The 125,798-nt window shown below is 42.5% G+C and overlaps 5 protein-coding genes and 2 pseudogenes across 7 annotated transcripts; all 7 read right to left on the bottom strand.

Moving 5' to 3' along the window:
* Positions 1–205: 205 nt before the first annotated feature.
* Positions 206–30,257, bottom strand: LOC311497572 (myelin-associated glycoprotein-like). Its single transcript, XM_084557884.1, has 8 exons — positions 30,062–30,257; positions 29,505–29,870; positions 28,405–28,698; positions 23,433–23,693; positions 23,269–23,353; positions 22,880–22,978; positions 1,713–1,794; positions 206–896 (listed from the first exon to the last, which is right to left on the bottom strand). Exons 1-8 carry the CDS (start codon positions 30,108–30,110, stop codon positions 861–863), a joined length of 1,272 nt encoding a protein of 423 aa, XP_084414010.1. The 5' UTR covers positions 30,111–30,257; the 3' UTR covers positions 206–860.
* Positions 30,258–42,269: 12,012 nt separating this feature from the next.
* LOC311497688 (sialic acid-binding Ig-like lectin 14) lies at positions 42,270–43,715 on the bottom strand. The gene is made up of 3 exons (XM_084558037.1): positions 43,413–43,715; positions 42,856–43,221; positions 42,270–42,675 (listed from the first exon to the last, which is right to left on the bottom strand). Exons 1-3 carry the CDS (start codon positions 43,459–43,461, stop codon positions 42,368–42,370), a joined length of 723 nt encoding a protein of 240 aa, XP_084414163.1. The 5' UTR covers positions 43,462–43,715; the 3' UTR covers positions 42,270–42,367.
* A 4,978-nt stretch (positions 43,716–48,693) lies between these two features.
* On the bottom strand, positions 48,694–53,086 carry LOC311496970 (myelin-associated glycoprotein-like; the record flags this gene model as incomplete). Its single annotated transcript, XM_084557035.1, has 6 exons — positions 48,694–48,986; positions 49,066–49,326; positions 49,410–49,664; positions 51,365–51,658; positions 52,481–52,846; positions 53,038–53,086. The coding sequence occupies 6 exons, from the start codon at positions 53,084–53,086 to the stop codon at positions 48,898–48,900; spliced, it is 1,314 nt and encodes a 437-aa protein (XP_084413161.1). The 3' UTR covers positions 48,694–48,897.
* A 10,113-nt stretch (positions 53,087–63,199) lies between these two features.
* LOC311497573 (B-cell receptor CD22-like) lies at positions 63,200–71,510 on the bottom strand (the record flags this gene model as incomplete). Its single annotated transcript, XM_084557885.1, has 7 exons — positions 63,200–63,347; positions 65,075–65,159; positions 65,236–65,496; positions 65,584–65,838; positions 70,270–70,557; positions 70,905–71,270; positions 71,462–71,510. The coding sequence occupies 7 exons, from the start codon at positions 71,508–71,510 to the stop codon at positions 63,200–63,202; spliced, it is 1,452 nt and encodes a 483-aa protein (XP_084414011.1).
* Positions 71,511–73,428: 1,918 nt separating this feature from the next.
* LOC311497574 (sialic acid-binding Ig-like lectin 16) lies at positions 73,429–77,652 on the bottom strand (annotated as a pseudogene). The gene is made up of 7 exons: positions 77,019–77,652; positions 76,671–76,931; positions 76,507–76,591; positions 76,101–76,206; positions 74,680–74,972; positions 74,235–74,496; positions 73,429–73,464 (listed from the first exon to the last, which is right to left on the bottom strand). The product of its transcript is annotated as a sialic acid-binding Ig-like lectin 16 (transcript).
* A 6,923-nt stretch (positions 77,653–84,575) lies between these two features.
* LOC311497575 (sialic acid-binding Ig-like lectin 14) lies at positions 84,576–97,490 on the bottom strand (the record flags this gene model as incomplete). Its single annotated transcript, XM_084557886.1, has 8 exons — positions 97,407–97,490; positions 90,015–92,008; positions 89,462–89,827; positions 88,827–89,120; positions 86,375–86,629; positions 86,026–86,286; positions 85,862–85,946; positions 84,576–84,597 (listed from the first exon to the last, which is right to left on the bottom strand). The coding sequence occupies exons 2-8, from the start codon at positions 90,061–90,063 to the stop codon at positions 84,576–84,578; spliced, it is 1,332 nt and encodes a 443-aa protein (XP_084414012.1). The 5' UTR covers positions 90,064–92,008; positions 97,407–97,490.
* Positions 97,483–103,627, bottom strand: LOC311496365 (sialic acid-binding Ig-like lectin 14; annotated as a pseudogene). Its single transcript has 7 exons — positions 103,579–103,627; positions 103,038–103,392; positions 100,625–100,918; positions 98,475–98,729; positions 98,134–98,394; positions 97,970–98,054; positions 97,483–97,674 (listed from the first exon to the last, which is right to left on the bottom strand). The product of its transcript is annotated as a sialic acid-binding Ig-like lectin 14 (transcript).
* Between the last annotated feature and the right edge of the window lie 22,171 nt (positions 103,628–125,798).

Raw genomic sequence — 125,798 nt, forward strand, 5'->3', positions numbered from 1 at the left:
TCCAGTCGGCCCTACCCGCCTGGTAACCTGGTAGGTTAACTTGAACCTCACTCACTGGCTAATCAAACACCTGTCCATACAATTTACAACACAAGACTATGGTGCGTTCAGGAACCATGTTGAACTTAGGACATTCCATATACTTAATAAACCTTCCCAAATACTATGTAATGTGTAATGTGTAATGTATGTAGGCCAGACTAGATCCTGTGGAGAGCCGGTTGTACTGCCTGAAAAAATGAGAAACACAGATAAAACATTTTAGTTTGCACCTCTGTATGATTTTATTAACATGTTGTGGAAGTGACAATTCACAAAAACATTGTTTCTGATCAGTGACTGAGTACCTGATTAATACGGTCGATGAGGGTGCTTCCTTCAAATATTCATAAAAGCAGATACAGTGAACTCACAAGACCCTTAATATGACATTAATGTTCTCTCATACATTTATATGTTTAAACTATTTACTGTAATCTTTCACAGCTGTGCTACTATCTGCCATTCTGATGAAACAATCTTGAAGAGGAAAGAGGAAATTCAAAAGGCACACTTCAGTATAACTTGTGCGGTAGCTTTGTGTCGTTAAAGCGAAAACTGCGTAAAATTTAACTAAAGAATCATCACTTGCAAAGAAACTGCTGCAAGAGCTTAATACTGTTTAGTTGTAACACATTATTTGATCAGATATACAATGAACAACTGCAAGCACAAGTGCATTGATGGGCATGAAAAACTTTTGTCAACAATGTAAGTTTCAGGAGGAGAGAAAAAGGAATGTTTGTGATGTATACAGAAATATTTTACAACTTTCTTGATTGTCACTTCAACAGCACCGACATGGACAGCTCCTCTATGCGTTACATGTTGCCGTAGAGTGCATCATCTCCATCATTCTGCAAAGGAAACAACATTAACTCAACTTAGCTCAACTTTATTCATAGAGCACTTAAAAAAAAAAAAACCACACAGACGAAACAAAGCGCTGTACATAGGTAAGAATAAGCACATAAGACAAAAGATAAAAAAAAAACAAAAGCAATGAAAACAATTATAAAAAAAAAACAAGAAACACTAAAAGCACCGAACAAGAGCATGGACAGTGAGAGGGCTTGTCTGATGTGCAGTGGTAGATCGTTCCATAATTTGGGAGCAGCAACAGAAAAAGCACTTAGACCTCGGTGCCTCCAGGAGCAGCTGATCAGCTGACCTGAGACACCGAGCAGAAGTGTAAGGATGGAGAAGCTCAGTGAAGTGAGTTGGGGTGAGACCATTTAAAGATTTAAAGGCAAATAAAAGAATCTTAAAATGGACTCTAAAATGCACAGGCAGCCAGTAGAGGGAGGCCAGAATGGGAGTCATGTTCTCCCTCTTATGTGCTCCAGTTAAGAGACGAGCAGCCGCATTGTGAGCCAAATGGAGACGTGCGTGGGAGGACTGGCTGACCCCAAAATAAAGAGTGTTATAGTAATCCAGCAGAGATGTGATGAAGGCATGGATTACTGTCTCAAAGCGCTGATGTGTCAGAAAGGGTTTAACCTTCGCCAGCCTAAGGTGAAAAAAACTGGACTTAGCCACTACACCAATTAGCAGATCCAATTTAAAATCACTGTCCATCTTTAAACCCAAGTTTGGACTGCTGGCCAAGGGGCTCACTCTCTCTCCTCTTGCATGCACGTATGTCACAAATGAATGAAGAAAAGTTTACATACCTCCATGTTGCCATAAATATGATCATTGGAATAAATGCCTTGGCATCCCACGTCATCATACGTCTCTTTCCTCTTTTTCTGACTGGTGCAGAAAGCAAATGTGTACAGTTATTAAATGCACATATAAAGACACTGTGAGGTTTGTATTTGATGTGAATTAACATGAAACCTTTGTGTTGTGGCATACTTAGACGGTGAGAGCTCCACCTCTTTGTCTGCCTTTGTGGTGCTCATGTCAGGCTCTGGTGTGTCTCCAGATCTCCCCCTACTGGGAGAATATTGGTTTTTAATTGAAACACACTATGCAAACACTGAATCCTTGTAATGCAAACTACAAGACTAAACTGATTCTAATGACGTAGAATCATTTTCAAGATGACCTTCTGCCTCTGCCTGGTTTGACTATTATAAGCCATATTGTTGCATCGCATTAACAAATGCCTGATTTAAAAGTATATATTTATTGCTGGCCTTTTGTTTAGTGTTGTGCTTTTATATTAAACAAACTGGTTTGGTTGACTTACATTTGATCAAAATTCTAAATAAATCCATGTTTCTATAGCAACTTACCATTTTTTAACAACTATCACTGCTGCTACAAGGATCACCAAACCTCCTGCTGCTCCAGCAGCAATGTAAATATACAGCATGTTACCTGTCCAAACAGAAATCATACAGTGTGTCCAAACACAGTGGTGACAATCTACATATGCTGCATTCAAAGTATTTCTTACTTTTAACAGGCAGGGAGAGCATGACGTTGGCACTGCCCTGCGTGTTGTTTGCCAGACAGTGCACATACATGGAGGACCCGATGTTGACTTGAAGAATCCCAATAGCAAGAGAGCCATGCTGCTCTACTTTGGTGCTCAGGTGAACTTTGTTGGGAAGCACAAAATGGATCATACTGGGAGGATTGGACTCAGCCATGCACACACACTTTACCATGTCCCCCTCTGAGGAGCACAACGAGGCATTCTTAATCTCAGGGGCATCTGCAGGAGCAAGAAATGTACATTTATTATATGTGTTTAAATAAAAAAGTCTTCTTCATCACCACGGTTCTGTAGTTGTTTACTTAAGCAAACTAGCAGCTGTTCATTAAGTGTGTGGAAAAACTTCACTAAAGATGAAACCCATTCTACCGTGACGTGCAGAATATGTACGTCCTGAAATACAACAAAAGTACAACTGCTATGCATGCTCATCTCAAAAGGCATCCGCTAACAGACAAACCGTCCAAATCCTCTCAACAGTAGTCTATTAACAACTTCACTAAACATCCTGCAGTAACAGAGAGGAGGAGGCTGCACATCAACAATTAGCTGGTGACTTTCTTTGTCTAAAGTTATTAGACCTATTAGACCATCCTGCGAGACACACACCAATCAGACATAACATTATGACTGCCTGCTTAATATTGTGTAGGTCATAATGTTGTGGCTGATCGATGTATGACCAGAATGCTTAAAGATAAAAGTTCTATAGCCATTAAGAAGATTTTTAGGTATACACAGGAGATAAACACTTTTTACAAGCAGACAGTGCCACTGAGTTTTTTCCAGTGTAGATGTACACATGATGACTGTCAGTCTTGTGACAGTGACAGAACCTACACTCAAGATGTTGCTTTTATATATAGGTTTGTGTGTGTAACGTGTTACCTCTCTTTGGCCTTATTTTAATCTGCATTCTCTGTGTTTGTGCATCTTTGCTCTGATTAGTTCTAATTACTTTCAGAATATTTGACAATTTTCACTTGTCTTTGATTGTATTTATATTTCTTCATATGCTTTTTATTGTCTTTTTGAAGGTCAGTGTCAGAAGCATCTGTTTTCATCATCACTACTTACATTTTACTTGAAGGACCTTGGATTGTGTCTGCAGCAGCTTTCCATTGTGCATTTGAACGCTGCATCGTAAAAACTTGTTGTGGTCAGCACGGGTCGGGCGAAATGTCAGAGTAGACGTTGCTTCCCACTGGCTGTCACTGAGCTCTTGTGAGTGAAAACGCTGCTCTCCAGAGTGACTCCAGTTGAAAACAGGATAAGAGGTTGGGCAGGAGTAAAACACAGAGCAGGATGGAGACACACTCTGACCCTCACTTATCTCCTCAACCATAGACAAGTTGATGAGTTGTGATTCATCTGTGTTAACAAGAAAGATCACAATAGCCGTTGGCAAAGATATGATGTTGTATTGTAACTAATAGAGAACACTTGTCTACTGGATTTTTATTTTTATTTTTTTTGAAACTTTGAATTCTGGCATTGCTTGTTTTGATGCTAAACAGCTTTAGTCCACACATATGGACTACAAACACCCTTGCAATCAAACTTGTTTAAAGAAAGAGGATATCAATGCATTATTAATAGCACAAATGAGGAACTAGGTAATAGACTGAAATGAAAACAAACGAAACCTAAATTAGATGACCGCAAGCGATCATAAAGGGGTCCATGCTGTGGTGAAGTCGTCCCCGAGCGGGACGCAGCGGCATAAGTCACCAGTAGCGCCCCTTATAGACCATATTGCACATAACTTGGTGGGCTTGTAAGGAGTCATCCACAGATTAGTGTCGTCAAATTTCAAGCAGTTTACTGTGGTGGTTTGTGAGATATAAACATGTACTCGTTGTAGCGCCCCCTACAGCCCGAATTTCACGAATGATTGTACGCAAGCATACGATAATGACGGTCGCTAAGTTTCATAAGGATTGGGAGAATACTTCCAGAGTTATAGGCCTTAAAGTCTTATGAAATATTTGCGTGTCAACTGTAGTGCCCCCTGTTGATGTAATGTCACGCAACTTGATGGGAGTCTACACAATACGTTACAGATTGTGTATGCCAGATTTCATTAAGTTTTTGAGATATTGGAATGTTGCTTGTGTAGCGCCTAGAGACCAAGGGTCACAAAAGTTGGGGTGCTTGTACAGAATCATATTATTATCAATGATATGAAGTTTGATTAAGTTTGGGTATATACTTCACAAAATATTAGCTTTGGAGTTATACTGCGCCACGCTGTAAAAATTAATTAGCCATTAACTTTGTAATCAATAACCCTGTTAAAGTTATTTTGAGAACTTTACATTATCTTTGTCCATGAATGATACATACCAGGTTTGGTGAAAATTGGAAGAACGGGTTAGGAGGAGTTTATTTTGCTTACAGGTGCAATTTTTTCAAAATGGGAGAAAAAATGGCAGGTGTAAATGGGCGTGGCCTAGTCCATTAGAACCAGGGCTATATAAGGGAGAAAGAATTTTGTATCTAGGGCACGCGGTTCTCGAGCTATGAGGCAAAACGTAAATTGGCTTATTATTAGGGGTGTGCATCTCTCCAATATAAGATGATTCAATACGTATCTAGATACATGGGGTACGAAACGATTCAGGAAGGATACATTTTAAAAACAACCGATTCGATTCGATTCGGTAGGATTTGATCCGATCCGATTCGGTACGATTCGGTACGATTCAGTGCAATATGATGTAATCCGATGAGTCTGTGCAAATTCTCATTTGTCCAGGTCAAAGGCATCTCTAGGCAATTGAATCAGGTCAACTGGACTTGGTTTTTGTCTGTGAAGACGTTTCGCTCCTTATCCAAGTGGCTTCATCAGTTCGAGAGACTAGCAGACAAGTCTCACTAGCCCGCAGACACAGACAAAAACCAAGTCCAGCTGACCTGATTCAATTGCCTAGAGAGTAATCCGATATAGTTCCTTGTTTAAAGTAGACATTTTACATTATGAATGATCCTAAATCAATCCCAAAAATGTGATATTGTTTACCTTCATAGTGATAAGTTTAATAGAGTCTCGCGAGATTTTTGCGGGAAAGAGAGAGAGAGAAAGAGAATAAGCAAGCGGGGCTTCCAGCTGTATTGCTGATATACCGTAAATTCCAGACTATAAACCGCTACTTTTGTCACTTGCTTTGGACCCTGCGGTTTATACAACGAATTATGGATTTTTACAGTTAACGGTCACCAGGGGCGCACTATCATGGAAGCGCAGGAGCGAGACAGACAGCTCGCGCCAGGTAACGAGAGCAAAACAAACCAAGTGAGTCCAAATGCAGTACGAGAGCTGCTTTTAAGTTAAAGGCGATCGATCTGGCTGACTTTTCTGGTATAGTAGGCTGGTTATTTTGATACAGTAAACGGCCGTGTTACTGCACCTTTACTGCTGTGTTGGCTGTTTTCGAAAAAAAACAGTTTTCGATGCTGATTATTTAGTTGAGCAGCCGGGTTACTGCACTTTTGCTGCCATGTTACAGGCAAGCACTTTTAAAAACGAATTAAATTTAGCCATTTAACGTTATTGCCTCGTCAAGCGTTGTAAGCTTTGTTTTTTGTTATACGGCACTACTACGGTACTATGACTGCAGGAAGTGCGCTAGGAGCGCACCGTTGTATTATTTGTGCACTGCACGAATGCTGTTTGTAATGTCAAAGATGTGAAAGTTTGATCGATCGATTGATTGAAAGATTTATTGTGTTTCTCAAATGTAAATAAATGGGACGCTTTGCGTTTCCAAACAGTCATTTCTGTCCCGACAATCCCCTCCGTGGTAGAAGAAACGGTAATTAAACATTAAAACACCAGCGGCTTGGGTGCGGCTTATAGTCGGGTGCGGTTTATAGTCGGGTGCGGCTTATATGGAACAATCTGTAGTTTCCCCAAAATTTAGCTGGTGCGGCTTATATTCAGGTGCGCCTTATAGTCTGGAAATTACGGTAATAACCCGATTCATAACTTTGTAATCGGGCCATCGACCGGTTCGTGGTACATTTAGATCGGTCCAGGGGCTTGTGTATCGATGCACTCACATCTTTTAAATCAAAACCGATTTCCGATTCATATCGGTAATTTGTTACATCCCTACTTATTATAGTGCCACCTAGCTGTAGGTATGTGTATTGACACCTTGGCAAAGTCACATGTTAGGACTTCTACCAAGTTACCAGGTTTGATGTTTTTCGCCCTTGCAGTTTGTCCTGAGCAGATACTTTTAGCGACGCAGTAAAAGATAAATCATGATTATTATAATTATAATAAAAATCGCAACAAAGTCAATAGGGATCATGCAACTTTGTTTGCATGGACCCCTAATAACAATTGTTACCAGCACAGTTCGAAAACTTGTTGTTTTTGTTTTTTGGATTGTGCTGTTACAAAGTGAATTTGCCAAACAATGACATCTGAAATAATCCAGAGAATCAAACACTGTAGGATACCATGGATGAAAAGATGTGTCACAAGTGCCCATTAGTTCCTTTTTCTTAAGTAAGAAAGTCAGAAACGTAACTAGTGAGAGGAGTTCAGACTGATAAACTACAATTAAAAAAATAAATGTCATGATAACAATACTGGAATTCAAGCCAGAAATATAGGAATTACTGTCACTATATAGTTTTACTGGAGGCTGTTCATTTCACTTACCAATTATTGAGATGGAAACTTTGTTTTCTAGGTAGGAATATTTGTTGTAGTCTTTCAATTCAATTCTGAAATGAAAAGGCCCTTGGTCACTGGATCGAATGTCATCAATCTTCAGAGAACAGTTCTTGTGACTGACATCTCCCAGCAGCGTTGTCCGATTCTGATAATTCTCCAAGATATTTTTCTTGACTGGGTGATAGATAGAGCGATGTTCATCGTCGTTCCAAATCCCAGTGTAATTAGAGATTTGTGTATTTTCTGGCTGTGGGTAATCAAATGAGCAGGGGATGATCACACATGACCCAAGGAGACCTTTAACTGAGGACGGCACCTTAGCTGTCCAAGATGAGCCATCGGTTTGAATAACTGTAACACATTGAACAGTGAATTAGAATAAGCATGGAGTCAATGAATGAATGTAGTAAAGTACAAATTTACCTGAATATTAGATTATTTTGCAAACAAAAGAGATGCATGAAAAAGACAAATAACTGACTGTTTAATTCTACTGTTTGTTTGATTACAGCTGAATATTCACCATACAGGAGGTACCATACCTTGAATGCAAAGGCACACAGAAAACAGAGACCGTGTTAGAGCTTCCATCTCCACTCTCTTGTGTCAGTTTCAGATCTGAAAATAAAATGACAAATAGGCGTATGCTGCTGTCATTTCCCCCTGGTGAGAGAAGACTTGTTGAGTTTCCATTCCACTTTTAATCTAACCAGCGACCACTGTGATCACACAACATTAAACTTTTGACTCATCAACCCTGTAGTGGGGGAGGTGTACCCTATTAATAATCATTCATCAGAATGTATTTTGTTATTCTTTACCATGTCCAAAAGTTTTTTATTCACAGTGTGTGCTATACTCACTCTCCATTTTTTAGAAACACATGCAGGAATTTCATTCTTTTCCAGTAATTGTGACAGTAATTTTATTTTTGCATATTAACCACACGATAAACTCAAGGGTCATTGAGTATATCATCACCATCCCAGCAAACCTGATTATCCGGGTTTGACTTAAGTGTTTTATCAGTGTCTTTACAATCAGCAACAACATTTCCGTGAAATGCCATGATTATGTACTAGTTTACATATGAGTGAGGCAATTATCACTTTTTAAAGCTGTTGTTGTCATTTGTTGACTCCTTATCAGATGCACTTGTGACAATGTCAACTAACTGAAGAGAGACAGAAAAACTGAAACAGTAACACACAGTAGCACAGCAATCCATCTATTTGTCCAACAAGGTTGATTACACATTCGTAAAATGTATTTACATCTCAATGGGGTTTAAAACACCTTGACAACAATATGCTAAGATACAATACAGTGGAATATTTTTTTTAACAGCTGGAGCTCAATGAAAGCGGTAACACATCTGTGAAAGGTCACGCCTACAGTACACACTTGCAAAGTCTTTGTCAAAACAAACACAGAGAATACCAGTTAACAAGGAGCAAATGCACTTTTTCGACAGAAAAATAATATGTTCACTGTACCTTGCATTTCATGTATCACAGATGCAGTGCATTCAAGACAGGATTTCTTTTGCTCAGTTTGAAAGTCACATGGTCAGGGTTCTTGTATGGAGTCTGCTCATGCTCTTGATTTCTGATCATCTACATATCGTAACATCAAACTGAAATCTAACGTCTTGATTTCTGTTTGGCAGGATCATACTCAGCGCAACAAAAGAAACATTCTTTGTTTTGCATGCATTTCGCATAAAAGGGACCTGACATGTTTTTCATTTACACTGTAGTCTCATATCCTCCTCACAGTTTGACACACACAGTCTAACGGTGAGAGAGAAAGTTGTCTCAGCGGTTGCATTGCAGTTGCCCTTGCAGACATCGCAACTGAGGATGCTGACATGTTGTGTAGATTCAATTGTCCATGTAAATTCAATAAATTCATGGGCACTGGTTTGTCTGCTGAAGTCCCAGAGTTGAATGAGAGGTGATCAGGTCCCCTGGACTTTAAAGAGAGTCCTGGACAGCCCAGAGAAGTCCTGACCTTGTCTGTCATCAAAGGAACGATTAATCAAAGATCTCTGAGATCAGAGTCAGTCGTTGTTCTGAAGGTATTTGGAACGTTGATGAAAGTTACCAGGTTTACATCTCACAAGCTTTCAGTTAATGTATCTTCCTGAATGTGGTATTAGGTTCATCTAGATATGACTGATTAGCCTGTAGAGGTTATTAAGTTCCAATAATGATTCATCAATGCATATTTATGGGGCGGCTGTGGCTCAGTAGATTGAGCGGATTATCCATGAACCAGAGGGTTTGATCCCTGGAATGTGCATGGCACTGGTGTGTGAATGTGTGTGTGATTTAGTGTGGAAATGGCTAAATGCATCTGTGACTGTAAAGCGCTTTGAGTACCAATAGGTAGAAAAGCGCTATTTAAAAACAAGGCCATTTACCATTTACCATTCATTGATTTCCTAATGTTTTTCATACATTATATACACTATATACTATACTACTAAGCAACTAGGGGTTGTACCGGCTCGTCTAATAGTTGACTTTACTGCTGTACCATGTCGCATTAAGCAGTACATTATCCTCTCTTACAACATGCTGTGGGTTACTATTAAATGCTACTGACGATGCTGATTTACATTGGCTAAATATATCTGCATTGCACATTATTGATAAGCTTATGTGTTTTGTTGCTGTGGTTGTAGAGCATGTTATCAATAATTTCCTTGATCTTGAGGGAGCTCTTAGCTTGGTCAACTGCATTCCCAGCAGCCCACTTCCTCCCTGATCTCTCAGATCACCTGATCTTTGAACTGTTGCCACTGATCTATTGAGAAGTACCACAAAATGTATCTCCAACTTGGCCACTGGAAACAAGTTAGTTTCCAGTCACTGCTTCAGCCTTCAGTGACTTCATCAGCTGTTGATTAGTCTTAAAGGTCCACCATCTGGCCAACATAAATGTGTTGACTAAGTATTGAAGAAGGTCAGAGAGCAGTCATTGAGTGAGGGGGGTTTGTAGAGATTCCTCGTCAAAATGTAGTGTACGAACAGAAGGACTCACATCACTTATATATCAGTTCAGGCAACAGTTTCTTTCATAGTGTAGTGATGTTGTGGCTTTCACCTTGAGTTATTAAATTAGGGTATTTTTATGTTTTATGATGGAATTTCGTAGCTATTAATCCCTCCCGGAACTACGTAACAGATATGTAGTTCCGGTTCCGCTTTTGGTAGAGTTCTGATGTTTACAGCCTGTGTATGATCGCTCGCCGCTTTGGTGTGGACTTACGTCTGTCTGCGCTGGAGCTAGAGCGTTCGGCTGTTAATGTTACTCACCTGTGTTTGCTGCCAACTTCAAGTAAAGCGAGTAAATCGTGATATTCGTCTCAAGAGTGGTCCTTCCTCCCGCACGTAGACACCCGCATCTCCTGTTAGCCGGAGCTAACAACTGGTGTCAGAAGTGGGATCTCGAGCCGGCCGGACGGGAGTTAACGACCGGGAGAAGCGGACCTTCACGTCGGATGATCGCTCAAGCGCGACAAGGTAGAATTATCAAAGACAGAGGCAAAAAGAAAAAGAAAAAAAAATCAAAAAAAAATCAAAAAAAAAATCCGCTGTCCAGTGTGGCTAACAAGTAGGCTACTGTACGAATCACCGGGATCTGCGGAAGTACGTTACGGTGCGTCCAGAAGCTGGCAAGCGGCCAAGAAGTCTACACTGTAAAAAGTGGAAATGAAGACGTTATTAAAGACTTAAATCAAGTAAAGATTTCCACACTGCAACAAAAGTGAGGCGATTAGAGTACAGTAAACTAAAGAGTGAAAAACTTTTAGAAGAAAACTGAAAAGCCTAAAAAAACATTACACTGAAGAAAATTTATAAATCAAAAAGAAGAGAAGAGAAACCCACAGAGAGAAAATAATGGATGGAGGTGAGGAATCGCTTGGAGCTACAGCAGCGCCCCCAGATTCAGGGCCACCACCCTGGCTGAAAACGCTATTGGACCACCAGACTCAGCAACTTCAACAGCTTGTGACACCAATCCTACAGCATGTGACGGCAGAGCAAAAATCAACAACAAGAGCTATACCAAGCAACTTGGCCCAGCATACTGATGCAGTCCCCCCGCAGTCGTCATCTCAAGTGACCCAAGACCACCCCAGCACTCGAGCAGACACACCTTTTGCATCAGAGTTGGAGGTAATTCGGCAGAGGTCACGCAATCCAGGTCCCTTTAACATCCCCAGCCTGCACGACCCAGCAACGAGACGCAGAGAGGAGCGATTGCCTCAACGTCCTGCCCCAGCACACATGACTTCACATGACACATATGGCGCCACTGGCAACAGTGGAAATAGGCAGGACATGATGCGACAACGGCCCAATGAAGCTTGCAAGGTCAAACTAGCAACATATGATGGCAAAGAGGACTGGGACTCGTTTCTGTTGCCTTTTGAGCGCCAAGCACGCAAGTATGGATGGACTGGTGCAGAGCGAGTTGATAGACTTCATGAGTGCCTCCGTGGAGTTGCTATCCGCTATGTCTGCTCCCTGCCAGAACATATCCGCGAAGACTATACACTCCTCAAGGAGCAGCTCACACAACGGTTTGGAGTAAAAGATCCCCCTACAACTGTTCGCAGGAAGCTGGGAGAACTGCGTCAAGGAAAAGAATCTCCAGCAGAGTTCGCTGAGGAGGTGCGACGTCTGGTGAGTCTGGCTTATCCTGGAACAGACCTACTACTGCAGGATCAACTTGCTACTGATGCCTTTTTAAAAGGATTGAGGAACCAAAAAGTAGCTTATGAAGTAATGAACCGCGACCCACACTCACTGGCTGAGGCACAGAAGCAAGCTGAGGCCCACGAACATAATTTTAGAGCAACCTTGGGCCGTGAAACGGAGATGAGGACGGGGAGGGCCAGACGTATCTCCTGGGCAGATGGAGAAGATGCTGGCTCTGAGGAGCTCTTCCCTGTCTCCCGACGCCTGCAGAGCCCAAAGTATGTTACAGAGGAACAATTCAAAATGCTGATGGACAGGGTGGACCAGCTGCATCTAAAGTTGGAGCAACTGCAGCCTGTGGCTAAAGCCTGTGGGGGTGTAGGCTCCATGGAACGCTCTGTACCATATAGTGATAGAACATACGAAGACCGTGGAAGGAGGCCAGCACAGCAACTGCCTTCACAAAGTTTTAGGATGCGATCACCCAGCCCAAATCAAGCAAACAGAATCGCTTGTTTCCGCTGTGGGGAAGTGGGACACATTATGAGAGAATGTTCAAGGTCACCAAGTCCAACTCGCCCTAAGGACCTCAGCCTAAAAGGCAAGCCAGACACTGTCAAGGGACCTCTAACCACAGAGGATCAAGCTCTTCCCCCGCAACTAGGACGCACAACCAAAAGAGGCCCCAGTTTGCAGATTGAAGTGACAGTGAATGGCCAGCCCTTTAAAGCAGTTGTGGATACTGGCGCAGAAGCTACAGTGATATCTGAAGAAGTGTATAACATGCTCCAAATTGAGACACAGAAGCCTCTCAGTGAGACCTCCCTCCGAAATGCTGGAGTTGGAAGCAAAATGTCTGCCAGGGGTAAAGTGGAGGTGACCCTGGGAATTGGCAGCCGAAAATTCAACTGGGAAGTCTTTGTCAGCCGCATTCATGACTCTTTCCTCCTGGGCCTGGATGCTATGCAAGCTGCTGACATGACTGTCCTCGCTGGTCGCAAGGTGTTTGTTGGCAATGAGCCAGTGCCTTCCTGGGTCATTGAAGGAAATGGGGAAGACTACTCCGTGGCACGTGTGCTCCTGGAAGACAACGTCACCCTACCACCTGAAAGTGAGTGCCTGGTATGGGGCAAAGTTGAAAACCCGAAACCTGGTCTCCCAGCAGTTCTAGAGCCTCTCGACATAACTGAGACTGTCTCATCGGGAAGTGTTGCCATCTACATGAACCCCAGAGTTCCTGTCCGACTCTGTAATTTCTCAAATGCCAAAGCAGCTCTGCCCCGGGGTGTTTGTGTTGGCATCTTGGTTGAAACATTTCCTGATGACCCTCTTATCATGTGCAACTCAGAATGTGACCGGCTGGAGGACAAGTTGGAGGAAGAGAGCAGTGAAAACGCCAGGCCAATGGTTGGAAGAGTGACAGGAAATGCACTTGACCTACCGGAGCACCTGCGAGCCTTGTACCTGTCATCAAGTGAGGCTCTCAGTGCAGAACAGCAGGCGGCACTGATTGAGCTCCTCTTCAAGTACGAGACTCTTTTTGCAACCAGTGAAACAGATCTAGGCCATCTCTCTGCTGTTACCCATAAGATCGACACTGGGACTGTCAGACCAGTACGCCTACCAGTCCGCCGGACACCGTTGGGTTTCCAGGGTGAAGAGGAGCAGCACCTCAAAGAAATGCTGGAGGCAGGAGTAGTTGTACCATCTTCTTCTGAGTGGGCAGCCCCAATAGTCCTCGTAAGGAAGAAGGATGGTGGTGTCCGTTGGTGTGTCGACTATCGGCGTCTTAACAGCCTTACACTGAGAGATGCATACCCACTGCCTAAAATAGAGGAGTGTCTTGATGTTCTGGGGGGAGCCACCGTCTTCTCTACTCTGGATCTCCAATGTGGATACTGGCAGATTGCTGTAGATCCCAAAGACCGTGACAAAACAGCATTCATCACCCGCTATGGCCTCTATGAATACACCAGGATGCCATTTGGCCTCTGCAATGCACCTGGAACGTTTCAGAGAGCCATGGAACTGGTCCTCAGAGGATTTCAGTGGAAGACGCTTCTTGTTTACTTGGATGATATAATCATCCTTGGCAGAGGGGTTGAAGAGAACTTGCAGCACTTAGCCGACGTCTTTGACCGCCTCCATAGCTATGGCTTGAAGCTCAAACCAAAGAAGTGTCAGCTGTTGAGAGATGAGGTCCTTTTCCTGGGACACGTGGTCAGTGGAGACGGGATAAGCCCCAACCCAGCACTGGTCAAGGACGTGCAGGAGTGGCAACCTCCCAAGAACACTCAGCAACTGCAAGCTTTTTTAGGGCTCTGCAACTACTACCGCCGCTTTGTTCCTGCATTTGCTGAGCTGGCTAGCCCCCTGAACAATCTCCTTAAGAAGACAGCAGAGTTCCAGTGGGGTGAACCCCAGCAGAGTGCCTTTCTGCAGCTCAAAGAGAAACTAAGTACTGCTCCTGTTCTGGCTTATCCGACAACCACAGGCTGTTACATCCTCGACACCGATGCCTCTAACCACAGTATTGGCGCAGTGCTGTCGCAGTTTCAGTGGGGGGAGGAGAGAGTTATCTCCTATGCTAGCAGTCACCTCACCCCTGCACAGCAGAGATACTGTGTGACCAGACGGGAGCTGCTGGCCATTGTGAGATTCACAAGGCAGTTCCGCCACCTTCTCCTTGGCAGGAAGTTCCTCCTCCGAACAGATCACAGCAGTCTGACTTGGCTCTTTCGCTTTAAGCACCCGGAAGGCCAGTTAGCTCGCTGGCTCGAGGAGCTCAGCCAGTATGACTTCGATATCGAACATCGTGCCGGGCGGCAACATGCCAATGCAGATGCACTGTCTAGATGCAGTACAGAGGGTACAACAGACTGTGACTGCTATCAAGCAGGAAAGGAGGTGACAGAACTTCCCTGTCAAGGATGTTCCCACTGCCAAAGACTGCACAAACAGTGGGCGAGATTTGAAGAGGATGTGGATGATGTGGTGCCTCTGGTCATCAGGCAGATAACCATACAGGACTCCGGGAATGGCACAGAACTGCAGCAGCAAGACGACGCTGACCACCATACCTCCACAGTAAACTGGCTGCAACCTCTGACCTGCCAACAGTTGGCATCTGCACAAAAGGATGATCCAGTGCTTTCTATCCTACATGACTGGAAGGAATCTGGAGTTCTTCCAACCAGAGAGCAGGTAACAATGGAAAGCCCAGCAGTGAGAAAGTACTGGCTCTGTTGGCCTCAAATTGAACTTCACCAGGGAGTTTTACATTACCGCTGGGAGAATGCTGACAGAAGTAATCCATCCTTGCTGTTACTGGTCCCCACATCATTGCAAACTGAAGTTATGCAGGCTTGTCATAACCCTCCACAGTCTGGGCATCTAGGACAGGCAAAGACTCTGCAACGTGTCCGGCAAAGTTACCATTGGTATGGTGTGGGTGGTGATCTAAGCAAGTACATTCAAAAGTGCCCTCAGTGCAAAACTCAAAAATCAAGTAGTCCCACACGAAGAGCCAGGCTGCAGACCTACCAGGCCGGAGCACCTATGGACCGGTTGCATCTTGATGTATTGGGCCCATTTCCCATCTCGTCCTCTGGGAACAAGTACATCCTGGTCATTATGGATCAGTTTACTAGATGGGTGGAGGCATTCCCAATCCCAGATCAAGGAGCTGAAACAACAGCCAAGACTCTAGTCAACCACTTCATTACACGCTTTGGAGCCCCGTTAGAGTTACACACTGACCAGGGACGTAACTTTGAGAGTGAACTATTTAAGAACATCTGTCAGCTCTTCCAGATCTCTAAGACCAGGACCACACCATATCATCCCTCTTCAAATGGACAAGTGGAACGATTTAACCGCACGCTTCTCCAGATGATCCGTTGCTACGTGGATCAAAGCCAGAAAAACTGGGATGAACACTTACCCCTACTAACAGCAGCGTACCGCAGTGCACAGAATTCAAGTACTGGATTTACACCTAACATGCTAATGCTGGGAAGAGAAGTCCATCAGCCTCAGGACCTCTGGCTGGGAGTGGCAGAACTGAAGCAGGGTGGAAAGGAACCCCTCGATCATGTACAGGAACTGGAAAAGAGCCTTAACGAGGTCCACGAGATGGCTCGGCAGCACCTCAAAGCAGCTCAACAAAGGCAGAAGAGGTTGCATGACTTAAGAGCTCAGCAGCACAGCTACAATGTTGGGGACCTGGTCTGTGTAAGAGACAGCACAAAAAAGAAAGGTTTCAGCCCCAAGTTACAAGCCCCTTGGAAAGGCCCATATATAGTTACGGCCAGCTGCGGTCCAGTGCTATATGAGATTCTGACCCAGCGTGAAAGAAAAGTCATGCACCATGACCGGCTGAAGCTGTATGCAGGTGATGTGATTCCTGCATGGATCAGGCGACAGAGACACAAAGTTCTCCCTCAGTGCCAGAACCCAGTCGCACCCTCGGAGCAAGGCCCCGATGCACTACAGCCTCTGGGTACCGAGCACAGTAGCGACAATGAACTGAATGAAACTGGGCTTGATCCTCCTAAGCCACCCACCATGGGAGGCAAACGCCGGATTGCAGCACCCGGAGGAGATGCATACCTTGGGGTCAGAAGGGGTCAGCCAAGGACCTCCAGCAAGAAGAACGCAAAAGGGGCGAGTGATACACCCCCCAGCTCGTTATCAGGACACTTAGATAATGTGTTTTGGTCCAGTTTAGTAATGTTGGTTTTGGGTTAAATTGACTGTTTACGTTGACTGTTTACACCATTTAGCACCGAAGGGACTCGGTATGCTTAAAGGGGGGGTAGTGTAGTGATGTTGTGGCTTTCACCTTGAGTTATTAAATTAGGGTATTTTTATGTTTTATGATGGAATTTCGTAGCTATTAATCCCTCCCGGAACTACGTAACAGATATGTAGTTCCGGTTCCGCTTTTGGTAGAGTTCTGATGTTTACAGCCTGTGTATGATCGCTCGCCGCTTTGGTGTGGACTTACGTCTGTCTGCGCTGGAGCTAGAGCGTTCGGCTGTTAATGTTACTCACCTGTGTTTGCTGCCAACTTCAAGTAAAGCGAGTAAATCGTGATATTCGTCTCAAGAGTGGTCCTTCCTCCCGCACGTAGACACCCGCATCTCCTGTTAGCCGGAGCTAACAATAGTATAGGCGTAATAACACAGAAACGTTGTGGGCCGAGTTCACACATTCATGCAAGACAGCTCACGCTGCCATCACTGTCTATAATTATTAACAAAGCAAACAAAGCATGAAGAGTTTCTGGTAGCTACATGCTCATTAACTAAAATGCATTTTACTCGTGTGTTGAAACTTATTTTTAAGAATTTTTTCTTGCTGAAGCTGATAAGTGAATGTAAGCAAACTGATTTAAAAAGCAAGCTTGTCAAACAAAGTAAGTTAAAAGAATCCACCATCCTCCTCCATGTGGCCTTTTACATCCTTTAATTTTATTCCTACTTTAAAACACACATATAGGATTCAGACTTTTGTGACTTGGTACTCCTTCTTCTTGGTCGGGGGCTCAAACTCATTTTAGTTCAGGGGCCACATACAGCTCAATGTGATCTAAATGTCATGGTTCTGTTTCTGTGTTCACGTTTTGAGTTTCGTTCATGTTTCTTGTCTCCCTGTTTCCTGTATTATTTTGCTGAGTTTTTGACTTCCTGTTTTACTCCCTGTGTTTCTGTGATTGTGTATTGGTTTCACCCTGTGCCTCTTGATTTCTGTCACCTGTGTCTCGTCACCCCTTGGTTCCTTGTGTGTGCATATATAGCGCTGCCTTCCCCTTTGTTCCTGTCACGTCATTCCCAATGGTTTCTCACTGTGAGTCTCCCCTGTGTGTCCCAATGGTTTTTTTTACTCTGTGAGTCTCGTGTTTTTCCAGTGTTTCTAGTGTTTTTTGCTCTACTGTGTTTTTGCCGGTTCCCTCAGTGTTCCAAGTGTTTTTTCGCCTTTAGTTTCTTGTTTCCTTTTTTGTCTTTTTGAGAGTTTGGATTTTTTAGTTTACCTTTGGTATTCCTGCTCTTCCAGCAGCCCCTTTTGTTTCCTTTTGTTTTATTAAACACCTGTTTTGCCGACTCCAGCCTCCTCACTTTTTGTCCTGCGTTTGGGTCCTACCACTTCCCCGGACAAAACCGTAACACTAAAGTGGGCCGGACCAGCAATATTATAGTACAATAACCTATAAATAACTCCAAATGTTTCCCTTTGTTTTAGTTCAAAGAAGTTCATGTGCATCATCACTGAGCTATCCTTTTTCTGAACATTTATGAACAACCTGGAATTTCCTTTAAAAAAAATAAAAGTGTAAAAAAAGTGCAATTTTATTGCCATCAACTGTTTGGTTCTGGATGTTCTGCTCTGTCTGCTACTCTGACCAAAACCGTGGACAAATTAGGAATAGCAGTTACTTCTGTTGTCTGTTCTCTTATTTTACAGGAGGGTCAAAGCTATTCTGAGTAATCAGATAACTCTTTACATGGTAGGTGAGCACATGACAGGTCTACTAGAGTATTAAATTTAGGATGTGTGTATAGCAGCAGTTATAATGTATGACTCTTTCTAGGGTGCAGAGAGACCTGGTTAGCTTCATATATACATTATATCGCCACAAGTGTTCACTCACTCATCCAAATAACTGAATTCATGTGTTCTAATCATGTCCATGGCCACAGGTGTATAAAATCAAGCACCTACCCATGCAGACTGCTTCTACAAACATTTGTGAAAGAATGGGTGGCTCTCAGGAGCTCAGTGAATTCCAGCGTGGTACTGTGAAAGGATGCCACCTGTGCAACAAGTCCAGTAGTGAAATTTCCTCACTACTAAATATTCCACAGTCAACACTCAGCGGTATTACAACAAAGAGGAAGCGGTTGGGAACGACAGCAACTCAGTCACGAAGTGGCAGGCCATGTAAAATGAGAGAGCGGGGTCAGCGGATGCTGAGGCGCATAGTGCTCAGAGGTCTCCATCTGGCAATCTGATGGATGAATCTGGGCTTGGCAGTTGCCATGACAACGGTACTTGTCTGACTGCATTGTGCCAAGTGTGAAATTTGGTGGAGGGGTGATTATGGTGTGGGGTTGTTTTTCAGGAGATGGGCTAGGCCCCTTAGTTCCTGTGAAAGGAACTCTGAATGCTTCAGCATACCAAGAGATTTTGGACAATTCCATGCTCCCAACTTTGTGGGAACAGTTTGGGGATGGATTCTTCCTGTTCCAACATGACTGTGTACCAGTGCACAAAGCAGGGTCCATAAAGACATGGATGAGAGAGTTTGGTGCGGAAAAACTTAACTGGCCTGCACAGAATCCTGACCTCAACCTGATAGAACACCTTTGGGATGAATTAGAGCGAAGACTGCGAGCCAGGCCTTCTCGTCCAATATCAGTGTCAGACCTCACAAATGCGCTCCCATAAACACACTCCTAAACCTTGTGGAAAGTCTTCCCAGAAGAGTTGAAGCTGTTATAGCTGTAAAGGGTGGGCCGACGTCATATTAAACCCTATGGCTTAAGAATGGGATGTCACTTAAATTCATGTGCATGTAAAACCCATAAGAGCTCAGCATCCCATACATTAACAAAACCACTGTGGTCCCATAGTTCCCTACTCGTTAAAAGAAAATACATTATGACAAATCTACTTCGAAAAGCACCTATAACATTTATTTTTGACCAGGTGGTCCCCACCTTTGAATTTGATATCAATTAAGTCCATCAATTAAGTAAATTAGTCTATGGTATCAAACCGTTGGTGCACGCACTTGTTTGAGCTCATTTGAATCCAGTTTGTTCTGTCTTTCTCCTCTCGGTCCCACCCACTCCTCTTGGACAGATTGACACCTGTCCATACCATTTACCACACATGCACTATGGTGCGTTCAGGAACCATGTTGAACATAGGACATTTCATATACTTAATGAACCTTTCCGAAATACTAGTAGTCTTCTATGTAATTTCCGCATTTTGCTCTTTGCAAATTCATGCTGCGGAGCAGATTAGATCCTCTGGCGGGCCGGTTTTGGCCCATGGGCCGCATGTTTGACACCCCTGTTCTTGGTGTTGTTGGACTGGCTGAAAAATTGAGAAAACACAGATAAAACATTTTAATTCGCTCAATGATTTTATTGACATGTTGTGGAAGTGACAATTCACAAAAATATTGTTTTTGATCGGTGACTGAGTACCTGATTAATACGGTCGATGAGGGTGCTTCCTTCAAATATTCATAAATGCAGATACAGTGAACTCGTAAGACCCTTAATATGGCATTAATGTTCTCTCATACATTTTTATGTTTACACTATTTACTGTAATCTTTCACAGCTGTGCTCTTATCTGCCATTCAGATGAAACAATCTTGAAGAGGAAAGAGGAAATTCAAAAGGCACACTTCAATATAAATATACACTCACCGGCCACTTTATTAGGTACACCTTGCTAGTACCGGGTTGGACCCCCTTTTGCCTTCAGAACTGCTTTAATCCTTCGTGGCATAGATTCAACAAGGTACTGGAAACATTCCTCAGAGAGTTTGGTCCATATTGACATGATAGCATCACGCAGTTGCCGCAGATTTGTCGGCTGCACATCCATGATGCGAATCTCCCGTTCCACCACATCCCAAAGGTGCTCTATTGGATTGAGATCTGGTGACTGTGGAGGCCATTTGAGTACAGTGAACTCATTGTCATGTTCAAGAAACCAGTCTGAGATGATTCGCGCTTTATGACATGGCGCGTTATCCTGCTGGAAGTAGCCATCAGAAGATGGGTACACTGTGGTCATAAAGGGATGGACATGGTCAGCAACAATACTCAGGTAGGCTGTGGCGTTGACACGATGCTCAATTGGTACTAATGGGCCCAAAGTGTGCCAAGAAAATATCCCCCACACCATTACACCACCAGCCTGAACCGTTGATACAAGGCAGGATGGATCCATGCTTTCATGTTGTTGACGCCAAATTCTGACCCTACCATCCGAATGTCGCAGCAGAAATCGAGACTCATCAGACCAGGCATCGTTTTTCCAATCTTCTATTGTCCAATTTTGGTGAGCCTGTGCGAATTGTAGCCTCAGTTTCCTGTTCTTAGCTGACAGGAGTGGCACCCGGTGTGGTCTTCTGCTGCTGTAGCCCATCCGCCTCAAGGTTCGACGTGTTGTGCGTTCAGAGATGCTCTTCTGCATACCTCGGTTGTAACGAGTGGTTATTTGAGTTACTGTTGCCTTTCTATCAGCTCGAACCAGTCTGGCCATTCTCCTCTGACCTCTGGCATCAACAAGGAATTTGCGCCCACAGAACTGCCGCTCACTGGATATTTTCTCTTTTTCGGACCATTCTCTGTAAACCCTAGAGATGGTTGTGCGTGAAAATCCCAGTAGATCAGCAGTTTCTGAAAGACTCAGACCAGCCCATCTGGCACCAACAACCATGCCACGTTCAAAGTCACTTAAATCACCTTTCTTCCCCATTCTGATGCTCGGTTTGAACTGCAGCAGATCGTCTTGACCATGTCTACATGCCTAAATGCATTGAGTTGCTGCCATGTGATTGGCTAATTAGAAATTTAAGTTAACGAGCAGTTGGACAGGTGTACCTAATAAAGTGGCCGGTGAGTGTATATGTGCAGTAGCTTTGTGTCATTAAAGCGAAAACTGTGTAAAATTTAACTAAAGAATCATCATTTGCAAAGAAACTGCGACAAGAGCTTCATGCTGTTTAGGAACACATTATTTGATCAGATGCACAATGCACAACAATGAACAACTGCAAGAACATGTGCATTGATGGGCATGAAAACTTTGTCAACAATGTAAGTTTCAGGAGGAGAGAAAAAGAAATGTCTGTGATGTATACAGAAATATTTTACAACTTTTTTGATTCTCACTTCAACAGCACGGACATGGACAGCTCCTCTGTGTGTTACATGTTGGCGTAGAGTGCATCATCTCCATCATTCTGCAAAGGAAACAACATTATCTCAACTCAGCTCAGCTCAGATGAAACAAAGTGCTGTACATAGGTAAGAATATGAACATAGGACAAACAATTAAAAACAATAAAAGCAATAAAAACAATAAAAAAAAACACTAAAAGCACTAAACAAGAGCAGGGTCTCAAGTTTTAAAAATGGACAGTGAGAGGGGTTGTCTGATGTGCAGTGGTAGATCGTTCCATAATTTGGGAGCAGCAACAGAAAAAGCACTTTCCCCTCTGAGCTTCCACTTAGACCTTGGTGCCTCCAGGAGCAGCTGATCAGCTGACCTGAGACACTGAGCAGAAGTGTAAGGATGGAGAAGCTCAGAGAAGTGAGGTGGGGCGAGACCATTTAAAGATTTAAAGGCAAATAAAAGAATCTTAAAATGGACTCTAAAATGCACAGGCAGCCAGTAGAGGGAGGCCAGAATGGGAGTTATGTTCTCCCTCTTATGTGCTCCAGTTAAGAGACGAGCAGCCGCATTGTGAACCAGCTAGAGACATGCGAGGGAGGACTGGCTGACCCCAAAATAAAGAGCGTTACAGTAATCCAGCAGAGATGTAATGAAGGCATGGATTACTGTCTAAAAGTGCTGATGTGTAAGAAAGGGTTTCACCTTTGCCAGCAGCGTAAGGTGAAAAAAGCTGGTCTTAACCACTACACCATTTAGCAGATCCAATTGAAAATCACTGTCCATCTTTAAACCCAAGTTTGAGACTGCTGGCTTTATATAAAATGCCAAGGGGCCCACTCTCTCTCCTCTTGCATGCACGTGTGTCATGAACGCATGAAGAAAAGTTTACATACCTCCATGTTGCCATAAATATGATCATTGGAATAAATGCCTTGGCATCCCATGTCATCATAGTTCTCTTTTGTCTTTTCCTGACTGGTGCAGAAAGCAAACGTGTACAGTTATTAAATGTACATATAAAGACACTGTGAGGTTTGTATTTTATGTGAATTAAAGTAAAACCTTTGTGTCGTGGCATACTGAGACGCTGAGAGCTCCACCTCTTTGTCTGACTTTGTGGTGCTCATGTCAGGCTCTGGTGTGTCTCCAGATCTCCTCCTACTGGCAGAATATTGGTTATTAATTTAAGCACACTTTATACAAACACTGAATCCTTGTAATGCAAACTACAAGACTGAACTGATTCTAATGACGTAGAATCATTTTCAAGCTGACCTTCTGCCTCTGCCTGGTTTGACTATTATAAGCCATATTGTTGCATTGTATTAACAAATGCCTGATTTAAAAGTATATATTTATCACTGGTCTTTTGTTTAGTGTTGTGCTTTTATGTTAAACAAACTGTTGACTTACATTTAATCAAATGAATCCATGTTTCTATAGCAACTTACCATTTTTTAACAACTATCACTGCTGCTACAAGGATCACCAAACCTCCAGCTGCTCCAGCAGCAATGTAAATATACAGCATGTTACCTGTCCAAACAGAAATCATAGAGTGTGTCCAAACACAGTGGTGACAATCTACATATGCTGCATTCAAAGTATTTCTTACTTTTAACAGGCAGGGAGAGCATGACGTTGGCACTGCCCTGCGTGTTGTTTGCCAGACAGTGCACATACATGGGGGACCCGATGTTGACTTGAAGAGTCCCGATAGTGAGAGAGCCATGCTGCTCTACTTTGGTGCTCAGGTGAACTTTGTTGGGAATCACAAAATGGATCATACTGGGAGGACTGGACTCAGCCCTGCACACACACTTTACCATGTCCCCCTCTGAGGAGCACGATGAAGCATTCTTAATCTCAGGGGCATCTGCAGGAGCAAGAAATGTACATTTATTATATGTGTTTAAATAAAAAAGTCTTCTTTATCACCACGGTTCTGTAGTTGTTTCAAAGCAAACTAGCAGTGGCTCATCAAGTTGTCACGTCTTTTGTCATGTCTTGTCTTTCGTCATGTCTTAGTTTCTGTTATGTCCTCCGTTCCTGGTTTTTGTCATGTCCTCTGTTCTTGGTCTCTGTCATGTTCTATCATGTTTTCTGTTATGTCCTCCGTTCTTGGTTTTTTGTCATGTTTTCTGTCATGTCCTCTGTTCTTGGTCTTCCGTCATGGTTTAGTTTTTCGTCATGGTTTAGTTTCCTGTGTTTCTGTTTATTGTATTTTGTTAAGTTCTGGTTTTCCATGTTGTCCCATGTCATGTTGTCCCGTCATGGTTTAGTTTTCAGTCTTGTCTTTCCATCATGTCATTTCTCAGTCACGGGTTTAGTTTCTTGGATTTTCTGTTGTATTTTGTCAAGTCTTGGTTTTTCATAGTCATGGTTTAGTGTTTAGGTTTTCTGTTTCCTGTTTTATTTTGTTAAGTTCTGAATTTCCTGTTTTGTTACTCCATGTTTTCTTTTGATTAGATCATTGGTTTCACCTTGTGTTAATTCTTCATTTGCTTCACCTGTGTCTCGTCACCCCTGTTCCTCATGTGTGTATATATAGCCCTGCCTTCCCCTTTGTCTCTGTCGCGTCATACAGCTTGTTTCCATGTCATAGAGTTTCACGTTATCCATGTGTCTTGCCATTGTTTTTGTTCATGCCATAGATCCATGCCAAGTCATAGTTTTGTTAGTGTTTTTGAGTTGTGTTTTTTGGATTTCCTGCCCTGTCAGCAGCGTCTTTGGTTTTTGTAAGTTTTGTTTTTTATTAATTAAAACCCCTTTTTGCCTACTCCTGCCTCTTTGAGTCCTGCATTTGGGTCCGCACCCCAACCCCCGCCAACCCTTTTGTGACAGAATGACGCGACCACAAATGGACCCAGCAGACTTTGTTTCTTTAGATGAGGAGGAGAAAACAGAATTTATTTTTTGCAACTGGGAGCATATCCGGCACCACGGACTTTGGCTCAGGCCTGAGTTCCAGCCTCTTTTTGAGGGAACTCGCTTGGCCATGAGGGCCCCGACAGGCAGGATGGGTCCACGAGGACGCCATGGAGGGAGGTCTGCTGGCCGGCAGCCTCTGGAGTCCTGCACTGCCGGCCACGTGGTAGCGTCTCCCCGGCCTGCTGGCCACCGGCCAGCTAGCTTGCAGCGAGCCGCTCCTGCCTCCGTTCCTGCTCCAGCTCCCATATCGGCCTCGAGGGTTGGCCCATGCCCTGCTCCTGCACCTGTACCGGCCTCGAGGGTCGGCTCATGCCCTGTTCCTGCTCCTGTACCGGCCTCGAGGGTTGGCTCATGCCCCGCTCCTCTCCCGGCTCCGAGGGTCGCTTCGGCTACGGCTCCTCTCCCGGCTCCGAGGGTCGCTTCGGCTACGGCTCCTCTCCCGGCTCCGAGGGTCGCTTCGGCTACGGCTCCTCTCCCGGCTCCGAGGGTCGCTTCAGCTACGGCTCCTCTCCCGGCTCCGAGGGTCGCTTCAGCTACGGCTCCTCTACCGGCTCCGAGGACCCGCTCATGTCCTGCTCCAGCGCTGCTACCTGTCCCTGTACCGGCTCCGAGGATCCGCTCATGTCCTGCTCCAGTGCTGCTTCTTGTCCCTGTACCGGCTCCGAGGATCCGCTCATGTCCTGCTCCAGCGCTTCTTCCTGTCCCCGTCCCGGCTCCGAGGGTCGCCTCTTCCCTGGTTCCCGTCCCGGCTCCGAGGGTCGCCTCTTCCCTGGTTCCCGAGGTGGCTCGGACCCCGGCTTCTGCTTCTGCTCCCGTTCTCGAGGTGGTTCCTGAACCAGCTCCTGCTCCCGTTCTCGAGGTGGTTCCTGAACCAGCTCCTGCTCCCGTTCTCGAGGTGGTTCCTGAACCAGCTCCTGCTCCCGTTCTCGAGGTGGTTCCTGAACCAGCTCCTGCTCCCGTTCCTGTGCTGGATCCAGTTCCAGCTCCTGCTCCCGTTCCTGTGCTGGATCCAGTTCCAGTTCCAGCTCCTGCTCCCGTTCCTGTGCTGGATCCGGTCTCTGCCATGTCTGCCCGGCCTCCCGGTCGGCCCCCTGAACTGTCTGCCCGGCCTCCCGGTCGGCCCCCTGAACTGTCTGCCCGGCCTCCCGGCCGGCCCCCTGAACTGTCTGCCACGTCTGCCCGGCCTCCCGGCCGGCCCCCTGAACTCTCTGCCACGTCTGCCCGGCCTCCCGGCCGGCCCCCTGAACTCTCTGCCACGTCCGCTCGGCCTCCCGGCCGACCCCCAGAACTTTCGGTCCTGTCTGCTCAACCTCTCGGTTGCCCTGGATCCCTCCTGCCATGCCCCCTCCACCCACCCTGTCCAGTACTGACTTTTGTTTAAGTTTTTGTTTTGTTAGGGACGTCTGGGATCCGTCCCTTAAGGAGGGGGTTCTGTCACGTCTTTTGTCATGTCTTGTCTTTCGTCATGTCTTAGTTTCTGTTATGTCCTCCGTTCTTGGTCTCTGTCATGTTCTATCATGTTTTCTGTTATGTCCTCCGTTCTTGGTTTTTTGTCATGTTTTCTGTCATGTCCTCTGTTCTTGGTCTTCCGTCATGGTTTAGTTTTTCGTCATGGTTTAGTTTCCTGTGTTTCTGTTTATTGTATTTTGTTAAGTTCTGGTTTTCCATGTTGTCCCATGTCATGGTTTAGTTTTCAGTCTTGTCTTTCCATCATGTCATTTCTCAGTCACGGGTTTAGTTTCTTGGATTTTCTGTTGTATTTTGTCAAGTCTTGGTTTTTCATAGTCATGGTTTAGTGTTTAGGTTTTCTGTTTCCTGTTTTATTTTGTTAAGTTCTGAATTTCCTGTTTTGTTACTCCATGTTTTCTTTTGATTAGATCATTGGTTTCACCTTGTGTTAATTCTTCATTTGCTTCACCTGTGTCTCGTCACCCCTGTTCCTCATGTGTGTATATAGCCCTGCCTTCCCCTTTGTCTCTGTCGCGTCATACAGCTTGTTTCCATGTCATAGAGTTTCACGTTATCCATGTGTCTTGCCATTGTTTTTGTTCATGCCATAGATCCATGCCAAGTCATAGTTTTGTTAGTGTTTTTGAGTTGTGTTTTTTGGATTTCCTGCCCTGTCAGCAGCGTCTTTGGTTTTTGTAAGTTTTGTTTTTTATTAATTAAAACCCCTTTTTGCCTACTCCTGCCTCTTTGAGTCCTGCATTTGGGTCCGCACCCCAACCCCCGCCAACCCTTTTGTGACACAAGTGTGTGGAAATACTTCACTGACAATGAAGCCCATTCTACTGTGACATGTAAGTCATTTCTGAAATACAACAAAAATACAACAGCTATGCACACTCATCCTGAAAAAGAATCTGCTAACGCTAGCAGAGGAACGGTCCAAATCCTCTCAACAGTAGTCAATTAACAACTTCACCAAACGTCCCACGGTAACAGAGAGGAGGAGGCTGCACATCAACAACTAGCTGGTGACTTTCATTGTCTAAAGTTATTAGACCTTTAGCTGCTATACACGTAAAAGTGACGTCATCGACTAGTCGGCATCAACTCGACTTCAAATCTTGTTGTCGAGATTTCTCATCAAGGTGGTGGGGGTAGCAACCTCAGCAGGGAAGTCCAGAAAGCCCCCTCTCCTGTCACTTCTACCTGGAATCCCCAGGCGTTCCGAGGCCAGACAAAAGATATAATCCCTCTATTGTGTCCTGGTCGGCCCTGAGGTCTCCTTCAGGTGGAACATGCCCGAAACACCTCTCCCAGGAGGCATCCAGGAGGCATCCTTACCAGATGGCCAAGCCACCTCAACTGACTCCTCTCATCATGGTGGAGCAGCGGTTCTACTCTGAGCTCCTCCCGTATGGCTGAGGAAACTCATTTCGGCCGCTTGTATTCGCAATCTTGTTCTTTCGGTCATTACCCAAAGTTCATGACCATAGGTGAGGGTTGAAACCTAGATTGACCGGTAAATTGTGAGCTTCACATTTCGGCTTAGCTGTCTCTTTACCACGACAGACCGGTTAAGTGTCCGCATCACCATCACTGCATCACTCCGATCCGCCTGTTGATCTCCCGCTCCATCTTACCCTCACTCATAAACAAGATCCTGAGATACTTGAATTCCTCAACTTGAGGCACGACCTCCTCCCCAAACTGGACTGGGCAATCCACCTTTTCCCGACAGAGGGCCATAGCCTCAGACTTGGAGGTCCTGATTTTCATCCCAGCTGCTTCGCACTGACATACTGCTTGACTAACATTGCCATCCCTTGAGACACACACCGATCAGATCAGATCAGATTGTTAGGTATACACAGGAGATAAACACTTGTTACAAGCAATGGAGTTTTTTCCAGTGTAGATGTACACGTGATGACTGTCAGTCTTGTGACAGTGACAGAACCTACACTCAAGAGATGTTGCTTTTATATATAGGTTTGTGTGTTCAGTTAGTGGAACAGCTTCCACACTGGGGAAAACTAAATCATAACTATAAAGTGTTATCTCATCTGTGGTCTCATTAGTTCTGATTACTTTCAGAATATTTGACAATTTTCACTTGTCTTTGATTTTACTTATATTTCTTCATATGTCTGTTTGAAACCATGAAAGTCACAGTGTCAGAAGCATCTGTTTTCATCATCACTACTTACATTTTACTTGAAGGACCTTGGATTGTGTCTGCAGCGGCTTTCCATTGTGCATTTGAACGCTGCATTGTAAAGACTTGTTGTGGTCAGCACGGGTCGGGTGAAATGTCAGAGTAGACGTTGCTTCCCACCGGCCGTCACTGAGCTCTTGTGAGTGAAAACGCTGATCTCCAGAGTGACTCCAGTTGAAAACAGGAGGAGAGGTTGGGCAGGAGTAAAACACAGAGCAGGATGGAGACACACTCTGACCCTCACTTATCTCCTCAACCATAGACAAGTTGATGGATTGTGATTTATCTGTGTTAACAAGAAAGATCACAATAGCTGTTGGCAAAGATCTGAAGTTGTATTGTAACTAATGGAGAACACTTGTCTACTGGATTGTTTTTTATGAAACTTTGAGTTCTGGCATTGCTTGTTTTGATTTTAAACGGCTTTAGTCCACACATATGGACTACAAACACCCTTTCTAGTGGAAAGATATTTTCTTATATTATTTCCATCAAAACAAGGATTCTATTAAAAATATAAGACTGTTAGAACAGGAACTTGACCTTAAAACAACACTATTACTTGATATATGTTTCTACAAAGAGAATTTCCCCCCCGTATTCTCCCTCTATGCACATTAATTCAAAGGTTTTCCTCCCTGCTTTCAAGCACTAGGACAAATTGGAACCCTTATTTTTTTTAGTATTGAACATAAGGGAAAAAACTCTTTTGCAATCAAAGTTATTTAAAGAAAGAGGATATCAGTGTATTATAATAGCACATATGAGGAACTAGGTAACAGACTGAAATGAGAACAAACAAAACCTAAATAACAATTGTTACCAGCACAGTCTGAAAACTTGTCGTTTTTGTTTTTTAGGTTGTGCTGTTACAAATTTAATTTGCCAAACAATGACATGTGAAATAATCCAGAGAATCAAACACTATAGGATACCATGAATGGAAAGATGTGTTACTAGTGCCATTAGTTCCTTTTTCTTATGTATTAAAGTCAGAAATGTAACTAGTGAGAGGAGTCAAAACTGATAAACTACAATATAGGAATTACTGTCACTATATAGTTTTTACTGGATGCTGTTTATTTCACTTACCAATTATTGAGATGGAAACTTTGTTTTGTATGTAGGAAAATCCGTCATAGTCTTTCAATTCAATTCTGAAATGAAAAGGCCCTTGGTCACTGGACCGAATGTCATCAATCTTCACGGAACAGTTCTTGTGACTGACATCTCCCAGCAGCGTTGTCCGATCCCGATAATTCTCCAAGATATTTTCCTTGTCTGGGTGATAGATAGGACGGTTCTCGTTGTTGTACCAAATTACAGTGTAACCAGAGACTTGTTTATTTTCTGGCTGTGGGTAATCAAATGAGCAGGGGATGATCACACATGACCCAAGGAGACCTTCAACTGAGGACGGCACCTTAGCTGTCCAAGATGAGCCATCGGTTTGAGTAACTGTAACACATTGAACAGTGAATTAGAATAAGCATGGAGTCAATGAAAGAATGTAGTAAAGTACAAATTCACCTGAATATTAAATTATTTTGCAAACAAAAGAGACGCATGAAAAAGACAAAAAACTGACTGTTTAATTCTACTGTTTGTTTGATTACAGCTGAATATTCACCATACAGGAGGTACCATACCTTGAATCCAAAGGCACACAGAAAACAGAGACCGTGTTAGAGCTTCCATCTCCACTGTCTTGTGTCAGGGTCAGACCTGAAAATAAAATGACAAATAGGCACGTGCTGCTGTCATTTCCCTGTAGTGAGAGAAGACTTGTCTCTGTTCCACAAAGACTAGTTTCTGTTCCACTTTTTATGTAACCAGCGACCACTGTGATCACACAAAATGAAACTTTTGTCTCATCAACCCTGAATTGGGGGAGGCGTATCCTATTAATAATCATTTAACTGAACAACAGTAAAACCAAGGAGATGGTGGTGACCTTCTCCAAGAAGCAGAGGAACCTGGCTACAGCAGCCACTACCATCATCCATGGGAAGCCAGTTGAGCTGGTCGAGGAGTTAAGATATCTGGGCACCATCTTTGATAGCCTGCTGAAATTCTCCTCCAACATTGAAGAGACTCTTAGAAGGTGCCAGCAACGACTATACCTCCTGAGGAAACTCAGCTCCTCTCGCACACATTCACGACCAGCAGACACTCATCCTCGCTGAAAAAAATCACCAAAGACCCCTCACACATCCTCCACTCAGCAGTTCAGTGGCTCCCCTCTGGACGACGGCTCCGCTGCCCCGCCTGCAGAACTCAGAGGAGAAAGGCCACCTTCGTTCCCCAAAGCCATCCTTCTCCTTAACCCCTCTCCACACACACACTTACTCTCTCTCTCTGACTCTTCTCCAGCACACACACAACCATAGCACATTCACACACCCTTGCCCCCTATATTCACACACCAGAGACTCTTGGTTGTGCCCCGGAATATTCCTCCACTTTTTTTTTATTTATAACCTCTTCTACCTCGGCAATAACTTGTAAATATATAATCCCTGTATCTACTGTTTACTGTTTACATTTGCACTTTAGTCCTTTTACTCATACATCCTGTTTACATTCTCCATTGACATTTTGGATAGTTAAAACATTTATGGCATGGTAACTTGTATATATTTTGTTCTACTTTTGTTGTTTTTTGCTCCTTATAATGTCTGTACTTGCACGTTATGCTGCTCATTTGTGCCTTATATTGCCCCCCAGGGACAAATAAAGTATCCTGAATCTGAAACTGATTTAGCAGAATGTATTTTGTTATTCTTTATGTAACCCTGCTGAAGTCCCTACCCATTAGGGTAGGCCAACCGTCCCGTATTTAGAAACAAAAGTACGCGCCCCATATTTAGCTGAAACGGGATGCACTTTGTCTCGTATTACCGTGTAAAATGTCAATGGGATAAATGAATAACAGGGCACTTTCTATGAAAATTTACGGTACACTCATTGGTCGGGGTACTGTTGCTTGCGAAGAAGATACCGGAAGGGTTAGCCCTGTTTGAATTGTTTTAGAAAAATTCACCACACTGGGAAGGGTGAAGGCAATCGGGTCGGCCGGCCCTGCCAGTGAGGTGTCCCCTGAGGTGTATTTATTTTTCACGGAGTTGCCAACCCTACTACCCATAAAAACAATACTGAATAATAAATTAAAGGTGCAGTAGGCAAGTCTTATAAAACTAACTTTTGCTGAAACTGACCCTATGTTCAAGTGTAATTGCATGAAGCTCCTCTGGCCCCACCTAGAGCCTGTAGCGCGATTTGCAAGACATCCAACGCTCCACATTAAGATGCACCAATCAATTCCAGGGGTGTATCTAACAGAGTGTCAATCACTGCTCATGGACACGCATTTCATAGCGCCCTCCCCTCCCTCCACCACCCCGACCTCGACGGGTCTCACCACTTGTCCGTGGGCGTGTAGAAGGAGCCGGGATGTAATCCTCGTCTGAGGCCTCTGCCTCAGCTTCACTCTCAAACGTCTAACCACATCAACAGGTAGAACTGTGGAATAAAACGCCACAATGAATGCTTCTAACTGTTACTGACAGCAAACATCACCGATGTAGGCTACTTTCAGAAACATCCTAACCTTGGTTTTGTCCTAAAGTTGACTATTGCTAAATATTTTGACCTAAAGTATAACGACTGTATCATTGTACTTTAGGTCAAATTATTTAGCAATAACGAAGGGTATTATAAAAACTACGTCGGTGTGTTCCATGCTAGTTTGTTTACTCGCTCTCTCTCGGTTCTCTGCTCGTGCACAGTATTCCAGGGCCAATATGCACGCGCTCTATCGTGCACAGCTCTCCCTTGTGGGGGGAGGGGCTTGGGAGACCGTTTTGGGCTTTAGCGGAAAGTGGGGAGGGACTGAGAAGTTGTCGATGTTCAAATTTTTTGGCTAAGTCCTGGATCTTCGCAATCCTGCCTACTGCACCTTTAAGAGTGAAGAGTAGAGTAGTTTGATCAAAAGGTCAAAAGCATAATAAATAAGTTTCAAATGTTTTTAAAAGGATACAAAGGTGCATTATTAAATATTTCATTTTATTTTAAAAGAGCTCATTGAGAAAGAGGGTAATACTGGTCCTCCATTGGTCCAAGATGTATGATTTATGGGGTCAGACCGGAAGAGAGAGTAAGTGTGAATTAATTAAAGAATGAACTGGAATGAGAGATGACAAGTTACCTGCCAGTAGTGTGGAATTGTATGAGATAAAGTGGTCCTGAATAGGACCAATCCCCCCTCTTCTTGCAGATGGGTCCCTCCATATGAGCTGGGTTCTGCTCGAGGTTTCTTCCTGTTAAAAGGGAGTTTTTCCTTGCCACCGTTGCCTTCAGGCTTGCTCTGGGGGTTCCAGGCCGGGTTTTTGTAAAGCGTCTTGAGACGATTTGTATTGTTATTGACGCTATATAAATAAAATTGAATTGAATTGAATTGAATAGCTGAGCTACACCTGATTGTGAACAACTAGAGACATTTGTACTCAAAGTTTCTTTTGTAGTTGTGCACGTTTTGCTAGCTTCTGAGTGTCACTAGCATTCGACAGCAAAGTGAATGGACCATAGGAGCTGCGTAGCTAAACCATTGACTGTATATACCAGCTAACTCTGTCAGCTGAGCCACGCAGTTTCTACGCGGGACCGCGAGCATTCATCTGGAACACTCTGCCAAGTCATCGGTCAGACTCATCGTGGGCTGCGGAGACTCCATCTTTCTCCATCTTTCCATATTGGGCACTTACCTTCAGCCTCACCCTTTCATCAGGGACTCAGACTGGGTAAACTGTTGTTCAGTACTCGAGGTAACACTTTTCCTTTTACTGTTCTGCGGGTCATGTGGATTGAAAGCTGTGGATTTCCTCACACTCAAGTTTTGCCGACTGTTTGTGTGTGCTTGTGTTGTGTGATCCCACTGTGTTTAAGATATTTTTTTCATAAAAGTGTATTAGTTTCTGTTTGTTTATTTAGTTTTTTGTCATTAAAGTTTTTATTAATTTTACAATTTCACAAACACAAAATTCACAGGTATGTCATAAAACATCCCATACCTACACATACACATATAAAAAAAAAAAAAAAAAAAAAATTAAAGGCAGCTCACATGAACCCTCGCAGCACCCCTTTCCTCATTACACACACTGTTTGTTTATATTTAAGTTTAAGTAAATAATTGATTAATGATTTCTCAAACAGAGTCTGGTGTAATATTACTTATGCTTGTCACCCCTTCTTGAGTTAAAGGTGAGCACAGTGACCTTGTTAACTGTGGGTTTATCATTATTATTACTATTATTTAGGTTATTAAGAAAATATTAAAGCAACAACCAAAATTATTAGAAATCAGGATAGAGTCACATATTTTAAAGGGTTTATTGCCAGTTGCAATTAGTTTCTTTACAAACTCAGGGCCCTTTCTCTGACTTAATTGGGAGAAGTGGGCTGCATTTACCATGTCCAAAAGTTTTTTTTTTATTATTCACAGTGTGTGCTATACTCTCCATTCTTCAAAAACACATGCAGGAATGTATTTTTTTTTCCAGTAATTGTGACTTCTCCAATTTTATTTTTGCATATTAACCACATGATTAAGATTTTAAAAGAGAGTCCTGGATGGCATAAATGCATATTAATTGATTTCCTAATGTTTTTCATACATTATATACTATAGGCAATTTGGGGTTGTACCAACTAGTCAACTTTACTTCTATACTGTGTCGCTTTAGCTCTCCTGTTGTTTTCGGGTCAATTTGACCTGATTTCAAAATGTAAACTGTCATAACTTTGGTTTTCTTCCATATAATTGCCTGAAAATTACATGGATGGTCCCCTGCTATGCTCTTTACAGCTCATTAATTATGACTATATTTGTTAAATTATGTGTGTTTTATCAAAATTTATAACACCGGTTGTCTTCCCGGGTCAATTTGACCCGGTCATATTTAGTGGTGCAATGGGTCACACTGTTGTGTTTTTCAGCACAATTAACACACGCACAAACATATACAACCACCCACACACACACACCCATCCACACAGCCACCTCCATGCCCCCACACCCCCACCCCCGCACATACACACACAAACACACACACACACACACACACACACACACACTCAAACATGTATGTGTGTTTGTGAGTGACACAGATGATGGCCCATTTTAGCTGAAACCATGTGGCCCATTTTACCTCAGTGGGTTAAGGTAAATTGGGCCACCAAGAAAAACATCAATTTTTCTAAAAATATGTTTATATACCAAACTAACAGCATTATTTCTGATTTATGCCATCAAGACAGATATTATGCATAGTTTTTTATGTCCATGTTTTTTTTTTTTTTTATAGATTTATCATCCTTATAATAGTTTAGTTAGATTTGGTATGCCAGGCTACTTACCATGCAGCTTTCTGGTGCAGTCTTGATTTGAATTATTGCCCCGCCCACCATAGCAACCATAAACCAATCAAATCACCTGTTACTTGTCAAGCACAGTTATGACAACAGTTTGAAATGCTTTGCAGTCATTGGCTCTAAATTCCAGAGGGGCTGGGACCCCCAAACCTTAAATGGCCCATTTTACCTGATGGCCCATTTTACCTGATATCACTATATATAACGCTATTTAGAACTATCTATGTAACCATGTCTATCTATCAATCTAGTGTTGTCTAACTATGTAACTAATTTATCTATTTCTCTCTGAATCTTACGATCTATCTCCAAATACGCAACTACCTCCAACCAGAGCATCGAACCAACCTACTATGCAAAGAAACATTCAAATGAGCATCACTAAATGGGGATAGGATATCCGAGATATCCCTGAACACACTCGATCCCACCAGGTGATTCACATGACAAACCGAACCCCTCAGGTGATTCGTTTGCCGCTGAAGCATTCGAAGCACTTGAACTGCTTTGAACGTCACTCAAGTGCTTCAAACGTCACTAGTCACGTGACCGAACCACGCCTCGGCACAGTGGTTTGATACAATTGCTTCATGAGCTACGGCGCATGTGTCGGAGCCTCGGGTGTCAGAGGGCCATCACTAGTTGCAGGTCTCATCTCACTGGACGTATTCCATGTTTTGTTTGTTGCTGCTATGTTGAGTTTGGTGTTAAAATAAATGTAACGAAAACTGAGAAACCGGAGTCTGCTACTTTTCTCGGCATCATCCAGCCGCTCAAGGGTCATCCATTTCACAAGTGTTAAAGCTCCACCATCTGACCAACATAAATGTGTTGACTAAGTATTGAAGAAGATCAGAGAACAGTCATTGAGTGAGGGAGGTTTGTAGAGATTCCTCCCTGTGGAGAATGCAAGCATTACCAATAAAGTTGGGGAGTAACGGATTACATGTAACGGCGTTACGTATTTAAAATACAAAATAAGATCTGTATTCCGTTATAGTTACAGTTTAATTTGCTGTATTCTGAATACAGTTACTTTCTCAAAAAAATTGATTACTTAGGGATTACTTTACGACACTACACACAGGTTGCACTGTGCGGATGCAGGCGGCATTATGTGCGCAGTTACGCTGCAAGTCAATACGCGAGAGGACTTTGCACACACAACCGAATGACAATGGCACAGGATGAGAAAAACGACCCGGAGGAGGACAAAAGTGCATTTTTGGCATGGGAATTTAGAAAACATTTTACCTTTCAAACCTGGTCAAGAAGCTGCTTTCAGCATCGTCTAACTTAAAGAAGCGTCACGAGGTAAGTTGGCTAATTAAGTAAGTTGGTAACTATTAATCCAGCTACGCCGGCTGAGAGTGCTCACATGCGGGGAAAGAAAGGAGGGTTATTGTCCACCGGCTCGCATGTTGCTTGTCCTACACTCACAAACAAGGCCTTTTTTAAATTGTGTATTTTTACAAGGGTGTTCTGCAAAAATGTTAGCGGCTCAGAGGCTGTTTGGACATGGAGAGAGAAAGCTGCTCTGTTTAATATACTATAGTATATTAATACTATAGTAAATATAGTAAATATAATATAGTAAATATAATATAGTATATTTAAAAATAAAATAATCATTTAAATATTGCTGGGTATTTGCACATGCCAGCAGCCTACCATTTAGTCCAGGGATGGGCAACTGGCGGCCCGCGATCTCACTCGACGTGGCCCCTAGATTGATTTTTGAAAATTATAAATCTGTATCCTCTGCGGCACTGAATCAGTTTAATGACACAGTTGGCCACTAGATGGCGCCTCTAATGCAGACGCCGCCTCGCACACGCTTCCACCGGGTCTTCTCTACCAGTGAAGAAGAGACGTTGAGCCATGGCTAAGCGCGGAGGAGAGAGAAAACTTGATTGAGAAAATCGTGTCTTTAAGGTGAAAGGTTATCTGTTCACAGGATGTAAAGGCAAACGTATGTGCTTAGTCTGCTTAGAGATGTTATCTGCTGTGAAAGATTTCAGTTTAAGTTGTCGCTACACATTGCACAAAGCTAAATACGAGAAGTATACTGAAGCTGTAAGGGCTGCTATCGTAGCGGACCTTAAATCAAAAGTACGCAAACAAAGGCGGCTTTTTACCAGTGCCCACTGCTGATAGTGGTGAGGTAGAGTGGGTATACAGGGAAAATGTATAAAAAATTAAATTAATTTAAAAAATAAATAATAAAATCACAGTAAGTGGTTATTTGTTGTTGGCTTCAATAAACACACACACACACACACACACACATATATATATATAATTATAAATATATATATATATATAAATATATTCTAATTATACACACACAAGCATATTTAAAATGGCAGTTTTATCATATCTGGTTAGGTGTGCGGTCCTATGTGGCCCTCTGGTAGTGTCAATGAAAAATTGTGGCCCCCTCCATCATTTAGGTTGCCCATCCCTGATTTAGTCCATAAATGTATTGGCACCACTAGCTTGGTTCTTACCATAATATGGTATGGCTGATGAAGATATTATGTTCATCAGCTCTGGGCTAATTATGTCACATTATTGTATTTCTCAACCATTAAAATGTACCTAATCAACTGATTATGATTGTTTTGTTTTGTTTTTTCACTCTGCAGTTATTTATTAGGGGGTCCATGCAAACGAAGTTGCAGGATCCCTATTGATTTTGTTGCGTATTTTATTCTTCTTCTCCTTCTTCTTCTAATTATTATAATACTGATTTCACTTTTTCTGCGTAGCTAAAGTGTCTGCCCAGGACAAACTGCAAGGGTGAAAGGCATCAAACCTGGTAACTGGGTAGAAGTCCTAGCATGTCACTTTGCCGAGGTGTCAATACACATGCCTGCAGCTAGGTTTTTTGCCAATTTTTGAAAAAATTGCACCTCAAAGCAAAATCAACTCCTACTAGCCCGTTCATCCAATTCTTACTAAACTTGGCATGTAACATTTATGGACAAAGATAATGAAAAGTTCTCACAATAACTTTAGCAGGGTTATTGATTACAAAGTTAATGTCTAAAAATGTATCACTATAAGTGTTTCATATCAGTCGATATCGATAATTATTGATTCGTTTTGCATGATTGCACCCTGTATTAAAGCAGCCATGTTGCACATTAATTTCCCTCATTTCTGAGCTGTGGAAATCAATAAAGGTAAAGGAAGTTGAAGACTATTGACTCATGGATGCCATTTTTATTTAAATAGTATCAGTTGCAGGACAAAATTTGTGTTTTTTCCGTACTTGCATAACTTTTTCTCTGAAGACAGTTATTAGATCGTTCTCTAAAGCGTGCGTTCAGTGTCCCAGATAAACACGCAGAGCGAGACGATTTTGAAGTGAGCTAAAAACAATCCAAAACTTTTTAGAATACATTACTTGAGTAATCCAAGGGAATACATTACTGATTACATTTTAGGACATGTAATCAGTAATCTGTAGGGGAATACATTTTAAAAGTAACCCTCCCAACACTGCTTATATATCAGTTCAGGCAACAGGAAAAGATAAGAGTTAGTAAATGTAACTGAGTTTCTTTTGTAGTATAGGTGTATTAACACAGAAATGTTACGGGCAGAGATCACACATTCACGGACACAGACAAGACAGCCCACCCTGCCATCACTGTCTATAATTATCAACAAAGAAAAAAAAAAAAACATGAAGATTTTCTGGTAGCTACATCCTTATGAAAGGGGAACTACTGTGTACAGAGCCCGGATGATGTCTTCTGACCTTGAGGATGTCATCTCTGAGCGGTGCCCGCCCCTGTGACGGTCAGCTTGTTTACCTGTAATTTGCTACTTCTCCAGGTCAGAAGATATCATCCAGGGTCTATAGATTGACCTACAGACCCCAGATGATGACAACAGGTAACTCTTGATCTAATTATATCCCGACTGACTACAAATTACACAAAAGTTATATGGGTGCGTAAACGATCGTATTTTATGCCAGAAATAAGGTCCAGGTTGTAAAAAAACAGTAGTTCCACTTTAACTAAAATGCATTTTACTCGTGTATTGAAACTTATTTTTGGGAATTTTATCTTGTTTTGTTTTTTTCTTTTTGTAGTAGATAAGTGAATGTAAGCAAACTGATTTAAAAAGCAAGCGTATTGAACAAATTTCATGATCCTCCACCATGTGGCTTTTTACATCCTTTAATTTGATTAAAACACACGTATAGGATTCAGTCATTTGTGAATTCAAGCTCCTTCTTGGTGTTGTTGAAAAATGAGAAAATACAGAACATTTTAATTCACACCTCTGTATGATTTTATTAACATATTGTGGAACTGACACTTATAAAAAAATATTGTTTCTGATCAACGGCTGAGTAGCTGATTAATACGGTCGATGAGGGAGCTTCCTTCAAATATTCATAAATGCAGATACAGTGAACTCACAAGACCCTTAATATGACATTTATGTTCTCTCATACATTTTTATGTTTGAACTATTTACTATCATCTTTCACAGCTGTGCTCTCATCTGCCATTCTGATGAAACAATCTTGAAGAGGAAAGAGGACATTCAAAAGGCACACTTTAATATATAACTTGTGCAGTAGCTTTGTGTCATTAAAGCGAAAACTAAAATTTAACTAAAGAATCATTTGCAAAGGAACTGCTGCAAGAGCGTAATGCTGTTTAGTTGGAACACATTATTTGATCAGATGCACAATGCACAACAATGCAAGCACAAGCGCACTGATGGGCATGAAAAACTTTGTCAACAATGTAAGTTGCAGGAGGAGAGAAAAAGGAATGTTTTGAGATGTATACAGAAATATTTTACAACTTTTTTGATTCTCACTTCAACAGCACGCATTACACGTTGGCGTAGATTGTGTCATCTCCATCATACTGCATAGGAAACAACATTAACTCAACTCAGCTCTACTTTATTTATAGAGCACTTTAAAAACAACCACAGCTGAAACAAAGTGCTGTACATAGGTAAGAATAAGAACATAAGAGAAAAAAATTAAAACAATAAAAGCAATGAAAACAATTAAAACAATTAAAAAAACAAACAAACAAACAAAAAAAAAAAACGCTAAAAGCACTAAACCAGAGCAGGGTCTCATGCTGGGTTGAAAGCCAAGGAATAAAAATGGGTTTTAAGACAAGTTTTACAAATGGACAGTGAGAGGGGTTGTCTGATGTGCAGTGGTAGATCGTTCCATAATTTGGGAGCAGCAACAGAAAAAGCACTTTCCCCTCTGAGCTTCCGCTTAGACCTTGGTACCTCCAGGAGCAGCTGATCAGCTGACTCTAAAATGCACAGGCAGCCAGTAGAGGGAGGCCAGAATGGGAGTTATGTGCTTAGAGACGAGCAGCCGCATTCTGAACCAAATGGAGACGTGCGAGGGAGGACTGGCTGACCCCAAAATAAAGTGTGTTACAGTAATCCAGCAGAGATATGATGAAGGCATGGATTACTGTCTCAAAGTGCTGATGTGTAAGAAAGGGTTTAACCTTTGCCAGCTGCCTGAGGTGAAAAAAGCTGGACTTAGCCACTACACCATTTAGCAGATCCAATTTAAAATCACTGTCCATCTTTAAACCCAAGTTTGAGACTGCTTTACACAAAATGCCAAGGGGCTCACTCTCGCTCCTCTTGCATGCACGTATGTCATAAATGAATGAAGAAAAGTTTACATACCTCCATGTTGCCATAAATATGATCACTGGAATGAATGCCGTGGGGTCCCACAACATCATACGTCTCTTTCCTCTTTTCCTGACTGGTGCAGAAAGCAAATGTTTACCGTTATTAAATATACATATAAAGACACTGTGAGGTTTGTATTTGATGTGAATTAACATGAAACCTTTGTGTCGTGGCATACTGAGATGCTGAGAGCTCCAACTCCTTATCTGTCTTTGTGGTGCTCATGTCAGGCTCTGGTGTGTCTCTAGATCTCCTCCTAGTGGCAGAATATTGGTTGTTAATTTGAGCACACTTTATACAAACACTGAAGCCTTGTAATGCAGCCTATTATAAGCCATATTGTTGGACTGTATTAACAAATGCCTGATTTAAAAGTATATATTTATAGCTGGCCTTTTGTTTAGTGTTGTGCTTTTATATTAAACAAACTGGTTTGGTTGACTTACATTTGATCAAAATTCTTAATAAATTCATGTTTCTATAGCAACTTACCATTTCTTAACAACTATCACTGCTGCTACAAGGATCACCAAACCTCCAGCTGCTCCAGCAGCAATGTAAATATACAGCATGTTACCTGTCCAAACAGAAATCATACAGTGTGTCCAAACACAGTGGTGACAATCTGCATATGCTGCATTCAAAGTATTTCTTACTTTTAACAGGCAGGGAGAGCGTGACGTTGGCACTGCCCTGCGTGTTGTTTGCCAGACAGTGCACATACATGGAGGACCCCATGTTGACTTGTAGAGTCCCGATAGTAAGAGAGCCATGCTGCTCTACTTTGGTGCTCAAGTGAACTTTGTTGGGAAGCACAAAATGGATCATACTGGGAGGATTGGACTCAGCCATGCACACACACTTTACCATGTCCCACTTTGAGGAGCATGACGAGGCATTCTTAATCTCAGGGGCATCTGCAGGAGCAAGAAATGTACATTTATTATATGTGTTTAAATAAAAAAGTCTTCTTCATCACCACGGTTCTGCAAACTAGCAGCTGTTCATCAAGTGTGTGGAAACACTTCACTAAAGATGAAACCCATTCTACCGTGACATGCAGAATATGTACGTCAGTCAAAAAGTACAAAAAGTACAACTGCTATGCACACTCATCTCAAAAGGCATCCGCTAACAGACAAACCGTCCAAATCCTCTCAACAGTAGTCAATTAACAACTTCACTAAACATCCTGCAGTAACACAGAGGAGGAGGCTGCACATCAACAATTAGCTGGTGACTTTCATTGTCCAAAGTTATTAGACCTATTAGACCATCCCACGAGACACACACCAATCAGACATAACATTATGGCTGCCTGCTTAATATTGTGTAGGTCATATTGTTGTGGCTGATCGATGTATGACTAGCATGCTTAAAGATAAAAGTTCTATAGCCATTAAGAAGATTTTAGGTATACACAGGAGATAAACACTTTTTACAAGCATACAGCGCAACTGAGTTTTTTCCAGTGTAGATGTACACGTGATGACTGTCAGTCTTGTGACAGTGACAGAACCTACACTCAAGAGATGTTGCTTTTATATATAGGTCTGTGTGTTCAGTTAGTGGAACAGCTTCCACACTGGGGAAAACTAAGTCATAACTATAAAGTGTTACCTCTCTTTGGCCTCATTTTAATCTGCATTCTCTTTGTTTGTGCATCTTTGCTCTGATTTGTTCCAATTACTTTCAGAATATTTGACAATTTTCACTTGTCTTTGATTATATTTATATTTCTTCATATGCTTTTTACCGTCTTTTTGAAACCATGAAGGTCACAGTGTCTAAAGCATCTGTTTTCATCATCACTACTTACATTTTACTTGAAGGACCTTGGATTGTGTCTGCAGCGGCTTTCCATTGTGCATTTGAACGCTGCATCGTAAAGACTTGTTGTGGTCAGCACGGGTCGGGCGAAATGTCAGAGTAGACGTTGCTTTCCACTGGCCGTCACTGAGCTCTTGTGAGTGAAAACGCTGCTCTCCAGAGTGACTCCAGTTGAAAACAGGAGGAGAGGTTGGGCAGGAGTAAAACACAGAGCAGGATGGAGACACACTCTGACCCTTACTTATCTCCTCATCCGTTGACAAGGTGATGAGTTGTTGTTGTGATTCATCTGTGTTAAGAAAGATCACAATAGGTGTTGGCAAAGATCTGAAGTAAACTAGTGAGAGGATTTAAGACTGATATACCACAATTAAACAAAAAAATGTCATGATAACAATACTGGAATTCAGAACGAATATAGGAAGTACTGTCACTATAGTTTTTACTGGAGGCTGTTCATTTCACTTACCAATTATTGAGAAGGAAACTCTGTTTTGTAGGTAGGAAAATTTGTCGTAGTTTTTCATTTCAATTCTGAAATAAAAACGCCCTTGGTCACTGGACCGAATGTCATCAATCTTCAGAGAACAGTTCTTGTGTCTGACATCTCCCAGCAGCGTTGTCCGATCACGATAATTCTCCAAGATATTTTCCTTGTCTGGGTGATAGATAGGACGGTTCTCGTTGTTGTACCAAATCCCGGTGTAACCAGTGACTTGTTTATTTTCTGGCTGTGGGTAATCAAATGAGCAGGGGATGATCACACATGACCCAAGGAGACCTTTAACTGAGGACAGCACCTTAGCTGTCCAAGATGAGCCATCGGTTTGAATAACTGTAACACATTGAACAGTGAATTAGAATAAGCATAGAGTCAATGAAAGAATGTAGTAAAGTACAAATTAACCTGAATATTAAATAATTTTGCAAACAAAAGAGACGCATGAAAAAGACAAATAACTGACTGTTTAATTCTACTGTTTGTTTGATTACAGCTGAATATTCACCATACAGGAGGTACCATACCTTGAATGCAAAGGCACACAGAAAACAGAGACCGTGTTAGAGCTTCCATCTCCACTGTGTCAGGGTCAGACCTGAAAATAAAATGACAACTAGGCGCCTGCTGTTATTTCCCTGTGGTGAGCGGTGGCTTGGTGAGTTTCCATTCCACTTTTAATCTAACCAGCGACCACTGTGACCTTCCAAAATGAAACTTTTGACTCATCAACTCTGTAGTGGGCGAGGTGTATCCTATTAATAATCATTTATCAGAATGTATTTTGTTATTCTTTACCATGTCCAAAAGTTTTTTATTCACAGTGTGTGCTATACTCATTCTCCATTCTTTAGAAACACATGCAGGAATTTAATTTTTTTCCAGTAATTGTGACTTCTCCAATTTTATTTTTGCATATTAAGCACATGATAAACAGAAGGGTCATTGAGTATATCATCACTATCCCATCAAATCAGTTTAAAATGCCTCATAATTTTAATGGGCCATTTAGATCATCTTGACTTAAGTGTTTCATCAGTGTATTTCAATCAGCAATGAAATTCCCGTGAAATGCCATGATTATGTACTAGTTTACATATGTGTGAGGCAATTATCACTTTTTAAAGCTGTTGTTGTCATTTGTTGACTCCTTATCAGATGCACTTGTGACAATGTCAGCTAACTGAAGAGAGACAGAAAAACTGAAACAGTAACACACAGTAGCACTGCAATCCATCTATTTGTCCAACAAGGTTGATTACACATTCGTAAAATGTATTTACATCTCAATGGGGTTTAAAACACCTTGACAACAATATGCTAAGATACAATACAGTGACCACATATGGATGGAATATTTTTTTTAGAGAAAGCAGTACACGTTTGCAAAGTCATTGGCAAAAGAAAGACTGAGAAGACCAGTTAACAAGGAGCAAATACACTTTTTCGAAGGAAAATCAAATGTTTACTGTACCTTGCATTGCATCACAGATGCATCACAGATGCAGTGCATTCAAGACAGGATTTCCATTGCTCAGTTTAAAAGTCACATGATCAGGGGTCTTGTATGAAGTCTGCTCATGCTCTTGATTTCTGAGCGTCTGCATACTGTAACATCAAATTGAAATCTAATGTACTGATTTCTGTTTGACGGCAACAAAAGAAACATTCTTAGTCTTGCATGCATTTTGCATTAAAGGGTCCTGACATATTTTTCATTTACACTGTGGTCTCATATCCTGCTCACAGTTTCACACCCACAGTCTAACGGTGAGAAAAAAAGTTGTGTCAGCGGTTTTCCTTCATGTGAGACCTCCAGTGTTGCAGTAGCATTGCAGTTGCCCTGCAGACATCGCAACTGAGGATTCTGACATGTTGTGTGGATTCAATTGTCCATGTGAATTCGGTAAATTCACGGGCACAGTTCTCCAACAAAGGCTGGGTTCAGCATTTCACCTGTTTGGATAAATATTGACACTCTTCTGGACAGCTAAGTAGACAAAATTTGCCTTCGTTTGACGCCCCAGAAATCCTCCTCACGTTGCATCAAATGGTCCTCCAGTTTGACCGTGTCCTCCTTCTGCTGCCCCCAGGACAGTTTCTTGGGAGTAGTAGTGAAGCCAGTGGACACTGAGTTACCTATGGCAGGATGTGTGAATGAGGAACAAGGAGCAAATCTGTAAATTAAAGAAACAGAAAGCTTATCAAACAAACAAACAAACAAACAAAAACAACAAACTAGATGATTGCAAGCGATCATAAAGGGGTCCATGCCGTGGCGAAGTCGTACCCGAGCGGGACACAGAGGCATACGCGGGTCGAACGCGGCCTGAAGGGACGCAAAGTGTCTGAGGAGGAATCCTTTGGCTGATAATGTGGTGGGCTTGTATGCAGTCTTCCACTGGTGCCATTGCCTCAGTCTGCCACTAGAGGGGGTCATAAGCTAAAGCAGGTGGGAAAAGACCTGAAAATAAAATAGTTGACTGTCCATGTCGCTTTAAGCAGGAAGTCGACTAGTCACTGATCACCTGACAATAATGACACGGATGCCTCCGAGAAGACAGGTGAAGAGCCCAGTCAGTCATTGCAGAAAACTCGCAGCGGTCACCTGTGGTAACATAGAGGAGGAGGCTGCAAATCAACAATTTGATGGTTCATTTCATTGTCTAAAGTTATCAGACCTTTAGCTGCTACACACAGAAAAGGTTTCAGAGATATACCACTTTTAATTCTGTGTGGCGTGTCTGCATCTCGACAAAAATGAACATAAAACCAAACCCTAATTTTGTTTGTTGGACTTCTGTCTACTTTAGACATAATGTCCCATTGTACTTGAAACAAAGATACATCATGGAACTGATACTACTTCCTATTCACTGTTGAAATTTGCTTCATTATAACCAAGCTGCTGTTTCATCTCACTATAATTCTTGATTGTGTTTATTTTCTCTAGATGTATTCAGTAAATACAAACAAAAGTCACTTCTTTTGTACGTTTCAGTTTGAGCTCCTGTCACTGATCTGTTGGGAAGTACCACAGAATGTATCTCCAACTTGGCCACTATAAACAAGTTAGTTTCCAGTCTGACCTGCTCACCAGCAGCACGGTGCCCCCCAGGGGACTGTCCTGGCCCCCTTTCTTTTCACCCTCTACACAGCAGACTTCAGACACAACACCGACAGCGCAGAGTACAGAGGACTGACGGGGAACTTTGTGGACTGGTGTCAGCAAAACCACCTTCTTATCAACGCGGTGAAAACCAAAGATGGTGGTGGATTTTTGTAGACGCCGTTCTGTCCTCCCCTCACCAGTGAACATCCAGGCAATGGACATTAAGCAAGTGGACTCTGATAAGTACCTGGGTGTTCACCTTAACACCAAACTGGACTGGACTCACCACACGGATGCACTCTACAGGAAGGGACAGAGGAGGCTCTACCTTGTGAGGAGACTGAGGTCTTTTGGAGTGAAAGGGACACTCCTGAAGACCTTCTATGACTCTGTAGTGGCATCAGCCATCCTGTACGGAGTGGTCTGCTGGAACAGTGGCATCACAGAGAGGGAGAGGAAGAAGCTGGATAAGATCATCAGGAAGTCCAGCTCTGTCCTGGGCTGCCCCTTGGACTCAGTGAGGGAGGTGGGTGACAGGAGAGTTCTGGCTAAACTGTCCTCCATGCTGGACAATGAGTCCCACCCCCTGCATGGTGACCTGACAGGACTGAGGAGCAGCTTCAGTGACAGACTGCAGAAGTGACAGAAGGAAAGACACAGAAGATCTTTCCTTCCTGCTGTTGTTAGGCTCCACAACGAGCACTCCTAATATGTGCAATATTATTTCACCTTATGGTGTAATAACACCAGTCTGTGCAATATATCTGTTATCAATTATATCTCTGCCATTTCTGCATGCTGTTGCAAACTGCATGAATGGGGAAACAAATTTCCCCATTGTGGGAAAAATAAAGATTTTTTTATTATTATTATTATTATTATTCATCAGCTGTTGATCAGTGTTAAAGCTCCACCATCTGGCCAACATAAATGTGTTGACCAAGTATTGAAGAAGGTCAGAGAGCAGTCATTGAGTGAGGGATGTTTGTAGAAACTCCCTCCTGTGGAGACTGCAAGCATTACCAATAAAGCAATGAAGAAGAAATCACCACAGTCTGAGCACAAGTCAAAATGTAATGTACGAAGAGAAGAACTCACATTACTTATATATCAGTTCAGGCAACAGGTAAAGATAAGAGTTAGTAAATGTAAATTAGTTTCTTTTGTAGTATAGGCGCATTAACACAGAAACGTTATGGGCAGAGATCACACATTAACAGAAGACAGCTCACCCTGCCATCACTGTCTATGATTAACAAAGAAAAAAAAAGCATGGAGACTTTTCTATATATATATATATATATATATATATATATATACATATATATATATAAAAGAAAGGAAACAAGGAAAAACTTAACAAAATAAAACAGGAAACTCAAAACATGAACACAGGAAATCATAACAGAAACATGACACATCCTTTAATTTGAATCCTACTTTAAAACACATATAGGATTCAGACATTTGTGACTTCGAGCTCCTTCTTCTTGGTGCCTGAAAAAATTAGAAAACACAGATAAAACTGTTTAATTCACACGTCTGTATGATTTTATTTACATATTATGGAACTGACAATTGAGCACACAGAAATATTTTACAACTTCCTTGATTCTCACTTCAACAGCGCGCACATGGACAGCTCCTCTGTGTGTTACATGTTGCCGTAGATTGCGTCATCTCCATTTTCTGCACAGGAAACAACATGAAGTCAGCTCAGCTCAACTTTATTTATAGAGCACTTTAAAAACACCCACAGACGAAACAAGGTGCTGTACGTAGGCAAGAATAGGAACATAGGACAAACAATGAAAAACACTAAAAGCACGAAACAAGAGCAGGGTCTCATGGTGGATTGAAAGCCACGGAATAAAAATGGGTTTTAGGACAATATTTAAAAATGGACAGTGAGCGGGCTTGTCTGATGCGCAGTGGTAGATCGTTTCATAATTTGGGAGCAACAACAGAACAAGCACTTTCCCCTCTGAGCTTCCTTTTGACCTCGGTACCTCCAGGAGCAGCTGATCAGCTGACCTGAGACACCGAGCAGAAATGTAAGGATGGAGAAGCTCAGAGAGGTAAGGAATGAGATCATTTAAATATTTAAAGGCAAATACAAGAATCTTAAAATGGACTCTAAAATGCACAGGCAGCCAGTAGAGGGAGCCCAGAATGGGAGTTATGTTCTCCCTCTTATGTGCTCCAGTTAAGAGACGAGCAGCCGAATTCTGAACCAACTGGAGACGTGCGAGGGAGGACTGGCTGACCCCAAAATAAAGTGTGTTACAGTAATCCAGCAGAGATGTGATGAAGGCATGGATTACTGTCTCAAAGTGCTGAGGTGTAAGAAAGGGTTTTATCTTTGCCAGCAGCCTTAGGTGAAAAAGCTGGACTTAGCCACTACACCAATTTGCAGATCCAATTTAAAATCACTGTCCATCATTAAATCCAAGTTTAAGACTGCTGGTTTTACATAAAATGCCAAGAGGCCCACTCTCTCTCCTCTTGCATGCACATGTGTCATGAACGAAGGAAGAAAAGTTTACATACCCCAATGTTGTCATAAATATGATCATTGGAATAAATGATGTGGCGTCTCCTCCTGCTGGCAGAATATTGGTTTGGAATTTGAGCACACTTCATACAAACACTGAATCCATGTAATGCAAACCACAAGACTGAACTGATTGTAATTACGTAGAATCATATTTAAGCTGACCTTCTGCCTCTGCCTGGTTTAACTATTATAAGCCATATTGTTGCATCGTATTAACAAATGCCTGATTTAAAAGTATATATTTATTGATGGTCTTTTATTTAGTGTTGTGCTTTTATATTAAACAAACTGGTTGACTTACATTTGATCAACATTCGAAATAAATCCATATTTCTATAGAAACTTACCACTTTTTATCAGCTATCACTGCTGCTACAAGGATCACCAAACCTCCAGCTGCTCCAGCAGCAATGTAAATATACAGCATGTTACCTGTCCAAACAGAAATGATAGAGTGTGTCCAAACACAGTGGTGACAATCTACATATGCTGCATTCAAAGTATTTCTTACTTTTAACAGGCAGGGAGAGCGTGACGTTGGCACTGCCCTGCGTGTTGTTTGCCAGACAGTGCACATACATGGAGGACCTGATGTTGACTTGAAGAGTCCCAGTAGTGAGAGAGCCATGCTGCTCTACTTTGGTGCTCAAGTGAACTTTGTTGGGAAGCACAAAATGGATCATACTGGGAGGATTGGACTCAGCCCTGCACACACACTTTACCATGTCCCCCTCTGAGGAGCACGACGAAGCATTCTTAATCTCAGGGGCATCTGCAGGAGCAAGAAATGTACATTTATTATGGTTAAATAAAAAATTCTTCTTCATCACCACGGTTCTGTAGTTGTTTACTTACATAGCACATTGAGCTGCACAGAGCTTGAATTGACTCGTCCTACTTCATTAACTGCAGTGCAGTACAGCGGCCCTTTCCTGTGTCTAGAGACATTTGGAAGGATGTAGATCGATCCCTTGTGCACTTGAGCACCGGTTTCATTGTGCCACTCGTAGCTTCTGACAGGAGGGTTAGCATCACTGGAGCATTTCAGGTGGACAGTTTGTCCCTCCTCCACATCTGATTTGTACTCAACCTTCACATTCACTGGGGCATCTGCATAGAAACATGTAGATGTATATACTACTGTGGTGCTCTTCACAGATACAGTGTTTCGCATAGTTAAGTTTAAACTAATGGTTGTACCGACAAGTCGACTTTACTGCTGTGCCATGATGTTTTAAGCAGGAAGTCAACTAGTCACCAATCACGTGATAATCACAACAGGGACGCCTCAGAGAAGGCCGAGGAGCCCAGTGGGTCATTGAGGCAAACTAGCATTGGTTCATCAAGTGTGTGGAAATACTTCACTAAAGATGAAACCTATTCTACCGTGACGTGCAGAATATGGAAGTCAGTCCTGAAATACAACAAAAGTACAACTGCTACGCAAGCTCATCTGAAAAGGCATCTGGTAATGCTCGCAGAGGAACGATCCAAATCCTCTCAACAGTAGTCAATTAACAACTTCACCTCGTCCTGCAGTAACAGAGAGGAGGAGGCTGCACATCAACAATTAGCCGGTGACTTTCATTGTCTTATGTTATTAGACCATCCCTCGAGACACACACCAATCAGACATAACATACTGACTGACTGCTTAATATTGTGCAGGTCATAATGTTGTGGCTGATCGATGTATGACGAGCATGCTTAAAGATAAAATTTCTATAGCCATTAAGAAGATTTTTAGGTATACACAGGAGATAAACACTTTTCACAAGAAGACAGTGCAATTTTGTTTTTTCCAGTGTAGATGTACACGCGATGACTGTCAGTCTTGTGACAGTGACAGAACCTACACTCGAGAGATGTTGCTTTTATATTTAGGTTTGTGTGTTCAGTTAGTGTAGAGATGGGCAACTGGTGGCCTGGGGGCCGCACACGTCCCGCGACCTCACTCTAAGTGGCCCTTAGATTCATTTTTGATCATTATAAAAATGTATCCTCTGCGTCACTGAATCACTTGTAATGACAAAGTTGGCCACTAGATGGCGCATCCAATGCAGACGCCGCCTCGCACACGCTTCCACCGGGTAGCTCTTCTCCACCAGTGAAGAAGAGACGTTGAGCCGTGGCAAAGAGCGGATGAGAGAGAAAACTATACCGAGAAAATCGTGTGTGTGTGTTTCAGGTGAAATGGGAAAAGGATTATCTGTTCACAGAATTTAAAAGCAAACCTATGTGCTTAGAGACGTTATCTGCCTTGAAAGATTTCATTTAAGTTGCCGCTACAACACGTTGCACAAGTTGCTGTTTGCTGTTCTGCAGCTTTCTGCCCTCCTTGAAGAGGATGGTATGTTTTATTTTCATGAGCCCTTTGCACTGCAAAAAAAAAAATAACTAAGTGGTTATTTTTTGTTTGCTTCAATAAACATACACAAACATATTTAAAATGGCAGTTTTATCATATCTGGTTAAGTGTGCGGTCCTGTGTGGCCCTCAGGTAGTGTCGATGAAAAGTTGTGGCCCCCTCCATCATTTCAGTTGCCCATCCCTGAGTTAGTGGAACAGCTTCCACACTGGAGAAAACTATATCATAACTATAAAGTGTTACCTCTCTTTGGCCTCATTTTAATCTCCATTCTCTTTGTTTGCTCGTCCTTGCTCTTATTTGTTCTAATTACTTTCAGAATATTTGACAATTTTCACTTGTCTTTTATTTTATTTATATTTCTTCATATACATTTTATTGTCTGTTTGAAACCATGTAGGTCACAGTGTCTGAAGCATCTGTTTTCATCATCACTACTTACATTTTACTTGAAGGACCTTGGGTTCTGTCTTCAGCGGCGTTCCATTGTGCATTTGAACGCTGCATCGTAAAGACTTGTTGTGGTCAGCACGGGTCGGGCGAAATGTCAGAGTAGACGTTGCTTTCCACTGTCCGTCACTGAACACTTGTGAGTGAAAACGCTGCTCTCCAGAGTGACTCCAGTTGAAAACAGGAGGAGAGGTTGGGCAGGAGTAAAACACAGAGCAGGATGGAGACACACTCTGATCCTCCCTTATCTCCTCAACCATAGACAAGTTGATGGATTGTGATTTATCTGTGTTAACAAGAAAGATCACAATAGCTGTTGGCAAAGGAACTGAAGCTGTATCATAACTAATAGAGAACACTTGTCTACTGGATTGTTTTTTATGAAACTTTGAATTCTGACATTGCTTGTTTTGATATTAAACAGCTTTAGTCCACACATATGGACTACAAACACCCTTTATAGTGGAAAGATATTTCCTGTTTTTTTCGCTCAAAATAAAGATTGTGTTAAAAATAAGAGTCTTAGAACAGGAACTTGACCTTAGAACAACACTGTAACTTGATAAATGTTTCTACAAAGAAAATTTCACCCCATGTGCACATTATGTCAAAGATTGTCATGCCTAGGACAAATAGGACAAATAGGAACCCTGACTTTGTTCAGTACTGAACATCTGTGTAAGGCAAAAACAATTCCTAACTTGTTTAAAGAAAGAGGATATTAATGCATTATAACAGCACAAATGATGAACTAGATAATAAATTGTCATGAGAAAAAAAAAAACTAAATAACAATTGTTACCAGCACAGTTTGAAAACCTGTTGTTTTTGTTTTTTAGGTTGTGCTGTTACCAATTGAATTTGCCAAACAATGACATCTGAAATAATCCAGAGAATCAAACACTGTAGGATACCATGGATGAAAAGATGTGTTACTAGTGCCCATTAGTTCCTTTTTCCTAAGTAAGAAAGTCAAAAACGTAACTAGTGAGAGGATTTAAGACTGATAAACTACAATTAAACAAATAAATGTCATGATAACAATAATGGAATTCAAGACAGAAATATAGGAATTACTGTCACTATATAGGCTGTTTATTTCACTTACCAATTATTGAGATGGAAACTTGGTTTTGTTGGTACGAAAATCCGTCGTAGTCTTTCATTTCAATTCTGAAATGAAAAGGCCCTTGGTCACTGGACCGAATGTCATCAATCTTCAGAGAACAGTTCTTGTGACTGACATCTCCCAGCAGCGTTGTCCGATTCCGATAATTCTCCAAGATATTTTCCTTGTCTGGGTGATAGATAGGATGATTCTCGTTGTTGAACCAAATCCCAGTGTAACCAGAGATTTGTTTATTTTCTGGCTGTGGGTAATCAAATGAGCAGGGGATGATCACACATGACCCAAGGAGACCTTTAACTGAGGACGGCACCTCAGCCGTCCAAGATGAGCCATCGGTTTGAGTAACTGTAACACATTGAACAGTGAATTAGAATAAGCATGGAGTCAATGAATGAATGTAGTAAAGTACAAATTCACCTGAATATTAAATTATTTTGCAAACAAAAGAGATGCATGAAAAAGACAAATAACTGACTGTTTAATTCTACTGTTCGTTTGATTACAGCTGAATATTCACCATACAGGAGGTACCATACCTTGAATCCAAAGGCACACAGAAAACAGAGACCGTGTTAGAGCTTCCATCTCCACTCTCTCGTGTCAGGGTCAGACCTGAAAATAAAATGAAAAATAGGTGTATGCTGCTGTCATTTCCCCCTGGTGAGAGAAGACTTGTTGAGTTTCCATTCCACTTTTAATCTAACCAGCGACCACTGTGATCACAATATTAAACCTTTGACTCATCAACCCTGTAGTGGGGGAGGTGTATCCTATTAATAATCATTCATCAGAATGTATTTTGTTATTCTTTACCATGTCCAAAAGTGTTTTATTCACAGTGTGTCCTATACTCATTCTTCATTCTTTAGAAAAAGAAAAAAATAGTTTTAGGATGTAGGGAGCTGTGGAGAGTTCGGTCAGGACTCTAGTGGGTCTCAAATAACAAGGCCGTGGGGTGCAGAGATGGTTCTTTATTTCCAATAAAGGTGTTGATTCTTACAGGGACTTGGCAGTATGCATATGGTTTCTAGGATATACAGAACAAATCAAGTAAACAAATAAACAACTAGTAAAGGATCACACCCTGGTAAACATCATAACAAATAGTAACTTAAAGTTTACCACCTCAATACACTGCGGTGTGGCGTAGCGCAAGATGCCATCGACATTCACTCGGATGGTCTGCTCCTGAAGGAGGTGAACGGCTTCCTGGTCCTGGTGGGATCTTGTGGCCAGCTTGTCACTGCGATAAGGAAGAACATCCATTTGCCACAGTTTCTCCAGATGAGAGAAGAGGTCAAGTGGGGATGATGAGGAGGTGAAAAGACATTGTGGTGCATCAAGGCTGAGCTTGATAAGGACTCAACTCCTTAAACTTCTTTTTCCGTGACGGCCAAACACATTATAGTCCAATGCCAGCTCGTTTGACAGAATGTATTTCATCATTCGCCTCGTTGCATCATCTACACTTGTGTCCCCTGTATCTGCCACCAAAACCTAGGGATGAGAGCCAAAAGGAGAAAAAAAGGCTAACATTAATTGCTAAGACAATAAGCTTCAAAGATTTAAAAAATTCAGCCGGAAAGTCAGCTAAACATTTGAAGTTGTAGCCTTTATGTAATTTACTGTAATGTAACACATATCATATTATTATTATATTCCAAAATGGCATTATTTTTTAAAGGGGTGCACAAGGGTTAATATTTTTTCAGAAGTAAGCTTAAACAAACACAACTATTCTATCTAATTAAATCCAATTTTGTGTCCATCAGTCAAAACACTAGCACTGGAAGGTCTGCTGACCCTGTTCTTTCCTTCCTCATCTTACACACACATGCTTACAGAATGACTGAAACTAAGCAGAGGGAGGCAGCGACTGTCCACACGTCATGCACTTCATGTGGCCTACTACAATTTTTGAGCTTGCAAGTGCAATAATATCGGAACTGAGAATGACAAATGAGCATGAACTGACAACAGATACGTTTAAAATAACTTTTATTTAAAAACAGACTTTATTAATATTATTTTATGGCATGTTCTGTACCCGTGTTGCCCCTTTGTAACCCATATGGGGCCCACATGTACATGTTGGCTGGGTGGCTGTACTGATCTGAAAGGGCATGTGGTGTCGCTGGCCTGGGTGTGTTCCTGATCTCACTCACCAAATCATCCACCTGTTGGCAGAGGTTGGTATTGGCTTGCTTGATCTCCTTTAAAGTTTCAATGAGCACAGGTAAGTGGCTTGCCTGGTGTCTCAGAGCTGCATTCTCTTGGCTGATCTGTTGCCACCTGGTGAGCTGATCTGGGGCTTGGTTGGGTGGGTCATGCTGATTCTCTTGTGTCTCCTTCAACATCTGTTCCCACTCCTCCTCCACCACTTTCTGGTACAGGGCTTTGGCTAATAGGAGTTGTGGCACCAGAGCTGGCCTCTGCGCCCGATTGCTCACATTCCCTTGTGTCTCAGGGAACTTGGCTCTGGACCCACTTCTGGGATCCTGGTCTAGTTATGTCATAATTCAACAGGTAGGAGGGAACTGATCTCTCTGGGTTAGGGATCTTTCCTCAGTAATCCATCTATCTATCTGGCTCGAAGGACGAATGAAAAATAGTTTTAGGACGTAGGGTGGATGGAGAGTTTGGATAGCTGTGGAGAGTCCAGTCAGGACTCTGGTGGGTCTCAAATAACCAGGCCGTGGGTTGAGGAGATGGTTCTTTATTTCCAATAAAGTTGTTGATTCTTACAGGGACTTGGCAGTATGTGTCAAGTAAATAAATAAACACACCCTAGTAAACATCATAACAAATAGTAACAATGTTTACCACCTCAATATACTGTTACTGTAGTCAAACAAATTACACCTCACCACCTCACAAGATAATAATTATTAATATCAAACTGAAGTGTACTTACTGTACAGATGGATGCATATATCCCTCTCAGACTGAAAACTAGACCTGGAACACCAAAAAACTGACTGAAAACTTCCAGAAAAACATCTTTAGTCCTCTCCCCTTTTCTGCAACTGGTCCAGACTGGTTCTCCTTGACTGGCAGAACAGCGCCTATGCGCCCTCTAATGGTCGGTGTTGAGTCACTCTCTTCTCCAGGTGACAAACAGTCTTTTGAACAGATGCACATCACATGCAGGAATTTCATTATTATTATAATTTTTTTTTTTTTTCAGTAATTGTGAATTCTTCAATTTTGTTTTTGCATATTAACCACACGATAAACACAAGGGTCACTGAGTATATCATCACCATCCAAGCAAATGCGATTATCCAGTTTAACTTAACTTTAACTTATGAATAGGAGAAAGCTGGGTCTGCCAAATAAAAGGACTCAAATATTTACATGTCACCAGTAGCGCCCCCTATAGACCGCATTGCACGAAACTTGGGGGGCTTGTAAGGAGTCATCCACAGATTGTTATTGTCAAATTTCAAGCAGTTTACTGTGGTGTTTTGTGAGATATAAACATGTAATCGTTGTAGCGCCCCCTTACAGACCAAATTTTGGCATGATTGTACACAGGCATATTATAATGACGGCTGCAAAGTTTCATAAGGATTAGGTGAATACTTCAAAAGGTATAGGCCTTAAAGTTGTCACAAAGGGGGGTAGCGGGGGTTGGGAGTTTGGACCCAGATGCAGGACTTGAGAGGCAGGAGTAGGCAAAAAAAGGTTTTTAATTAACAAAGAACAAAACCAAAGGCGCTGCCGAGGATGCAGGAATTCCAAGAGCAAAACTCAAAAAAACATGAACAAAAGTAAGACGTAGCATGAAACTATGGCATGGAACAAGAACACTGACGTGGAACGTGGAACATGGTTAACAAGCAGAAACAAGCAGTATGACGCGACAGAGACAAAGGGGAAGGCAGGGCTATATATAGACATGAGGAACAGGGGTGACGAGACACAGGCGAAGAAAATCAAGAATCAACACAAGGTGAAATCAATGATCCAATCAAGGGAACAAAAAGGCATGAAAACAGGAAATCGAGAACTCAGCAAAATAAAACAGGAAACAGAACAGAAACAACTAAACACTAACCATGACTATGAAAACCGAGAACTTAATACAATAAACAAACACAGGAAACTAAACCATGACGGACTAAGACATGACAGAACCAAGAACGGAGGACATTACAAAACATGACAGAAACTAAGACATGACAAAAGACGTGACAGAACCCCCTCCTTAAGGGACGGATCCCAGACGTCCCTAACAAAACAAAAACTTAAACTTAAACAAAAGTCAGTACTGGACAGGGTGGGTGGAGGGGGCATGGCAGGAGGGATCCAGGGCAACCGAGAGGTTGAGCAGACAGGACCGAAAGTTCTGGGGGTCGGCCGGGAGGCCGAGCGGACGTGGCAGAGAGTTCTGGGGGCCGACCGGGAGGCCGAGCGGACGTGGCCGAGAGTTCTGGGGGCCGACCGGGAGGCCGGGCAGACGTGGCCGAGAGTTCAGGGGGCCGACCGGGAGGCCGGGCAGACGTGGCAGAGAGTTCAGGGGGCTGACCGGGTGGCCGGGCAGACGTGGCAGAGAGTTCAGGTGGGCAGCCGGGTGGCCGGTCAGACTGGACAAACCACTCAGGAGCAGAAGCGGGGACAGGAGCAGAGGCCAGACCCACCTCGAGGACAGGGGCAGAAGCAGGAGCCACCTCAGGAACAGGGGCAGGAGCAGAAGCTGGGGTCTGAGCCGCTGCGGGAACAGGGGCAGAAGCCGGGGTCCGAGCCACCTCGGGAACAGGGGCAGAAGCAGAAGCCGGGGTCCGAACCACCTCAGGAACAGGAGCGGGAGCCGGGGTCCGAGCCACCTCGAGAACAGGAGCGGGAGCCGGGGTCCGAGCCACCTCGAGAACCAGAGAAGAGGCGACCCTCGGAGCTGGAGCGGGAACCAGGGAAGAGGCGACCCTCGGAGCCGGAGTGGGAACAAGGGAAGAGGCGACCCTCGGAGCCGGAGCGGGAACCAGGGAAGAGGCGACCCTCGGAGCCGGAGCGGGAGCGGTAACCAGAGCAGAGGCGACCCTCGGAGCCGGAACAGGAGCCAGAAGCGAGTGGATCCTCGGAGCCGGAACAGGGACAGGTAGCAGCGCTGGAGCAGGACATGAGCGGGTCCTCGGAGCCGGTACAGGGACAGGAAGCAGCGCTGGAGCAGGACATGAGCCGACCCTCGGAGCCGGTACAGGGACAGGAAGCAGCGCTGGAGCAGGACATGAGCCGACCCTCGGGGCCGGTACAGGGACAGGAAGCAGCGCTGGAGCAGGACATGAGCGGATCCTCGGAGCCGGTACAGGGACAGGAAGCAGCGCTGGAGCAGGACATGAGCGGATCCTCGGAGCCGGTACAGGGACAGGAAGCAGCGCTGGAGCAGGACATGAAGCGACCCTCGGAGCCGGGAGAGGAGCCGGAGCTGAAGCGACCCTCGGAGCCGGGAGAGGAGCCGGAGCTGATGCGACCCTCGGAGCCGGGAGAGGAGCCGGAGCTGAACCGACCCTCGGAGCCGGGAGAGGAGCCGGAGCTGAACCGACCCTCGGAGCCGGGAGAGGAGCCGGAGCTGAACCGACCCTCGAGGCCGGTACAGGAGCAGGAGCGGGGCATGGGCCGACCCTCGAGGCCGGTACAGGAGCAGGAGCGGGGCATGGGCCGACCCTCGAGGCCGGTACAGGAGCAGGAGCGGGGCATGGGCCGACCCTCGAGGCCGGTACAGGAGCAGGAGCGGGGCATGGGCCGACCCTCGGGGCCGGTACAGGAGCAGGAGCGGGGCATGGGCCGACCCTCGAGGCCGGTACAGGTGCAGGACCAGGGCATGGGCCAACCCTCAAGGCCGGTATGGGAGCTGGAGCAGGAACGGAGGCAGGAGCGGCTCGCTGGGACCTAGCTGGCCGATGGCCAGCAGGCTGGGGAGCAACCACCATGTGGCCGACAGGACGGGATTCCAGAGGCTGCCGGCCAGCAGACCTCCCTCCATGGCGTCCACGCGGACCATGTTTCCTTTTCGGAGCCCCCATGGCCAAATGAGTGTCCACAAACGGAAACAAAAACTCTGGCATGAGCCATGGCTTACATTCCAGCATTTGGTCTTGATAATAGGATATAACTCGCCTTTTGTCCTCCTCCTCATCAAAAATAAAGTCTGCTGGGTCCTTCTTTGGTCGCGTCATTCTGTCACAGAGGGGGGTAGCGGGGGTTGGGAGTTTGGACCCAGATGCAGGACTTGAGAGGCAGGAGTAGGCAAAAAAAGGTTTTTAATTAACAAAGAACAAAACCAAAGGCGCTGCCGAGGATGCAGGAATTCCAAGAGCAAAACTCAAAAAAACATGAACAAAAGTAAGACGTAGCATGAAACTATGGCATGGAACAAGAACACTGACGTGGAACGTGGAACATGGTTAACAAGCAGAAACAAGCAGTATGACGCGACAGAGACAAAGGGGAAGGCAGGGCTATATATAGACATGAGGAACAGGGGTGACGAGACACAGGCGAAGAAAATCAAGAATCAACACAAGGTGAAATCAATGATCCAATCAAGGGAACAAAAAGGCATGAAAACAGGAAATCGAGAACTCAGCAAAATAAAACAGGAAACAGAACAGAAACAACTAAACACTAACCATGACTATGAAAACCGAGAACTTAATACAATAAACAGAAACACAGGAAACTAAACCATGACGGACTAAGACATGACAGAACCAAGAACGGAGGACATTACAAAACATGACAGAAACTAAGACATGACAAAAGACATGACGAAGGACAAGACATGACAAAAGACGTGACAAAAGTCATATGAAATGTTTTATAGATTCTGGATGCCAAATTTCATGAAGTACGCAATTGCAGTTTTGAAGATATTGAAATGTGTTTTTTATAGCGCCCCCCTAGAGACCAAGAGTCACAAAAGTTGAGGCATCATATTCACAGTATCATATTATTATCAGTAATATGAAGTTTGATTAAGTTTGGTTATATACTCCACAAAATATTAGCTCTGGAGTTATACTGTGCCAAAGCGTAAAAGCCATTAACTGTGTAATCAATAACCCTGCTAAAGTTCTTTTGATAAATTTTCATGACACTTTTAGTTAAACAGAATAATAATAATAAAAAAAATCACAATTAAATTAATAGGGATCCTGCAATGTCGTTGCATGGACCCCTTAATTACAGGACATATAAAATGAATAAACATGTATACCTCAACACAACACATCTAGTGTTTTACCTGCTCACTAAAACAGTTGACAGTCATGACTCTTCTTGCTTCTGGTTTGTCTGCTGAAGTCCCAGAGTTGAATGAGAGGTGATCATGCCCCCTGATTTTAAGAAGACAGCACAGAGAAGGCCTGACCTTGTCTGTCATCAAAGGATCGATTAATCAGAGATCTCTGAGATCACAGTCTGTCGTTGCTCTGAAGGTATTTGGAACGTTGATGAAAGTTACCAGTTTTACATCTCACAAATTTTGAGTTAATGTACCTTCCTCAGTGTGGTATTACGTTCATCTGATTAGCACGACTGATTAGCCTGTAGAGCAGGGCTGTTCAATTAACTGGGAACTGGGGCCAGCTCAAACTGAGGAAAACTAGGGGGCCAGAGAATGAAAGTAACAAATAAAGAAATTACAATAACATACTGCAGGAGTCACCACATATGCACAAGGGTTGCAAACTCCCTGAAAAATAAAGGGACACCTCATTGGCAAGGCTGGCTGACCCGATTGCCCTCACCCTTCCCAGCGTGGTGAATTATTTTTTTAGCCTTTTTTTTTTTTTTTATGTGTGAAACGATTTTTTAACTATTTGACTCGAATCTGAATTGTATTAGATGCATATTTTTGAGTGATATGAACACGTGCAAAACAAATTATAATTCAACAATTTATTTTTAATACAAAATAACAAAACAGAATAAAATAAATATCTTTCTTAAACAGAAACCTGTCCTGCTTAACTTAAAACTGTATAAATGATTATAAAATAATAGAAAGCAGAACATTCCTCTTGTAATAAGTGCAACAAGAAAACTGCAAACAGAAAATGTGAGGAAAAGTGGTTGCTTTGTTGTCTTATCTTCTTCACAACGAGAGCGCAAACGGCGAATGACGACTTTGATTGGTCATATGGTCCGACTTAAACGTGTCCATACCACCTCCTACTGCACGAGAAAATGTACAATTAACCATTGTCATGTGCTGTACTAGATTATCCATATGTGTTATGTGCAAGACAGGGGAGGCGCATCGTGTATGTGATAACTACACGACACTGTAAGGGCCGGTACAAAGTCCCTCAGGGGCCAGACCCGGCCCGGGGGGCCGCTAATTAAATAGCCGCGCTGTAGATGTTATCAAGTTCCAAAAATGATTCATAAATGCATATTCATTGATTTCCTAATGTTTTTCATACATTATATACTATAGGCAATTAGGGGTTGTACTGGCTCGTTGAATAGTTGACTTTCCTGCTGTACCATGTCGCTCCAAGCAGGAAGTCGACTAATCACTGGTCACCTGACAATAACAACACGGATGCCTTCGAGAAGACAGGTGAAGAGCCCAGTCAGTCATTGCAGAAAACTCACAGCGGTCACCTGTGGTTCTCCATAGAGAAGGAGGCTGCAAATCAACGATTTCATGGTGAATTTCATTGTCTAAAGTTATCAGATCTTTAGCTGCTACACACGGAAAAGTATTCAGAGATATCCCACTTTTTATTATGTGTGGCATGTCTGCATCTAGACAAAAATTAACATAAAACCAAACCTTAATTTTGTTTCTTGGTCTTCTATCTGCTTTAGAAATAATGTCCCGTTGTAGTTGAAACAAAGATACATCATGGAACTGATACTACTACCTATTCATTTTTTGAAATTTGCTTCATTATAACCAAGCTGCTGTTTCAGCTCACTATAATTCTTGATTGTGTTTTTTTCTCTAAATGTATTCAGTAAATGTACAACACACAGACAAACAAAAGTCACTTAATTTGTACGTTTCAGTTTGAGCTCCTGTCACTGGTCTGTTGAGAATTACCACAGAATGTATCTCCAACGTGGCCACTGGAAACAAGTTAGTGAGTTAGTTTCCAGTCACTGCTTCAGCCTTCAGTGACTTCATCAGCTGTTGATCAGTCTTAAAGGTCCACCATCTGGCCAACATAAATGTGTTGACCAAGTATTGAAGAAGTTCAGAGAGCAGTCAGTGCTGAGGGGGGTTTGTAGACATGGTTCGAATTACGGGGGGTATTGGGGGGGTCTGACTCCCCTAGATGAGACTTAGAACCCCCCCCCCCCCCCCCAAAGTAGATGAAAATAATAGTTTGGGGGGTACTGAAAATTTTTTAATAAAATATAATGTTAGCCTTTCCAAAATTGTATGTATTTAAATGCAGTATTACCATCACATCAATTCCGGAAATAATCTAATGAAATACGATTTTCAAACCCTCACCCCCATTGGGATGTACCATTTCTCAGTACGTTCAGTTGTTTGCTATGGTTCTTCACTAGCTGTCAAACATACGTAGCCTACTGGGTGCGGGTGCAGGCGCTGGTGTGTGCGAAATTAAGAGTAAGTGGCTGAATCAACTTTAAACTCTGCCTATGGTTTTGACTACCATGTATATCATCATGCGTTGTATTTTGTGGTAAATGTTATGAGCAGCTCGTCAGACCTAAACAGGTTTTCAGAACTGTCTTAATTTGGTTTTTCAGTATTTGTCTCATCCATAATGTAGTCATAGTCTCTAGCTAGATAAATAGCTAAAAGTTCACGCAGCTCCTGAAGCTCACCGTGAAACAGTGTTTATCTGTGCCCGAATTCAACCCTTCCTATAACGTGTAGGGTGCATTGTGCTTGCTAGTATGATTAGTTTTTTTTACCTTGTCGGCCAGTCAGCCACGGTCATATGACCTATATTTCGAAGGAAAATTGACTGTGAACCACAAGTGTGAAATCGTGCGTGTAAGCCTATATAAAATGGAGAGTGACGTCACCAGTCAAAATAGCGGTACCCCCCGAAGCTCATGGTATAATTCGAACACTGTTTGTAGAGATTCCTCCCTGTGCAGACTGCAGGCATTACCAATAAAGCAATGAAGAAGAAATCACCACAGCACGTAGCAAGTCTGAGCACAAGTCAAAATGTAATGTACAAAGAGAAGAACTCACATTACTTGTATATCAGTTCAGGCAACAAGAAAAAATAAGAGTTAGTCAATGTAAATGAGTTTCTTTTAATATGCCTGTACTATAGTATAGACGTATTTTTACATCAGATGGTAGTGGGTGATGGAGGTTGGACCCAAATGCAGGACAAAGCAGCGGTGAGGCAGGAGTGGGTAAAAATGAATTTAATCAAACAAAAGGAAACACAAAGCACTGCCAAACGGCAGGATAATCCAAAAACGAAAATCAAAACAAGAACACCTGAAGATGACAAGACCAAAACGTCCAGGGCGACCGGGAGGCCGGGCAGACAGGAGAGTTCTGGGTGGCGGCCAGGAGTCAGAGTCTGAGCCACCTTGCATTTTAGTTAATCTGCTCCTGTCCCTAAAATGAGCTGACCCTCTGGACCGGAATGGGAGCAGAAAATGAGCCGACCCTTGGGGCAGGAACGGGAGCAGGGAAATGAGCCGACCCTTGGGTAGGGTACTGGTGTAGGGGCAGGACATAGGCCCCTACACCAGTACCCGGGCATGTACAGGGGTAGGGGGGGAGGACATGAGCCGACCCTGGGGGCTGGTAAAGGAGCTGGAGCAGGGATGGAGGCCCACCTGGAAGCTGGGACAGGAGCGCAAGGAGCAGAAGTGGAGGTCTTTAAGGGAGCTGGGATAGGAGCACAAGGAACAGGTCGCTGGAGGTTGGCTGGCCGGTGGCCAGCAGGCCAGGGAACCATCACCGTGTGGCTAGCAGACTGGGGCGTCAGAGGCTGCTGGCCTGCAGGCCTGCCTCCATGCTGTCCACGAGGACCTATCCTCCCTGTCGGGCCCCCGTGGCCAAGAGTGTGCCCGAAAAAAGAAGCCGAAACCCGGGCCTAAGCCACAATCTACAGTCCATGATTTGCTCCCAAAAAGAAATTACTGGCCTCTTTTCTTCTGCCTCATCAAACAAAGTATTGTCCACTGAAACATGACACGTCCTTTAATTTGAATCCTACTTTAAAACACATATAGGATTCAGACATTTGTGACTTCAAGCTCCTTCTTCTTGGTGCCTGAAAAAATGAGAAAACACGGACAAAACAGTTTAATTCACACGTCTGTATGATTTTATTAACATATTGTGGAACTGACAATTGAGCATACAGAAATATTTTACAACTTCCTTGATTCTCACTTCAACAGCGCGCACATGGACAGCTCCTCTGTGTTTTACATGTTGCTGTAGATTGTGTCATCTCCATTTTCTGCACAAGAAATAACATGAAGTCACCTCGACTAAACTTTATTGATAGAGCACTTTAAAAACACCCACAGTGGAAACAAAGTGCTGTACAAAGGTAAGAATAAGACAAGAACAAGACAAACAATTAAAAACACTAAAAGCACTAAACAAGAGCAGGGTCTCATGGTGGATTTAAAGCCAAGGAATAAAAATGGGTTTTAAGATAAGTTTTAAAAATGGACAGTTAGAGGGCTTGTCTGATGTGCAGTGGTAGATCGTTCCATAATTAGGGAGCAGCAACAGAAAAAGCACTTTCCCCTCTGAGCTTCCACTTAGACCTCGGTACCTCCAGGAGCAGCTGATCAGCTGACCTGAGACACTGAGCAGAAGTGTAAGGATGGAGAAGCTCAGAGAAGTGAGGTGGGGCGAGACCATTTAAAGATTTAAAAGCAAATGAAAGAATCTTAAAATGGACTCTAAAATGCACAGGCAGCCAGTGGAGGGAGGCCAGAATGGGAGTTATGTTCTCCCTCTTATGTGCTCCAGTTAAGAGACAAGCAGCCGAATTCTGAACCAAATGGAGACGTGCGAGGGAGGACTGGCTGACCCCAAAATAAAGAGTGTTACAGTAATCCAGCAGAGATGTGATGAGGGCATGGATTACTGTCTCAAAGTGCTGATGTGTAAGAAAGGCTTTCACCTTTGCCAGCCGCCTAAGGTGAAAAAAGCTGGACTTAACCACTACACCAATTTGCAGATCCAATTTAAAATCACTGTCCATCTTTAAACCCAAGTTTGAGACTGCTTTACATTAAATGCCAAGAGGCCCACTCTCTCCTCTTGCATGCACATGTGTCATGAACGAACAAAGAAAAGTTTACATACCCCAATGTTGTCATAAATATGATCACTGGAATAAATTATGTGGCGTCTCCTCCTACTGGCAGAATATTGTTTTTTAATTTAAGCACACTTTATACAAACACTGAAGCCTGACTTAACTATTATAAGCCATATTGTTGCATTGTATTAACAAATGCCTGATTTAAAAGTATACATTTATTACTGGTCTTTTATTTAGTGTTGTGCTTTTATATTAAACAAACTGGTTTGGTCGACTTACATTTGATCAAAATTCTAAATAAATCCATTTTTCTATAGCAATTTACCACTTTTTATCTGCTATCACTGCTGCTACAAGGATCACCAAACCTCCGGCTGCTCCAGCAGCAATGTAAATATACAGCATGTTACCTGTCCGAACAGAAATCATAGAGTGTGTCCAAACACAGTGGTGACAATCTACATATGCTGCATTCAATGTTCTTACTTTTAACAGGCAGGGAGAGCGTGACGTTGGCACTGCCCTGCGTGTTGTTTGCCAGACAGTGCACATACATGGAGGACCCCATGTTGACTTGTAGAGTCCCGATAGTAAGAGAGCCATGCTGCTCTACTTTGGTGCTCAGGTTAACTTTGTTGGGAAGCACAAAATGGATCATACTGGGAGGATTAGACTCAGCCCTGCACACACACTTTACCATGTCCCCCTCTGAGGAGCACGACGAAGCATTCTTAATCTCAGGGGCATCTGCAGGAGCAAGAAATGTACATTTATTATACGTGTTTAAATAAAAAAGTCTTCTTCATCACCACGGTTCTGTAGTTGTTTACTTACATAGCACATTGAGCTGCACAGAGCTTGAATTGACTCGTCCTACTTCATTAACTGCAGTGCAGTACAGCGGCCCTTTTCTGTGTCTAGAGACGTTTGGAAGGATGTAGATCGATCCCTTGTGCACTTGAGCACAGGTTTCATTGTGCCACTCGTAGCTTCTGACAGGAGGGTTAGCATCACTGGAGCATTTCAGGTGGACAGTTTGTCCCTCCTTCACATCTGATTTGTACTCAACCTTCACATTCGCTGGGGCATCTGCATAGAAACATATAGATGTATGTACTACTCGATTAATGAATGCCATTAGCTGCAAGTCATCTTATTTCTTTATTTATTACAACAGAAATACTCTTTTGGTTAAATACACTGTGGATGTTTGTTATGTTGCACTGACATACCGCTTGACTGGCCATCCCTCTAGACACACGATCAGACATAACATTAGGACCGCCTTCTTAATACTGTGTAGGTCATAATGTTGTGGCTGATCGCTGTATGACTACCATGCTTAAAGATAAAATTATTATTGCCATTAAGAAGACTTTTAGAGCTTCTGGGTAGAGATGCTCTATGCCCACCCAATTGCGTGGGTCCTCTGGGAGATCTCCTTCTTTTAGGCGGCATCGTGGTTGATGGCAGGGGTGTCCCCTGAGCGCCCTGCTGTTTGTCGCATGCATTGAACCGCTGGCTATTAACATCAGAAACAACTGGAAAATAACCCCTATACATCTTGGTAAAATGGATCATCACATAGCTCCGTACACTGACGACATTATTTCGTTCCTCTTGCAGTCTGAAAAATCTGTCCCACCACTACTGGACCTCATTAAAAAGTTTGGAAAGTTATCAGGGTATACCATAAACTGGTAGAAATGTTAACTTATGTGTTTAAGTAATGATCTCGACCACGTGTTTCTCAGCAATCTTCCAGTTACTGATTGCATAAAGTACCTGGGAACCACTGTTTCCAAACAAACAGACCCAAAGAGTCAGGAGTGTTTCAACACTAGCCCTTGTTTACTGGAAGGAAAGATACAACCCCACCGTGGGGGGCAGGACATTTGTGGCACCTCCCATTTAAAGAGATTGGCCTTATAGTCAAGAACTCATTAGAGGTATGGTATCAAATGAAAGAAAACATGGCTTCTCTCCTAATCCAGAAACAACCATTATAGGCTGGTCACAACATCTAGAAACTCTAAGTTGTTGGAAAACTATGTCGATCCAGAATGTAATGGTCATTGCAAAGAAAACTATTCTTAAGGTTTGGAATAAAGAAAGCCCCCCCCCCCCACCGCTTTGAATCTTGGCTCACAGAGTTCTTGAGCACTTTATATATGGAGAAAATACAATTTGAAATGACAGGGAAAGCAAACCGGTTTAAGCAGATCTGGCAACCCTTCCTTGATTGGACTTGGCTGTGTCCGACCACTACTGTGTGTTTTTTAACATCACCAGCTTTAACCAGCAGGAGGCCCCGGTGAGAACGGTGAGGAAACGCTACCTTACTTCTGAAGTGGCTGCAAATTTTATAGAGATTTTACAGAGCACTCCTGCAGAGATTTTACCAGCATCCTGTGATTTTATCGTGAATAGTTTTAACAAAAATCTGAAATCAGCGCTGGACTCAGTGGCTCCTCTTTTAACAAAAACAGTTAAGACAAAACCTACACCCCCGTGGAGAACTGAGGAGATAAAGAAACTAAAAAGAGACTGCAGGAGTGCTGAAAGGAGATGGAGAAAATCTAAACTAACGGTTCACTACGAAATCTTACACCAACAACTCAAAATCTATAATAACACAATCAAGCAGGCAAGAATTTCTCATTTCAAAAAACTCATCTCCGACCATAAAAATAACCCTAAATTCCTTTTCTCCACCATAGACTTTTTAACAAACAGTAATTTTAACAAGTCCCACAAACCAACATCAGATACCCTCTGTGAGGACTTTGCAGACCACTTCAGAGGTAAAATTGATGATATCAGATCCAGGCTTTTACCTCAACAGATTTTAACTGTCGCCACACCTGGATCTTTAATTTTACCTGAGGAAACACTGGAGAGTTTTGCCCTGGTTGATGCAAGGACACTTGGTCGAGTTTTCTCCCAGGTAAACCCCACAACCTGCCTTTTAGATCCAATTCCCACACCGTTTTTTAAAACATTTTATGGGCTCCTTGAGGAACAGCTTTTAAACATTGTGAATTGCTCTCTTCAGACGGGTGTCTTCCCCACCTCCTTCAAAACGGCGGAGGTGAAGCCCCTTCTGAAGAAGAGCAATCTAGACCATAACATTCTTAATAATTACCGGCCTGTATCCAACTTACCATTTTTAAGTAAAATTTTAGAAAAACTGGTTTTTAACCAATTAAATTATTTTTTAAAGACAAACAATATTCTAGAGAGGCATCAGTCTGGTTTTAGGACGAACCACAGTACAGAGACAGCCCTTTTAAAGATTTTAAATGATATCAGGTTCAACTTGGATAATCATAAACTTACAGTCTTGGTACTACTGGATCTAACCGCCGCCTTTGATACAGTAGACCATCACATTTTATTAAACAGATTGAAGAACCTGGTCGGCCTCTCTGGTACTGTTTTCAACTGGTTCGTCTCTTACCTCACAGATCGCCACTTTTTTGTGAGTATGGATACATGTTCCTCAGGAACCCATGAGATCAAGTGTGGGGTTCCCCAGGGGTCAATTTTAGGTCCAGTTCTTTTTAATCTATACATGATTCCCCTTGGGGATGTCATCAGGAGGCACGGCATCAGCTTCCATAGTTATGCTGACGATACACAACTGTACATGGCCGTGTCTCCTGATGACACAGGGCCTATTGATGCCCTTTTTAATTGCATTTTAGATATGAAGTCATGGATGGCAGCGAATTTCCTGCAGCTCAACCAGGACAAAACAGAGGTTTTAGTCATTGGTCCTGAAGGCCAGAGAGAGAAACTTTTAACAAAATTACAAGATTTTAAACCATCGCAAATTGTAAAAAACCTGGGCGTGATTTTTGACTCTGAGCTTAGTTTTATTCCACATATCAAAAACATAACAAAGATTGGTTTTTACCATCTTAAGAATATAGCCAGAGTCCGCCCATTTCTCTCTCAGGCCAGCACGGAGGTACTGATGCATGCTTTTATCTCTTGTCGTTTAGATTATTGTAATGCCCTGCTCTCTGGTCTTCCCAAAAAAAGTATCTCTAATCTTCAGCTACTTCAGAATTCAGCCGCACGAGTGCTGACGAGGACCAGAGGGCGGGAGCACATTACACCGGTTTTAAAATCGCTGCATTGGCTTCCCGTGCGCGAACCGATTTCAAGGTTCTTTTACTTTTTTTTAAGTGTCTTAACAGTCTTGGGCCTTCTTATTTATCTGACTTACTTTTACCATATCAACCCTCGCGGACCCTGAGGTCTTCCGGCACTGGCCTTTTAATCATACCTAAAGTTAAATCAAAAACACACGGGGAGGCGGCTTTTAGTTATTATGGTCCCCGATTATGGAACAGCCTGCCGGAGAACCTCAGGGCCGCAGAGACTGTTGATGTTTTTAAAAAGAGGCTCAAGACCCACCTTTTCAACCAAGCTTTTAATTGATTCTCTTAATATGTTTTTATGGTACGTTAGAAAGCATTTTATCTATATTGTTCCTTTCTTTCCCATTTTACAGTTTTAGTCCCTCAGTTTTTAGCAATTTTTAGTTTTTAGTAGTTTTTATCAGACTTTTTATTATTTCCTTTTCTATTTTTATTTTAATTATACGTTATAACGACATGTTTTAATTTTATGAGCTGAAAAGCATTTTATCCATATTGGTCGTTTTAGTCCTCGGTTTTTAGCCCCAGTGTTTCCTCATGGGGGCCGACCACACTGGGAGTTGCGGCTGGTCTACTGACGGGGGTGCTGTCCTGTGGGCGGCTCTGGCCCTGGTGGCTGGAGGGCTCTGCACCTTGGTGTGGGGCCTCCTGTCTGCCCGGGTCGGGGCTGTCTCTATGGCGGTGCTCCCTACAGTCGTGGGCTGGAGGCCCTCTCGGTGTGGTCGGCTCCCAAAGGTGGCTTTCTCCTTGCGCCAGGTCTTGGTGCCCGGCCATGTCTCTTGTGGGTGTGTGGGTGGGGTGTGTGGGACATGTCTGTGTGTGTGTGTGTGTGTGTGCGTGTGTGTTGGGGGGGGGGGGGGTGTTTGTGTCTCGTGTCTCTGTGTTTTTATGGGGGTGGGAGGGTTCGATTTTTTGTTCTGTTTTTGCTGTTTTTAGCCTCTGTGAGGCACTTTGTATTGCTTTTAAAAGGCATGAAAAGTGCAATATAAATAAATTTTGATTTGATGATTTGATTTGATTACATCACAGCACAGAGAGGATCCTCATGACATCTCTGTGACTAATTTTTAGTTAAATGTTTGTTGTTATATCATTTTTAAAATACAAAATGAGTATAAGCAGATGACCAAAGAAACCTGCTAAAAAGAGTTCACCATGGTTCTGTTTTGGTTTTGTTTTTTCCTTTCCTTTTTTCTGGTCATTCTTTATCCCCCCACCCCCACCCCCCCCCCATCTGTAAAGGGAGGGGTGGGAAGAGGCAGGCGATGTTCATGTTTGTCATCCTCTTTACTGTTATGTTTTGTCTGTTTTTCTCTAAAAAAGTTTATCTGTTTTCATCATCACTACTTACATTTTACTTGAAGGACCTTGGATTGTGTCTGCAGAGGCTTTCCATTTTGCATTTGAACGCTGCATCCTAAAGACTTGTTGTGGTCAGCACGGGTCGGGCGAAATGTCAGTGTAGACGTTGCTTTCCGCTGGCCATCACTGAGCACTTGTGAGAGAAAACGCTGATCTCCAGAGTGACTCCAAGTGAAAACAGGAGGAGAGGTTGGGCAGGAGTAAAACACAGAGCAGGATGGAGACACACTCTGACCCTCCCTTATCTCCTCAACCATAGAGAAGTTCATGGATTCATCTGTGTGAACAAAAAAGATCACAATAGTAATGCAATAGTTACTTTCCCTGCTAACTAGTTACTTTTAGAGTGGAGTAATTCAGTTACTAACTCAGTTACTTTTTGGGAGAAGTAACTAGTAACTAATTACTTCTTAAAAGTAACGTGCCCAACACTGGTTACTAGTGCCCATTAGTTCCTTTTTCTTTATTATGAAAGTAAGAAACGTAACTAGTTAGAGGAGTTCAGACTGATAAACTACAATTAAAAAAAATAAATGTCATGATAACAATACTGGAATTCAAGACAGAAATATAGGAATTACTGTCACTATATAGTTTTTATTGGAGGCTGTTCATTTCACTTACCAATTATTGAGATGGAAACTTTCTTTTGTGTGTAGGAAAATCCGTCGTAGTCTTTCATTTCAATTCTGAAATGAAAAGGCCCTTGGTCACTGGACTGAATGTCATCAATCTTCAGAGAACAGTTCTTGTGACTGACATCTCCCAGCAGCGTTGTCCGATCCCGATAATTCTCCAAGATATTTTCCTTGAGTGGGTGATAGATAGAGCGATCTGCGTCGTCGTTCCAAATCCCAGTGTAACCAGAGACTTGTTTATTTTCTGGCTGTGGGTAATCAAATGAGCAGGGGATGATCACACATGACCCAAGGAGACCTTTAACTGAGGACGGCACCTTAGCTGTCCAAGATGAGCCATCGGTTTGAATAACTGTAACACATTGAACAGTGAATTAGAATAAGCATGGAGTCAATGAATGAATGTAGTAAAGTACAAATTCACCTGAATATTAAATTATTTTGCAAACAAAAGAGATGCATGAACAAGACAAATATCTGACTGTTTAATTCTACTGTTCGTTTGATTACAGCTGAATATTCACCATACAGGAGGTACCATACCTTGAATGCAAAGGCACACAGAAAACAGAGACCGTGTTAGAGCTTCCATCTCCACTCTCTCGTGTCACGGTCAGACCTGAAAATAAAAGGAAAAATAGGTGTATGCTGCTGTCATTTCCCTGTGGTGAGAGATGACTTGTTGAGTTTCCATTCCACTTTTAATCTAACCAGCGACCACTGTGATCACACAACATTAAACCTTTGACTCATCCACCCTGTAGTGGGGGAGGTGTATCCTATTAATAATCATTCATCAGAATGTATTGTGTTATTCTTTACCATGTCTGAAAGTTTCTAATTCACAGTGTGTGCTATACTCACTCTCCATTCTTTAGAAACACATGCAGGCATTTCATATTTTCCAGTAATTATGACTTCTCCAATTTTATTTTTGCATAACAACACGATAAACGCAAGGGTCATTAACCATCCCAGCAAATCAGTTTAAAATGCCTCATGCCCCATTGAGTTTAATTCTAATGGGCCATTAAGTCTGTCAATCACCAACAACATTCCTGTGAAATGCCATAATTATGTATTAGTTTACATATGAGTGAGGCAGTTATCACTTTTTAAAGCTGTTGTTGTCATTTGCTAACTCACTATGAGATGTCCAAAAAAGGTTCAAAAAAGGCAACTGGACTGGTAGATTTCTTTTTTTTTTTTTTTTTTGACAATGTGACTGACTAACTGAAGAGAGACAAAAAATAAATAAAATGAAACAGTAACACATAGTAGCACTGGAATCGATCTATTTGTCCAGCAAGGTTGATTACACATTCATAAAATGTATGTATCTGAATGGGGATTAAAACACCTTGATAACAATGTGCTAAGATATAGTAAACTACACATGCACTGTATATATGTATATGTTCACTGTATATACATTATTTTTTAACAGCTACTACTCACTGAAAGCAATAACATGTCATTAAAAGGTCACGCCTACAGTACACGCTTGCTAAATAATGTCTTTAGCAAAACAAACACAGAGAATACCAGTTAACAAGGAACAAATACACTTTTTCAAAGGAAAATGATATGTTCACTGTACCTTGCATTGCATGCATCACAGATGCAGTGCATTCAAGACAGGATTTCCTTTGCTCAGTTAAGAAGTCACGTGGTCAGGGGTCTTTTATGGTGCCAGCTCACGCTCTTGATTTCTGAGCGTCTACATACTGTAACATCAAACTGAAATCTAATGTCTAGATTTCTGTTTGGTGGAATCATACCCAGCACAACTAAAGAAACATTCTTAGTTTTGCATGCATTTCACATAAAAGGGTCCTTTTTTTACACATTTTTAATTTACACTGTGGTCTCATGTCCTGATCACAGTTTCACACCCACAGTCTAACGGTGAGAGAGAAAGTTGGCGGTGGCCCTCCATGTGAGACCTCCCGTGCTGCAGATAAAATTTGATCTGTTGAGAAGAACCACAGAATGTATCTTCAACTTGGCCACTGGAAACAAGTTTCCAGTCACTGCTTCAGCCTTCAGTGACTTCATCAGCTGTTGATCAGTGTTAAAGCTCTACCATCTGGCCAACATGAAAGTGTTGACTAGATATTGAGGGAGGTCAGAGAGCAGTTATTGAGTGAGGGAGGTTATAGAGATTCCTCCCGGTGAAGGATGCAAGCATTAACAATAAAGCAATGAAGAAGAAATCACCACAGTCTGAGCATAAGTCAAAATTTAATGTACAAAAGAAGGACTCACATCACTTATATATCAGTTCAGGCAAGAGTTTCTTTTGTAGTATAGTCATATTAACACAGAAACATTGTGGGCAGAGTTCACACATTCATGCAAGACAGCTCACCCTGCCATCACTGTCTATAATTATCAACAAAAAAAACAAAGCATGACGATTTTCCGGTAGCTATTAACTAAAATGCATTTTACTTGTGTATTGAAACTTATTTTTAAGAATTTTATCTTGTTGACAGCTCCTCTGCGTGTTACATGTTGCCGTAGACTGCGTCATCTCCATCATTCTGCAAAGGAAACAACATGAACTCAACTCAGCTTAACTTTATAGACGTAAGACATGTTTATTGATCCCATGTATGGGAAATTTTCTTGTCACAGTAGCATGGAATTTGGCAAAACAAATTCGACAGGAACATTTCAAAATACAATAACAAATTTGAAAAATATATACAAAAAAATAGCAACACTGCAAAATATACACAGAAATATAAATATAAAGACATTCTGTATGTACACTGTTGTGGATTGAAAACTTTACAAATAAATAATTGCTAAAACTATAAAAACTATGAGACGGTGAAGTAGTGATTTGTGCACCGCAAAAAAAAGGAGATTTAGTTTGTGCAAGAACAATGACTGTAAGAAAAAAACAAAACAAAAAACGTGTGCCTTATTGTTGACTCAGGCTGGTGTTGTACAGCCTGATGGCAGTTGGGATGAAGGACCTGCGGTAGCGTTCCTTCTTGCAGCATAGATGCAACAGTCTGCTGCTGAAGGAGCTGCTTAGGTCTCCTACAGTGTGATGCAGTGGGTGAGAGAGGTTGTCCGTGATTGATGTCAGCTTGGCCAACATCCTCGTCTCACCCACCTCCTCGATGGAGTCCAGAGAGCAATCCAGGACAGAGCCGGCCCGTCTGACCAGCTTGTTCAGTCTCTTTTTGTTCCTCTCTGAGCTTCCACTGCTCCAGCAGACCACTGCATACAGGATGGTAGAAGCCACCACAGAGTCATAGAAGGTCCTGAGCAGTGACCTGCACACCCCAAAGGACCTCACTTGTCTCAGTGAGTTAAGGCGACTTTGGCCCTTCTTGTACAGGGCGTTTGTGTTGTGTGCCCAGTCCAGTTTATTACCCAGGTATTTGTATTCCTCCACAAGCTCAATGTCCAAGCCCTGGACATTTACCGATGCAGTGCAAAGTGGTTTCCTACTGAAGTCGATCACCACCTCCTTCGTCTTGCTGGCGTTGATGTGCAGGTGGTTCATTGCACAGCAGTCCACAAAGTTGGTGATGACCTCCATGTACTCCAAATCATTTCTTTGGGATACACGCCTGACAATGGCTGTATCATCAGAAAACTTCTGGAGGTGGCAGCTGTCAGTGTTGTGTTTAAAGTCCGATGTGTATAGGGTGAAGAGGAAGGGAGAGAGTACAGTACCCTGCGGCCCCCCTGTGCTGCAGACTACCACATCAGACACACAGTTGTGAAGCCTCACATACTGCGGCCTGTTGGAGAGGTAGTCTGTGGTCCATGCAGCCAGCCTACTGTGAACTCCAGCTCCTTCCAGCTTCCCCTTGAGCAGTGACGGTTGGATGGTGTGGAACGCACTGGAGAAGTTGAAGAACATGACCCTCACAGTGCTACCGGTGTCCTCTAGGTGAGAATGACATCTGTGCAGCAGGTAGGTGACAGCATCTTCCACACCTATGCTTGGTCGATAGGCAAACTGCAGCGGGTCCATGTTGTTGTGCACCAGATGACGGCAGTGGCCCAGGATGATCCTCTCCATGGTCTTCATCAGGTGAGAGGTTAAGACTACTGAAGTGATTCAGCTCAGTGGGATGCGCAGTCTTGGGAACCAGAACCACACAAGATGTTTTCTACAGGAGCAGAACATTCTCCAGACTGATGCTCAAGATGTGCAGAAAAATGTGCAGAATTGATCTGCAAAGTCCTCGAGAAGTCTGGAGCTGATGCCATCAGGGCCAATAGCCTTCCTTGTTTTAATCCTCCTTAGCTCCCTCCTCACCTGGTCTGTGGTTATGGAGAAGTTGGAGGGGTGGTGTGAAGAGATCCCGGTAGGGGTGGGTGGGGGCTGGGGTGAATTAATCACTCCAGCAGAGAGTAGTGGGGGGAGGGAGTGGTGTGTTGTTGGTGACAGAGATGTTCTGGGGGGTGGTTTATGGGTGCCGTTTGGTCTGGGCTGTGGTGGGTGAGGGAGGGGGCATTAAGTAAGCTTCCGGCACCAGTTCATCTGCTTTAAGGACTGCAGCTTTAACTTTGCTATAACTAGCACTATCGGCAGAACTGAGGGCAGAGAACGCTCTCTGAAAATACACTGCAGCATTAAAGTCTGGTGGGCATCTGACCAGCCCCTAATTCCTGCCACTTGTTAAAACAATACAAAAAATGCGTCTGGGTCTTTTTCATCGAATTTTGGCAACAAACGCAACCCTTCGGCAACATTGAAGCCATGATACAGCCCTATAGTCCCACTCCTACCATCATTCATTAGCTTCAACCTCAGCCGTTCCAGTTTAACCCTTTCCTTCTCTACCGCAGCAGCAGCTGCAGCAGCAGCTCTCTCTCTCTAGCTTTGCCTTTTCCCGTTCCAACTGCAGGCACTGCTCAAAAGACCAAGTCCCATCCCCAACAGCTGGGCCAACAAAAGCTACTGGATCCTGTGCCACCTCCAAATGATTGGCAGACACAGCCAGCCTCTCTACAATGTGCTGTAGCTAAGCCTTTTTTGGCACCTCCTTGGCCTTAGACCAACCCAAATGTACTGCCAAGTCCACCAGGTCTGATTTGGCAAACTGAGCTAAAGTGCTACGAGATGGTCGCTGAAGGAACTCAGAAACCAGTGGTTTTAGGCTGCTACTCAGCAGTTTTGTAGGGTTTGTATTTGATGTGAATTAACGTAAAACCTTAGTGTCGTGGCATACTGAGACGCTGAGAGCTCCACCTCCTTGTCTGCCTTTATGGTGCTCATGTCAGGCTCTGGTGTGTCTCCAGATCTCCTCCTACTGGCAGAATATTGTTTTTTAATTTAAGCACACTTTATACAAACACTGAATCCATGTAATGCAAACCACAAGACTGAACTGATTGTAATTACGTAGAATCATTTTTAAGCTGACCTTCTGCCTCTGCCTGGTTTGACGATTATAAGCCATATTGTTGCATCGTATTAACAAATGCCTGATTTAAAAGTATATATTTATTGCTGGCCTTTTGTTTAGTGTTTTGCTTTTATATTAAACAAAATGGTTTGGTTGACTTACATTTGATCAAATGAATCCATTTTTTTTCTATAGCAACATTACCATTTTTTAACAGCTATCACTGCTGCTACAAGGATCACCAAACCTCCTGCTGCTCCAGCAGCAATGTAAATATACAGCATGTTACCTGTCCAAACAGAAATCACAGAGTGTGTCCAAACACAGTGGTGACAATCTACAAATGCTGCATTCAAAGTATTTCTTACTTTTAACAGGCAGGGAGAGCATGACGTTGGCACTGCCCTGCGTGTTGTTTGCCAGACAGTGCACATACATGGAGGACCCGATGTTGACTTGAAGAGTCCCGATAGTAAGAGAGCCATGCTGCTCTACTTTGGTGCTCAGGTTAACTTTGTTGGGAAGCACAAAATGGATCATGCTGGGAGGATTGGACTCAGCCCTGCACACACACTTTACCATGTCCCCCTCTGAGGAGCACAACGAAGCATTCTTAATCTCAGGGGCATCTGCAGGAGCAAGAAATGTACATTTATTATATGTGTTTAAATAAAAAATTCTTCTTCATCACCACGGTTCTGTAGTTGTTTACTTACATAGCACATTGAGCTGCACAGAGCTTGAATTGACTCGTCCTACTTCATTAACCGCAGTGCAGTACAGCGGCCCTTTTCTGTGTCTAGAGACATTTGGAAGGATGTAGATCGATCCCTTGTGCACTTGAGCACCGGTTTCATTGTGCCACTCGTAGCTTCTGACAGGAGGGTTAGCATCACTGGAGCAATTCAGTTGGACAGTTTGTCACAGTTTCAGAAGCATCTGTTTTCATCATCACTACTTACATTTTACTTGAAGGACCTTGGACTGTGTCTGCAGTGGCTTTCCATTGTGCATTTGAATGCTGCATCGTAAAGACTTGTTGTGGTCAGCACGGGTCGGGCGAAATGTCAGAGTAGATGTTGCTTTCCGCTGGCCATCACTGAGCTCTTGTGAGAGAAAATGCTCTTCTCCAGAGTGACTCCAGTTGAAAACAGGAGGAGAGGTTGGGCAGGAGTAAAACACAGAGCAGGATGGAGACACACTCTGACCCTCCCTTATCTCCTCATCCATAGATAAGGTGATGGGTTGTGATTCATCTGTGTTAACAAGAAAGATCACAATAGCTGTTGGCAAAGATCTGGCAGTGCCAATGTAGTCCAAGAGCTGACTCCTGAACATCTGGCCGACCATAGCTGAGCCACAGTTTGCAGGTGTCTGACCTGGCTACAGAAGGAAGATGGGTGATGATGGATGGGTCGTTGCTGGCCCACTGTCTCAGCTCAAATCCTCCTTCGGCCAGAAGATGGCGCAATTTGTCCACCAGAGCTCTAGCAGCTTCTCTTAATGTTAAGCTGAGTAGACAGTTGTCTACATAGAACAACTTCTCTGTGATGACACGCACGTCCTCCCCTGGCTGGCTGTGGTCTAGCACATGCTTCTGCAATGCGAATGTTGCACAGCAGGGACTGCAGGTGGTTCCCGAAGGGAAGGACTTTGCCACTGGTACACACTTGGTGGGCTTTCAGGCCTCAGGTCTCTCCACAGGAACCGCAGACGTGATCTGTCTTTCTGGAGCAGCTGCACTTGGTGGAACATCCCTCGGATGTGACTGCTAAAGGCAAGGGAATGCTCTCGGAAGCGGAGAAGCACAGCAAGCAATGAGGGACTTAAGGGAGGGCCTGGCAGAAGGAGCTCATTAAGATTGTGGCCACGAAACTGGAAGGAGCAGTTATATACCACCCGGTTCTTTCCATTGTGTTGGACTATATGGTGTGGTATATACCAGGACTCCTCTGTGGTTTCCACTTGATCTGACTCCACCTTCTCAACATAGCCTGCCTCTATCAGTTTATGGATCACTGCTTGCTAGGCAGTGGGTTGCTCTGAGTCTTTCAGTAACCTCCTCTCGATGCCCCGGTCAACGTACAGAACTCTGCTGGCGGTGTTCACAAGACAATTATCAACTGTGGCTGTCTCTGGTGCTTCAGTCTCTGCTCTCTCATTCACATCGTGTAGTAAAAGCAGGTGTTTCCTATTGCATGTCCTGCAGGGGGCTTTCAGGGTTCACTTAGCTGCCTGGTGACCACGACCACAACACCAGCACTTGTTGTTGCTTCTAATCCACACCTCCCTCTGCCCTCTGTTCAGCTGCTTGAAGTTGGTGCAGTTGTTCAGGAAGTGGTTGCTGTTATCACAATACGGACAGTAAGCTGTCCCCTTCTCCTTCTTGCTGAGGCTGTGAACTGAAGGGGCTGGTGCTGATGAAGGTGTGGGAGTGTTTGTTTCTGCTGCCTTACCTTTATTTTTGGATATTAACCACACGATAAACACAAGGGTCATTGAGTGTATCATCACCATCCCAGCAAATCTGATTATCCGGGTTTGACTTAAGTGTTTCATCAGTCTCTTTACAATTAGCAACGAAATTCCTGTGAAATGCCATAATTATGTTGTAGTTTACATATGAGTGAGGCAATTATCACTTTTTAAAGTTGTGGTTGTCATTTCTTGACTTATTATCAGATGCACTTACTGAAGCTGCTAACTGAAGAGAGACAGAAAAACTGAAACAGTAACACACAGTAGCACTGCAATCCATCTATCTGTCCAACCAGGTTGATTACGCATTTGTACAATGTATTTACATCTCAATGGGGTTTAAAACATCTTGACAACAATGTGCTAAGATACAATACAGTGACCACATATAGATGGAATATTTTTTTAGAGAAAGCAGTACACGCTTGCAAAGTCTTTGGCAAAAGAAAGACTGAGAAGACCGGTTAACAAGGAGCAAATACACTTTTTCAAAGGAAAATCAAATGTTTACTGTACCTTGCATTGCATCACAGATGTATCACAGATACAGTGCATTCAAGACAGGATTTCCATTGCTCAGTTTAAAAGTCACATGGTCAGAGGTCTTGTATGAAGTCTGCTAATGCTCTTGATTTCTGAGCGTCTACATACCGGAACATCAAACTGAAATCTAATGTACTGATTTCTGTTTGACAGCAACAAAAGAAACATTCTTAGTTTTGCATGCATTTTGCATTAAAGGGTCCTGACATATTTTTCATTTACACTGTGGTCTCATACCCTGCTCACAGTTTCACACCCACAGTCTAACGGTGAGAGAAAAAGTTGTGTCAGCGGTTTCCCTTCATGTGAGACTTCCAGTGTTGCAGTAGCATTGCAGTTGCCCTGCAGACATTGCAACTGAGGATTCTGACATGTTGTGTGGATTCAGCTGTTCATGTGAATTCGGTAAATTCACGGGCACTGGTCTCCCACAAAGGCTGGGTTCAGCATTTCACCTGTTTGGATAAAAACTGACACTCTCCTGGACAGCTAAGTAGACACAGCGGATGCTGCAACAAAATTTGCCTTTGTTTGACGCCCCAGAAATCCTCCTCACGTTGCATTAAATGGTCCTCCAGTTTGACTGTGTCCTCCTTCTGCTGCCCCCAGGACAGTTTCTTGGGAGTAGTAGTGAAGTCAGTGGACACTGAGTTACCTATGGCAGGATGTGTGAATAAGGAACAAGGAGCAAATCTGTAAATCAAAGAAACAGAAAGCTTATCAAACAAACAAACAAACAAACAACAACTAACTAGATGATCGCAAGTGATCATAAAGGGGTCCATGCCGTGGCGAAGTCGTCCCCGAGCGGGACACAGAGGCATACGCGGGTCGGACACGGCCTGAAAGGAGGCAAAGTATCTCTGGAGGAATCTTTTGGCTGACAAGTGAATGAGAGTCAGGCGGTTTGGAAGCAACGGAATTTGGTGGGCTTGTATGCAGTCTTCCACAGATGCCATTGCCTCAGTCTGCCACTAGAGGGAGTCATAAGCTAAAGTAGATTGGAAAAGACCTGACAGGAGGTGAAGTGTGAATAGGGGAAAGCTGGGTCTGCCAACTGAGTAGGAGATAGGACTCAAATATTTACACGTCACCAGTAGTGCCCCCTATAGGCCGCATTGCACGAAACCTAGTGGGCTTGTAAGGAGTAGATTGTACACAGGCATATAACAATGACGGTTGCTAAGTTTCGTAAGGAATGAGTGAATACTTAAAAAGTTATAGACCTTAAAGTCATGTCAATTGTTTGCGAGTCATCTGTAGTGGCCCCTGTAGGCTTAATGTCATGCAACTTGATGGGTGTCTACACAATATTTTACAGATTGTGTATGCCAAATTTCAAGAAGTTCGCAATTGCAGTTTTGAAGATATTGAAATGTGTTTTTTGTAGCAATTTTTGTAACTATTTGACTCGAACCTGAATTGAATTAGATGCATATTTTTGAGTGATATGAACACGTGCAAAACAAATTATAATTCAGCAATTTATTGTCAATACAAAATAACAAAATGAACAGAATAAAATAAATATCTTAAACAGAAACCTGTCCTGCTTAACTTAAAACTGTATAAATTAATATAAAACAATAGAAAGCAGAACATTCCTTTTGTAATAAGTGCAACAAGAAAAGTGCAGAAAGTGTGAGGAAAAGTTGCTGCTTTGTTGCCTTCCGGTATCTTCTTCACAACGAGAGCGCAAACGGCGAATGACAACTTTGATTGGTCATATGGTCCGACTTAAACGTGTGCATACCACCTCCTACTGCACGAGAGAATTTACAATTAACTATTGTCATGCGCTGTATTAGATGTTACGTGTAAGACAGGCGCGTCATGTAATAACTACACAACACTAAGGGCCGGTACAAAATTTCTCAGGGGCTGCCAATTGAATAGCTGCGCTGTATGTTATCAACAGTGGTAGACAGTAACGAAGTAAATTTACTTGAGTACTGTACTTAAGTACAGTTTTTGAGTATCTGTACTTTACTTGAGTATTATTTTTGGGGGATACTTTTACTTTCACTCCAATACATTTGAAGGACAAATATTGTACTTTTTACTCCACTACATTTCTGCTGATGCTCTCGTTACTCGCTACTTTTGAGTTTACGTCAGCTGATTATTTTTTTATTTTTATTTTTTTTTCAAAATTCTGATTAAATAAACTGTTTCTGCTGATTCGCTACGTCATGCCATACAATCCATACAATGCAGGAAGAAAGAAACACCTGGAGAAACTCCCACCGAGCACCCGTGGCCTTATCTCAAACCCATGTTTGAGTTTTTTGCCACAAAAAGTGATTCGTTTCAGCTTAAATGTTTGTTGTGCTGACCGCGAACAAATTATATCACGGCCTACAAGAACTCCAACCTGAAAAAGCACGTCGCGGTATGTAAAGTAGCTACTGACGTTAGCTAGCTTAATGTTTGTTAAATTGCTGATGAACATTTTAAACATAATTGTATGAGCTTGTAGTGTGTGTGTGTGTGTGAGAGAGAGAGAAGCTGTCTGCAAGAGAAAGAGTGAGGCTGTGGATTGTAGAGTGGATTTTATAATGACAATAAAGCTACTTTCCTTTCCTGTATTTCCTGAGATACTTTTTAAATACTTTTACTTAAGTATTTTTTTAAGCAAATACTTTAGTACTTTACTTAAGTAATATTTTGACTAAGTTACTTTTACTTGTATTGGAGTAATATTTGACAAGGAGTGTCTGTACTTTTACTCAAGTAGTGAAAGTGTGTACTCTGTCCACCTCTGGTTATCAAGTTCCAAAAATTATTCATAAATGCATATTCATTGGTTTCCTAATGTTTTTCATACATTATATACTATATGCAATTAGGGATTGTACCGGCTAGTTGACTAGTCGACTAGTCACTGATCATACATATTGTCAATGTGTTGACAATAACAACACAGATGCCTCCACGAAGACAGGTGAAGAGCCCAGTCAGTCATTGCAGCAAACTCACAGCGGTCACTTGTGGTAACATAGAAAAGGAGGCTGCAAATCAACAATTCGATGGTGAATTTCATTGTCTGAAGTTATCAGACCTTTAGCTGCTACACACAGAAAAGGATTCAGAGATATCCCACTTTTTATTCCGTGTGGCGTGTCTGCATCTCGACAAAAATGAACATAAAACTCAACCCTAATTTTGTTTGTTGGACTTCTATCTACTTTAGACATAATGTCCCGTTGTACTTGAAACAAAGATACACCATGGAACTGATACTACTCCCTATTCATTGTTGAAATTTGCTTCATTTTAACCAAGCTGCTGTTTCAGCTCACTATAATTGTTGATTGAGTTTTTTTCTCTAAATGTATTCAGTAAATGTACAATACAGACAAACAAAAGTCACTTCTATTGTGCGTTTCAGTTTAAGCTCCTGTCACTGATCTGTTAAGAAGTACCACAAAATGTATCTCAAACAAGGCAAAATGTAATGTACGAAGAGAAGAACTCACATTACTTATACATCAGTTCAGGCAACAGGAAAAGATAAGAGTTAGTAAATGTAAATGAGTTTCTTATTGGTGTATTAACACAGAAACGTTATGGGCAGAGATCACACATTCACGGAAGACAACTCACCCTGCCATCACTGTCTATAATTAACAAAGAAAAAAAAGCATGAAGATTTTCCGGTAGCTAGATGCTTATTAACTAAAATGCATTTTACTCGTGTGTTGAAACTTATTTTTTAAGAATTTTATCTTGTTTTTTTTTTTTTTCTTTCTGAAGCTGATAAGTGAATGTAAGCAAAGTGATTTAAAAAGCAAGCTTGTCAAACAAATTTGTTAAAAGAATCCACCATGTGGCTTAATGGAGGTTGGACCCAAATGCAGGACAATGCAAAGGTGAGACAGGAGTTGGTAAAAAATTAATTTAATCAAACAAAAGAAAACAAGCGCTGCCAAATGGCAGGATAGTCCAAAAACGAAAATCAAAACAAGAAGAACACCTGAACATGACAAGACCTTCCAGAACTTCCAGGGCGACTGGGAGGCCGGGCAGACAGGGCCGAGAGTTCTGGGGGGCGGTCAGGAGGCTGGGAGGCCGGGCAGACAGGGCCGAGAGTTCTGGGGGGCGGCCGAGAGGCCGGGGAGACAGGACAGGCCACTAAGGAGCTGGAGCGGGGACAGGAAGGGCACAGGAACAGGAGCAGAAGCCGGACCCACCTCGGGAGCAGGAGCTGGAATGGGAACAGGAGCAGGAACCGGGACAGGAACATGAGCATGAGTCCGTGCCACCTTGGGGACAGGAGCCGGAGTCCGAGCCACCTCGCATTTTAGTTAATCTGCTCCTGTTCCTAAAATGAACCGACCCTTGGGGCCGGAACGGGAGCAGGAAAATGAGCCGACCCTCGCATAGGGTACTGGTGTAGGGGCAGGACATGAACCGACCCTCGGGGCATGTACAAGGGTAGGGGGAAGACATGAGCCGACCCTAGGGGCCGGTACAGGAGCACGAGGAGCAGAAGCGGAGGAGGCCTTCCTGGGAGCTGGGATAGGAGCACATGGAGCAGGTCGCTGGATGTTGGCTGGCCGTGTGGCCGGCAGACTGGGGCACCAGAGGCTGCTGGCCTGCCTCCATGCCGTCCACGAGGGCCCATCCTCCCTGTCGGGGCCCTCATGGCCAAGAGTGTGCCTGAAAAAAGAGGCCGAAACTTGGGCCTAAGTCACAGTCTACAGTCCATGATTTGCTCCCGATAATAAGAAATTACTTGCCTCTTTTCTTCTGCCTCATCAAAGTAGTGTCTGCTGGGCCCAAGCATGGTCACGTCATTCTGTCAAGAAGGGTAGTGGGCAATGGAGGTTGGACCCAAATGCAGGACAATGTGGCAGTGAGGCAGGAGTTGGTAAAAATGAATTTAATCAAACAAAGTTAAACACAAAACGCTGCTAAACGGCAGGATAATCAAAAAAAAAATCAAAACAAGAAGAACACCTGAACATGACAAGACCAAAACTTGACATGACTTGGCGTGGAAACAATAACTCTTGACTAAGACCTGGCAAGACATGGAGAGAAAAATAACAGTATGACGTGACAGAGGACAAAGGGAAAAGCAGGACTATATATACACACACAAGGGCAGAGGAGACACAGGTGAAAACAATCATGAAACATGAACGAAACTCAAACATGAACACAGGAAATCATAACACAGAAACATGACACATCCTTTAATTTGAATCCTACTTTAAAACACATATAGGATTCAGACATTTGTGACTTCAAGCTCCTTCTTCTTGGTGCCTGAAAAAATGAGAAAACACAGATAAAACAGTTTAATTCACACGTCTGTATGATTTTATTAACATATTGTGGAACTGACAATTGAGCATACAGAAATGTTTTACAACTTCCTTGATTCTCACTTCAACAGCGCGCACATGGACAGCTCCTCTGTGTTTTACATGTTGCTGTAGGTTGCGTCATCTCCTTTTTTCTGCACAGGAAACAACATGAAGTCAACTCAGCTCAACTTTATTTATAGAGCACTTTAAAAACACCCACAGTGGAAACAAAGTGCTGTACATACTGTAGGTAAGAATAAGAACAAGAACAAGACAAACAATTAAAAACACTAAAAGCACTAAACAAGAGCAGGGTCTCATGCTGGATTTAAAGCCAAGGAATAAAAATGGGTTTTAATATAAGTTTTAAAAATGGACAGTGAGAGGGCTTGTTTGATGTGCAGTGGTAGATCGTTTCATAATTTGGGAGCAGCAACAGAAAAAGCACTTTCCCCTCTGAGCTTCCGCTTAGACCTCGGTACCTCCGGGAGCAGCTGATCAGCTGACCTGAGACACCGAGCAGAAGTGTAAGGATGGAGAAGCTCAGAGAAGTGAGGAGAGGCGAGACCACTTAAAGATTTGAAAGGCAAATAAAAGAATCTTAAAATGGACTCTAAAATGCACAGGCAGCCAGTGGAGGGAGGCCAGAATGGGAGTTATGTGCTCCCTCTTATGTGCTCCAGTTAAGAGACAAGCAGCCGCATTGTGAACCAAATGGAGACGTGCAAGGGAGGACTGGCTGACCCCAAAATAAAGTGAGTTACAGTAATCCAGCAGAGATGTGATGAAGGCATGGATTACTGCAGCAATTTGCAGATCCAATTTAAAATCACTGTCCATCTTTAAACCCAACTTTGAAACTGCTTTACATTAAATGCCAAGAGGCCCACTCTCTCCTCTTGCATGCACATGTGTCATGAACGAATGAAGAAAAGTTTACATACCCGAATGTTGTCATAAATATGATCACTGGAATAAAACACCTGGCGTCTCCTCCTACTGGCAGAATATTGTTTTTTAATTTAAGCACACTTTATACAAACACTGAAACCTGGTTTGACTATTATAAGCCATATTGTTGGACTGTATTAACAAATGCCTGATTTGAAAGTATATATTTATTGCTGGTCTTTTGTTTAGTGTTGTGCTTTTATATTAAACAAACTGGTTGACTTACATTTGATCAAAATTTGAAATAAATCCATATTTGTACAGCAACTCACCATTTCTTAACAACTATCACTGCTGCTACAAGGATCACCAAACCTCCAGCTGCTCCAGCAGCAATGTAAATATACAGCATGTTACCTGTCCGAACAGAAATCATAGAGTGTGTCCAAACACAGTGGTGACAATCTACATATGCTGCATTCAAAGTATTTCTTACTTTTAACAGGCAGGGAGAGCGTGACGTTGGCACTGCCCTGCGTGTTGTTTGCCAGACAGTGCACATACATGGAGGACCCGATGTTGACTTGTAGAGTCCCGATAGTAAGAGAGCCATGCTTCTCTACTTTGGTGCTCAGGTGAACTTTGTTGGGAAGCACAAAATGGATCATACTGGGAGGATTGGACTCAGCCCTGCACACACACTTGACCATGTCCCACTCTGAGGAGCACGATGAAGCATTCTTAATCTCAGGGGCATCTGCAGGAGCAAGAAATGTACATTTATTATACGTGTTTAAATAAAAAAAGTCTTCTTCATCACCACGGTTCTGTAGTTGTTTACTTACATAGCACATTGAGCTGCACAGAGCTTGAATTGACCCGTCCTACTTCATTAACTGCAGTGCAGTACAGCGGGCCTTTTCTGTGTCGAGAGACATTTAGAAGGATGTAGATCGATCCCTTGTGCACTTGAGCACCAGTTTCATTGTGCCACTCGTAGCTTCTGACAGGAGGGTTAGCATCACTGGAGCATTTCAGGTGGACAGTTTGTCCCTCCTCCACATCTGATTTGTACTCAACCTTCACATTTGCTGGGGCATCTGCATAGAAACATATAGATGTATATATTACTGTGGTGCTCTTCACAGACACAGTGTTTCGCATAGTAAAGTTTAAACTAGGAGTTGTACCAACTAGTCCATAATGAAGGATTAATGAGGGACATTAGCTGCAAGTCCCCCTATTTCTTTATTTATTAGAACTGAAATACTCTTTTGATTAAATACACTGCAGATCTAAGAAGCATCACATTCATGTCTTATTTACGGTATGAACAAAACTGCATTAGCTGTCTGCAGTTTGTATTAAAGCCTGCATAGTCAAGTCTGTGCTGGGGGTTGTACTGACTAGGCGACTTTACTGCTGTGCCATGACGCTCTCTCCAGATTTTTAAATTTAAAATTTTTTAAACCAAATCTTATCTTTTTGTCGTATCTTTTAGTGTCTTATAGTTTGTTAAATGCTTTTGATGTCTGTTATGTATTTTAAACCCTGTTTTACCTGTACGGTGACCTTGGGTGTTTTGAAAGGCGCCTATAAATAAAATGTATTATTATTATTATTATTATTATTATTATTTTAAACAGGAAGTCACATGACAATAACAACAGGTACGCCTCAGAGAAGGCCGAGGAGCCCAGTGGGTCACTGAAGCAAACTAGCATTGGTTCATCAAGAATGTGGAAATACTTCACTAAAGATGAAACCCATTGTACAGTGACGTGCAGAATATGTACGTCAGTACTGAAATACAACAAAAGTACAACTGCTATGCAGGCTCATCTGAAAAAGAATCCGGTAACGCCAGCAGAGGAATGGTCCAAATCCTCTCAACAGTAGTCAATTCAAGGTCCCGTAGGCAAAAAAATTTGAACATCGACAACTTCTCAGTCCCTCCCCCCTTTCCGCTAAAGCCCAAAACGGTCTCCCAAGCCCCTCCCCCCACAAGGGAGAGCTGTGCACGACAGAGCGCGTGCATTCATTGTGGCGTTTTATTCCACAGTTTAGATTTATCAATTTGCTATGTGGTAGATATATGACCGCTACCTGTTGATGTGGTTATGAAATGTGTGTCCATGAGCAGTGATTGACACTCTGTTAGATACACCCCTGGGCTTGATTGGTGCATCTGAATATGGAGCGTTGGATGTCTTGCAAATCGCGCTACAGGCTCTAGGTGGGGCCAGAGGAGCCGATTTTTTTTTTTTTAAATGACCTGCTTCATGCAATTATACTTGAACATAGGGTCAGTTTCAGCAAATATGACAGAAAGTTAGTTTTATAAGGTTATCCTACTGCACCTTTAACAACTTCACCAAACATCCTGCAGTAACAGAGAGGAGGAGGCTGCACATCAACAATTAGCTGGTGACGTTCATTGTCTAAAGTTATTAGACCTATCAGACCATCCCACGAGACACACACCAATCAGACGTAACATTATGACTGCCTGCTTAATATTGTGTAGGTCATAATGTTGTGGCTGATCGATGTATGATGAGCATGCTTAAAGATAAAATTACTATAGCCATTAAGAAGATTTTTAGAGCTCGTGGGTAGAGATGCTCCGTGCCCATTCAACGTGGGTCCTCTGGGAGATCTCCTTCTTTTAGGCTGCATCGTGGTTGTTGGCAGGGGTGTCCCCTGAGCCCCCTGCTGTTTGCCATATGCATTGAACCGCTGGCTATTAACATCAGAAACAACTGGAAAATAACCCCTATACATCTTGGTAAAACGGATGTTTGTTGTCATATAATCTTTAAAATATAAAATGAGTATAAGCGGATGACCAAAGAAACCTGTGAAATAGAGTTCACCATGGTTCTGTTTTGGTTTTGTTTTTTTGCTTCCTTTTTTTCTGGTCCCTCTTTATTTACTTCTTTACCCCATGTGTAAAGGGTGTGTTGGGGAGAGGCAGACGATGTTCATGTTTGTCATCCTCTTTACTGTTATGTTTTGTCTGTCTTTCTCCAAAAAAGTGATAAATAAAATATTTATAATTTTTTTTAAAGGATTTTTAGGTAAAATAAATCATAACTATAAAGTGTTATCTCTCTTTGGTCTCATTTTAATCTCTGTTCTCTTTGTTTGCTCGTCCTTGCTCTGATTTGTTCTAATTACTTTCAGAATATTTGACAATTTCCACTTTCTTCTGCTTTCTTCATATGCTTTTTATTGTCTGTTTGAAACCATGAAGGTCACAGTGTCAGAAGCATTTGTTTCATCATCACTACTTACATTTTACTTGAAGGACCTTGGACTGTGTCTGCAGCGGCTTTCCACTGTGCATTTGAACGCTGCATCGTAAAGACTTGTTGTGGTCAGCACGGGTCGGGCGAAATGTCAGAGTAGATGTTGCTTTCCACTGGCCGTCACTGAGCTCTTGTGAGTGAAAATGCTGCTCTCCAGAGTGACTCCAGTTGAAAACAGGAGGAGAGGTTGGGCAGGAGTAAAACACAGAGCAGGACGGAGACACACTCTGACCCTCACTTATTTCCTCAACCATAGACAAGGTGATGGGTTGTGAGTCATCTGTGTTAACAAGAAAGATCACAATAGTACCGCAGTAGTTACTTTCCCTGGTAACTAGTTACTTTTATAGTAGAGTAATTCAGTTACTAACTTTTTGGGAGAAGTAACTCTAACTAATTACTTTTTAAAAGTAACGTGCTCAACACTGGTTACTAGTGCCCATTAATTCCTTTTTCTTAATTATGAAAGTAAGAAGCATAACTAGTTAGAGGAGTTAAGACTGATAAACTATACAATTTAAAAAAAATAAATGTCATGGTAACAATACTGGAATTCAAGACAGAAATATAGGAATTACTGTTGCTGTGTAGTTTTTACTGGAGGCTGTTCATTTCACTTACCAATTACTGAGATGGAAACTTTGTTTTGTTGGTACGAAAATTCGTTGTAGTCTTTCATTTCAATTCTGAAATGAAAAGGCCCTTGGTCACTGGACCGAATGTCATCAATCTTCAGAGAACAGTTCTTGTGACTGACATCTCCCAGCAGCGTTGTCCGATCCCGATAATTCTCCAAGATATCTTTCTCGACTGGGTGATAGATAGGACGGTTCTCGTTGTTGAACCAAATCCCAGTGTAACCAGAGACTTGTTTATTTTCTGGCTGTGGGTAATCAAATGAGCAGGGGATGATCACACATGACCCAAGGAGACCTTTAACTGAGGACGGCACCTTAGCTGTCCAAGATGAGCCATCGGTTTGAGTAACTGTAACGCATTGAACAGTGAAATAGAAAAAGCATGGAGTCAATGAATGAATGTAGTAAAGTACAAATTCACCTGAACATTAAATAAAAAAACAAAAGAGACGCATGAAAAAGACAACTAACTGACTGTTTAATTCTACTGTTCATTTGATTACAGCTGAATATTCACCATACAGGAGGTACCATACCTTGAATGCATAGGCACACAGAAAACAGAGACCGTGTTAGAGCTTCCATCTCCACTGTCTTGTGTCAGGGTCAGACCTGAAAATAAAATGACAAATAGGCGTATGTTGCTGTCATTTCACTGTGGTGAGAGATGACTTATTGAGTTTCTATTCCACTTTTAATCTAACCAGCGACCCCTGTGATTACACAACATTAAACTTTTATCTCTTCAACCCTGTAGTGGGGGAGGTGTATCCTATTAATAATCATTCATCAGAATATATTTTGTTATTCTTTACCATGTCTGAAAGTTTTTTATTCACAGTGTGTGCTATACTCACTATCCATTCCTTAGAAACACATGCAGGAATTTCATTTTTTCCAGTAATTGTGACTTCTCCAATTTTATTTTTGCATAACAACACGATAAACAGAAGGGTCATTAACCATCCCAGCAAATCAGTTTAAAATGCCTCATACCCCATTGAGTTTAATTGTAATGGGCCATAAGTGTTTCAATCAGCAACGAAATTCCTGTGAAATGCCATAATTATGTACTCGTTTACACATGAGTGAGGCAATTATTATCACTTTTTAAAGCTGTTGTTATAATTTTCTAACTCACTATCAGATGTCCAAAAACGGCTCAGAAAAGGCAGCTGGACTTGTAGTGTTTTTTTTTCTTGACAATGCGACTAACTAACTAACTGAAGAGAGACAGAAAAACTGAAACAGTAACACACAGTTGCACTGCAATCCATCTATTTGTCCAGCAAGGTTAATTAGACATTTGTATAATGTATTTTCATCTGAATGGGGATTAAAACACCTTGAAAACAATGTACTAAGATACAATAAACCACACATGCATTGTATATACAGTGAGCATATACAGTATATGTTCACTGTATATACATTATTTTTTAACAGCTACTACTCACTGAAAGCAATAACATGTCATTAAAAGATCACACCTACAGTACACGCTTGCTAAATAATGTCTTTATCTAAACAAACACTGAGAATACCAGTTAAAAAGGAGCAAATACACTTTTTCAAAGGAAAATAATATGTTCACTGTACCTTGCATTGCATGTATCACGGATGCAGTGCATTCAAGACAGGATTTCCTTTTCCTCAGTTAAGAAGTCACATGGTCAGGGGTCTTTTATGGTGTCAACTCATGCTCTTGATTTCTGAGCGTCTACATACTGTAACATCAAACTGAAATCTAACGTCTTGATTTCTGTTTGGCAGGATCACACCCAGCGCAACTAAAAAAACATTCTTAGTTTTGCATGCATTTCACATCAAAGGGTCCTTTTTTTACACATTTTTAATTTAAACTGTGATCTCATGTCCTGATCACAGTTTCACATCCACAGTCTAATGGTGAGAGCCTCCCGTGCTGCAGACAAAATTTGATCTATTGATAAGAACCACAGAATGTATCTCCAGCTTGGCCACTGGAAACAAGTTGAGTTAGTTTCCAGTCACTGCTTCACTGACTTCAGTGACTTTTTCAGCTGTTGATCAGTCTTAAAGCTCTACCATCTGGCCAACATAAATGTGTTGACTAGATATAGATAAAGGTCAGAGAGCAGTCATTGAGTGAGGGATGTTATAGAGATTCCTCCCTGTGAAGAATGCAAGCATTAACAATAAAGCAATGAAGAAGAAATCACCACAGTCTGAGAATAAGTCAAAATTTAATGTACAAAGAGAAGAACTCACATCACTTATACATCAGTTCAGGCAAGAGTTTCTTTTGTAGTATAGGCGCATTAACACAGAAACATTGGGGGCTGAGTTCACACATCACACATCTCACCCTGACATCACTGTCTATAATTATCAACAAAGAAAACAAAGCATGACGATTTTCTGGTAGCTACATGCTTATTAACTAAAATGCATTTTACTCATGTATTGAAACTTATTTTGAAGAATTTTATCTTGCTGACAGCTCCTCTGTGTGTTACATGTTGCCGTAGATTGCGTCATCTCCATCATTCTGCAAAGGAAACAACATGAACTCAACTCAGTTTAACTTTAATTATAGACATAAGACAAAAACAATAACGAATTCGACAGGAACATTTCAAAATACAATAACAAATTTGAAAAATACATACAAAAAATAGCAACACTGCAAAATATATACAGAAATAGAAATATAAAGACATTCTGTATGTACACTGTTGTGGATTGAAAACTTTACAAATAAATAATTGCTAAAACTAAAAACTATGAGACGGTAAGGTAGTGATTTGTGATTTGTGCAGCGCAAAAAAAGGAGATTTAGTTTGTGCAAGAACAATGACTGTAAGGAAAAAACAAAACAAAAAAACGTGTGGGTTATTGTTGACTCAGGCTGGTGTTGTACAGCCTGATGGCAGTTGGGATGAAGGACCTGCGGTAGCGTTCCTTCTTTTTGTTCCTCTCTGAGCTTCCACTGCTCCAGCAGACCACTGCATACAGGATGGCAGAAGCCACCACAGAGTCATAGAAGGTCCTGAGCAGTGACCTGCACACCCCAAAGGACCTCACTCGTCTCAGCGGGTGAAGGCGACTTTGGCCCTTCTTGTACAGGGCGTTTGTGTTGTGTGCCCAGGTATTTGTATTTCTCCACAACCTCATTGTCCAAGCCCTGGACATTAACCGATGCAGTGCAAAGTGGTTTCCTACTGAAGTCGGTCACCACCTCCTTCGTCTTGCTGGCGTTGATGTGCAGGTGGTTCAGTGCACACCAGTCCACAAAGTTGGTGATGACCTCCATGTACTCCAAATCATTTCTTTGGGATACACGCCTGACAATGGCTGTATCATCAGAAAACTTCTGGAGGTGGCAGCTGTCAGTGTTGTGTTTAAAGTCCGATGTGTATAGGGTGAAGAGGAAGGGAGAGAGTACAGTACCCTGCGGCCCCCCTGTGCTGCAGACTACCACATCAGACACACAGTTGTGAAGCCTCACATACTGCGGCCTGTTGGAGAGGTAGTCTGTGGTCCATGCAGCCAGGCTACTGTGAACTCCAGCTCCTTCCAGCTTCCCCTTGAGCAGTGACGGTTGGATGGTGTGGAACGCACTGGAGAAGTTGAAGAACATGACCCTCACAGTGCTACCGGTGTCCTCTAGGTGAGAATGACATCTGTGCAGCAGGTAGGTGACAGCATCTTCCACACCTATGCTTGGTCGATAGGCAAACTGCAGCGGGTCCATGTTGTTGTGCACCAGATGACGGCAGTGGCCCAGGATGATCCTCTCCATGGTCTTCATCAGGTGAGAGGTTAAGACTACTGAAGTGATTCAGCTCAGTGGGATGCGCAGTCTTGGGAACCAGAACCACACAAGATGTTTTCTACAGGAGCGGAACTTTCTCCAGACTGATGCTCAAGATGTGCAGAAAAATGTGCAGAATTGATCTGCAAAGTCCTCGAGAAGTCTGGAGCTGATGCCATCAGGGCCAATAGCCTTCCTTGTTTTAATCCTCCTTGGCTCCCTCCCCACCTGGTCTGTGGTTATGGAGAAGCTGGAGGGGTGGTGTGAAGAGATCCCGGTTGGGTTAGGTGGGGGCTGGGGTGAATGGATCACTCCAGCAGAGAGTAGTGGGGGGAGGGAGTGGTGTGTTGTTGGTGACAGAGATGTTCTGGGGGGCGGTTTATGGGTGCCGGCAGAGAAAGCTCTCTGAGCCTTACCTGTGAAAATACACTGCAGAATTAAAGTCTGGTGGGCATCTGACCAGCCCCTAATTCCTGCCACTCGTTGGAACAATACAAAAAATGTGTCTGGGTCTTTTTCATCGAATTTTGGCAACAAACGTAACCCTTCAGCAACATCGAAGCCATGATGCAGCCCTGTAGTCCCACTCCTACCCTTTCCTTCTCTACCTCAGCAGCAGCTCTCAGCTTCTCCTGCTCTAACTCAAACTGAAATCTCTCTCTCAAGCTTTGCCTTTTCCCTTTCCAACTGCAGGCACTGCTCAAATGACCAAGTCCCATCCCCAACAACTGGGCCAACAAGAGCTACTGGATCCTGTGCCACCTCCAAAAGATCGGCAGACACAGACAGCCTCTCTACAATGTGCCGTAGCTCAGCCTTTTTTGGCACCTCTTTCAACACGGTCGTTCCATCTCTACTACAGGACAAACTCTCTCAGCTGACCGTGCCTGACTCCATCTGCAGGTGGATCACAGACTTCCTGTCTGACAGGAGGCAGCATGTGAGGCTGGGAAAACACATCTCAGACTCCCGTACCATCAGCACAGGTTCCCCTCAAGGCTGTGTCCTTTCTCCTCTGCTCTTCTCCCTGTACACAAACAGCTGCACCTCCAGTCACGAGTCTGTCAAGCTCCTGAAGTTTGCGGATGACACCACCCTCATCGGGCTCATCTCAGGTGGAGATGAGAGTGCTTACAGATTGGAGATTGACCGCTTGGTGACTTGGTGCAGCCGCCACAACTTGGAGCTAAACGCCTCCAAGACAGTGGAGATGATTGTGGACTACAGGAAGAACACAGCCCCACTCCTCCCCATCATCCTGTCTGACTCTACAGTCAACACTGTGGAGTCCCTCCGTTTCCTGGGCACCATAATCTCCCAGGACCTCAAATGGGAGCTGAACATCAGCGCCCTAATTAAAAAAGCACAGCAGAGGATGTACTTCCTGCGGCAGCTGAAGAAATTCAACCTGCCAAAGACAATGATGGTTCACTTCTACACTGCCATCATTGAGTCCATCCTCACCAACTCCATCACTGCTGCAGCCTCTGCTAAGGACAAGAGCAGACTGCAGCGTGTCATTCGCTCTGCAGAGAAGGTGACTGGCTGCAGTCTGAAGTCTCTCGACGAGCTGTACGCTTCCAGGACTCTGAAGCGTGCAGCTAAGATTGTGGCTGATCCCTCTCACCCTGGACACGGACTATTCAACAGACTCCCCTCTGGCAGACGGCTGCGATCCATCGAGTGTAGGACCACTCGCATGGCGAACAGTTTTTTCCCATCCGCAGTGCGTCTGCTGAACAATGCCAAGCCCCCACCATGAACACATCAAACCCACTACCATCCCACAATAAATGTTCTGGTGGAATATACATATATATACTGTGTATATATTTTTGTATTTTGTTGTATTTTTATATTTTATATATCTGAGAGCAAGTCTCTATATTTATTCTATAATATAGTTTCTATATTTTATTTTATTTTAGGCATAACACCAAAGCAAATTCCTTGTATGTACGATCATGCTTGGCAATAAAGTACTTTCTGATTCTGATTCTGATTAAACCCATCTGTATTGGGGAAGACAACTTGTCCCAGCCAATACTCCAGGGTGCTCCCGAGACAACTGCTGCTAACCACACGGACAACACGCAAAAACAACAAACAGCCCTGCAAAAAAAAAACAAAAAAAAAAACAGAGCAACCCCTCCTTATGAGAGAACTGCCACTACAACCTACATGAGGGACACAACTGCTCCAGCTACAGCCTCCCCACAGCTACACACAGCGCAACTTAAAGCAACCACTCTTCTGAACGCAGGTCAACAACATAGAGAGCACCACACCATTTACCCCCCTACTTAACACTACACTCAAAACCAGGCCAATGTGAGCCTTCCAATTTCACAGCCACGCAAGTGCCAAACATTGACACTCCCAAGTTGAAAATCGGACAAGACCCCACTTGTTATGCCCAACTCGTTACAACAAAATAGGGAAAGCCACACAGCGACCACTTAAATTAACCATAAGTTTATTTAAACACAACCAAACCAAACAAAACTACGCTGGTGTGCCTGAAGGCACCAGCCATCCTGGAAGGAGAGACACCATCTTAGAAGGGCCATGCCTTTATAGATGGCCACAGGTGGGGTGGGTCTCCTTAACAAGGTGGGAGGAAGCAGACACAGGGAACCTGGGAAGGGAGGAGCACAGAGAAACCAGCAAAACACAAAATGGCCGAGGGCCATCACAACAGTCAAACCTATTGAAGAACAGGTTCAGTTCATTGGCCCATTCACGGTCTCCTGCTTCTGGGCCCCTTCCACTGTCCTTGCTGTGTCCGGAAATGATTTTTAGGCCTTTCCAGACCTCTCTGGTGTTGTTTCCCTGGAGGCGTTCCGCCATCTTATTTCTGTAGCTCTTCTTGCCCCTCCTTATCTCTCTCTCCAGTTCCTTCTGCACCCTCTTCAGTTCCTCTTTGTTCCCAGTTTTAAAAACCCTCTTCTTTCCTTCAGCAGGGTTTTTGATTCTGGGGTCACCCAGGGTTTGTTGTTGGAGAAGCACTGTACCTTCATCATAGGAACAGTGTTCTCCACACAGAAATTAATGTTGTCTGTGATGCAAGTTGTCAGACTGTTGATGTCCTCCCCATGTGGCCTGCAGACCACATCCCAGTCCATGGTGTCAACAGTCCCTCAGTGCCATGCTGACCTCCTCAGTCCATCTCCTTTACCATAGGCAGGGTGCAGATGAACCAGGCTGTGGTCAGAATGGGCCAGTGGGGGGAGGGGGAGGAGCTGTATGCATCCCTGATGTTCGCATACAGCAAGTCCAGTGTCCTATGTCCTCAATGTCAATGCTACAGAGCTGCTCCTTTACCGTGAAGTTGCAGACGAAAAGGACTCGACACACCACAAAAACACACAAAAACACGGAAAACCTCTCAAAGCTACTGAAATTTGCTGCCGGCATGTCTGGCGCCGTCTTGAAGAGCACTTTAAAAACAACCACATCCGAAACAAAGTGCTGTACATAGGTAAGAATAAGAACGTAAGAAATAAGACAAACAATTAAAAACAATAAAAAACACTAAAAACACCAACGGCACTAAACAAGAGTAGGGTCTCATGGCACCTCGGTACCTCCAGGAGCAGCTGATGAGCTGACCTGAGACACCAAGCAGAAGTGTAAGGATGGAGAAGCTCAGTGAGGTAAGGCGGGACGAGACATTATAAAGATTTGAAAGGCAAATGAAAGAATCTTAAAATGGACTCTAAAATGCACAGGCAGCCAGTAGAGGGAGGCCAGAATGGGAGTTATGTGCTCCCTCTTATGTGCTTCAGTTAAGAGACGAGCAGCCGCATTGTGAACCAACTGGAGACGTGCGAGGGAGGACTGGCTGACCCCAAAATAAAGAGTGTTACAGTAATCCAGCAGAGATGTAATGGAGACATGGATTACTGTCTCAAGTGCTGATGTGTAAGAAAGGCTTTCACCTTTGCCAGCAGCCTTAGGTGAAAAAAGCTGGACTTAACCACTACACCAATTTGCAGATCCAATTTAAAATCACTGTCCATCTTTAAACCCAAGTTTGAGGCTGCTGGTTTTACATAAAATGCCAAGGGGCCCACTCTCTCTCCTCTTGCATGCACATGTGTCATGAACGAATGGAGAAAAGTTTACATACCTCCATGTTGCCATAAATATGATCATTGGAATCAATGCTTTGGCATCCCATGTGATCATAGTTCTCTTTCCTCTTATCCTGACTGGTGCAGAAAGAAAATGTATACAGTGATTAAATGTACATATAAAAACACTGTGAGGTTTGTGTTTTATGTGAATTAACGTAAAACCTTTGTGTCGCAGCATACTGAGACGCTGAGAGCTCCAACTCCTTATCTGCCTTTGTGGTGCTCATGTCAGGCTCTGGTGTGTCTCCAGATCTCCTCCTACTGACAGAATATTTGTTTTTAATTTAAGCACACTTTATACAAACACTGAATCCTTGTAATGCAAACTACAAGACTGAACTGATGCAGAATCATTTTCAAGCTGACCTTCTGCCTCTGCTTGGTTTGACTGTTATAAGCCATATTATTGCATCGTATTAACAAATGCCTGATTTAAAAGTATATATTTATTGCTGGCCTTTTGTTTAGTGTTGTGCTTTTATATTAAACAAACTGATTTGGTCGACATACATTTGAACAAAATTCTGAATGAATCCATATTTCTATAACAACTTACCATTTTTTAACAACTATCACTGCTGCTACAAGGATCACCAAACCCCCGGCTGCTCCAGCAGCAATGTAAATATACAGCATGTTACCTGTCCGAACAGAAATCATACAGTGTGTCCAAACACAGTGGTGACAATCTACATATGCTGCATTCAAAGTATTTCTTACTTTTAACAGGCAGGGAGAGCGTGATGTTGGCACTGCCCTGTGTGTTGTTTGCCAGACAGTGCACATACATGGAGGACCCGATGTTGACTTGTAGAGTCCCGATAGTAAGAGAGCCATGCTTCTCTACTTTGGTGCTCAGGTGAACTTTGTTGAGAAGCACAAAATGGATCATACTGGGAGGATTAGACTCAGCCCTGCACACACACTTGACCATGTCCCACTCTGAGGAGCATGACGAAGCATTCTTAATCTCAGGGGCATCTGCAGGAGCAAGAAATGTACATATGTGTTTAAATAAAAAAGTCTTCTTCATCACCACCGTTCTGTAGTTGTTTACTTACATAGCACATTGAGCTGCACAGAGCTTGAATTGACTCGTCCTACTTCATTAACTGCAGTGCAGTACAGCGGCCCTTTTCTGTGTCTAGAGACACTTGGAAGGATGTAGATCGATCCCTTGTGCACTTGAGCACCAGTTTCATTGTGCCACTCGTAGCTTCTGACAGGAGGGTTAGCATCACTGGAGCATTTCAGGTTGACAGTTTGTCCCTCCTCCACATCTGATTTGTACTCAACCTTCACATTTGCTGGGGCATCTGCATAGAAACATATAGATGTATATATTACTGTGGTGCTCTTCACAGACACGGTGTTTCACATAGTAAAGTTTAAACTAGGGGTTGTACCAACTAGTCGACTTTACTGCTGTGCCATAACATTTTTAGCAGGAAGTCAACTAGTCACCAATCACGTGATAATCACAACAGGGACACCTCAGAGAAGACAGAGGAGCCCAGTGGTTCACTGAAGCTAGTAGCAGTTAATCAAGTGTGTGGAAATGCTTCACTAAAGATGAAACCCAGTCTACCGTGATGTGCAGAATATAAGTCAGTCCTGAAATACAACAGAAGTACAACTGCTATATAATGCTAGCAAAGGAACGATCCAAATCCTCTCAACAGTAGTCAATTAACAACTTCACCAAACATCATGCGGTAACAGAGAGGAGGAGGCTGCACATCAACAGTTAACTGGTAACTTTTATTGTCTAAAGTTATTAGATCTATTAGACCATCCCTCGAGACACACACCGATCACACATGTAGGTCATAATGTTGTGGCTGATCGATGTATGACTAGCATGCATAAAGACAAAATTTCTATTGCCATTAAGATTTTTAGGTATACACAGGAGATAAACACAAGAAGACAGCGCAACTGAGTTTTTTCCAGTGTAGATGTACACGTGATGACTGTCAGTCGTGTGACAGTGACAGAACCTACACTCAAGAGATGTTGCTTTTGTATATAGGTTTGTGTGTTCATATGTCTGTGAAGGTTCTCAGTCACCCAGGTCATGGTATATCCAAAACGGGTTAAAAAAAAAAAAAAAGGAAACTGGACTTGTAGAGTTTTTTGACTGGTGGGAAGTTTGAGGTTTAAATAGGACTCTTACTGAAACTTGCTTGCTGTGTAAACAACCAGAAACCGGTGCAGCTAATTTCCATTAATGGTTTGGTACTTACCTGTCGTTGAGCGGGGGACTGTTGTCCTCTTTCCCTATGAATGCTGATCTAAAGACCGTCCAAGGCTCCAGTGTCAAGGTGTGAATGAGGTTGAAACTTATTGGGGACACAAGTTAAAACTGTATTGTAAATAGATGGCAGATTAAATCTCAGTCCACCTCCTCTGTTCAGAGAAGGCTTTTCCAGTCTGACATAGATGGCTTCCTTTACTCCTCTTTCAAACCATTGGTCTTCTCTGGCTAAGATTTGGATGTTGTTATCTTCAAAGTGTCCTTTGTCCCTCAGGTGTAGGTGGACCGTTGAATCATTTCCTGATGAGCTGGCTCTCCTCTGCTGGTACATGCGTTTCTGGATGGGTTGTTTGGTTTCCCCAATGTATAAGACTGTACATTCCTCAATGCACTGAACAACGTACACTACATTTCTCTGTTTCTGCCTGGGTGTTTTGTCTTTAGGGTGGACCAGTCTTTGCCTAAGTGTATTCCCTGGTTTGAAATAAACTGGAATCCGGTGATTTCTGAAAATTCTCCTGAGTTTTTCGGATACTCCAGCCACGTAGGGGATAACGATGTTTTTCCTTTTGTTACTCTCCTCCTCTCTGTCCTTTTTGGGATATCTTTTTAAGCCTTTGACAAAGGCCCAGTTGGGATATCCACATGTGGGTACAGTCTGTGCTCTGTGCTGAAGAGTTCTGATGACACCTAGTTTGTGTTCCAGGGGGTGGTGGGAATCAAATAATAAGTGCTGATCAGTGTGAGTGGGTTTTCTATACACTTCAGTGTTGAGGCTTCAGTCTTCTTCCACATGCACCAGACAGTCCACTGAAGAAGTTACTCGGATGAGTGGTGAAACGTCTACTCAAAAAACTCTACAGTTGCCTTTTTTTAACCTTTTTTGGATGTACCACGACCTGGATGACTGAGAACCTCCACAGATAAGCATCTATTTTCATCATCATTACTTACAGTTTACTTGAAGGACCTTGGATTGTGTCTTCAGTGGCTTTCCATTGTGCATTTGAACGCTGCATCGTAAATACTTGTTGTGGTCAGCACGGGTCGGGCGAAATGTCAGAGTCGACGTTGCTTCCCACTGGCCGTCACTGAGCTCTTGTGAGTGAAAACGCTGCTCTCCAGAGTGACTCCAGGTGAAAGCAGGAGGAGATGTTGGGCAGGAGTAAAACACAGAGCAGGATGGAGACACACTCTGACCCTCACTTATCTCCTCAACCATAGAAAAGTTGATGGGTTTTGATTCACCTGTGTTAACAAGAAAGATCACAATAGCTGTTGGCAAAGATCTGAAGTTGTATCTTAACTAATAGAGAACACTTGTCTACTGGATTGTTTTTTATGAAACTTTGAATTCCAGCATTGCTTGTTTTGATTTTAAACAGCTAGTCCACACATATGGACTACAAACACCCTTTATAGTGGAAAGATATTTCCTATATTATTTCCCTCAAAATAAAAAATAAAAAACTAAGAACAGGAACTTGACCTTAAAACAACACTGTAACTTGCTATATGTTTCTACAAAGAGAATCTCTTCCCCTATGCACATTAAGTCAAAGATTTTCATGCCTAGGACAAATAGAAACCCTTACTTTTTTCAGTACTGGACACCTGTGTAAGGGGAAAAAACTCTTTTCCTAACTTGTTTAAAGAAAGAGGATATCAATGCATTATAACAGCACAAATGAGGAACTAGGTAATAGATTGTCATGAAACAAACAAAAAAATAACATTGTTACCAGCGCAGTTCGAAAACTTGTTGTTTTTGTTTTTTAGGTTGTGCTGTTACAAATTGAATTTGCCAAACAATGACATGTGAAATAATCCAGAGAATCACACACTGTAGGATACCATGGATGAAAAGATGTGTTACTAGTGCCCATTAGTTCCCTTTTCTTAAGTAAGAAAGTAAGGGCGTATTCACACCAGGAAGGTCCGTTAATTCACTTGCTTTGGTCCGGACCAATTTTTTTTTTTTTTTTTTTTTTAGTGCGCTTTCACACTGTGATTAATTGCAACCGGACCAGAATTTATAAACAAAAACACATGTGCTAAGGTCGTTCAGCCATTGGCTGGTAAACGTATAGGCGGGGTAAAGAAGGAAGCCAAATGTCCCACGTAAATAGGCTACAATGGAGACTTTGCGTACTGTAGGTCTACTTGTTATTATGCTAGCAATATGGTTTATAAACTGAGCGCTGGAATCCCCTCTCTCTCATTTGTTTACTAAAAATCTTATATACTTCTGCATTTTTATGTGTTTTCTCCAGCATTTGAGATATCTGGACATCTGCCCAGATATCTAGGAGGCAGCGTGTCTCCTCAGAGCTCGGTTAAGCCACGGCTCATCTCTACCTAACCTACCTGCGTTTGTTTGCTTCACGTGTCTCTCTCTGTTGTGTGTGTCACTGGGCTATCCTACATTTCCCATAACTAGTGCAGTGCCCGTCGGAAGTATGTATTCCTATAGTGGGAGCTGAAGAAGATTTTTCAGTTGTGACCATTGTCGTGACCCATGTCTCCTCCCCACAAAGACACCTGCCCAGTTTCAAATCAGCGTGCCACAGACAGACAGACAGACACAAACTCACCAAATAAGTTAAAAGAAATTCTTGATTTATAGATAGATGATCAAATCACTCATTTTTTGTCTGTAAACTGTAAAATAACGTTGAGTCTCCGTTGCCATGGTTACCATCTAGCGTTTGAGCCAGCGCAATAATTTAGAACTGTCATCAGGCAACTGGAAATATTAGAGCGGAGAAAATCTATTTTACCGATATATTTTACATTTCTTATCCAAACAACGTCAAACTTAGCAGTGCACATCTTCGTGCCCGTAGCGAGACACCTGCCCAGTTTCAAATCAATCGGGCCAACGGTTCGCGACATATGCGTGCCACAGACAGACAGACACACAGACGCTTCTTGATAGATGCGCGAAAACTACGGGAGCTCGTCAAATCCAAAAAGGTAGATTTTTGCAACTTGGGTCGGATCGAGGTCGGGCTGCTTTCACACCATAAAGGAACCGCGCCAGGGTTCGGTAGGAACCGCTCCGAGACCACCTCCTCAGCTGGGTCTCGGTCCGCTTGTTTGGTCCGCACCAGAGTTCGAGTGATTGTATTCACACCAGTCAAAAAGGTCCGAACCAAGCAAGGAAACGAACTTGAGTTCGTTTTAATCGAACTAAACAAGGCAGGTGTGAATACACCCTAAGAAACGTAACTAGTGAGAGGAGTTAAGACTGATAAACTACAATTAAACAAATAAATGTCATGATAACAATACTGGAATTCAAGACAGAAATATAGGAATTACTGTTGCTGTGTAGTTTTTACTGGAGGCTGTTCATTTCACTTACCAATTACTGAGATGGAAACTTTGTTTTGTTGGTACGAAAATTCGTTGTAGTCTTTCATTTCAATTCTGAAATGAAAAGGCCCTTGGTCACTGGACCGAATGTCATCAATCTTCAGAGAACAGTTCTTGTGACTGACATCTCCCAGCAGCGTTGTCCGATCCCGATAATTCTCCAAGATATCTTTCTCGACTGGGTGATAGATAGGACGGTTCTCGTTGTTGAACCAAATCCCAGTGTAACCAGAGATTTGTTTATTTTCTGGCTGTGGGTAATCAAATGAGCAGGGGATGATCACACATGACCCAAGGAGACCTTTAACTGAGGACGGTCCAAGATGAGCCATCGGTTTGAATAACTGTAACACATTGAACAGTGAAATAGAATAAGCATGGAGTCAATGAATGAATGTAGTAAAGTACAAATTCACCTGAATATAAAATTGTAAACAAAGGAGACGCATGAAAAAGACAAATAACTGTCTGTTTAATTCTACTCTTTGTTTGATTACAGCTGAATATTCACCATACAGGAGGTACCATACCTTGAATGCAAAGGCACACAGAAAACAGAGACCATGTTAGAGCTTCCATCTCCACTGTCAGGTTCAGATCTGAGGTTCAGATCAGGTTCAGATCTGAAAATAAAATGACAAATAGGCGTATGTTGCTGCCATTTCGCTGGGTTGAGAGAAGACTTGTGAAGTTTCCGTTCCACTTTTAATCTAACTCACTGCACAAAACTTTCATCTCATCAACCCTGTATGGGGGGACGTGTATCCTATGAATCATTACTCATTTATCAGAATGTATTTTGTTATTCTTTACCATGTCCAACATTTTTGTATTCACAGTGTGTGCTATACTCACTCTCCATTCTTTAGAAACACATGCAGGAATTTAAGTTTTTCCAGTAATTGTGACTTCTCCAATTTTATTTTTGCATATTAAGCACATGATAAACACAAGGGTCATTGAGCATATCATCACCATCCCAGCAAATCAGTTTAAAATGCCTCATGCTCCACTGAGTTTAATTTTAATGGGCCATTAAGTTCTTCTTGACTTAAGTGTTTAATCAGTGTGAGGCAATTATCACTTTTTAAAGCTGTTGTTGTCATTTGTTGACTCCTTATCAGATGCACTTGTGACAATGTCAGTTAACTGAAGAGAGACAGAAAAACTGAAACAGTAACACACAGTAGCACTACAATCCATCTGTTTGTCCAACAAGGTTGATTACACATTCGTAAAATGTATTTACATCTCAATGGGGTTTAAAACACATTGACAACAATGTGCTAAGATACAATACAGTGAACATATATTCCTTTGCTCATTTAAAAAGGTCACATGGTCAGGGTTCTTGTATAGTGTCTGCTTATGCTCTTGAGTTCTGAGTGTCTACATACCATGACATCAAACTGAAATCTAATGTCTTGATCTCTGTTTAACAGGATCATACCTTTGTCCAACAAGGTTGATTACACATTCGTAAAATGTATTTACATCTCAATGGGGTTTAAAACAACAATATGCTAAGATACAATACAGTCACCACATATGGATGGGATATTTTTTTTCACAGCTAGAGCTCAATAAAAGCACCAACACGTCTGTGAAAGGTCACACCTACAGTACACGCTTGCAAAGTCTTTTTTAAAACAAACACTGAGAACACCAGTTAACAAGGAGTTAATACACTTTTTCGACAGAAAATAATATGTTCACTGTACATGGCATTTCATGTATCACAGATGCAGTGCATTCAAGATAGGATTTCCTTTGCTCAGTTTGAAAGTCACAAGCTCAGGGTTCTTGTATGGTGTCTGCTCATGCTCTTGATTTCTGAGCATCTACATATCGTAACAGCAAACTGAAATCTAACGTCTTGATTTTTGTTTGACAGCAAGAAAAGAAACATTCTTAGTTTTGAATGCATTTCACATAAAAGGGACCTGACACTTTTATTTACACTGTGGTTGAGACATCTCGTCATTCCTTTCAAGGTCACGTTTCGCTGTTTTTCTTTCATGTGCCATGTTTCCTGTTTTATCGTGAAAACTTACCTCGCCTCTCGTTTCAGACCGCTTCACTCGTTATCAGTTCACCTCTCTTGTGTATTTAGTGTGTGTTACTCCTTTTCTTGGTGCCAGCAGCAGGGACGGTTTTTGCTATGGGCAATGTGGGCGACCGCCCAGGGCGCAATCTATACGCACGAAAAGAAAAACTCGCCAGTTTTCTAGACTACCACCAGTAGCGGTTTTAGGCACGGGCGAACATAATCATTTGTGTCATTTGTGTCATTTTTTCATGACACAAAGGGGGCGGCACGAGCACTTGGAAAATAAATAAATAAATCTGCACCGCTACATGGTTTTCTATCATCTGTCATATCTGTGTGGGGAACTGGTAAATTGGCGCCCCCTGCAGCTGCAGGCGCCCTTGCTTGCTGAGAAGGTGCCGTTCACAGAAGCTGTGTGTGAGAAAGGGGGGGCAGTTCACCTCTGGGGTCTCTCCCACATTGAACGGATGGGGGGGGTCCACTGTATAAAGGGCTAAAGTCAGTCACACCTTGACTTTCTTCCATATAACGCACATTTCATTCATAGTATTATAAATACAGGCCTATAATTCCTGCATGTTTTTGTTTTTATGAATTGTGTGAAATGGCCAAATAAAAAATAAAAATAGGTAATACAAAACGATTATGTGGTCACCAAGGTGAACTGGTTTAGTCTTGACTTCTGGTCGTGAGTGACAGCGTTGGAGGATGGAAATCTGTTGATTGTCGAGTGTCAAATAAACGCAGAGATGGACAGAAAAAGAAAAGATAAAGGTATGCTATGGTCTCTCTGTATGATTACCGTATCATGCCATGAATCAAGGGCTAATGTTAACTGGTGGTATACGTTTGTTAGACTTTTTGCTACGATGCTTGTAATGCTTATAACAGTAATTTGTCTTAACAAACACCAGATTTAATTTCACATTAAGATTGTGCTAAAACCTGTTGAAAGAGTGCCCGCCCGTATGCGACGCTCTTTGAAAAACAGCCAACGCACCGTATACAAACAGGGATCATCTGATTGGTCACTACCAGCCGGCCTTCTATTGGTTGACAGCGTTGATACACCAAAGATCCGCGAGCAGAGCAGAGTTTCGTGAGCGCACATGTTCCGTGAGAGCAAGAGAGAGAGCTGGAGAGTGAGCGCAGGAAATCTGCGCGAGCAGCATCGTAACCGAGTGTGTGGACACAGTTTGAGCACGCGCAGAGCAAATTTGAGAGCGCAGAGCAAATTTGAGAGCGAGAGCAGAGTTTTGAGAGATAATATCACAAAATCTGAGAATGAAATCGATAAATCCTGCCCTCGAATCAATTTAAAATGCTCTTGCATTATGATAGTAAATTCATTCCATATTAAGTCCCATTGTAACGAACAGTTCAGAAGCCGGAAGTTCACTGAGAGTGGAACTTCTCCCCTTATTAGACATTCTCTGGCAGAGCCATGCAAGCCGTGTGGGATGGACTTATCTGCATGTCAGCCAGGTATATCAAATTCCCATACAATGCATCTGAACAGGTCAACATTAAAGCGCAATTTGCAGCGAGAGCCGGTTTTCTGAATGCAATCGGAGCTATTGACTGCACACACATTGATATAAAAGTGCTATCACATGATGTTTGTATATGTCAACAGGAAACATTTTCATTCGATCAATGTACATGTAACCCAGTGAATAAAAAACAGGTAAAAAGTAATATGTCAATCTAGATGCACTATTTCTATGCTAAGAGAGCGAGAGATGACAGGCCAGTCAAAATGCAGAGTTGGTCAAGCCCCTCCTCCGGCTGAGTGTGATTGACAGATCACGACGTACCTGTATGATTAGAAAGGAGACGAACTCATAGCGAACTTAGCATAAGAAAAAAAGGAAAGAGAATTATCAAGTTAAGGTTATAGTTGCTAAAACGCATAGTTTATGCACGCCAGTGAATCAATATAAAACACCGGTGAATTCCCTGGAGACGGTCCGGAGTGGGAAAGTCCTGGGTATTTTCCTCGGTTGATCTCGGTAAGATAGCAGTGTTATGCTAACGTTGCTAACCGTGTATGCTGTGTCAATCAGCCTGCCTGCTATTGAGTCGGTCGATGCTAGCGGCTTCGCTGCTAATGTCAAGCAAAATGGTAATGTTAATGCTGCTAATTAGTCAATTTAACAGTATTATATGAGAAGAAGGTATTGAAATACCGTAACATGTTCATTTTATTCTGTTATTCTTTTGAAGATGTGAATGTTTAAACAGTTTACTGTGAGAGATGTGAGTTATTTAAATGTATTTGTATATTCACTTGAGAGTGGGCATTGCAAATGTCAGCAGAGCCACATATATAGTAGGTTTACAGCTTATAACCTGTACGGTAAAATACAGTAAGGTATGCTGACTGTATAATACTACTGAAATGATTGAGAAATTGATTGAGATTTAAAGTTATTGAACTGAAGTGTAATGAAAGGCCTTAATATGTAATCATTAAGTATTATACTATCTGTTATGCTTAATGTTACATTATTGTTATGCTTTGGAGTGATAGTTGTACAACAAACAGATAAGATATTAAATTCCTAACTGAATCATTCTACACGGTGCCTGGATTAAAGCGCTGATCATCACTCAGAGCTTCTACCACAGTATGGTTTGTTAATCAGAGTGTGCGACAGGTTTTTCCTTTTTCCTTTCTTGTTATTATCAGCGAGATATGACATCTCTAGCCTACCTTGCATCAGCAGTTAATTTATAATCATTTTGGTCCGTAATTATTTTTTATTTATTTATTTTTTTTTTTTTATATATTCTGATGCTTAAGCTATAGGCTCTTGTTTTCATTCTCTAAGAACAGTACTGAGCACACCGCCACTTTATTTTTGTGTTTTGTTTTGGACATAGTTTGCTGCTTGGTTAGTCATGGTCACTGCCAGCAGGAATGATGAGGACAAGCTAAGGCTAACCCTTGCACTTGGTCATCTCTAAGTTATGTTTACTATGGACTCAGTTCATCTTATTGCTCAAGTGTCGCTGCTCCTCCTTTTTTTTTTTTTTTTTTTTTTTTCTTTAATTCTAAACTTTCCGGCCTTTGTTATTTGCTCACCAATTTAAGCTGCGTGTATGAGTGCCGGGCATGGAAGTAACGCTAACACAAGACACTCCTAGAATCTTGTTGTTGTTGTTTTCCTTTTTTTTTTTTTTTTTTTTTTCAGTATTAAGTAAGGAAAGTAAGTTAGTTATCTCTGCTGGTAGCAGCTCATCCTGTCCTGATATCAACGGTTTTGTTTATTATTTGCTGGGTTTGAGGTTGAAGGTTGAACCTTTGCGGCCCCATATCCATACTAGATCACGGATCAACATATGAGGGTTTTATTATTATTTTTTGGCTTAGTTATTTTGAGCCTTAATGTTCATGGGGTTTTACATGTTATGTTGTTTTTCGGGCACCATCAAGGGGTAATGGGGGGTAAGGCACACACATTTTGTACGCCTATCTGTCAGTATGGGTCAGTTTACCACAACTGCTGGCTCTATATTTTATCTTTGGGTACATGGTCGTTAACTTTGAGTTCAGCATGCAGTAATGGGTGATTTATCCGTTTTGGTTTGGAACTGTGATGGGTTAAATACACCACACAAGAGGACCAGCGTCCTTACTCTTTTGCGCCGGCGGAAAATTGACCTGGCTCTCCTACAGGAGACGCACTTGTTAAGCAGAGACTCTGGTCGGATGGCCAACAGATTTTACCACACAATTGCTTCCTCTTCAGCTGAAGCGAAAAGTAAAGGAGTAGCTATTGTTTGTAAACGTAATCTAAATATTAAGGTGTTGGACGTATGGGCGGACACCGCAGGAAGGATAGCAGTAGCCAAGGTGGAATTGTATGGGAGGAAGGTAGCTGTTATTTCTGCTTACGCTCCAAACAAATTTGACAAGACTTTCTATGACATGCTTACACAGAAGTTGTTAGAACTATCTGAATATTCTCTCATTGTGGGGGCAGATATGAATGCGGTGTGGCATACAGATGATCGATCTAGCTTGAGCGCCTCCAAAGATCAACAGCTAGCAACTGCAGCTTTACAGTCATGGGCCAAGACCCTTGGCCTGACAGATGTATGGCGTTCCTTCAATCCAACCATGAAAGATTACTCCTTTTTTTCAGCCAGACATAAATCATTTTCACGGATAGATTTTCTTTTCACTTCACCACAACTTTTTCAAAAAGTAAATGATGCTGCCTTACTACCTATTGCATTATCAGACCATAAAGGAGTATTTTGCTGTGCGACCTTGGGCTGCTTATCCAAACGTGCTGCTAGGTGGCGCTTTAATACCACTTTGTTAAAAAATGATGATTATAAATCTCAGTTTTTGTCCCATCTAAAGGAATTTTTGGACTTTAATTTAGGCTCAGTCAATGACCCCAGGATTTTATGGGATGCAGTCAAAGGGTTTATACGAAGTAACGCCATCCGTTTTGCCTCAAATCTGCGTAAGGATAGAACAGCCAAATTACAAGCTTTGGAAGCTGACTTGGCTAGAATAGAATTGACTTTACAAAATAACTATTCCCAACAGGTTGAATTACAACGGGAAATCATTAAAAAGGAAATTAATAATATTTTAAAACAACAGTCAGAATTCCTGATACATAGGACTAGACAGCGTTACTATTTTCAGGGGTCTAGACCCAGCCATCTCTTAGCTTCCAAAATAAGGACCAACGAATACTTTGCTGACATTCCTTCTGTCAGGTCAACAACAGGCCAAATTCTAACTGATCCTAAGCAGGTGAATGAGACCTTTCGCACATATTATTCTAATTTATACCAATCAGAGATACAGTTGGATAGAGATAAGTGTCAGAACTTCCTTGGCCAACTAGATCTACCACAATTGGCAGTGGCTGACTCTACGCATCTGGACGCACCCATATCACTGGAAGAACTTAAGGCAGCAGCTCTCGACATGCAAAGAAACAAATCTCCAGGGTTTGATGGAATACCTCCAGAGGTATATGTGGAATTCTGGGACATGCTGAGTCCGCTACTTCTAGACATGATCATGACATCTATAGACAAAGGAAGTTTTTCACGAGATGTCAATATAGCTCTAATATCCTTACTCTTAAAGAAAGATAAGGACCCTGTAGACTGCAGTAGTTATAGACCTCTCAGTTTATTAAACGCAGACCTTAAAATATATGCAAAGGTGCTAGCCAGACGCATTCAGAATCACATGCCGACATTAGTCAGTTGTGATCAGACTGGATTTATAAAGTCTAGGCTAGCTGCAGACAATGTCAGACGACTTCTCCATATAGTCGATGCAGCAGTAGACAAAACAGCACCAGCTGCAGTGCTATCCCTTGACGCTATGAAAGCCTTTGATAGGCTGGAGTGGTCCTTTTTGTGGGCGGTCTTAGGAAAAATGGGTTTCGGAAATAACTTTATTCATATGATAAAGGTCCTGTATTCAAATCCCTCAGCTCTGGTACTCACCGGGCAACTATCCTCTGTGCTGTTCCCTGTCACCAGATCGTCCCGACAGGGCTGTCCCCTGTCACCGGCACTTTTTGCACTTTCTCTCGAGCCACTAGCTCAGATGATTCGTCAGTCCCCCAATGTGCATCCTATTTCAGTTCGGGATTCAGATCACCACGTATCATTGTATGCTGATGACGTGTTGGTCTTCATGGAGAAGCCACTACAATCTATTCCAAACTTACTGTCCATTTGTGAAGAATTTAGCTGTCTCTCAGGTTTTAAGATCAACTGGACCAAATCTGCGTTACTCCCCCTTAATGATTCGGCTAAAGGGTTGCAATTTCCAGTTGGCATCCCAGTTGTCCAGGATTTCAAATACCTCGGAATACAAATTTTTCCGTCCTTGAACCGTATTGTAACGCACAACTACTCAAAAACATTTAATAAAGTTAAAGCAGACTTGGATAGGTGGATGAATCTCCCTAACTCTCTTAGAGCCCGTGTCTCTATAGTCAAAATGAACATTTTACCCAGGATTAATTTTATCAGCTCAATGATTCCCCTCTCTCCTCCTGTCAATTATTGGAACAAAATACATTCTTGTGTGTCTCAATTTATTTGGAACAGAAAGCGCCCCCGCCTTAAACTGTCCATCACACAAAGAGGAGTGGCCAGTGGTGGCTTATCTGTACCAAACTTTAAGTTTTATTTCTGGTCATTCGTACTTAGACCATTACTTGTGTGGCGTGACTCTGATGCCTCAGTTTCCTGGCGCAGGCTAGAAGAAAACTGTGTGAGACCCTGGAACTTGCAGGAGGTTCTTTTTGCTAACATATCCAATAAACAATGCCAATTACGTTTTGGTCCAATAGTCTCGCAACTCATTCAGACATGGCGTGCGGCTGAGCTTCAGTGTAAAATCTCCTGTAAGTGGCATATACTTACACCGATCTTTAAAAACAATGGCCTATTAATCGGAGGGAGACCGATCTCTTGTGCTGCCTGGTATAACAGTAATATTCGCACTTTAGACAAGGTATATAGTGACACGGGGCTGCGCACCTTTCAAGATATTAGAGACAGGCACAATTTGCCTGCAAACTCGTTCTTCTTCTATCTGCAACTTAGATCATCTTTACAGGCGCATGGTGCTCCGGTACAACAACCATTGCCCATTCACCCACTATACAAAGTACTTGCCACTCGAATTAAAAAGAGAGGGTTAGTATCCGCACTTTATCATTTCTTCCTGGAGGCCTCCTATAATGAACTACCACTTGACAGAATATGGAGGTATGATTGCCCTAATTTGGACTCTGATTTTGATTGGTCACAGGTCTGGGCAAATATTAGAGAGGCTTCCCGCAACCCCGACCACCAGCAGATCCACTTTAACTATGTACACAGAACATATTTGACCCCTCGCAAACTCCATTGTATGAAGTTGATACCTGATCCCTTGTGTGGCCTATGTTCTATGAAGGCCTCTGGAACTTTTTTGCATATGATGTGGAACTGCCCTCCGGTTTCACAGTTCTGGTCCAAGGTGGCAGCCAAGCTTTCTGAATTAGTATCAGTGACCATACCAGTGACTATACCTGTCCTTTTGCTAATTGATCTGTCACAAGTTAATATTACTAAACTTAAAAAGCGCACTGTACTAGCTGGCTTAACAGCTGCCAAGAAGTTGATAGCCTTAAGATGGAAACCTCCCCATTCTCTCACCATCAGACACTGGGCACTTACTTTCCTAGATGTAATTTATCTAGAACTGTCAACTGCTAGAATTAATGGCGCTAGTGAGGCTTCCATAAACAACTGGCGTGCAGCAGCTGACGCACTGAAAGAACTTATAAGATAAGCTCAATGAGACTCTAACCTTGTTTTTCCTGAATGGGTTTGTTTGCGTGTGTGTCACGTCAGATCTATACTCCATAGGGTGCTAGAGAGCGTACCACTGTGAGTGTGCTGTTGGGGTGGGGGGTGGGGGGTGGGTGGTGCCCATTTTCCTTTTCCTTTTCCCTTTTTTTTTCTATTTTTTTTTTTTTTTTTTTTTTACTTTACTTGATTTAGTTGTTACAGTCAATTTTTGTACTGTCTCTATTGTCATTAATGAGTCATGTTTCTTGGTTGTAACTTGTATTCTTGTTAAATAAAAATTTGATCAAAAAAAAAAAAAAAAAAAAAAAAGATATTAAATTCCTGTTTGTAAACTAAACAGGTCAGGTCTTATGGATAGAGCAGACATGAAAACGGGTCAGGGATGAAAAAGGTGAGAAGGATATTACTCCTCTAGGCGGGTCCAGGGGCATGCTACCCCGGAAGAAATTTTTGAAATTTCCATATTTTAAAGCATCAATCTGATGCATTTTGAGATGCATTTTTTTGCCAACCTGGGGAGAGCATTAAGAGATGGTGGACATGCTGTCACTTAACTTGTCTACTCTTCCATCATGATTGACAGCCAATACAATGTTATGTAATTTTAATACATTTTATTGGCAAAGATAACAACCTAAAACACACAATACAGTGGTTTCCAGCATTATCAAAACATTAAACACTTTTCAAGGGATAGTGATATATTATTTTAAATCTGTTAAGGTCATCAACATAGAAAAGGAACACAATCAATCTTGTTTTGTATAGTGAATGAAAGGGAGAGTAAAGGGATGTCCTTGTGATACTGCAGTTACAGCTGCAACACCCCCTCCTGAGACTTAAGGACACAGTTCGTAATACTCCCAGAACCAGATCTCATTTTTTCTTCTTTGCCTGGAGGACCACCAGTGTCTCCATGGCCCGCTTTCGCTGTTTTGCCACATGTCTCAGCCTCGCCCTTTTCTCTTCTTCAGCAGTCTGTTTCTTGGCCTGCTGAGCACTGCCAGATGATTGGGAGTCATACTTGCTCTGCTGCTGCTGCTTTTCTTTCTGATTCATCTTCTGCTGGCGTTTGTATGTGGCTGCTGCAGAGTTGATGTTCTTGCATAGTGTTCTGTCCACCTCCCCGAACTTCACATCCTCCCTTCTGAAGAGCTGCATGGCTGTCTTCCCCCTGGACTGCAGGGTGTACTTGACCGTCTGGATTGCATTAAATGTTGGTACATTCATGTTGCCACTCTTTTGGTCGATTACATCATTCATCAAACTAAAAGAAGACTCAACTCTTGCTCTGTGAAAGATGGAGAGGCAACATTTAACCATCGCACTCAGGGAGGGGTACTTATCTGACTTGTCAAAGACATGACCCCACCACTCCACGATGCTCTCTCCCTCCTTGAAACTGGAGACGGTCAGGTCAACATTGAACCGCACAAGTTCTCTCTGGATGTCCTGGTCTGCTGGCAAGAGGTGCCTCAGCATACCACTCAGCCTGCCAAGAAATGGACGAGAATTTGAAATCAGTGTAAGGACATGAGGTAACAAAAATCCCAAAGTACCTGGTAATATGGCAAAAAACCTTTAAATGTTATTCTTACCTCTTCAAATGGATGGTTGCCTGTGAGTGGCCTCTCAGAAGAGGGTCCAGAGCAGACAGAGCTGTCAGAGTCGGACTGGCCAAGGGGAGCTTCTTCTGGAGGTACACTGCAGTGGTGATGTAGGCTTTCCTTACGTCTGCTGGGAATGGCACCAACAGCTGACACAAAACACCAAAAACTGACCATTATTTTAAGTCTCAAAAACAATTGAGAAAAAAAGGTCATGCAGGTGATGCAGGGTACCTACAGCATGATTGAGATTCTGGCTCCTGAACGTGTCAGCCTCCTGTCCCACATACACCTCCTTGGAGGACAGCAGCATATGATCCTCCAGGACCATCTCCCTCAGAGCCCTGGGAGACAGCTGTGTAAGGGAAGTAATTAATGGTAAGTAATTACTTAAATGCCTTTCAAAAGACCCCAGGTTGCTTAACAAAGAAGGAAACACTCAACTGATAGCACAGACAACAGAAAAGTTTAGTATATTGATAAAATCAATATACTAATGTAGGCAGAGTGGGTGTAAGGAGGAGTTAATTACCTGAGTAATGTGTTCGGCCTTCACGAAGCAAGCCAGGAAGGCCAGGAACAGCTCAAGCTGCCGATCATGAAGTTTTTGAACCAATGTCTGGCTACCCTGTGTATGTAAAACAAATTCTTATGAAATTGATTGATTGCCAACATTGGATGTGCATGCACGTGCAGTCAAGTTGCAGTAATTCCAAGCACAACTAACACCCACCTGGAAAACCATGGCATACTCCTTGAGAATAGCCAGCACACCCATGTAGATGCTGAGTCGTAGGACTGTTGTCGTCTCCTCATGCCACAGCTTCTGACATATCCTCTTTTTTCTCTCAGGGCCTTGTGGAGTCATGCCTGTGAAAGATGAATTAATGTAAGCAATACAATACATATTCCTCCTCATTAGTAACTTCATAACAAGTATAAGTGCTAATTATTATAAGGGATTGGAACATCAAGTCTCATCACCTTTCCTGTTGAGTTCCTCCTGAACCACCTTGATCCTGGCTCTTGCCGCCTGGTTGACGTGGTACTTGGTGTACATCACAGTGTTTCCCATTAATTAACGAGACTGTGGCGGCCCGCCACAGTCTCGTTTGGGCCCGCCACAGTCTCATTTGACCATAAAAAAATAATAATAATAATAATAAAAAAAAAAAATAATCAATAAATAATGATGATGATAATAATAATAATAATAAACAGTATTTCACCATCTCTAATCAGTCAGCCCATATACGTGTGTATACTCGGTCTCTCCAGCCCGCGAGTGAGCGCACTCGCACTCACACACACATACACACGTATAGGTCGCGCTGCATTGTCTGGAGCTTTCCTGGCTGCACCTGGCGCTATCCAGTCATACATCTGAGGACAGCAGGACGGCATTTGAAGAGAATTTGAGAATTTTTTGAGAAGAGAAACGACGAGATGATCTATGGCAGGGGTGCTCATTACGTCGATCGCGATCGACCGGTAGATCGCGAAGGTAGTGCGGGTAGATCGCGTGCCGCCGAATTTTTTTTTTAGATGTTAGTCTAAAACATTTATCTGTTGCAACTCCAAAACAAACAGCAAGACAAATGTTCATCTTTATTTATTTTTAGGCTACTTTATATTTGCAACATGTCCTCAGTTCAGCGGCACACATCCACAGCCACGAACAACTTCAACCACAACTCAAGACTACCGTCTTTCTTAAAGAGACAGCGCGATTTTTCTAAAGGTGCACTGCACCAGTTTTTCTTGATAAAAATAAAAACAAAGATGGATAGAGCTTTTAACACTGTAGCACCAATTAATATGACAATTAATATGACTAATATATATATATATATATATATATATATATATATATTATGAATGAACCAACTGCCCCCCCCCCCCCCCCCCCCCCCCGGACCCTGCCACCACAGTCTCCTAAAATCCTGTGGGAAACACTGCATCAGTTCCAAAGGCTCCCTATACAGCTCCTTATCTGCAGTGGAGAGGTAGCCATAATAGAGGACTTTGTACGCAGGCATCATGGCATGGGTAGCCATGCTGGCATCGTATGCAGATAGCCAGCGATGAGGAACAAAGCCCCCCCCTCTGTGGGCTGGAGGCGGGGAGATTTAGAATCATAGCTATCTCCTTGAGGTACATCCCCTGACAAAAGACAGAAAAAGATTTTGAAAGAAACACATAGACATTCTACACATTCCATAGTTTTACAGTACAGTAGGGCCAGCAGCCATGGTCTAGACTAGAGCTGACAAATTCAGGTTATACCAAATTCACATGGGTGGAGTGTGCTACTGTGAGTGCTCAACAAAGCAAATGTGCTTGCCATTTTGTTTACCTGGTCTGGACTCCACTGATGGTCAACCTGGAGATCACTGAACAGCGTCTCCAAGTAGCTGTTAAAGGGCTCTGAGAACTTCTTGGCTGCATTGTGTATATGATGACAGGAGTCCCCATCAACATCAAGCAGGTTGGGACAGTATTTGTGCATCCTCGTCTCGAGGCCGGTCTTGCTGCCTCTCATCACAGCACACGAGTCCATCAGCATACTCACAAGGTTATTCCACGGGATTTTGTTTTTCTCAAAGAACTCACAAAGCACCTTCTCTAAAGCAGCATTCACCTTCATGATCTCCAAGGACCCCAAATGCTCCACTACCACCTTCCTCAAGTCAGCATGATAGTAGCAAACGAGCATGGAGAGGACCTTCAACAAAAAAAGGTTTATTAGCCATGCAACATTTTACAGGGCATGCAAATGCAGAAGGACTTTGATGGAAATAGTTTAATATGAGACCAACCTTTTTGTTGTTGTTGGAGGTACTCTCGTCTAAATTTAACGAAAAGGGAAATCTCTTCATGTTGGAAAAGGTCCTCTCAGAGAAGGTCCGCCCTACACAAAGTCGGACAGATTTGTCATATCACATGCATAATCTAATTGGTACAACATAAATCATACACCAGGTAATTCTGGCAACATAGCAGTATATATAGCAACATGGTAGTTTAAGGAACTTTTTTTGTGTTCAGTTCACTAAAATGGAAATTAAAACACTGAAATAGTAGGTAAGAAAGAAAATGTAAATACCTAGACCATGGATCATTTTGTATGAAGCTGCCGTCCGCGACAGCTTCATTCCCTGTAACGCTGGTTTATCCAGGGAAAGGGTCTGGGCCAGCTCAACTATTACAGGAGCCATAGAAAATGAGATTGAATGCTCCGCCAAGGTTCCAAGGACCATTGCCTAGAACACAAATTATGTAATTAATGTAAAGCTAGTGTATTCCATGTTTAGGTGATGATGCTGCCAGTGACCGGAGCTGATTGTGAATAATAATAATAATAATAGTAGTAGTAATAATAATGTAGTGCACTTTACATTGAATAAAGTAACCGGAGGGTTGCCGGTTCGAACCCTGACCAGTAGAAAGCGGCTGAAGTGCCCTTGAGATTGTTTATTCAATGTGTACTCTGTCTATGCTGCCTGTGCTGATTAATTTGGGGCAGCCGTGGCCTACTGGTTAGCGCTTCGGACTTGTAACCGGAGGGTTGCCGGTTCGAACCCTGACCAGTAGAAAGCGGCTGAAGTGCCCTTGAGCAAGGCACCTAACCCCTCACTGCTCCCCGAGCGCCGCTGTTGTTGCAGGCAGCTCACTGCGTCGGGATTAGTGTGTGCTTCACCTCACTTTGTGTTCACTGTGTGTGTTTCACTAATTCACGGATTGGGATAAATGCAGAGACCAAATTTCCCTCATGGGATCAAAAGAGTATATATACTTATACTTACTTATACTTAACACCACCTACCTCTGCATTTGCTATGCGGTTTGCAACGGGTACGGGGATCTTTCCCTGGCACTGCTGCCTGATTGTTTCTGGCCCCTTGCTTGCTTGACTCTGGCTTGCTGAACTCTGGCTAGCTGACGCTGGAAGAAAGGTGCTGGCAACACTATGAGTGGAAGCTATTGTCTCAACCTTCTTCTTATGAATTTCGGTCTGGCAGTGAGCCTGCAGAGCATGGCTGCCTTTGTTTGCATAATTTATATCTTTATGGCAGAGAATGCACCTGGCAAATCCCTGCCTGTTGATTTTCTTGAAAACTTCTCCAAGATGAAAGGACACCTCTTGCTGAGACCTTGCCTTCTAGCTTTAGCCATGCCCAGTTCCAGCTGCACTTCAATCCTGCATCCAGCTTTTTAACAATGGCTGCATCGTTCTCCCCTAACACACTCATTCTGCAAAAATAATATTTGTATTAGTGTTAACTTCTAGTTTAGCCTTATTGATAGAACGGTGGACCACTTTACCTTCAGCTTGTCAGTCCCCTCACCTCAAAATCATCCACACGTCCTGGAAAAACGAGTTGTATAGATTTAAGAAAGAAGCACTAACATTAACCAGTGTTTCTTTTTTGTGATTTATCGTTAGCTATTACAAGCTAGCAGCTAACTTTAGTAACAATATTTAGCTAATGTTAGTCTAACGTAACGGTAGCGTTAGCTAATAATTTTCCACCGGAGCTTTGGCTGGCTAACGTTGCGTTCTCTCCTGCTGTGTTCGATGACTCAATTCATCAAGCTGTAGCTAACGTTAACTAAGCCTATGTCAACAGAGCTCCTGGGTAACTTAGATAATAGGCCTACCAGAAAATATAAAAAAATATTGAAACCATCACTCACCAAATTCAGTCAGGTAAATCGCCGAGGCCTTCTGATGGTGGTCTGCACGGCACCCCTTGTGTGCACGCTCTGGTCAGCACGAAGCGAACTGCTTGTAAACCAGTCGGTAACGGTATTCCATTCGCGCTAATATTTCCATGCGCAACGTGGCATCATGGTTTTGCGTAAATATACACGCCACTTTCAACTTAGCCAACTAGCGTGTTATCTGTAAACACGCCAAAATGCTATTAATGCGTTGGATAGCACGCTAGTGGCCATTGGCGTGTCATACATACGCAGTTCATGAGATCAGTCTGCCATGCACTCGCCACACCTGCCCCCCCCCCCAAACTTTTTCTCATCAAATCTACACAATTCACATAGGTCACTTATTTTGGTTTCAAAACGGCGAATTTCGCCGAAAGGTGAGTGATTTTCATGTCTGGGATAGAGTGAGAACTTCTTCAGGAGATCCAATTGATGGCGAGCCTCCCAGTGTGATTCTGCTTGGAACTGAGACCCGATTCATCGAATACTCCCCCTGGTGGTAGGGTGGTGCCAGGACGGTCATACCCATTCACACGCATTCACTCATCCCAGGAACATTCATGAGAACACTGGACACGTAAATACTAAGGAGTCTCCATACATCGGATTTGAGAGACATTTTATTGTGACAGTGATCACACTACCGACTTTATCGACTTTTTGACTGACCAGACTTATTATTTTAAAGGGCCCATTTTTATTTTATTGCCATTCATGTGTTATTTCATGTTGTGAGTTATCACCTGCAAGTTTACTTTACTAAGACATACAGTTTGCAACCTACCTTGTCGTGTGTACTTTCCTGTGTGGTTTCAACAGTCCTTTCCCTTAGCTCCTCACGAACCTAGATTACCAGTGTACTAACCAGGAGTGGGTGACATACAGATCATATGTGATGCACAAATGCAATTAACCAACATTGTGGCACGTGGAGGACAGCGTGCCAAAGAGTTGGGCACATTTTTGGGCACCTCCACTCCAGTGAGTAGCGTTTCCAGTTGGCTTTCTGTGAAGTTCTTCTTTTGTCCTTCTTACTCATTCTTATGTTTTCATTTTCTGATCGTGCAGAGAGGGGAATCTCAAGTGCAGGGTCAATTTAAATATAATTTCCATATTTAAAAGGGGTCGGGTACAACATGTACGCTCAATTCCACGTTGATTGGGATGTACAAAGGAAATGTGCTTCTGGATCTGAGCGTGTGCAATGTTTCTGAAGGAAATCCACGCAAGTCTTTGTACATGAGGCCCCAGGTTTATTAAGTTTAAAGTACCCTTTTGTTTGATTCCTGGTCTTGAGTTGGATGTTTTGAGATTATCAATTGGGTTGTGGACTTTTGTTGTGGCTTTTTGTTTAACCTGTTTTTGATTCAGGGAGTTTTTGTTACTTTTTTTGGATTTTCAGTGCGGCCTGGGTGTCAGGTGGGAGGCTAGGCACCGTGGTGAGGAACTCACTCCTGTTGCATGCAAGTAGGCCTGGGGCACTTTTAATGCATGGTGTGTAGTGATTGTTTTAGTGTTGTACCCCAGGCCAGTGGGAAGGGGCAGGTAACCAGTAGAGGTGTGCAATACCGCTAGATTTGGTATCGATCCAATACCAAGTAAATACAGGCCCAGTATCGCCGATATCGATACGTTTTAATAATTACGATGGATGCATTATCAGTCTGAATCACTCTAAATCTGAATGAATTTTCATGACATTTAAGTGTTCTTGTGATTTGCCTTTCGGATTATTATTCAGTTAAGATCCAGTACATAATTTGGGCAAAGTTTATAAATAAATAGAAAATACTTTATCACAATAAAAGTTTTTGTTCAGAAACAACACAAAATGATGACTTGAGAACAAATAAAAACAATTTTTCAGGCAGAGTGTTCAGAAACTACAATACAATTATAAAACTAAATCTCTCCCTTCATTGCACTTCTTTCTGGATTGTTTTTCTTAAATATACAAAAGTGTACAAAATTTTCACTCCACAACTGATATTATAAATGTAAGGAAGTGTTTAGGAAGTACAATACAATACAAAAATAAGACATTTCTCTCCTATGCACTTTTTTTCTTCTTTTCAGGGGTCTGTCGGGGCCAGGTGGGCGGGGGATTTTAAAAAAATTCCATATGCTTATACAAGTTTGTTGTGTTACCACTGTATCTTACAGCCTTTTTACAAATATGTCTGTGAAGGCTCTCAGTCATCCAGGTCATGGTATATCCAAAAAGGTTCAAAAAAGGCAACTGGGGGAGGCGCTTCCGGGTCGCAACGAAGATGGCAGCGTGATTTTGGTGCTCCCCGACGGTTTCACGAATTAACCCTGATAACCCCTGAGATAACTCAAAAGTGAGTGTTTTATTAACGCGATGATGAACAGGGTTAGCACAAGAAGTTGTAAAAATATGACCATGACAGAAAATGCTGATGAATGTATGCCACAAAAAGACGATAGCCGAAGCAGCTCCCCGACATGCGGGATGAGTGAGGACGGGGAAGACGAAGCTAGCTTACGCGGCATACTGAATGAACTGCGAGACTTCAGGCGAGATAATAAACACCAACTCACAGAGATTAAACAAGAATTGCACAAGACGAATGACAGACTGGTGGAAGCTGAGACCAGAATTGACGAAGCAGAAACAGCATTACAAGCGATGTCGACGCTTGTGAAACGGCTCTCACAGCGCCAGGCTAACATGGAGGCTAAACTGATAGATCAAGAAGGACGGGCTCGCAGAGACAATATCCGAATATACGGTATACCCGAAGATGCGGAGGGGGACAACGTCTCTTTATTTCTGGAAAACTTATTGAAAGAGTCGCTGGGTTTTCCGCCAGGCATAGAGCTAAAAATGGAGAGAGCACACAGGGCTCCAGTTCCCAAACCCACCGACCCACGAATGAAGCCCCGGTCTATCATTGCCAAGTTTGCGAGTTACAAAGTAAAAGAAGAGGTGATCCGGAAAGCTTGGCAGAAAAGAGAGGTTTTCTACAACAACACCCGCTTCTACGTAGACCACGACTACCCATCAGTGATCCTTAAGAGACGTGTGGAATACGCGGAAGCAAAGAAAATACTAAAAGAAAGAAAGATTAAGTTCCAGACTCCCTATCCAGCGAGACTACGGGTCTTCTACAACGACGGCACCCGCCTCTATCAGAGCGCAACGGAGGCGACGGAGGATATGGCCTCACGCGGATTCCCCGTTACCATCATACCCGCTCCAGACAACCCGGATCAACGAGAGACTGAACTTTTATCTACATGGCAAGTGATAGGGCGCCGTCGGGCTGGAACCACGAGCACCTCTGATAGAGCTCCACAAAAGAAAAAAGCCCCCCAAACGCAGTTTAAGGAGAAACTTCAGGAGTTCAGACGGAATCCCCCCCCAGAGTGAGAGACAACCAATCACTTGATCGAGTAAAGGATGCAGATAAGTCTGTCCTGGTTGGCATTTTACTTTACTATGTTTATAGACTGGCTGGTTTAACCTAATTTCATTTGAGACCTAAAGAATCTAAGGATTAGGCTAATTTTATTATTTTATTATTATCTCTATGACTGTAGCCTGATATGGTCCTCTTTTATTTAACTAGAAGTTTGGTCATTCTTTAAAAAAAAAAAAAGAATGTAAAATGGTCGGGACACAGAAATCCTTCAGCTATGACTGTAAGAGACATACAGTCATCTCAAAGGGCCCTACTCTTTGCAAAGAGCTGGACATCCCTTTATGGGCGCTCTAACATCTCAAGCCCCTCAGAGGCTTATGCAGAAATAGCCTCAACATTGGAAGCAAAAGACTCTAGGTTAAGTTTTGTGTTACTGTTCTCACTGTGCTATGTTCATCTCTCGAAGTTCACGAGAGTTTTTGGGATGTACGAGGTTCTAAAAGCTAGTCATGATGTAGGGAGAGCTCAGCCATATGCAACACAAGTAGAAGACCATGGTTAATAATAATATTAAAATTGTTTCATTTAATATAAATGGAGTCCTGAACCCAATTAAGAGAAGCAAGATACTGAGTAAAATGAAAAAGGAAAATGCACAGGTTGTGTTTTTACAGGAAACACACCTTAATTCTGTAGAACATGAAAAGCTGAAAAGAATGGGGTTTTCTCAGGTATATCACTCATCTTGCAAATTAGGCCATAAGAGAGGGGTAGCTACTCTAATATCTCATAGAGTTAAATTTGAAAAAATTTCAGAGTTAAAGGACAAGGAAGGAAGATATTCACTTATCTCAGGTAAGATAGAAGGGGTCCAAATAACCCTACTTAACGTCTATGCGCCCCCCAATAGTGATTTAAATTTTTATAGAAAAATCTTTGAATTAATGATGGAGGCAACAGGTATACTTATATGTGGTGGAGACTGGAACATACGCCTCAATCCCAGACTAGATGGTTCCAAAGATTCTACCCAAACCCCCATACACAAGAAACTTAAGATCCTTATGTCGGAGCTGGGAGTGGTGGATCTTTGGAGAGACCTCCACCCTACAGGTCGAGATTATACACATTATTCACATCCACATGCGGTTTACTCCAGAATCGATTACTTCTTTATTCTCAAAAGAGATCGCCATAGAATACATCACTGCGAGATAGGTAATATTGACCTGTCAGATCATGCTCCTCTCTCTCTGACGCTGCAAATAAATAATAATCCTGGTAATACACTATGGAGGTTAAATTCAAGTGTTCTTAATAATGGACAATTCAAAACAAAAATTAAAGAAGAAATTAAACATTATATGGAAGAAAACAATAATGGGGAAGTTGGCCCAGAAATTGTATGGGATGCACTAAAAGCCGTTATCAGAGGGAAAGTTATATCCTTTTGTACTTACCAAAAGAAACAAAGACAATTAAGATTATCAGAATTAAGTAAAGAATTAAAAGAACTTGAGACAAAACATAAGAAGGGATCAAACCCAAACCTCATCTCAAAATTGAAAGAAATTAGGAATGAAATTAATGCTCTATACTCACAAGAAACACAAAAAAAGATGATTATACAAAACAAAAGTATTATGAATCTGGTTCAAAATTTGCCAAATTTATGGCATGGAAACTACAAAAACAACAGTCAGATAATACAATCTACAAAATTAGGGACCCATACTCCAAAGCCGTGCTACATAAGCAACATGAAATACAAATAGCGTTTCAAAATTACTATAAACAACTGTACTCTCAACCTCAATTATTAGATGAGCAACAGATTGAGCAGTTCTTATCATCCCTTAATTTACCCACCCTATCAGAAGATGAAAACAGAAAATTAAAAGCTGAAATAACAAAGGAGGAGTTGAATAGTGCAATTTCAAGGTTAAAAACAAATAAATCACCAGGGCCAGACGGGTTTTCTTCTGAATGGTACAAGACTTTTAGAACCGAACTAATACCAAATCTTCTCAACATATTCAATACAGCTTTAAAAGAAGGAAAAACCCCACCATCGTGGAGAGAAGCTACAATCTCTGTTATACCGAAGGAGGGAAAAGACAGTCTGGATTGTGGATCGTATAGACCAATCTCTGTCTTGAATATTGACTACAAATTGTATACATCAATTCTTGCCAAGAGGGTTGAGGAGGTCCTTCCACACCTTATTCACACAGACCAAACAGGCTTCATTTCTCAGAGACAAACCCATGATAATATTAGACGTTCTTTACACATCTTAAGCCATATACAAAAATATAAATTGCAGGCCTTACTGGTGAGCTTAGATGCAGAAAAGGCTTTTGATTCAGTGAGTTGGAAGTTCTTATATAAGACTCTTGAGAGATTTAGGTTTCATAAAGAATTTATTAAGGGAATAGGTACTTTATACAATAATCCAACTGCCCGCATCAAAATAAATGGGTACCTCTCTGATACTATTAAATTAGAACGGGGCACTAGGCAAGGTTGCGGATTATCACCACTCCTTTTTGCACTCTATATAGAACCGCTTGCTCAATGGATTAGACAATCTGACAATATTAAAGGTATTAGTATAAACGGGGAACAACACAAAATTGCGTTATACGCCGACGATGTATTAATATACCTTAAAGACCCTACTTATTCACTTCCTGAACTATTTAAACTTTTGGATGGTTTTGGTAAATACGCAGGATATAAACTAAATATTCAGAAAACTCAAATCCTAACACAAAATTATACGCCATCTAAACAACTTCAAGATAGATATCATCTGAACTGGAACCAGGATGCAATGAAATATTTGGGTGTACTGTTTCCTAAAGACATTTCTACATTAGCAAGGATCAATTATGACCCCCTCCTTACCAGAATAAAACAGGATATACAAAGATGGAACTCCAACCCCTTTATGAGCTTCACTCAAAGGGTGGAGACCATAAAAATGAACATACTCCCGAGACTTCTTTTTTTATTCCAGGCTCTTCCGGTGGAGATACCTACAAAACAATTCTCTGAGTGGGATAACGTTATTTCCAGGTTCATATGGCAGGGAAAAAAACCCAGGATAAGGTTTAAAACATTACAATTATCGAAAGAGAGAGGAGGCATGGGAGTACCTAATTTAAAGGATTACTTTTTCTCAGCTCAAGTTAGACCACTGATAAGTCTGTGTAATAAAGACTACCATGCTAGGTGGAAAGATATTGAGCTCTCACTCATTAAGGACCCTCCACTCCTGGCAGTACTGGGTAATAAAGATCTGGAAAATTTTGTAAACAAGTTGCAGAATCCATGGACAAAATTCCAAATTAAAACCTGGAACTCAATTAAAGAAACATATAAATTGCATGACAAATTAGGAATAATTAGATGGTGCGCATACGACCCTGACTTTAAACCGAATCAATTGGACCATGGATTTAAAAGCTGGATAACTAAGGCAATAACAACATTTTATTCAATAATAGATAAGGGACAACTTAAGAGTTTTCAAACTTTGAGAAGAGATCATTCTCTAGAAAAGCAAGATTTCTTCAGGTACCTGCAACTACGTGACTACTTCAATAAGGTTATTAGAA

The sequence above is a fragment of the Chelon labrosus genome (assembly GCF_963514085.1).
Source record: "Chelon labrosus genome assembly, chromosome: 12".
Lineage (NCBI taxonomy): Eukaryota > Metazoa > Chordata > Actinopteri > Mugiliformes > Mugilidae > Chelon > Chelon labrosus.

What these genes read in the sequence shown, in the direction of transcription:
- LOC311497572 (XM_084557884.1), bottom strand. Translation starts at nt 30,110, where the DNA reads ATGGAAGCTCTAACACGGTCTCTGTTTTCTGTGTGCCTTTGGATTCAA. An exon ending in GTGATAGTTGTTAAAAAATG is followed by an intron (nt 22,979 to 23,268) that starts GTAAGTTGCTAT and finishes ATATTCTGCCAG; the next exon opens with TAGGAGGAGATCTGGAGACA. An exon ending in CAGTATGCCACGACACAAAG is followed by an intron (nt 1,795 to 22,879) that starts GTTTTACTTTAA and finishes TTTCTGCACCAG; the next exon opens with TCAGAAAAAGAGGAAAGAGA.
- LOC311497688 (XM_084558037.1), bottom strand. Translation starts at nt 43,461, where the DNA reads ATGGAAGCTCTAACACGGTCTCTGTTTTCTGTGTGCCTTTGCATTCAA. An exon ending in TGTGTGCCTTTGCATTCAAG is followed by an intron (nt 43,222 to 43,412) that starts GTATGGTACCTC and finishes AATGTGTTACAG; the next exon opens with TTATTCAAACCGATGGCTCA. An exon ending in AGTTTCCTTCTCAATAATTG is followed by an intron (nt 42,676 to 42,855) that starts GTAAGTGAAATG and finishes TTCTTAACACAG; the next exon opens with ATGAATCACAACAACAACTC.